The 111,819-nt window shown below is 37.4% G+C and overlaps 5 protein-coding genes across 9 annotated transcripts; 3 read left to right on the top strand and 2 right to left on the bottom strand.

Moving 5' to 3' along the window:
* The first annotated feature begins 8,595 nt into the window (after positions 1 to 8,595).
* LOC128018603 (podoplanin) lies at positions 8,596 to 16,333 on the top strand. 2 transcript variants are annotated; one of them, XM_052604214.1, is made up of 4 exons: positions 8,596 to 8,863; positions 13,813 to 14,193; positions 14,362 to 14,467; positions 15,349 to 16,333. In XM_052604214.1, the coding sequence occupies exons 1-4, from the start codon at positions 8,797 to 8,799 to the stop codon at positions 15,353 to 15,355; spliced, it is 561 nt and encodes a 186-aa protein (XP_052460174.1). In that variant the 5' UTR covers positions 8,596 to 8,796; the 3' UTR covers positions 15,356 to 16,333. The 2 variants fall into 2 exon arrangements, with proteins under 2 accessions (XP_052460174.1, XP_052460172.1); XM_052604212.1 differs by lacking the exon at positions 15,349 to 16,333 and adding an exon at positions 14,802 to 15,301 and having other exon boundaries at positions 8,611 to 8,863.
* A 5,568-nt stretch (positions 16,334 to 21,901) lies between these two features.
* LOC128018573 (PR domain zinc finger protein 2-like) lies at positions 21,902 to 29,814 on the top strand. Of its 2 annotated transcripts, none has more exons than XM_052604162.1 (3): positions 21,902 to 21,995; positions 23,408 to 23,482; positions 23,636 to 29,814. In XM_052604162.1, the coding sequence occupies exons 2-3, from the start codon at positions 23,464 to 23,466 to the stop codon at positions 28,093 to 28,095; spliced, it is 4,479 nt and encodes a 1,492-aa protein (XP_052460122.1). In that variant the 5' UTR covers positions 21,902 to 21,995; positions 23,408 to 23,463; the 3' UTR covers positions 28,096 to 29,814. The 2 variants fall into 2 exon arrangements, with proteins under 2 accessions (XP_052460122.1, XP_052460123.1); XM_052604163.1 differs by lacking the exon at positions 21,902 to 21,995 and adding an exon at positions 22,010 to 22,138.
* Positions 29,815 to 31,569: 1,755 nt separating this feature from the next.
* Positions 31,570 to 56,841, top strand: rimkla (ribosomal modification protein rimK-like family member A). Of its 3 annotated transcripts, XM_052604198.1 has the most exons (7): positions 31,570 to 32,314; positions 41,201 to 41,431; positions 43,098 to 43,184; positions 46,460 to 46,663; positions 46,865 to 47,393; positions 54,555 to 54,626; positions 56,695 to 56,841. In XM_052604198.1, the coding sequence occupies exons 1-6, from the start codon at positions 32,152 to 32,154 to the stop codon at positions 54,586 to 54,588; spliced, it is 1,248 nt and encodes a 415-aa protein (XP_052460158.1). In that variant the 5' UTR covers positions 31,570 to 32,151; the 3' UTR covers positions 54,589 to 54,626; positions 56,695 to 56,841. The 3 variants fall into 3 exon arrangements, with proteins under 3 accessions (XP_052460158.1, XP_052460156.1, XP_052460157.1); XM_052604196.1 differs by lacking the exons at positions 54,555 to 54,626; positions 56,695 to 56,841 and adding an exon at positions 49,308 to 50,145; XM_052604197.1 differs by lacking the exons at positions 54,555 to 54,626; positions 56,695 to 56,841 and adding an exon at positions 49,314 to 50,145 and having other exon boundaries at positions 31,571 to 32,314.
* zmynd12 (zinc finger, MYND-type containing 12) lies at positions 50,186 to 61,205 on the bottom strand. Its single transcript, XM_052604203.1, has 8 exons — positions 60,970 to 61,205; positions 57,350 to 57,491; positions 57,084 to 57,255; positions 55,137 to 55,306; positions 54,732 to 54,854; positions 54,569 to 54,650; positions 51,362 to 51,507; positions 50,186 to 50,772 (listed from the first exon to the last, which is right to left on the bottom strand). Exons 1-8 carry the CDS (start codon positions 61,080 to 61,082, stop codon positions 50,659 to 50,661), a joined length of 1,062 nt encoding a protein of 353 aa, XP_052460163.1. The 5' UTR covers positions 61,083 to 61,205; the 3' UTR covers positions 50,186 to 50,658.
* A 1,188-nt stretch (positions 61,206 to 62,393) lies between these two features.
* On the bottom strand, positions 62,394 to 87,990 carry LOC128018586 (monocarboxylate transporter 1). The gene is made up of 5 exons (XM_052604186.1): positions 87,707 to 87,990; positions 77,948 to 78,240; positions 68,682 to 68,825; positions 67,794 to 68,588; positions 62,394 to 65,121 (listed from the first exon to the last, which is right to left on the bottom strand). Exons 2-5 carry the CDS (start codon positions 78,162 to 78,164, stop codon positions 64,883 to 64,885), a joined length of 1,395 nt encoding a protein of 464 aa, XP_052460146.1. The 5' UTR covers positions 78,165 to 78,240; positions 87,707 to 87,990; the 3' UTR covers positions 62,394 to 64,882.
* Positions 87,991 to 111,819: the final 23,829 nt, after the last annotated feature.

The following is a 111,819-nucleotide window of genomic DNA, read 5'->3' as shown; positions in this document are numbered from 1 at the left end:
TTTGTCCCACGTTCCTGACCAATGCCTTCACTGACCACACTAGGATGCAAAATGCTGACCACCAACTATAAGTACCTGCTGATCATGGATGAGTTCATAAATCAAGCAGAAAAACACTAGCAATAAAGAAAATGACAGTAACATGCAAATGCAGGTGAGCAACATACTGTGTGAAATATAGCACATGCGTTCAGCTTGTATTTTGGAGCGGGTGACAACACCTCCCTCGGTTTATGACATCACTTCCTCCAGGCTGCTGTCAGAGCGGTGTGAGAGGGTGACATTCAGCCGTCTCCCTCAATGTGTTTATTGTCAGTCACAAACAGCACTGAAAATCCCTTGTGGAGGGACTTTTTCCAATGACCTTTCCAGTTCTTGAACAACTGCAACACAACATTCTGGCATCATTTACTCACCCTTATGTCATTCCAAACCTGCAAGAGGAACACAAAAGAAGAGATTTTGAAGAATGTTGATAACCAAAATGTTTTGATTACCATTGACATTATGGTTATTAAAAAAACAATGAGACATTTTTTAAATATATTTTGTGTTCACACATAAAGTCATATTGGTTTGGAATTATGAGGGTGAGTGACGAAATGACATTTTTGAGGAACCTATCCCTTTAAATACTTTCAAATCACAGAACCGGGCCTTTAAAATCTCTCATCCAGCAGCTACTTTACTGATATGAAGAATCCTCACTATTTAAGAAACAGAGTTTTTCCATCATGCTAATTTTAATTACTGCTTTCCAGCTTGGCTGTAATGAGATTTAAGAGGAAGACTGAGATCCCATTTTTCATATTTACACTTTTGGTCTAATCTCCACTGGTTTTCTTTGTCTTCTTCTCTCTATGCCCCTCTGAGTCTTCCTCTCCCCTTGTCCTTTGCCCTCTCTCTTTCTCTCCGTCTCTCTCTCTCCGCTCTGCTGAGCAGGAAAATGAGGAAAGGAGAGACAATTAATGTAGCTCTTGCACATCCAGACACAATAGACCACCCAAACCCTCTCTCTCTCACACACACACACACACACACACACACCTATGGGGACTCTTACTAAGGATCTAGTCTGATCTCAAACTGACTCTCAAACCTTAAACACAAACCTCACACATATGCGTGCAACCACTAAAACAATTTGTTGTAGTGTTTGAAGCACTCATCCAAGCTGGGCTCATCACCATGGTAACAGCCGACCCTCTAATGTCAATCAGGTGTTTCTTTGGTGACCGTGTGTCTTTGATTGGTGGGAGGCTTTCTGAGATATCGGAAGCAGATGGCATTATGGGATACATTAGTCATTTGTGACATGTGGCTGGGCCTTTGCAAGCTGACCAGAGTGTGTGTGTGTGTGTGTGTGTGTGTGGTGAGTTAGGCTTGATGAGGAATGGCAAATTGACCCTTGCAGACCCTCTCAGTCCCCCAGGGACTCACTGGTGAGATTAGTCTGGACCCTGCTTGGTCCGTCTATTCCTGATTCATACTGAGGGTTATTAATGTGTAGCGCAAGGTTTGAATCTGCAAGGTTTTTAATCATCAAGTTATGATAAACCTTGTAACCCTATTAAAAGCTCACTCAAAAAAATGTGTTTATGTGTAAGGGAATAGCATGAGATGTGAGCGTGTGCTTTGGGTTATTAAAAATCGCAGGAAGAAGAAAGGAACATGGCAGCAACATTATCATTTCCAGCCCCCCTAGGCCTTGAGTGGCAGGTCTGCTGATGGATCTCTGGTCTGGGGAAGAGGGGGGAGGTTTCGGCTCATCAGGGGTTGATTCGGTCCGGAGGAGCAGATGGGACAGGGAAATTGTCTGTCCAACCACACACACAACAAACACAAACACATACTCACACCTACACTGGAACACATTCACACTGACCATCACTAACATTGTTTGAGAATTTTATAGATTATAGATTATAGATTTTATAGATTATATAAGAAAACTATACTATTTTGTGTAAATTAATTAAATAACAAACACAAGTAAAATGAGCCATTTCAAATGCTACAAGTTAATATAGGCATTAATATCATAACAGTAAAAATAAAGGATATTTATTTTGAGATTTGCTAACCATTTAAGATTAAAGAATGTAATGTAATATATATATATACACAGTTATTCATATATATTGCTGGAATCACAAGCATGCTGCAGTGCTGTCTTGGCAAGGTTGAGTTGAAGGTGATGGTCCCTCAACTCAAAAAAAAAAGTCTTTCTTTCAAAAAAAATATTAAACAGTAGTGTGTATATTGAGTAGAAATGAAAAACTGTAAAGCAGAAGCAGTATATAAAGGAACATTTTTGGCTGTACCTGTGTATTGAGCTGCAGGTGTGTCATGAGTGTCATGGCTCTCTGAAGTGCTTCTTATTGATAAGCAGTTATATCTGCTCTTCATCTCCCAGATTGTGCCTCCACTCACACAATGGAACCTGACCCTCTGCAGAAGCACAAGCATATGCACGTTCAAACACAGTTAAAGGGAAGCCATAATATAATAAATGGCAGTATTAACACTGATAGTCCCTGAGTGATCACTGTTTTCCATTTTGATGGAGTCGAAGTTAATTAGGATTAAAACTCTGTTTAATTTAATGAGTTTTAAATTAAGATACAGTTAAATGAGGAGCACATCTAGGCCAGTAGCAGAATCTCCTTGTCACAAGGAGATTGTGAATTCTTAAAGGGACAGTTCATTCCAAAAATACAATTATTTCATTATTTACTGACCTCTTTATGTTCCAAATACTTGATATTTTAAGCGGAACACAAAATATGAATTTAAAAAGTTTAATTACTATAATTAAAATTGATTCTGAATGCTTTTTCATCATATTCTACATTGATTTTGGATGAAAATATAAGAATTATGTGAAATGGAATTAAACATAGTAAAACTCAAAATAATTTATATCTTATTATTGATATTATTAATTTAAATAATATTTATCTGATTAGATTTATTAAAAAATACTTAACTTTGATAACCATAAAATTGCTTCAGTCAATGTATTGCTTAAAACATATTAAGTGTTTTCCATCCACACTTTTTATTACATTTTTAATACTTAATTTTTTTTTTCATAATTTATAATGCCAGTCAATTACAGATTATTCAGCTCAGTTGGATGACAATGTTTCTGAAATACTAAAACACTGAAATGTGTGTGTGTGTGTGTGTGAAGGCATTAATAAAAAGGTCAAAATTGGACCTGCTCATATTAATACCACTGAACTCAAGACAAATACACACAATGACAGGCAGTAATATTTCTCAGCATATAAAATGAAAGACTTCAAATATAAATCTAAATTGTACAACAGTTCACAGGTCAGGATTTATCACACCCATCCTCTGAATCGTTCAGAGATCAGTTCATAAATATTCAGACAGACATTATTGCTTTTGGAGTCATCTTTCTCCCACAAGCCTTCACTGTCATCCTCCATCTGTCTTTTATATCTCAAAGTGGATCTGAACCTGAACACATACATACATATCTAATAAAAACAGCCAAATAGGGAGAAAATCTTTCTCTTTCAAGACCAATTTAAAAGATAAATTTTAAAGGAATATCTTAATTCTATTGTGTCTGTATGGTTTACAAACTACTACAGCGCTCTAGGCATTTCATTAGCTGATGACAGATGCTTAAGTGAAATTATACCACTTATCTTCTAGAGTACTTTAATAGATGCATGTTGATTAATCTAAACGGTGCTGACAGGGAGGCAGAACCTGATTTTACCAAGTGAGACATGTTCCTGGGACAACATCTTTGTTGACCCTGGAACATCATTGTGATTAACCAATCAGATTTGAAGAACCAGTTTATAGATTTTGTGAAGTTTACGCTTACAATCACTGTTAGGTGCTTGTACATCAGTGTCATTCATCTATCATTTCCTCTGATTTTGAGGATCACTCATGGTTAAGGTTAGGTTTAGGTGTGGGGATATGGTCAAGACTACATTTTTTGAGTAAAATGTTGTTCCAGGGCCATCAAAATATGTTGACCTAGGAACACATCTAACTCAGCAATGTCAGGACGTGCGACAGGGAGGAGGATGAAATGAATGTCACTGAATGCTAGTATGAGCTACATCTGTCAAAGAGACTATAAACAAGAAGAAGATTGGTTCAGAGCAAAGGCGTCTTAGTATTTCTAACATCAGATGTGTAAGTCTGCTGAAATAGACATGCTAGACAACCAAGACTGACTTTGGCTGTCAGTCCTAATCTTTGTGAACATTACTAATTTTAACTTCACCATCACTGAAAAAAAACAAAAACAGATCAAATACTGCTATTAAACAATACTGTTCATGTGTGTGATTGTAGACTTTGCAAGTATTCAGTGGTAAATACATGGTGTCTATATGGGTCTGTAAGGTTACACTGAGTATCTATGTCGCCCTCTAATGGTCATATGTCACTGAACAAGAGCAAACCAAGAGCAAAGAGCGATCATACAGGATTCTTCCATATACTACAATCAATATATTACAATTAATCATCTAGCAGTCAGACATCATAATGCAGTCAGAAAAAGTGAAATATAAGGTAGCAAAATACATAACCATACAGACAGAAAGACATACTACACAGTTTTTTCCATATTTTCACATCATGAAACCAAAATTCGATTTACTGTATAATGTTGTAAAGCTGAAAAATGGCTATGTTCTCTCACATTTAATTCCTGCAGAAACATCTTAATTGAATTCTCACGTCAAGTGTCAAGAGGGACGTTAAAACAGCAGCGAAGAGATTTATGACACATTTTGAAAAAGAGTGAGAAAGTGATAGACTTCTCACACATCACAGACTCTAAAAACTCATCTCCATCTTGTATAGCCTGGGGGTGATTAAGTATTCAGCAAAGTTTCATTTCTTTTAAGGTGGTTTAATATGTTACATATAGTCACCCGTTACAGCCAAATTGGTGTTCATCTGTTTAACTAAAAATATAAAATAGTATGTATTATTATTGCTAGACATATTTAATTATCTACATTATTTTACACCAGCGGAAATCATTTAAAGAGACAGATTAGTTAGATTAGGTGTTTTACTGCATTTGATACCATCCTTTTCTTGGTAAAATTACAACAAGTCTTTCTGTGCTCAAGTGTGTGTGTATTTGTCAGAGAGTACACATTGGTGTCTGGCAGACTAAATAAAGCTTTTGATATAATGAGAGCTGAAACCAAAGGTCAGAGAACTGAAGCATCTCTCTCCCTATCTCTCTGTTCTTTGGAGATCCACAAAAAACGTCCTGCTGTGTTGCATTTAAATGATCTGAAGTGAAGTGAGGATCCTTGCGATATGTCATGTTTAACTGCTGCCCTCTCGTCACTGCACGGCTGGGCGTTCGAGTACATCTGGATTGAAGGCCCTGTCACTGCAGCAAAAAATGTATCCAAGAGGCTTCTGCTGAAGTGTTCCTGCTGCGCTCAGGGGTAAAAGCCTGCAGGGTAAACGAGTGGAGTGCAGGCAGCCAGGCGAATGAGTGTGCTGACATCCAAAATCTACAGAGAGTACAGAAACCACAGTCTTGGAAAGACAAAGTGTGTGTGTGGAATAATCTGCTTCAACATTTGTAGTCACAAAGTCGAAGAAGACCACAGAAAAGCTGAGAAAGTCTCTCTCTCTCTCTCTCTCTCTCTCTCACACACACACACACACACACACACACACACACAAACAAACACACATAAACAAAAAGCAATCAAATAAAACAGCAAATCTCTCTGTTTTTCACCCTGTTTCTATTTCTTTCTTTTTCTCAGGCTAATTTGATTGTATCTATGAAGGCTTTAAGGGATAGTTCACCCAAATATTAAAATGATGTCATTAATGACTCACCATTCCAAACCCATGAGACCTCTGTTCATCTTCGGAACACAGTTTAAGATATTTTAGTTTTAGTCAGATAGCTTTCTGTCCCTCCATTGAGTGTGCACGGTATACTGTCCATGTCCAGAAAGGTAAGAAAAACATCATCAAAGTAGTCCATGTGACATCAGAGGGTCAGTTTACCTTTCTGGACATGGACAGTATACCATACACACATTTTCAATGGAGGGACTGAGAGCTCTCGGACTAAATCTAAAATATCTTAAACTGTGTCCGAAGATGAACAGAGGTCTCACGGGTTTGGAACGACATGAGGGTGAGTCATTAATTACATAATTTTCATTTTTGGGTGAACTAACCCTTTAAGGCCATGCTTAAAGGGATAGTTCACCCAAAAATGAACATTTCGGTCATCTTTTACTTACCCTTATGTTGTTCCAAACCTGTACAAGTTGCTTTTTTATGTTGAACATAAAATAATATATTTTGAAGATTGCTGGTAATCAAACAGCTGGTGGCTCCCATTGACTTTCATAGCAGGAAAATAAATACAATGGAAGACAATGGGAACCACAAACTGTTTGGTTACCAGCAATCTTCAAAATATTTTATGTTTAACGTAAGAAAGCAACTCATAAAGGTTTGCAATGACATGAGGGTGAGTAAATGATGAAAGAATTTAAATTTTTGGGTGAACTATCCCTTTAAATAAAATCACCATGTCCAAACAGCATCTCAAGCTGTGAACAAATCCTAATAAGCTAAAATACTAATAAGCTATTGATTATATGTTCATGCTCCCTAATTTTAAAAATAATAATACAAATAATATATATATATATTCGTACTGTATATACCAACTAACAATAAACAATCAATTACAATGCCATCAAATTAAAAATATGTGATTAAACAAACAGAATTACAGTAAACGAACAACAGAACATCACTCACTACAATTTTTGACATCACTTTTATGTAAAGGGAGAGAAGGCAATGCTCATAGCATCTAAGATCACTGCCCCTGGAAATGTGTGTGTGTAAAAAAATATATATATATTTTTTGGTAATATGTGTGAGTAAGAGTATTTCCTTTAAGTGACGCTTCTGCTTTTAATTCTTGGCTAAACTGACTTATCTTTCCTTTTACTTAGGAGCCCTCCTCCTGGGGTCTTATGTGTAATGTGTGTAGCCTATTGTCTCTTGGTCTTTTATTTTGATGAAGTGAACCCATTTGCATAAGTTGAAAGAATGTCTTTCAAATACTTCAGGGTCGTTCCTGTTATGCAGTACCTTTTGAACTTTCTAAGAGAGATTAATGTTGCATACTAAGAGTTTAGCATAAGAGATACTTATAAGAGTCAAACTATTGATATTAACTTCTGTTGTTTTATCTAAAATGATGGTATGCTTTGACGGTGACACGACAACTAATACCACAGATCATCAAAGAAAATATCAAATCCATTGCTAATGCCAGTGCAGCTGTTTCCCCACCAGGATTATGTAACTTCCTGCCACTTCATGTCATCATGGAAGAAGCTTTTGGTTTTTAAAGGGACATTACAAACAATTAGAAAATTAGGAATGTGATATTGAGGACATGGGAAAACCTATACAATTTGTTAAATCATGTTTTTGGCATATGACACATTTTCACTAGAGGAATGCATGGAGAAAAAGCATATTTAAAATTCACTCGGTTCACCTAACTGTAATACTGCAGCCTAATAAAAGTAATTTACCATCTTTAAGACTTTAAGACCATCTTTTACTTTATATACAATATTTTACATCACATATAGGCATGAAAACGTAACAAATAACAGGAATGAACCTACACAATTTTACATGTTCTGTTATTAAAATCCATATAACTACCCTCAGTCTTGTACATGTACATGTTCTGTGTGGTCTTGTTGTTGATGTGTGAGTGTGGATGTGGCTGCTGTCAGACAGAAGGAACATTGTGCTCCTGTAATTACACTAATTGGCCACTAGATGACAGCATAAAATGGCAGCATTCACGCCCAGCAAATGCCTCACAGGCCATTTCAAACTTTTTTAACGGTTTAAAATAATTCGGTGTCAAGTTTTCCCCCCTCAAATTCTTCGGAATCATAAACCGATGTGCTGCAGGATTTTGCTTAGGACTCGTGGCAGTAGACAACTCTCATTTTCAGGGATAAAATAAGCAATCTGTACAAAATTACATCCTAAATTCACAAATTCCCATAATCCAATAAACCTTTAGTCAGGATGTGCACCATATTTATATTTATATTTATTTTTAGACAATTTTTTTTACATAACATGGCTATGAAGGCCATACAATCAATCTGTACAATAGACTGTTAAGTCACATCATATTTTCAGAAAAATTTTGGAAAGGCATGTATTCAGTAGGCTACTACAGTAGGCAACAAGCCATTGCTCAATCTGTCTAGCAGTCGCAGCCCTGTTTATAATCACATAAGATTAAATATAGTATTACAAACCTATTCCATAAGATTGATTTTTTGTTTATTTATTATTATTATGTTTTTTAATTTTAAGAAAAAAAATGCAATGGTCAAAATAAAAAAAAAAATCAAGGAAAAAATGAATATAAAAAGGTGATTTTGGGGCTGTTTGGGAGAGAGATTGAGAGAGAGTTAGTTTAAGGCATAAGGGGCAGGACCACCTACTCGAACACCAATGCCCAACCCCCTCACCCTCTGAAGACACACTAATACACATTTACTCTCTCTCACTTTGGCTCTCAGTCCCTCTGTCCAGACTGCTGCTTCAGACCTCACCGCCCTTTTCCATTTAAACCAACTTTAAGCCACACTTCTGAGCGTGTGAGCCAGCATTTCATCCACAGCCTGCTGTACTTTCAGGAGTCTCTTAATTTGTTAAAGTTTTAGTTGAAGAAAATTGACCATGATGAGGATCATCCTGCTGTTACTGGTCACCCTGGCAGGGCCTTTCTCTTCCTTTACCCAAGCAAGTAAGTAAACATCCATACAGGGTGCTCTACTTTCTTTCAAACACTCTGGCCATTCTCTCCATCTGTTTCCAACCATATCTTTCATTCATTTCAGCACAGGTCCACTAAATGATGTTTGTTCTCTTTTAATGTGTGTTTTGCTTTAAATGATTTGAAATGATTTTATTGTATATATATATATATATATATATATATATATATATATATATATATATATATATATATATATATATATATATATATATATATATATATATATATATATATATATATAAAGGTGTATATATATATATATATATATATATATATATATATATATATACATAAATTTACGTATATAGTTAAATTAAATGAAAGTATGTAAATCTATGTATGATGTTTCAGTGCATTCTGTTCATGAATCAACATTAGCCAGACATCTAAGCATGTGCTGATACGGTGTTTCTCTCATGTGGACCTAGTGCTGGGAAAATTATGTAATGGTGCAATGAGTGTTATGCTGTTAATATACCTGCTTTGAGTTAGTCAGCACTGATCTATTTCTCGGTTTCTCCCTGTTTCTTTCACTCTGGGCAGGGTTACATGTGTATTAATAGAGCCAACTCTATATTTAAGGGAAGCATTTGAGCATTTAGTACACAGGCTGGTTACGTCTGAGGGCAGAGCAGGCCTGAGAGAGAGAGAGACGCCCCATAGGCGCTTATTTTGTAGGTCTTTCTTTTCCTCTCATCAACCCCCTTCACTTGTAACCATCTTTGGCGGGGTATCAAGCTTTCACCCCTCTCAGAGATGGGTTGCATGTGGGTTATTTTTAAACTGCAATGCCTCTGACTCACTGCTCAGGGTCAGTTACAGCCCTCTAAACATCACATTAAAATGCTCAGCAAGTTTCAAACTTCGGAAAACTTCTCTCCCTGCTGTCAGAGGAGAGCATCAACGCACACTCTTCCTCTCCAGACTTCCTTCTGTCTCTCGTATTCTTTTTCCTGCTGCCGTTTGTCTCCCTTTCTTCCCGTTTTCCCAGTCTGATGGTGCCACTCCCTGTTCTAAAAGTGGGGCAGACAGTTAAACGCTTCTACTCCATACTCTCTCTTTTTTTAGTATGCAGTTTCATTTATACAATTATTTTGAGGAATAGATTAATGTTTGTGTTGTTTTGTGAACTTTTTACCTTTTCAGATCTCTCAGTCAGTCTGTTATGTGTTGTGTGTGTTATGAATAGAGTAGTGGTAAACTGACACGTGAGCACATCAAGGTATTGGGTGTACTGACTGTTAATATAGCTACATGAACCCTGAAACTCTCTGAGGGTCTCTGACTACCACAGACTCAGCCCAACCTATTCACAGAGCTCAGTTAATTGGTTATGCTCAATCTTTAGCTCAGTACAACTCAAAATAAATGAAATCCAGTCCGAATCAGCTCCTGGAAGTGCTGTCTAATAGAGATTAACCTGAACTGACGTTCTTGTGCTTCATTTGAATTAATTCCATACAACACAAGGTAAATTATCTTCATAATCCAAATTCACTCTTCAATTATATTGTTGCTGATAACTTAAAATAATTATTAATAAAGGTGCATTAAGCAATTTCTGAGAAATGCTGCTGATATTTGAAATCACCAAAACAAACATGCCTCTAGCCAAAAGTATTGCACCCCTATCTTGCCTCCATCCCAAATTTTAATTTAACGAACATGCTATGAAGAACTCAGGTTCCTCCCCCATCACTACTGGACACGCCCCTTACTAGTGATTGGCTACAAGTGTGTTTTGGGGCTCAGTCTGATCCACTTTCGTTTCTCAGAAATCGCTTACTTCACCTTTACTACAAATAAAGCTGAAATAAAATAAAATATAATTATTCGATGGAAACTCTGAATTAAAAATGTTGCTTTGGGAACTAGTCTTAAATATAAATCAACTTCACAAATGTTCTTGAGTTTGGTTGTGAAGAATTTAGATTCAAGTAAATATCGATACAGTTTCGTCTCCCTCGGGTCTGGACTCTTACGTCCTGTATTTAGATAAGCATGTGCGTGTTAGTCTGAGATATCTTGTTCCCTGGAGACTGTGAGTGTGAGAGCCTAAGTATATGTGTATAGGTGTTGCTCTAGTGATAAGAGTGATTTTTCACTTGCTCTGTCCTCTACTGCCCACTCATGACATACCTTGTGATGTGTTTATATGTTTGTAGGAGTAAATTTGCCTTAATGAGATGTTCTTCACTTGTTCTTCCTGAACTAAACCATTCCAGCTTCATACTCCCACGCAGCATGCACACACACCCTACACACACACATGCTGAAGGAGTAGATCGAGATTAGTCAGAGTGATTAATTAGGGTAAAGGGAGATGTCTATCTTTCCTGTCCATAACCTGGGAAAACAGTTCTGTCTCCCTGTTTAACAGACACCCTATACTGGCCTCTTGTGCCTATTTTCCTTGTTCTCTGCTCTTTTTCTCTTTATTTGTCTCTCCTTTTCTTTGTTTTTCCCTTTTATGGCTTTGGTTTTGTCAGGAAACTGCTTCAGGCTTGGTCATAGATTTGAATTTGATCATCTGATGGTAAGGCTTTCAATGACACACACATACCTGCTCTATTTTCGTGGGTTTTGACTCATTGCAGTCAAGCAACAGCTGTTTCTCAATCAAGGCATTTGGTGGTCTGATATTCTTTATTTACCACGGCCGATCCGTGATGTACTGTTGCAAGTTTCCATTTTGTATCCATCTTATTTTTTCAATGCAGAAGAAATTTCCTGTGAATGTTCAAGACTTCCTCTTCATTGGGTAAACATCTACAGTTGGATCCACCTTATTTTTCAGTGCAAAACGTGCGAGACTTTCAGTTCATTAGACACAATAGGTCAACAAGAATAATAAAATGCAGTAAACGGTAAAACTATTTGCGCTAGAGTTTATATTAAAAAGTTTGTTCATGTTTTAAAACTGCTAAAATAACTGGAAGTGACAGACACCAGAAGTCTTGCATGCTTTAGGTAAAAATGGCTGCGCTTTTTCTTCTTACATTAAAAATAATGTGGATATTTTGTCCAGGTAACCAAACCAACACTACTGTCATGTCACTTTCACTATCATACAAATGCAACTGGCACCATCTTGGATCTCATTTGTGGAATGTAGTGAAAATGATCACTACATAATTAATAACTGTACTTTTTTTGTAGTGTTTGTCATGCCCAAGTGGACTATTTCCACTTAGAAGCTTAAGATAATATACAGGTAACATAATGTGTGGCCTTTATAAGTATCAATCTCCCAGTTTGGGTTTATTTACCAATAATGAGCGACTGACTGTACATTATTCTTCACATAACTGACTGCTACAATCACTGGCCATGCTGCTGAGTACAACTCAGAGAACGAGAGGGAGAGAACAGCCAGTTCCTTCTCCATGCTCCACTCCTCCCATCACATTGTGTGTATTTATGTGAGTGTGTGTGGTAGTGGCTGGACGGGAAGAGAGCCATATTTAGAACTAATTGTTGGGGTCTCACACATAATGAGCTGATTGTTAGCAGCAGTCGGCGAGAACATTAATATGAACACACAAACCGACACTTACACAATGTGTGACAATGTGATCTCTGACCGCACCCCACCCTTAAATATGTTTTACTGTATTGCTTGATTGTGGCACTATGAAAAGCAGCAGTGACTTTTTTCTTTTTTTTTTCCTTTTTTTACGGCCACTTATAGTTAAATTATTTTCTCCTCTCACATAAAAGTTCTTAACTTCTTTTAATGTTTTATTTTGGGAGTCCACTTAATTAAGTTATGTAAATGTGAGTTTCAAATAACAAAGTGAGGGGAAACCTCATTATTAGGGACAGTTATAATTGATATTTCATCCAAAAATGAACATGCTGTCAAGTCCTCACATACTCATTTACTCATGTTGTTCCAAACCTGTATAACTTTCTTTCTTCTGTTGATTACAAAAAGACACATTTCCATGCAGTTACAATGAGTGAAAAACAACGTTCACTCAGAAAGTCCTAGTACTATAGAAACAACAAGTATGGCTATTCGTGTGATATTGCACACACACACACACACTCAATGTACACTGTAATTTGTCATATATTTTCATTATAAAAAGAAGGCCCTTTAGAAGAAAAAAAAATCCCATTTAGGGTTCTAGAGGAGAATGACAGTCACATGGGTTTGAAACAACTCATCCTCATGACTAGGCTATAATGACAAATTTTCATTTGGGTGAAGAACTCTTTAAATTCCAAACTACTGAAGGACTAAAACATTAATTTGATATTCACCCAGAACTGATGATGCACGCTGAGTTTGAGGTGGTGTTATTGTAAAGGGAGGTTTCCCTCAGATCGCCAAGAGAAAGTCTCTCAAATGGAGTCCATCTGGCTTAGACACAGCACAGATCTGAGATGATTTTTTGCTGGGTCTTTAATGGTTGCTGAGGTAATTGTGAGTGATGCAGAAATATCTAAGATCAGCCCCTGAGGAAACATGCCATTTTTGCCAGTCTTTTTCCCAAGTGCTTTAATTCCTTCTGTGCAGTCATTGCCGGCTCCACAACGGAAGTGAGACAATTAGTCGGGCTGAAGGTGTGACGTAGAAAGGATGTGATCTTAAGTTAGGCCGAATACTCAGGACATGACTTTCCCTGTTGCGAGAGAGGCAGAATGTTTTTGTACGTAAATGTCTTGAGCGAATGTGTAATGTGTGTGTTTACTGGGCTGATGGAAAAGGCTGGAATGTTCTCGCTATTAATGGCAGGCCATGAGAAAATTCGGACTTACCCATCCAATACAACCAAAACTTGTTGCATACGGCATCAGTGTCACCGGAATTTCTAAATTTTCCTCCAACTCTCTCCTCTTATCTTGAAATATAACATATAAGGGTTTCTAGTGTAAGATTTTTACGAACATTTTTATTGTTTTACCAGGTACTCTGGTGATGTCAACAGATGTTACTTCAGCTACAGAACCAAATCTTGTCTCAGATCAGTCTGATTTCACACCCAAAACAGAGGGATCAGCTACCCAAGCTGCGGTCTCAACGCCAACGCCTGCTCCTGAGGCTACAAAAACAGCGTCATCAACAGAAGTGGTGCCAGTGGTTTCCACAACTCCACCAGTGATACAATCAGAACTCTCATCAGGAACAACAGCCCCAACAGATACAGCAAATTCAACAGAAGCTGGACCTAAAGAGACGGCCAGCCCTGAATCCTCTACTCTCATTCAAGAGTCTGGAAGAGTAACTTTGAAAGCCGCAGAAACAGAAACTCCATCAGAGTTTACAGATGTTAAGGTGGAGGATGAAGGTTAGAAATAGAGTATACTTACAGGCACACAGTGTAAATGCAGTGAGAGTAAAGGTCTGTTTAGACCAAGTTTTTTTTATTTTTTTTATCATTAGTCATCTGGATTTTTATTTTTTTTACAAGGATAGCAATGATATCATTTCTTTGTGTTGATTTTCCTTATTTCAGCTATGGGCACAGGACAGTTGGTGGGGATCGTCATTGGCGCTTTGATCGCGGTGATTGTTGTCATTGTTGTAATCATCTTGGTAGCCAAAAGAAAGGGCCAATACTCGTAAGTACTTATATTATTATGAACAGGAAATTAAATAACATTTTCAAGGTTAAAGTATTTTTCATAAATATATTAGGAGATTAGTGCAAAAAAATAAAAATGTGTCATTTTTACTCCCCTTCATGCCATTCCAAACCTATAAGATCTTCTTTCTTCATTCAGTAATTAAAAAATGTCTGTTTTTGGCCCATAGAATGAAAGTCAATGGTGGCCAACATTGTATTGATACTGATGAGTGACAGATGTTGCTGGCTGCTTTAAAAATGTGTTTTGTATATATATATGTTTGAGGTGAAATTTTGCATGCTAATAGGAACTGGTTTCTACATTGTAGGACTACAAAGAAACGAAAGCGTCAGAAACAAGAGAGCATCTTGATCTGTGTAACTGTCTTACTGTTTCATTGATAACCCAGATAAATTAGTGTAATTGCTTATAAAATGTTAAACATGTTAGAGCTTAACAAAACAATGCTGCAACTCCAAGTAATCTTCCACAAATGTCAAACCAAATGGCAAATATCATAGAAAAATCACACTGCAAATATACAATTTTTAAATGGAGATTCAGCACAGTGCTGTTCGTGCTATATTATTTATGCTATACTAACATGGCGGTGTTGCCCAAAAAACTAAATAATCTAATGATCTAAACTAGAAAACTTTACACATTTTGTGAGTGTGTCTGGCTCATTACTGAATCAGACTCATGAACAAAACTCATAAATGCAATATAAATGTTAAATAACCTATTTAATGTATATTGTAATGTACTGTAATTTTTTCTTTGTTTATCTTTGTCTGTTATATGGATAAAACAGATTTGTGTCTGATGCTGATGTATTTGTGCTAAACTGCTTTTCCTCTTTCCTGCTTTTCAAGCCCCTGAAAAGAAAGGCCTGACAGGAAGAAAAGAAGAAGTTTGGGAAGTTCTGAACTATTGTTCTGAGGTTAAAAACAATGCAAGCAGCACTCTCACCACCCATCCAGGACGTACACGGGGCGCAGGAGAGTGCCCCATCCCCTTTCCCATTGAAAAGATGCCCTCCCCTTTTTTTGTCCTCCTAAAATCCTCAATTATCTCTCACCAGTGGGAGTTACAGTATCTTTTTTTTTGAAAATGCATATTAATATAAAAGGAGATGAATTAATATGTTTGTTAAGGGCCCAATAAACAAAAACAAAGAAACAGCTGCCCAGGTAAGCAAAGGCTTGAATGTTTTTTTTATTCCACTGAGTATCACGTACAGAAAAAAAAAAAAACCTAATAGAAAAGGATTCATTTTCAATATTTATCTCACATATTTTATTACGTTTTTTTGAAGTGCATTAATACGGAGTGACTTGACTGTGTTGTTCTTAACTGTCACCCATTCCAAAAGTGACATCACTTCCTCTGGAACACATCTTTTATTGTGGGTTCCAATCAGCTTAGCTCCAGCGCACAGCTGCTATTGGCATGTATCTCTAAAATTCTGATGTTGCTCAGCCTGGACTATATCATTTTAACAGCATACAGACATTTTGCGTGGTAGTTGTTTTTGCATTTCTTTTTGTCAGTGTTAGGGTTTGTGTTTCTTACCGACGTTCTAGAGTGTTGCTATCCTGGGCTTTGCTTTAAGAGATCAGTGCAATGAATGATGAAGAAGAAGTTTAATATTTAGAAGACACTGCAACTGTTTGCAACGATATTTGTGTTTTTTTTTTCTTCTTGCCAGATTCCTCTTTATATCCCGTTACTCCGTGACTGCATTTTCCCATTTGATGTCAGAATCCAGTTAAAGCCGAGTGTTTGTCTTTGTATTTTGAGGGTGGTGTTATTTTTTTCTTATTGTTGAATCGGTTTAAATAAAAAAGTTCTAAAGTATGTTGCACTTCCATATTGTGTTGTTGTGGATCCCAGATTACATTGTCTGTTTATCGGTGTTTACTTTTTCAGCCCCTTTCAATCAGCATTCCAGCTTCTCACACAAATTTCCGCCCATGTTTGTGTCTCTTTCTCACACAAACACACACCCGCACATTCCCTCTCTCTGTCTCTCTAATCCCTTAGGTTATAAAGACTGTAAAAGACAAGGGAGAGCGAGGAAGAGCTGATGAATAAAGGTTATGTACTTAAGTGGTATCTCTGGTTAAGTGGAGTAAATAACACAAGAGTCCCAAACAGCTGCCCCCAAAACGTATTTGGACATTTAGACTTTCATTTGGAAGTGGATCATAAGAAAGTGTAGCTGTACTTTATCCGATTATTTTTCTTTTTGAAGATTATTTTACTTTTCTGTTTCAGATTCCAAATGTTTCACTTCACTAATAATGCGCACGTGTTTTTATTAAGGTCGGCATGAAATGAAAATTCAACTATTTTGTAAACATATGTTGTACCGTAGATTTTATTGATCGCGATTCTCCATGCTTAATTGTATTTTTTGACCTTGTTATGTATAATAAAAAATGGCGTATCTCAAGCTTCCTATGAAAACTTAATAGATCGTAGAAACCCTTGGCACAAATAATCTCTGTGATTTTCTGACACTTACAATGCTTTTGGAAAACACAGCCCAGCCCAAAGTCTGAGTGAGTCTCAACATAACAAATCACTTAAATCAGTGAATGTCCGACTCGAAATGAGCCAAGAAGCGAAAATCACATGATCTTTTGTACTCGAGTGTCTTCGTCCATTGATAAGAAAATAAAATATAAAATTAAGTGCAAGTCATTATAAAGAAATATAATACACACATAACTTTTGAGCAAATTTATAAATATTAAATTTAAAAAAATATATATATTTTTAAAATATATCATTTTGTACATTTTCTGCTTGCCAAATATTAGTGGAACATGTTAATATTTAATATGCATGCACTATACCTATGTTATAGTTTAATTGTGGTTTGCTTATTTTGCTCTTGAGATTAGTCCTCCAGCATTGATAATTTACAAAAATTATTTTTAAAAATATCTATAAATATCTCATTCTCTCTTTATTAATTGAAAGCCCTCTAAACACGTACATGATTAAAGCCATTTCTGCGTGTGTGTTTTTGTTAGTGAGCATGTATGAGGCTGAATGTGGTTTTAGGCAGTAGTAGTTGTTACTCTCTCTCTCTCTCTCTCTAGGTATGAACAATGGACTCTTTTAGTGTGAGTCCCACTCTGACGTCCTGCTCACAGTCTGAGCTTTATAACAGTTTGTTTGTGATACAATGATTTCTACATTTCTAGTGAGAAGGGCACTTCCTGACCAGTAAAAGCCTTTATGTACACTCCCATGAACACACAGGAGACCCAGAAGTGCCAGAACACAAGAAAAATGTCTGGATATGCACACACACTGAAAAGCAAATATACACACAGTTTAGCAAAGTGTAAAAATATAATCTCAGTGACATCACAGGTTTATAAGCAGATTAGGTAGACTGAATAAATGCCTGCAGAAAATAGGGAACACAAACCCCTATGACAATCCTATGAAGTCCTGCTAACACAAACACAGACGTATAAATGCATGCTAAACTATAAACACTACACTTAATCTTTAATCATGTATATTTTATTTTATTTTATTTTTTACATTATCTTGTCTCATTCCTCTCTGCGGCTTCTGTAAAAATCACAAATAAATGTTAATAAAATATTTATATAAAATATATATTTGTTTCATGGTTATTGTGAGGATCTCATTTCCCTATAGTAGAGAAAAATCACTGTATCAAAGTTAATTCTCCTAAACTGTAATGAGTTAAAAATAAACATCAATGGAGTTAAATGGAGCTTTTTCATTATCTGGTTCTCAGAAATTTCTCCAGAGAAAAAAAAAAAGGCTCCATCTTTACAATCTTCACTTCGTGTGTGAATGTGTAAATTGAACATGTGTGTGTGTGAACGTAATCATTCAGATGAAAGGGTACTACATACATGTGGTGGGTGGGGGTTGGTGGGGTTAAATGCCATCTAAATGTACAATACACGAGAAGCTGATGTCAGGAGCCAGGCTGACATTTGAATTTACTGGACAGCTGAGCTGGGTGTGTGTGGATGTGTATGTGTGTGTTGGGTGGGTGTCAGGATGGAGGCTGTTTAGTTCACATCTGGTGTTCAGTGATATGTAAGTCTCACTCCCTCTCTTTTGTTAAGCAGTCCTTTGTGCCATGTAGACGGGACATGTATTGTGTGACATTAATGGCAGTTTAGAAGTGCCCATTGTATAGTACGTCTGTGTGTGTGTGTGTGTGTGGCAATGGTCAGTAGATGGCACAAACATATCTACCGCAATGATATGAGTCCTGTAGATTGTTCTATGTTCATGTCTGGCTTTTCAGCGCATTATTTAAATTGTTATAAAAGAAATAATGGGAAATTACATTTTTGCTCTTGCTGAGCAAGAACTGTTTGTTTGAGACAAATCCTTTAGCAACCTACACATAAAACCCCACACCACAATGTTTATTGTGTGACAATAGCATCTAACGGAGAGCACTTCATTTATGTAAATTGTATTTATATATACTGTATAAAACACCAAATTACAAGTCATTGTAAGCCATCCTCTTGGTTTTCTGGAGATCATTTACTAAAAATCCAAGATAACTAGTTTTGTAAAAAGTTGGAAGCAGTTGTTATTTTTGCAATTCCCCTGGTGCCACCATGATCTTACAGGTCTCTGTTCTGATCTCGGATGCAGTCATTATCTTATAAATTAATCAGCGCTGTGTATTTCCGCACAGAAGATTTCTCACAGCTTCACTTCTATGTTGGAATTCAGTGGAAATGCAGATGGAATCTGGCTGAAAACTGACGTTTCACAGATTCAAGAAATATCTTGCTTTATTCCACACATTTTTGAGTCAGGCTTATCAAATAAATACATATGGTCAGTGATGACATAACCTCAAAAGTGAGTATTTATAAGAGTTGATGTAATTATGAGGTTTCATGAGAATATGTTGGGCTTATGGGTAATTGCTAGTGCTCACAGGTAATAGTGAGAAAATGGTGAACACTTAGTTCTCAGATTCTCACTGTTGTGAAATTGTTTTGAAACTGTGGAGTATTTCCCTGCTATTAATGCTGAAAGAAATGTTGCACAAATGGGTTGTATTTAAATAAGCAGTATCTATAATAGATTAATAATTTGGTTTAACTCTGTAATAACTAAAAACTAAAAAAGTTTTTTTATTTTTTATATGTTAAGAAATAAAATCTTCTTAGCAATGAAATAAAATACAAGTGATAGAGGGCAGATACTGTGATGCTTTTTTAAAAGCTCAGTACACAGTATCCATAACCATAGATGTTGAGGTCATGCATGATCTCGCTCATTAACATGAGAGAATATGCATGGCTCACTCTTACACAAATACAATTTAGTATGATGGTGAGAGTCTGAGGGTGGAAGGCAGATGATGGAATAAGAGTGGGACAACCCGCAGATGATGGACGAGTAGGTGAAGATTAATGCAAAGTAATGTGACAGTTCTGTCAAGGGTGATGGTTGAATAGAACAGAAACCTGCTGACCACAGATACCAAAAGCAGGCCTATACATTCCACAGATGGCCCATGTGCTTGTATAGGTCCTTTGATTTCACAATAAAGTCCTACTGCAGACTCATGCCTGAGTCCACATGGGGGCTGCCATGGTGGGCAAGTAATGTAATCAGTGTATAACCAAACACTGTGTAACACCAACTACTGTAGCAAGTCTAGTGCTAATGTAACGCCACTCTTGTTATACCCCCAACTACCCCACACCCCTTAAGGAATATCACTTGGCCCACCCTTCATCTCATATCTGGAGCCAGGCCTGCTGCAGACTTTTATCTCACTCCTCTTTAGACAAAAATGTGACCCAGGGTCCTACTTGTTGACAGAAACAATCACATGCATAAACATACACCAACACACACATATCAGATGTCAGTTTGAGAAGTGATCCAGCGGCTTCTCTTATGTCTCTCTAAATATCCTCTCAAACATATAGTAAGAATATCCCTAGTTATGGAGACACAATACGAGCTCTTGATTAATGCATCACTTTTCAGTAAAAATTGGGACACTGCGACCTCTAGTTGTCACTTGTAATAACTACAGGAAAGTAAGTTTTGGAACTGGACAGACTGCATCGAAACATTCCTGATATTTACCCTTAAGGCATTGTTTCTAAATATTATATATATATATATATATATATATATATATATATATATATATATATATATATATATGAGAGCAAGCACAAACCTCTTCCGTGGTTTTCCGGTAGGCCTATATTACACAAACATGAACACACATATTGGCAATAAAACACTGTGCCCCTTTGATATTCATTTGATAAACTTTATAAATATAGCTTTACATTTAAATTAGGGATCGAGGTAGTAAGTTATAGAAGTCCAAGCAGGGCACATTTTAAGAACTTTGACCAATGTCCTGACAATGTTCTTTTAAAGTTGTGAACATACGCTCAGTAACAGAATGTACGTTCAAAATTATATGGTCTATACTAAGGTTCTTAAAACAGTAGAACATGGATAATTTATATTATATTATTATTAATTACATGCATAACTATTTAGCTATTCATCGTTAATGGAATGATTTTTTAGAAACATTTTTGTGCTGGTTTCAGAGAACATACACCTATAATGTGTCCAAAATGCTAAAATTGAATGTTGCTTTAACATTCTCATAAGCAGAACAAACCCGTTTTGGAGAAATAAGTGATAATAATAAGAAGAAGAAGTAGCTAAATATAATAAATAATAAAAAGTAACTGGACGTTTAGAGCGAGAACATTAGCAAAACGTTCTTAGAACATTTTTTTAGTTGGAAGTGTGCTTTGTTTCTGCAGAAATCTATCGTCTCTCTCTACAGTGAGGCTTGTCATGTGACAGAATGGATGATGAAAACAGCAAATCGTGGGTGTTGTCTAATTTGGAATGCATTTACTGCAAATGATTTTTGATTTGCACAATTTGCATAAAATATGATTTTCACAATTCGCATAAAGGTTTTCCTATTGTGTACATTATTTATAATTTATAATAAATAAAACTATTTACATTTATATACAAATATTTTTTTGTAAACAAATAGGATATATACATTTGTGATTATATAGCCTTAGATGCTTAAAACATTAATAACGTGTATTAATGACAATCATTTAGATGCAATAACTGGATAATCTTGAGGAGTTTGTTGTTTCTTTGGGGGAATATAAACTTTTTTTAAAGTTTCGTTTTCATGCAAATTTATCAAACTTATCACTTAAGTGACCTTACCATACAGCAGTATTCCAAACAAAATATACTTCTAGACCTCTAGTCAATAAAAAATCTTCCCTGAGTCCATGCAGCTCATGAAAATCTTAAATTTGTTGTCCCTGTGCTTTACGTGTAATATGTCATTTAACTATACAGGTGCATGAGATCTCGCACATGCGCCTTGTCATCAGTGAAGTCTGCAGTAGCGAGCGTCCTGCGCGTGCCCACCAGACTCAAACAGCGAAGCGTCACAACAAAGCTGGTAAGCAATTCACAGGAATAGCCAATTTAATGCGGAGACCAAAGGTCATACCAAATCAAAACCATGTGGCATAAAATGGCTCGCTGAAGCTTTGCGATGTCAGTCGTTTATGTTGTTTGAGAGTTAGCCCTGAGACTAACCATGTATGTATTTTTATTATTTTTGCACGTAATTACGTCGTAAAATCAAAGCGATATATAGGAGCACTAACAAAATGGAGGTCGAAGCACTTTAACGAGAAACGTGTCGTGTGTCTCTGCCAGTGACCTTCTCGTCTGCGCTCAGCGACAGTGCCAAACAGGGTTTGTCTTATTTAAAGGGCTGTCAGACACCCGCAACATGTGCTCCCTGACTGTCCAGTGGATATTTTTGTGCGATTATTACCGTTTTAAACAGTTTAATCTATTAGCCTATACCATGTATTGATGTTGTGTTAGTGCGTTAATTATTTGCGCACATGTAGCCTATAAATCTAAATATGCCTGATATTATAAACAACTGCTGCATGGTAAATCGATTCTCCGCATATGTACAGCAGGTATGCGGCAGTTATGAGTGCATTACGTTATTTATTGAGCATCGCATTCAACGAGTTGTGTCTGATCCTGTTACTAAATTTGTGTTGATAAATTCTCAGATAAAACGCCCTGTTACCCTAAGACACGTCTGTAAAGTGAGATGATTTAATATTAGGCTAGGTAAGTTTATCTGACTCCACCCACACCTTTACAGTCTTACAGGTGGACTCCAAATAAACACAGGAGCTCACTTTCTTTTGTGTTTAATCATCAAATGTTTATTCCAGTGTGGGGTAGGTTGTAACACCAAATTAAAACACGTTGGATGTTTTGCCTGTCATTTTATATCCTTTAACATGATCACAAATCAAATCGTAAATCAATACTTCTATGTAACCTCATTATGGACTTTCACAATAATTTACATGGGTTAAACTGATAAATAACCATATTACAATCAGCAGTTTCCACAATAAAATGTAAATGTTTTTCTTTTTGCATTATTTATCATTATTGTTCGTTGAACGGCAGAATTCTTGGGAGAATTATTTATTATTATTTTTTACATTATAATTATGTCATGTAAATATTAATTAATAAACATTTGTTTACTAATTTTCAGACATGAAAATAAGTAATATTGCAATTATGTGTATGAGTTTGGTTAGTTTAAGATGACATTGCAGCATGCCATGAATCAGCAACTGCACTCTCTGTCACCCAATTGGTTAATTATCTTGCACACAAACAGTTCTACTAAACAAACTGTGTAATTTAAATAAATATATCCTTTATGCTTTGTTATTTTAAGTAATTATTTTCTTTGAGTGTTAAATTCTAAAATTACATCATATAAATTGTCAAGAAATATTACTGTATTTATTTTCCCCTCAGCCAACAGGGGGCCTCTTTTATACCCCAGAAGAAACATTAGAGAGGGAAGTTAAGAGATGTGGAAATCAGATGACAGTAAGTTATTATTGTTTATCTTCATTTAGTACATTTAGAAATGTATGAGACATATGATTGACAATATTGCACATAGTAGATATATTAATATAGTTATTGTTTTTTTAGCAAATTAAAATTCTTTATTGTGCCGAGCATGTTCATGTGTTTCAGTTGTGGAAGAGGAGAGGCCTAGTATGCCATCAGAGGTTTTTCTCCAGCAGCCCGAGGTTCAAGATGCCCAAGATGAAATGGCACTTCATAGCACCTCGGAGCCAGAAGGGGGAGAGGTAGAAAAAGGAATAAAAGGAGAAACAGATGTGAAGATGGACTGCAAAGACAAACAGAATGCAAGCCAGCCTGTGTCCCAAAATCTAACTAATCAAAAGCAAGCCTGTCAGACAAGTGAGACTGAGCATGTTGGAATGATAGAACAGGATTATGGGACTGAGTTACCTTTAAATGGTACTAAGGGTGACCTTGACCCGGGTAGTAAACCCCAAGGTGAATTACCCTGTCCTCACTGTGAGAGAAGGATTACGAGTTGTCAAGGCCTACAGCGTCACATACAAACACATGCTCTTTCAACCTGCCACACACAACGGTTTAAATGCAGTCACTGCAGAAGACATTTCAGTACATTGTTTAGTCGTCGGAGGCATGAGAAAAGACATGATAATAGATATAGGAAGACAGATGATCTGACAGGGGCCCCTTGCACTGCCAGTCAGAATATGCCTGACAGTGCTGAACCTCTGAGAACAACATCACAGAACCCAGAGCCAAACAAATGTACTAATGCAGCTGATGGTGAACAAAAGGATGATAAAAACAGTGATGTCAAATCCTCATATGTCTGCAAGTACTGCAAAAAAACATTTAGGTCTCATACTAGTCTAAGGAGACATCAACGCAGGGTCCATGAGCATCATCTTCTTCCTAGAGGAGTTTATAAGAAGGTCAAAATCATTGAAGAACCTGAAGGACAGCAGCTTGTTGAGAAGGCACAAGACAACCATACTGCTATCTCACAGTGTGCAGAGGACATTGATCAGGAAAGGGAGTACATGGTTGACATCTCCAGTAACATTTCAGAGAATCTCAGTTTCTACATAGATGGGAAAATTGTCTCAACAAGTGCCATAAGTAACTGCGAGGTGATTGAGATGAACTCTGGCAGTTCTGCTGTGATAGGATTAAATGCTGTTATAATAAGTCCAGCTCAAATTGCACAAGCTCTTAAATCAGAAACCAGTACTAGCAGTTTTACCTCTGACCTGTCTGGGCAGTCCTCAGCCAGACGTAGGACTTCTACCCCACCTTTACTCCCACAAATAAAAACGGAATTAGAGTCTGAATCCATCTCGAGTACCTCCTCGTCTTCCTTGTCATCCTTGACACGGTGCCCTACATCTGGAGCTCCGCTGGTCAACGCTCATTTACCTCAGTGCATTGAGACAGTTGCCTTTCACAAGGAAAAAACAATCTATCTGTCTCCTCAACTCAAGCAGATTGTTCAGAATCAGGATCGCAGTAAACCAGCATTTGCACGGATTACCGATGACCACAAACTGGGTCCTCCCATATCCCTAACTGTTTTACCTGAAACAACAACTAGATTTAAGAGAAGGACAACCTCCCCTCCCAGCTCACCACAGCAAACCCCTGATGTGAATATAAAAAAGCAAGATCAGGATTCGACAAATGCCGGGAAGTCAAAGTTGGAGAGCCATGGGTTGAGCCTCTTGGCCAATGAAGAACCTGAGCCTTTGAATTCACCCAGTAACAGCTCTGATGGAGCTCCAATCCAGGAACCAATCTTACCGTTGGACTGCTCTGTATCAAGAACTGGTGGAAACTCCTGTAATCAACAGCCACTGGACCTCTCAAATTCTGTGGTTAAGCGAGAGAGCAGCAATGCCTTAGCAGAGTCCATTCTGGACTTAAGTATTAGTGGAAAGAGTTTAGACTGTGACTTACCTGGAGTCTACCTCAGTCAGCCTGGTTTAAGGAAGAGTAAGCCTAACTCTAGTATGCTTCAGAAGGTGCTTATGAATGAGTATGGTGGGGAAGACATTCCTTCAGTTGAAGGTCCAGCTACTGCAGGTGTCCTCAGCGTCCCTGACATAACAAATCTTGTAGTCGTGGCAGTGTCTGATGCAGGTCCACCAAAACCTGAAAAGTTTTTGTTCGAGTTGGCTCTTCCTCCTGCTTCAATCAGTCCAACCCCTCCATTGCTCGCTTCTGTCAGTATCCATACAGCTACCCCAGTCCATTCACCTCAGAGTTCACCTTCACCTCCAACTTTTGTATCCTTTCTCTCGACTCCCACAGTGGAACCCACTCAGGACGTTCAGACTCTTCATTCAGCTTTCGTGGTATCTGACAATGAACCACCCACAGGGTGTGTAGAAGAGTGTGCTGATCTTTCACAGGGAGATTCAAAAGTTACAATCCCTGACTGGGGGTCCTCTGCTCCTGGAGGTCTGGAAACCCTTATACATGCTGTCCCTTCACTAAATTTACAAAGCTCTCACTGGGTTGCTGATCCTGCTGTATGTGAACTAGCTCAAAGGACATTGGTTGTCGACTCTGTGTTAGCTTCTGATGCACAGATATTTTCTCCATCTCTGCCTGTTAACCAGTCCAACGTCAAGTCTTTGGCTTTTCCTCCAAACACTGTTGTTATAGAGTATACAGTTGCAGTGCAATCTACAGAAAATATTCTTCCAGCTCTCCAGCATAATTCGGTTCAATGTCTCTCAGATCAAATTTCTGGCGATGCATTACAGCAAGACCTTGATGTCCCATCTGAGCCACAATTTCTCAGTCCTGAAACCACCCTACTACCTGAAACCTCCACACAGTTGGCATCTACAGAGCAGTCAAAAAGTTCTACAGATGGTACATTGACTCTGACTGCTTCCACCAATGTTGTTGAGGCAGAGAGCAATGAGAATGGACAAGAAAATGTCCAGTCCTCTGATTTTTCCAAGCAGGAAAACAAAGCTGAAGAAGAATCATCTCCCTTGCATCCTTTTTGCAAGAACTTCATGTGCAATGTTTGTGAACAGTCTTTCCAGTCCATGAAGATTCTTAGTCAACATGTAGGTGAGCACTCAAAGGAGTGGCCCTTTAAATGTGAATTTTGTGTGCAGTTGTTTGAGAGTGACACAGGATTGCTGGAGCACCGATCCAGTTATCATGGCATTGGTAAAATTTATGTTTGTAAAACATGTTCCAAGGAATTTGCTTTTCTCTGTAACTTGGAACAGCATCAGCGAGATCTCCATCCTGGTCAAGAGTCCTCACACACCGAAGCAGTGCATGGCAAGTTAAGACCTGAAAACCACAACAGTCCCAAAACTGACATGATTGATCCAGGCCTCCCAATCGCTGAAATTAAGCAAGAATCGGACAACACAACCTCAGAAGCAGAGAAGGATGCCTTGGACAACAGTTCTCAGGAGCTGTTCACAACAATAAAAATCATGGCATCAGGAGGAGTCAAATCAAAAGGCCAAGTTGTACGTCTAGGCATTAACCAACATTACCCAAGTTTTAAACCGCCTCCTTTTCCATACCACAATCGCACACCAACTGGGACAACAGCAGCATCGGCCACCAACTTTACCACCCACAACATCCCTCAGACCTTCAGCACAGCCATTCGTTGCACCAAGTGCGGTAAGAGCTTTGACAACATGCCTGAACTGCACAAGCACATCTTAGCTTGTGCTAATGCTAGTGACAAGAAGCGATACACTCCTAAAAAGAACCCTATACCACTTAAGCAGTTTGCAAAAGTGCAAAATGGGGTCTTATCACCTGCAAAGATTGTTAATAGTAAGCAGAATCTCTCTCAAAAGGATGGACAACCAAAAAAATTGAACTTTCACGAATCACCAATTAAGATAAAAATGCGTATCCTGAATAAGAAGAAACCTCAGCTGGTGCAAAGGGGTAGACCTGCTGGGGGAAGAAAGGCTTTTGCTCAGGATGACCTGGGCATTTTTGCATGTCCTCACTGTAGGAGAGAGTTTACTTACAATGCCAGTTTAAAGAAACACGTAGCTTTTAGCTGCCCTATGAGACCAACCAGTAGAAACTCCAAAAAAAGCACACTCAGCATTGTTTCAGCACAGGAGAACAACGGGAGCCTTCGCAGACAACTTGCAAATTTGAGCGCAAAGCCACAAGGGTCAGACCACGGGCCAAAAACAATAACAAAGAATCAGATCATTAAGCAAAATGCAGCAGTTGAGACCACACATGATTTTAGGCTTAAAAGATCTACAGTCCTATCAACATCTGTGGTTCAGTCTAGTAAAAAAAGCAAGCCTATTTCAAAGAGTGGCTTTATGCCACAGCTGGCTTCAAAACAGATAGTTCTCTCACCTGTTGCTCAGGTAAACTCTCAGGAGCCAGGTGTTCGAGTACATGTCTTAGGAAGAAAATTGGAGCAGAGAGTGGGTGATATAAAGATACAGCCCAGAAGAGATATCCGTTTGTCTCTGAGGTTGAGAGAGAGAGTAGGAGGACCCATTACTCGCAGTGTGCAGCAGTCCAGCACCACAGCAACAGACAGTGACAACATCATCATGCGCCCTGTCGTTCTTCAACTCAAGAAATGAGACTCGTGAAATAAACAAAAAATGATTATTGATGTTGACCGTCTGTTTTCTTAAAATACCTCCTCAATACAACAGTTATCGGTAAATATGATCAATCTAAATATTGGACACCGTTTAAACAAACTTAAAATGATGGCTAAAATAAGAAAGCTCTTAAATTTTTTTTTTTTTTTTATTTAAATAAAACATTAAATCTCAAGCACAGCAGGCTATAATATACATTCTAAGCATTATGAAATCCCATTACACATCAAGATATCAACTGCTGTCTGGAACAATTTTAATGTGCGAATACAAGGAGCGATATTCCTGGATATCTGTATTTAGCTCCTATTCTCTTTTATAACACACCTGCCTGGGGTTTTCAAATGACATTGAAATGCTGGTTTAGGTGCGTTACATTAAATCCTGAACTTGTGCACTTTATGCTTTAGTTTATATTTACCTGGTTTAAAAGCATTGCAATACAATGAACCCATTACAAGTAATTATTTATTAATGTAATTTTTCTGTGTTGAAAAGAAAATGTGTTCAGTGAGGATCACTGAAGGACAGGTATTATTGTAATGGTAATTTACTTCTACTTTTGTAGACTGTGTTAGTTGCGTTTTACTTGTTGTATAGATGCAGACTTGACTATTCATGCATGCCAGAGATTTCATGTTTGAGCGTGAGTGTTTATATATCAGACTCTGCACTATAACAAAAAAGCAGCAGAAGTGGAAACAGAAGGGTCATACCTGTCAACATCTACACCTCAAGGAGCAGAAGTAAAGTGTATCCTGTTCACAAGGAATATTCATGACTAATTGTCAAAAGTGTCTGTATTAATCTCATTGATGCTTTTTTGTGCAATCATCCTATGTAATATAAACATATTTGGTTAGTGGTCAAATGAGACATCATATTTATTTGGTCTCATTTTTGATGCACATGCTGGGGAAGCATTGGGGAAGATATTTATTTGCGAAATAAGAAAGCATTTGCCATCAGGTCTGATGAAATGTAGCTTAAAATTATGATTGTTCAATAGTTTGAGTTTGCACATTTGTGTCTTGCCAAGTGGCATTCTGATGGTAAACATGGTATTTAGATTAAGCAAAAGGCCTCAAAGGATCAATCATTTATAAATAATTATGAAGATGCATTGTTTAGGAAAAATATTACAGAATAATATTTACTTTTAATTAGATATCCTTTTTTTAAATTAGGTCCAATGTTTTAAAAAAAGTTAACGGGGAAAAGGCTAATACGAACAACTGAATTGTTTACACTTTGATTGAATGCTGTGACTGAAAATGTTACCAAAGCATGCCCGTTTGAGACATTTACAGTAATAATATCAGAACTTATCTTCAGGATAGAAATTTTGTCATTAACCATCACACATAGAGGTTCCACTGCAGTTTCATTACACCTTCATGATGGTGTGGCTTAATACTCGGCAGAGAGAGAGGGGAAAAAAATCTTTGAAATATTGTAGGCATACGGAAAAATAATTTTTGTAACTTTGCTAAAATGTACATATTCAATCCACTGTTCATCTCCCCACACAAAATTAAGGATTAAAGGGGATCAGAAGCTTCTTTAATGTGAAATGTGTGTGTGGTCTGGCAATTAGTAAAATAATGTTCAACATCTCCAGGGTTGAGTTGAATCTGTATAGTTTAGAAACCTTGTTCTCGAATGATTGAATAAATTGCTCTGATTTAAAGTTCATTTGATGAATCTGTTTCGTTTTCATTGCCTTATTGCATGATGTCACAAGAAAGAAATTACAGTACAAGCCAAACAATCTGAACAACAGACACTATATCATAAACATAGAAAATACATATTTTTTTATACTATAACCCCCCCCCCCCATCACAAGTGTTAAGGATCTCAGTGACATTTCAGTTGCATTTCAACAGCCCTCACAAGCCTCATAAACACACAATGAATATTAGGATAATACATGTTATATGTATTAATAAATATTTCACGTAATAATTTTGTAATGCTAATAGGCTTCAATATGGCAGTAATGTAAAGCATGTGTTGATGTTATACTAATAATAACCACTGGATGGCAGCATTGACTCGCCTTACGATCGCATCACAACGACATTAACATCTCCGTCGCTGACATCACTGGTGTCTTCTAGTTTTCATTGTTTAGAAGTAATGCAGTTTGCAAAGCTTTTGCTGGAGGAAAAGTAAAAAACAATCCATCATATTAAAGCACGTAGTCTTAGTTTTATAAACATCATTCAGGCTGCACAATGTATGTTGTCTGTTTCGACCATAGACTGTATAAAAACATGTTTATCTACAGAAAAGAAATAATTAATGAGAATCACACCATAAAGGTTCCGCCCTGAAAATGTTTCTTGAAAGCTGATTGGTTAAGGAATTTGGCACTGGGATTGATGGACGTGTTCGGTCGAGATAAGGGTGTGACTAACAGTCCTTTAGGCTGAAATTAGGATCTACTGCATCGTTATTATTTCTGTGAACTTCACTGAGCACATTTCACAACGAATTGAACACCTATTCATATGAGAGAGGGCTGTTTTGATTGAAGCTCCTTTATTTACTTGCAAGTTTGATAATATCTGTATCTATGATGCCTGTTTTCTCTTCTTCTCCTTGCCTCTCTGGGTGTAAACAAAGCCGATGTGGGTCATTTGTCATGTTATGATCTGGTAAAGGTTCTGCATCACTGACGCATCACGTACAGAGTCGATGTATTTGGTCTTAAACCCACATAAGAAATTAAACAAAGCATTGTGGTACATTGACTCATATTTCCAGACTGACGACCGACAAGCCATCTATATCCGACATCTGCCTTGACAAGAAAAGGATCTTCGGTGTTTTCTTGTTATTGTGTTTGCCACGACACTAAGCTGATCGAGCTACACAAAAGAGCAAGGATGCGCTTCGCAGACGCATGGAGGGATTCTTTTCTTCAAACGTTTTAACCGTTTCAACACGTAGCATGAGCGAGAGGCGTTGGTATCCAAACTAAACCAAACCTCCCCGCGCCCGGTCTGAACCGGTTCGGGGGCAGTGCGCGCTCCTGGAGTCTCCCTCCCCTCTCCCTTGCTGAAATTCCTGCCACGCGCTTACACACAACACAAAAAATGCTTACCAGAGAGAGCGAGCGAGCGCGCGCATCCGCGCATACGTCACCCTTCCCCTCTGCTCGAGACTTCTGCAGTGCAAAAGTGGGCGTTTATCACCTTGTGGGTGTTTCCAAACTGCTGGGCGTTTTAAATCATGCAATCTAAATGACCCCCCTTACCCAACTCCACCCCTAAACTTAACGTCACTATGACGTTAACCAATCAGGTATCATGGTTTAAAAACACCCTGATCTGGTAACTCCCATTACTTTCCTGCAGAGACCTGCCTCACTCTCCCCCAGCATCCCCATTTGCTCCTGCGGACATCTCGAGCCTCCTCTTGTTCTCGTCTCTTATTGGTTCGCGGTGAGGACTCTGTCCTGCCATTGGCCGATGCGAGTGCGAGCCCTTTTCGCTCATTGGCTGGTGGGGGCCGTGCATGAGCGCGAGGGAAAGAGTTGTAAACGCAAAGCGCGTGCTGGAAAAGCCGAGGCGTAGAGCTGAGAGCAGCGCGAGCACCGGGGACCAGCAGGGGCATCTCTCTTAACAACATCCAGCCTCCCATCCGCCTGCTCTCCATTTATTAGCGATTTTTTTCGTTTTTATCGTTGAAGCCTAAATTGTAGGAAGCGATAGGCCCGAATTCCGCAGCTAGGCTTTTGTTAGCCCGTGTTGGGGCCAGTTACTGTTGCCCCTCAGCGGGGGAGCGCGTTATCATCTTTTGGTTATTTGGGAGGCAAATCTGCAGCCTCTCACCGCGTGTTCGTTAAATATAGATTTTAGGTGTGTTGTTGCGTAATTTCGCATCTGGTAAAACCGGACTAAATTACCTGGGATTAAAAATAAATAAATAAATAAATAAAGAGTGTCGCGGCTCTTTGTGTGGCTTCTGCTTCGTGTCTCTGCTTGCAAGCTACCAGAAGTTCTGCACTTCGAGCTCTAAAACATGTGCTCCAGGGTGTGGTTTATCACAGACCGGCGGATCAGCCAGGAGTACCCGCAGGTCCAGATCCTGCGAGCTCTGAAGGAGCGCTGCGCCGAGGACGATGTTGAATTCCGCTATCTTCTCATGGATGAGATCGTCCTGACCATCACGGATGGACAGCTCGGTAAAAACCGCACACAGACATATATATTCACATACACATTTCTTCTGTACGAGCACGGGAATTGTGTTTGTTTAAACTGTTGAGTTGGCTAAATAGCTGGTCAGTGTGGATGGTTAGCGCGCTTGCTTTGAGCGGATGTACATCACCGTGTGAGCGTGTTTTGTTCAACGTTAGATGTGCGTGGGGTGACCGCCTAACCCACTTTCAGCCAGTAAGCCACCATAGCCTAGCCGATAGATGAAAGGTAGTTTAAAATCGTTGAGAAATTGTCGTTATCTTGTATTGAACATTCGATATATAATAAAAATACTGACTTGAACGTGTTTATATCGGTGTTTATTGTTGCAGCTATGTGAGCGCGGGACACAGTCACGAGCGTGCGGAGCGAGCGCGTTCATTATCAACACATAAAGCCTCAAGCGCAGATGGCGCGACGTTCACAAAGACCTGTTATATTAAGATGTTACGGGATAATTTTAGATTTTTAGCTTTTAGATTTTTGGGGTATTTATATTCAATGCGCAGGATTTTGTTCAGTAGATTGAATTGAGATGTTTGACGCATTCGCGCGAGATTCCACATACAAAGAGCTTGCGTCGAAATTATCGATTCGCCACGTGTCAACCTCGACTGAAATAGGATTTTTAAAACGTTTAATCAGTCGGACGAAGTTTGTATCGTCGTTAAGACGATTTTTAATGTAAAAGCATCACGGTTTGGTAGCCATACTAAAGATACAGATATTATCTAATGTTTCTGGGATGCTCAAAAAGATACAAACACCTTACGTTATATCGAATCCTCTTCGTCATTGATAAATGTATCTTGTTTTACCAGTTTAGTTTTTGTAGCCCCTTATTTACTTTACCACTTTAACATATGAGACAACAGTGGTTTATATACCAACGATTATTTCAGGTGACTAAGATCTAGTGTGTGAATTTGGAGTGTGTAGAACCCACTGGAATATGAAGAAAACATTTGTGGTGGTCATGCCGTTTAAATTAAATAATTTGACAGTTTAAAAAAAGAACATCTTTAATTTAATTGCCCATATGTTGTTCCAAGCTGATTTTCTTCAGTGTCCTGCAAAATGAGATGTTAAGCATAGTGTTTGAGGCTGGCTGCCTGAGTCACCATTCACTTTAATTGCATCTTTTTTTCCCCCATGCAATTCAAGTGAATGGTGACTGAGTTGGTCATTCTGCTTATCGCCTTTTTGGAAGCAAGACATATGGGTTTGGAACAACACGAGGGCGAGTAAATGATGATGTTTTCATTTTCATCTTAACTGTTCCTTTAATATTCAACTAACAGCAAGTTGCAAAATATTTCTTAAGACAATGATCGGAATCATTCACACCAGTGTTGCCATTGTGGGTGGGGCTGTTTTGCTTTGAGGTGACAGCATTTCTTTTAGGGGCGGCAGATGGGGACTGGGACATTTTGCATGGACCTGAGGTAAAGGGAGTGGCTATGCACCAATGCAGCTTTGCTTTGAATCAGCTGCTTTAAGTTTAGTAGTGTGACTTAACAACATGAAGGACAGCCAGTCTAACAGGAAGACACAAAGAGACAAGATAAGTAAAGGAGAGACAGGCCAAAACCATATTGACCTACTTTAACGCAGAGGTAGACCGCTGCCTGGAGAGCAGCACAACTGGTGCAGGTTGTTGGCATGTCATATTTGTGTGCTTGTGTTTAATCTGCTGGCCCGGATCCTGTCTTGGTCTGATTAAGAGGTGGTTGACAGTTGGTCAGCTTTGGGATTTGAACCCCCAGAGATCCTGACATTCTGCTGAGTTACATCATCAATATATTAGACACATGGAACAGTGTAGGTCAACACTTGATCATTATCTCTTGTGTCAGAAAAAACATTGCAGTTAAATACCAGCACATGCAGCCATATCAAAAGGCAAAAACCTTTATCTTGATCTTTTGACACATAAGCGGTTACTTGTACTATTAAAACATCCTGTATGTTTCAGAATGTAAAAATGTCTTGGTCTAAAATCTGCTTATATTGAAGTCTGTCAAAATGAAATGGTTGTCAAACGAGCCACTTTATGACGTAATAATGTGGCTAAACTCACCACTACAGATCAACACCTGCTTCTACATCACTGCCTGTTTAGCCCCGCCCACCAATTTGTACATGTAGTATGTAAATAACGAGAGAGACAAACACAGGTCTACTCCGAAACCAAATGATACAGATGGCTCTGAAGACAACAAAATGCTTTGCAGTGCCAAGCTGTAGAAAAGTACAATATTTGCATTGCCTTCCATCTGATCCCAACATTAGGAAAGAGTGGATGAACTTTATTGTTGTTGAAGTTCCAGACCACGTCAATAAGAACTTGGTCCTTTGGTCACTTCATTTCATTTTGGATTTGTTTACAAACAAGGCACAATTCAACACAGGATTTTCAGAAAGATTGAAAGTAAAAGATACTGTGCGGAGTCGACTATGTTGGATCCGACAGTAATTTCGCATCACACAAGTGTGAGTAACTGTTTTTTTTATTATGTGGTCACTATTGCTTTGTCTGTTATTATAGATAATTTGTACTGATATGTTCTATTATTCACTTTTAACCTAAATCATAAGAGCGTCCATCTATGAAGGATGTAGGCTGTCAACAGTTTGCCAATCATAGCAGCAGGCAATTACTTCAGAGTCTACAGACCAAATGGAGATTTCTGATTAGGGGATTCAAAACTTAATACTTCTAAATATTTTTTGATGTAAATTGTTGCAAATCCATTCGTGAACCTGTTGACAGGCACTGCAAGAGTGTGTATAGTTATCTTATCACCTGCTGTGTGTGTTGCGCCACATGCAGCAATCAAACAATCAATAGGTAATCAGGGTTCAAGACTTGTGACTTTTATTTTCACTTCATTGATGGTGTGACCTGAAGTGTGTGTTCCTTTTTGATGTCAAGTGTCCATTCCTCTAAGAGATGCAAAATCTAACACCAATTTAAAGTCTCACACATGCACAAAATGGAAGCATGCTAAAAGAAACAAGCAAACAAAATAAACTAGTTGGCGGTAAGTGAATCTTCAGATGGGAACAATTTAATCAGCCACTTCCCAAGACATTTCATTATATAAATAAAATCCTTGGGAGAAGTTTATAGATCTAGATGAGGATGGAAAGGTGTAGAGTTTAAATGGCATTGGTATCTGTTGTGCGTTAGGATTGTTGTGATTTCACTGGCTTTCAGGACTCAATGTAGGGTTTCTGTGATGTAATCATACAAGAATGATTGCCTGTTCTAACCCTTATTGCACACAGAATAGGTTGTATGTGTTAAATTGTGAGTGGTTTATTGTAGTCTAGCTTATTTATGAATGAAAGGCCAACTTGACTTTTTTTGTGTGTGTGTGTGTGTGTGATAATTGTGGTGGAAAATATGTAGTTCTGCATGTAATGGTGTTAATCTGCTCTCATTGGCAGCTGAATGACTCTGGCAGCTGAATGAAATTTATTTCAATTAAATAAAACAAATCAATGAATTTTCAATTCTCTTACTGTTCAAAAGTTTGGAATTAGTAAGATATTAGGCTAATACTTTTATTCATTGTTAACACTGATAATCAACCCTCTATGGACACCTTGGCCATTGAATCGTCATTTGGCTAGTAATTTGTTTTTTGTTTACTCGCTAGACTGAAATACAATATTATACTATATTTTACTATCTCTCTCTCTCTCTCTCTCTCTATATATATATATATAACACACACATATGTTTGTAAAATGCTACAGGCACAGCTTTTTAAATATCTAAAAGTACAGTCTTAACATCAGTCAGTAAAGGACTGTAGTATGATAATGTAGTATTATTTAATAATAGAAGTTTAGAAATTAAATTATAACTTTGTAACCAAGTATGAATACAAATCAGTCATTTTAACTTAACTTAGGGCTGTTGCTTTTTTTGGTTCTTCAGTGTTCTTGTAAAATGTATTTCTACTAATGAGAACAATATAAAACGGACCAAGGATTAAAATCTGGTGGATTCATTTCATTAATATATTAATCAGGTTGTGTGCGTTCGCTCGAACTGATTTGCTGAAATCAAAACCGGGACTATAACATGTGAGCACCAGCCAATTAGATTGTTTTTGCAAATTTGTTACACCCACTACCGGAAAACCGTCAGTTCTTAAAAGCTGAAGAATTCAAAAGGAACTCCGTTATTTTAGTTGAAAATACATCAAAGAATATAATTTATATGTGGCGCATCAGTTCTGCTTATGTAAGACTCTCTCGCTGTCACTTTGTGTGATTGAGAGAAAGCGACGGTGAGTTGTGTGCCTTCGCACTAGAGTTTACGGTACGCCAAATACACAAACACAGGTGCGCTGCGCATCCATTGAGATGAACTGAAAAATTTCACAGATCGCTTGACAGAGAGTGAAACTGTCTGAAGCGCTCAGGCAGACAGAGTGTTTGGTGAATGAAAATAAATCTGTGCTAAACTTATATTCGGACTCCAACTCGCACACTGGCTGATATTAGACATAATTAAGTCACCCAGAGTGAAGATTTAGTCGCATATGCGAGTGATTTACTCGCAATGTAGAATTTTGATGATAATGTTTCTTGAGCACCAAATCAACATTAAAATATATATTTTTAAGGATCATGTGACATTGCAGACTGGAGTAATACAATTCAGCTTAGCCATCACGGGTATAAATATAATTAAAAAAATTCAAATAGCATACAGTTCCTTGTAGCATTTCAATTTTAATTTTTTATTTAATTTATTTATTTTTTATAGCAAATAAATACAGTCTTTGTAAACCTGAAGGTGTCATTCAAAAACATTAAATTGTACCAACCCCTCATTTTTGAACAGAAATTTGAGTTTTGAATTCTTTTGTCTGTTTACCTACCTGTATCTAATACTAGCTCACCTCACCCTCAAAGTACTCCTCTAAAGTAGGTTAAACCTGCGTCTTTACTGTACTTAACATAGAAGGTTAGCCTGAGATTCTCACTTGCTCTGGATATAGTTTGAGATTCAGTTGTGTTTATTAACCCGCAGTGAGACAGCTGTCAACAGTCTGTGGATACTTTTACTGATTGAACCCTCAGGCAAAAAAAAAAAAAAACCCACAAAAACTTGATTGTCTTTTAGTAACTCATGCATGCGAGATAAAACAAACAAAGATGTGTACAGTTACAAGTGGTTGAGGGCTGATTTCTTGTTGTCACAGTGAGTGTATGACTGTCATTTCCTCCGGAAATTAGTCAGACCGGTATGAGCCTGATCTGTCAGTGTACCTTTTTGTTAGTGTACAATAAGGTGTTAGTGTACCTTTTACCCCAGGTTGTGGGGTAAAACAAAAAAAACTGAAAAGCTAATAAAATAGCATGATTACATCCAATGAAAAAAATTAATGTGCTGCCTTGTTAAATAGTGTTTAGAAATACTGAGTAAGAGAAATCTGCTGTTTCAAAATTTAGTGAGCCACTGACACCATCCAAGATGGTGGGCATGGCAAGAGTATACTGTTCAAAAGTTTGAAATAAAGATGTTACTTTAGCTCCAAATCAACATTTTAGATTCTGAAGGATCATGTGACACTGAATACTGGAGTAATGCCTGCTGAAAATTCTGCTTTACCATCACAAGAATGAATTATTTTATATATTAAGATAGATAACTTTTTTTATTTTATTTCAACTTGTAATAACATTTCACTCAATTATTGTGTAGATATTTCATTATTTCGTGGTTTGTTGTAATGAGAAATGAAATGGTGCACCCAATAATTGTGTTTTTTGTATTCTTTTTTTTTCAAGCGTTATGCTTTTAGGTTAGCAATAAGGCTAAACGCAAATTCTATTAAAATCAATCATGACACATTCCGAGTTTCCAGATGTGAGTGCTATTTGTGTAGCGTGAAGAATTATTGTCTGTGTAGAACAACTTACAAGGTTCTATGACGTCTAGGATGCTGCCTATGTAGGGAACTTCCTAATATGTAGGGAGTTTTAGAACAGAGCTATAAGTTAGGCTGTACAATTAATTGAAATTAAATCGCAAAGGCAATAAATTGCGATTAGGCAGAAGCAGCGATTGTCATGCGTATCTTTCAGTGAAGCATGGTTCTGTGATCAGCAGTAAAATTAATATCCATCCAAAGGCCAGAGGGTGCCCTTGTGCTGAAAATCCAAATATATGCCCCAAAGAAGAAATCCAGGAAATGCCTATTGCTGTAGCTGAATAAACAGAAGATTCAACTGCTTTCATTGATTCAACGTGACTAATAAACAGACAACTAAAGCAATATATGGTTATAGAGTTCTTCTTACTATAATTTCATCATAATAAAGTATATCTATAATGAAATGCTAATTGACATCCTTTTCACTGCTTAGAATACAGTAAAATAGTGTGTGCCTTAATAATTTTGTTCAATAAACCACATTATCTCACACAGGGATTTATTTTAAACACTCTACTGACGTTTTGAAGTGAGTTTGGAGTAAAAACTTATTACATGTGATATTGTCACGTGCTCTCAGATGGAGCAGCATTACTACACAGAGGCATAGTTCACTGAGAAGAAACGCAAACAGCTGTTATCCTGAACGATTTTGTGACTTCATAAATCATACAATTATATTGTCTATGCTTACGAACATGATTTTGCATAGCTGGTCAGAGAACTACGGCTCTGTGTAGTAAATGCTGTTCCACATGAAAGCTGGTGATGGAGATTTACTGCTGATCACAGAACCGGCTTTACTGACTAAATGGACATGGCAATTGCAATTAATCGTGTTTAATTAAAGATTAACTAAACCCTAAACCAACTTTTTTTTTGCTAATGATCTGTAAGAATGGGGCTTTATTAGTGCTGTTCATTGAGTAATTCTACAATATATAGTGTAAAAACGTCTGAGTGCTGCCCTCTTCAGGTTGAACGGTGGGTACTGCAATTGATTTTTCCTATTGGATGTTTGCGGTGGAACGTGACTTAAGCGGTGGCAGGTGACGTAAGCAGTTTCCAGCCCACCACGCCCCTTGGTATGAGCTACCACACCCCTGGCAGTATAAAACCATCTTGTTCCGTCAAAATCACTGTAGCGAGTCAGGAGTTGGAATTTCCAGTATTGAAAACGATCAGGATAGATTATTTTAGAATCCAATTAGCATTGCTTTTATATAGTTATTTAGATCATTTTGTGTAGCCTATGTAGTTAATTAGTGTAGTTGTTACCGTAACATTAGTATTGTTAGAAGCATAGTTAGTTAGCAGCATAGAATTGCATCAGTTAGGATAGCTTCAAGTTAGCGTAGATTTATTTACAGTGGTCAGGGTGGTACGTAGGTGTAGTGTTGCTGGTTAGAAAAGCACTGCTGGACTGCATAATTTTCCAGCAGACTTTAAACTTAGGCGCCAGTGGTTGCATGCACTTGGCCTGAAAGGCCGTGAGTTCCCGCCTAGAGCTGGAGAGTGCAAACTGCATTTTACGCGGGATTGTTTCTCCAACGCAATAGAGGTGGTAATCGGCTTCTCCACACAGCTCACGATGAAAAGCGACGCAGTGCCGATCGCGATGCGGGAGTTAAGACCGCAGTTTGAGCCTAGCCGTGTCCACAGACACCTCAATATCCTCTACTTCAAATGGATGCTCTGTTGCAAAGCTACTTGCGGTACTACAGTCACTCTCCATTTTAGCGACTCTGACAGGAGCTGTCTATTAATCCGTCACTGCGGGTCTCACGCCCCGCCCTCGGTTTGTCCCCTCTATCGCCGCTGTGCTCTGCCCACTTTTCAGCATTTTTCAAATATTACCAGTGGGTTGAGTCAGGGGTTTAGTTACCCTTTAATCGTGCTGCCCTAGCTATAAGATACCAAAAAATCAATGCAGATAACTGTCTATTCAGTCAATACAGTAAATAATGTTATATACTTGCATTTCTTTTTGAAAATCAATAATATCCATCTTGTCATGCCTGTATAGTCCTGTCCTACAGTTTTTGACTGCATCCATTTAAGTCCCACCTGCTTTGATGAGAGGAAGAGGGAGTGCTGATGTAGCAGTTGCTAGTGAAGATGCTGAGTCGTGGGTTTGTGTGTGTTGCTCCATCCTAAGATGGCAGAGAAGCTGGAGATATTAGAAATTGTGTGACGCGTTCATGTTTTGTCTTTCTCTTGTTCTTTCATGGCTACGTTTATATCCACTGTTTTACACTTCCTGTTATCTCACGAATGCTCAAACACATGCTTGCCTTTATGTAATCTCTAAAATCCTTTTGTATCATCATCTGCTGTTTAGTGTGTTCTGTTCCATCCCAACAACAAAATTACATATTTGCCATTATGTAAGTTTGATTGCTCTTCATAATACGAGTCAAAATGTGATGATGATTTGTGAAGTAAAATCCAATGAGAACTGGATTGATTTTAGTTTTTACTAAGTGAAGGCTGGTGTTAAGTGAGCATAAAACCTAACTGGCATCTTAATTAAAAGCAGAAAGCAGTGCAAACTGGGTTAGTGGGTCAGCGTGAACGTCGAAAAAGGGAGGCAAAGCGAGCGAGCGACATTCTGCAGTGTTGTGTAACTGCTCTCAGAAGAAGATCAGCTATTCAGTATTGCAGAGATGCTATCGTGTGTGTATCATTTTGGAAACTAAGCCCAGCTCATCTGTCATACTGAGTGTCTGTGTGTGTATGTGTGTTACTGAAAGTAATGGGAGACACATCCAAATTAAAGTCTGGCTCTCATTGGTTGCCCAGATACAACAATTGTAATCCCTTCACACAATACTGTCCCGGCCAAAACACAGACTGCACTGACCCTACTGCAGCATTGTGATTTATCTTCCCTTTCTTTCATTCTTTCAGGTCTGAGGGTTGGGCAGGAAATCGTTACATCATTCCCGCAAGTTGCTGTGATGCGCGTTCCGACCCCATGGGTCCAGTCGGACAGCGACATCACTGTACTGCGTCACCTGGAGAAGATGGGCTGTCGTCTGGTCAACCGGCCTCAAGCTATCCTCAACTGTGTCAACAAGTTCTGGACCTTCCAAGAGCTCGCCGGGCATGGAGTGCCTCTGCCAGACACATTCTCCTATGGTGAGAGAGCATCTTTATCTCTGAAACACACCACCACTTAATCAAAAAAAAAAAAAAAAAAAAAAAAAAATATATATATATATATATATATATATATATATATACAAACACACACACACACATCTATATATACATAATAATTAAATATCTTATGTCACAGGAAAAACATTTAAATATGGCATTATTTATGCATTTCTTTTGAACTTTCTATTCATTCAAGGGTCCTGAAAATTTTTGACTAATGGTTGCTGAAAATTCAGCTTTGCCATCTCAGGAATAAATAGCATTATTATTTTATTTAAAATGGAAAACAGTTGGTTTAAATTGTAGTAATTTTCACAATTATACAGTTTTTTTCCCCCTGTATTTTTTTATCATAATAAATGCAGCCTTTGGTACGTGAATCTTTTTATTATTATTATTATTTTTCTTTTTTAATCCACAATCTTTTGAACAGTTTATGCGCTCCTGTATTTTTCATTCATTTGTACAGACAAGGGCTGTTTATGTGGCAGTCTCCTGTTTGCAGAATGAAAGGGGAAGCCCTTGTGACTGACTAAAGAATACCAAAATGAAACCCTAGAGAGGGAAAAGGGGAGGGGGTGTATAACAGCACTTCCAGCTGCTGTAGTGATGTGGTCCTGGCAGAGCCGGTCTGAAATACCCTGCATTTTCTCTATTGCGCCCCCTCCCATTGAATGCTAGCTCATCTGCTCAGCTCAAACCAGCCAAACAGATTCTGCATCTCAAAGAATCGTCTCTTCAAAAGCATGAAGAATATTTTGAGCATGTAGATGGTACAAAAACATCCAGCAGTTATTCTTACTGTGGTTTGGGTTTGAGCTTAAATTATATTTCCACCCACTCTCTTCTCCTTATACTCTTTCCATACGCTTTCTCTGTTTGTTTCTTCTTGGACACGTTCGGTCAAAGCAAAGGATGCGTTAAATGAAAATATTTAGTCATTAACCAAACACTAATGGTTAATTTCAAATGTTGCCTTGGATTTTGAATATAAGTACAAGGCAGGAAAAAACATTGAAGCTATTTTCCCTCTTTAAACATCTGTAGCTTGTTTTGCCAAGTTCAGGTTGTTTAATTCATAAACAGACTTTAAAATTAAATGGGGTTAAAGCATGAATATCAGACCTACTGTACTCTGGTTATTGTTGTTTGTCAATTAAAATTTTTTACATTTGTTATACGGAGATATAAAATGTACACAAAACAGAACAGCATATATTTACATTATTAACGGGAAAATTTCAAATGAACTATTTATAACAATAGACAATGAGTGTTGTTTTTTTTTTTTTTTTTATAAACAAAGGGACAATTTATAGTGCTGCCTCTAGGTCAAACATGTGGCTGTCATGTTTCATCTTAAGCACACATCCTCCGAAAACATCTTTGAGCTATTAACCTTGAAAAACTGGCCACACAGTTGGACAGAATGCCGTTCAGGAAATGGGAAACATTGTGCGTGGCAAAAAAATCTGTCAGTCTTGCAGTCCTTCTCATGTGGATATTGAATGTCTCAGCGTTGCTTGTTTCATTAGAGCTGTTTGCATCTCTTTCAGGAATCTCGCACTCAAATTAAATCTAAATTTTAATTACATTCATTACATATTCACTAACCAAAATCTGTGTGTGTGTGTGTCTCCAGGAGGACATGACAACTTTCGCAAGATGATCGATGAAGCCGAGCCGCTGGGTTACCCCGTGGTGGTGAAGAATGCTCGTGGACACCGAGGTATATCACTGATTCTAATACAGCCGGTGTGCATAATGGGTCCTTTGGGGATTGAAAGAAACGGGCCACATTAGACTTCAGATCTGGGTGCTGACAAACCTTCAGGAGCTCTGAGAACACAAACGCCTCAAAGTTATAAAGCACACTGGATCTCTCCAAAAGAAGAAATCCGGAAGCTTAGAAACATCATCTCTTTTACCTTGGAAACAATGGTTGTCTGTCTTTTTCTCTCCCAGTGCACATAAGGCATCTTTGTCCCACACTGTTTTTTTTTTTTTCAAGAACATGTGAAGTGTGTGTGCTGAAAGCATAATTTTCTTTTCGACTGTTTTGTTTTAATGGTAGTTTCTGATCACCAATCTTACAGAATTACACACAACGCTCTGAATCGAGTCTCACGGTCAGACAAGAACTCTCTTTGATGACTAGCAGCCACACCTGAAGAAAATGATTAAACAATGTCATTATCTTATGATGATAAATACTGTATTAATATTTTCGGTGATGGAAAAATCGCACAGGGCGAGACTCGATGGGGAGATGCAGGGAGACACTTTGGACGTGGGAGAATAAAATGATTTGCAAGACTCCCTCAATATAGAAATATCTAAAAAACAAATATATTGTTATTCATCTATTGCACAAAAGCAACAATAACTAATACAAAATAAAAATGATTAACAGACGCAAACATAGGCAGAGTTTCTAATTATAACACGTTTGCAGCATTGAGCAATGTAGCCAATCAGACATATCTGTTGATTTCTGGGACTCCTAGACAATTAGAGGTGTTTAAGTTGGAATCCAACTTAAACATGACACAGCAACATGAGTTTTAGTAAACTGCTGAAATTTTGTTCAAATTTAATTTGAAAATTTGTGCTCACTATTCCTTTTATTGTAACTCACATAAAGCGTAGACATTATGAAAGATTCACTGTAGGGCTGAACGATTAATTGCATTTGCGTCAATATCATGATATGAAAAAAAATATTTTTTTTTTTCAACCACAGAGACTGCGACTACAGTCGGTCACGTGCTAATACATATTCTTATTTATTTATTCAAAATCTTTCTAAAGTTAACAGTGTTTAAAAATTGCAGTCCACATGTTTACATACGTTTATTACGGTGACTTTTAATTGCCTAAAATAGTGTGGTAAAGCAACAGATTTGATTTTAAATTTCATCGTAACATGTAAGCCTGGCCTACAGAAAAGAACATCTATGATTAATCTATCCAATATTGTGTTGGTCATGCTAAACAATGATGTTTAGTTTGTTGAATAATACAGAACATATAAAGCTTTAAATAAAAATTGCATTTAAAATTGCTATCGCTGTTAGATTTTCCAAAATTGTTCAGCCCTAATTCATTGTGCATGTATTGTGTTTTATAACAGAGCTTTGTGAGATCGCGATTGAACTCAGATGTCAGCATTTTAGTGAATATGAAGGAGTGCTCTTTGCTCGCATTCTGCAATTCCAAACCATGCATTTCAGTCTGTGTTTGCTTTTATGTAAAAAAAAAAAAAAAAAAAAAAACAGTGGTTTGTGAATGTTGATACTTTAATTACAAATATTTTATGGGGAGCGTTTATGCTGGGATTTTGTGGCTAGGCAAGATGGAACTTAATGTTTCATGTGAATTTTATGGATGTACTAAAAAAAAATCTATAGGCTACATTTATGCACGTGGGAGCTGGACAAAACATGAATGTTGCAGGCAAGACAACATTTCTGTGGGAGCGGGACCGAATCCTGCGGGAGCGGGTCTGTGTTGGCTCTATTCTACCGTTTGGTACGGATTGGCTTGGTTTGTGTTTACACTGCAGTGTAGTAGTTTAGCGCTTTAGAGCGGGCAGGATTATTCACATGGTGTTCTAGTTGTGCCGCCTCTACTGTTTCGACTCATTTTCGTTCCGCGTCGCACCATCAAGCTCTCGCTGTTTCTGCTCCTCTGCTATCAACGAGAGGAATGTATGTACTTCCTCAACAGATAGCGGAACGGCCATTTTTTGGTTGTAAAAGTTTTTTTTTCAACTTGTTCAAAACAGTTGCGTTTCAATCCTCCGTTGACTGTGCTGATTTATCATATCATGCCGTATCATGCCATATCATGCCGTATCATGCAGTGAAAAAGTGTCATATGATGCACTTCATGTCTACACGTTCATCGTTTTGTGAAGTCATTGTGAAATGGAGTATTGCATCATGATACAGGTTTCTTCAGAAATGTGAGAACTTGTGAACTTAAAAAAATGGAAGTTAAAAACAATTTAATTAGTATGTATTGTACTGTTAATTTGCAATAGAATATTAATTTACCATTTTATTAATTCAAATCTATTAATAGAAAATTCTAATGGCATTTATCGTTCTGTTTAACAACCGAATATTAATTCAATGTTTTGATACAAATCTATTAATAGAAAAGTAATAAAGAATAAGTTCTTCTTGTGAATTGCTTTTATTTCTTTTCTAAAAACATTGGCTAGACTCTCTCTCTCTTTTTAAAGGTGTAGAAACTCTGGTCATGTAAAGCAAGTCTTGTGCGCACACATTTCAGTCAAACCTTTGCTAAAAAGGGTATTGGGTCGATGAGCTACAGATGAAAATAAAACCTGTTGACTGGCACAATGTTGACTGTTGTCAGGCAGTGACATGTTTTAAAAGGCCCATTGGGTAATTGGGTGGAATGGTGACAGCCTGATAGTTGAACATCTGGAGAGTTCACAGCCCTGCTGTATCACCTTTGTGCCCTTGAGCGACTCGAGTCACTTAACCCCTAGTTGCTCTTGGGAGCCTCTCCCTGCAATTAGTGTCTTGCACATCTCCTTGTTGACAGTTATGCAATTCTCTTCCCTACCTTCGCTTACTACTTTTGTTACCTTAATTGAAAACAAGTAGGGCATTCTGCATGTGTACAAATACATCCTACGACCTGGCTGTGTATCAAGAGTGTAAAATGTCTCATGAAACTTCATGCATTTAACCCTGGACTGTTACAGGTTGCTCCTGTTCTGTTTGGTCATTATGCAGAGAAATCAATCATTAGTTGAGCTTTTGGCAATGACACTTAAATGTTGCATAACTTCCTGAAGTAGCAGAAGACACATTTTGCTTTAGGTAGTTCCTAAAATGAATTCTGTGAATAGTAGAGTAAGTTGGTGCACGTTTTTTTTTTTTTTTTTTTCTGGTAAAACCTTACTTTTGATAAATTTGTACTTGATCATAGTTGGGCTTTAACAGTGTGCCACATTTGGATCTACAGGTAAAGCTGTGTTCCTGGCCCGGGATAAGCCCCACCTCTCAGACCTGTGTCATCTGATTCGCCATGACGCACCGTACCTGTTTCAGGAGTATGTCAAGGAGAGCCATGGGCGGGATGTGCGAGTGGTTCTGGTCGGGGGGAGAGTGATCGGATCCATGCTGCGCTGCTCTACCGACGGACGCATGCAGAGCAACTGCTCACTGGGTATGCAATCGTACACTCACCTCATCTAAAATATATTTTAAAAAAATCTATTGCATTTTTAGTAATTAAAGTTTTTCATCAGATTTCGCATTCATTTCAGTTACCATTTTTTATTGTTTTAGTTTTAACTCACAAAAACACTGCCCATTATTTCCCATTAGCCTACCTGCTCATGATTTTGCTCTTTTTATTTTTTGATAGGTGGGGTGGGAATGATGTGCCCCCTCAGTGAGCAGGGGAAGCAGCTGGCTGTGCAGGTGTGCAATATTTTGGGGATGGACGTCTGCGGAGTCGACCTGCTGCAGCTGAACGACGGTTCCTTTGTGGTGTGCGAGGTCAACGCCAACGTGGGCTTCATCGCGTTCGACCAGGCTTGTGGGATGGACGTGGCAGGCACCGTGGCTGACTACATCCTCTCCCTTCTGCCAAGCCGCCTCAGCAGGAAGATGTCATTGCTCTCTGTGGTCTCCAGCACCAGCGAAACCAGCAGCGAGCCCGAGGTGTGTATCCCAACCGAGGTGATAATCCCCACGGAGGTGTGTATTCCCAATGAGATCTGCCCACCCGGCGCTACCTGTGCCATCACTGACGCCGTCTCCACCATGAGCACAAGCTCCACCTCTAGCGAGAGCGAGGTGGATCTAACAGAAACAGGCCCCGCTCCCGTCACTGCAGATCCTGCCTACAATATCAACTCCCTTCTCGCGAGTGAGATAAAACTGTTGACTGAGTGAGTTGGAATTACAGCCACAAACGCACACTTACATATACACACACATACACAAACATCAAAGAGCGAAAACATACTGAAGTGGACATTTTACACACAGAGATGCACACATGTAATCATACTAACCCTCCCTGTAAACCCCCGTCTGAGGCTGCTCCCCTGATGTTTCTTCTCCATTGACAGACTATAGAATTATACAAGTGTACAGTGCAGCTGGAAGTGCACTAGCTAGTGTACACTCCAGCCTGGCTGTAGTGCACCAGCTGGATATGTGTTTGTCACTGTAATTTGAGGGTGCATGCACTGTAGAGTGGTTTTACCAGGACGCGATTCCCAAATGTAACCTTTCAGCTACCAACTGGATTCTGATGTACATACTCTGGGTTAGGGTACACACATACTGACACACACTTAAGGACATATTAAAGTCTGTATTATAGAGAGAGAATGAATAAATTTTGTCTGTTACAAACCTTGTGGTAAAGCCTGGCTGAAGGTATAATGCATCGCATGCATGGGGCGAGAAAGAGGAAACTGAATGGACAGGACCAGGATACTAAGGCACATACCTCTCTGCCCTCGAAAAGCCCACACAGACACATAGAGGGAAAGCAAGAACAAAAACTGGAAAGCTGTGAAAATTCTTATCCATCCTAACTCTTTTAAAAGCATGAATGAGTATGAGTTATTTTAGTCTGTTGCAGTTGCTGCCTGTAGTAAATGAATTACTAACGATCAGACAAGCGTAAAGGTTTCACTTGCTTTGCCGGTGTCAGTAAAATTGAATGACTGATGTGGGACCCGTTTTGAATTACCTTTCTTAATGTGAAAGCGAGGATTTGGCCCATAGGAACAACTTCTTTCTCTCAGGCATCTTCTGTCTGTTAATTCTGCGATGAGGCAGCCATTTTAGAAATCCTCCATTTTGGACTGGTTAAAGCAATCTGTTTGCGGATCAATTGTATGGAAGATATTGTGAGCGGGAAAAAGATACCAACGTCTACTACTCAAATTGGCTAATGACCATACGCCAATCTGCATGTGTGCCACCCCAAAAGCAATTTCCCACATAGAGTCTGAACAGTGATTTGCAGAGAATCCGAGCGAGTAGACTTTTAACTACTAATGTTTTTACCACAAGGGCTGAACGTTTTGCCAACACTAAGCGCTGATGATGAATAAGCTATTTGTCTTCAACGACTTGTTTGTACAAAAATACTGCAACAATAAAACTGAAGTGTCAACTCAAACGGGTGCTACAACTGTTCTTAATTCAGCCCAGTGGTCTAAAAGCCAATGAGAACCTGAAGGAAAAGTGTATTGATTTGAGCTAAATTGACATGTATTTGTTGTACTCCGTTATATCTGTACACAACACATTTCTCACAAGTCTAATTCTTCTATTTAAAGTTAAGCATCTCTAATGTCTCTTTCTGGGAGTCTCTCAAAATCCAAAAATTCTTAATTTCAGCATATTGTCATCGAAGGCAAGCCACATCTAGTCTTCAGGATTCCATACAGCAAACCTAAAGTGGACCAAGCTCACAATCCAAACCAGCTCGGAATGGTTTACAGTGTTAGACGTCATAGTTTTTAGATCTATTAAATGTGAGTTCGGACTTTCAGATAAATAGTTTACATTAAGATGCAATATAGATTTGAAATTTAGTCAACTCAGGGAAGCAGCCTTGATCAAATTCCTCTCCGTGGTAACGTGACACATTCATGCTAGACAGTTCTGCCTATGTGTATCAATAAACAAAAGAACAAAGCGTTATAAAATATTAAGAAATGGATGCTGTGAGACCTGATGCTTACTACACTCTTTTCTTGTGCGTTTTATAATATTTGGTGTTCTGTTGTCTTATTGTTTTCCTAATTTATCTTTTTTTTTTTTTTTTTTTTTTTTTTGAGAAAAAGGTCAAACTGGTTTATATGCGATAATCTTGCTTGAGAAAGACTGAAGAGTGACGAAGGGTTTTAGTGCAAGTTTGACTGACCAGCTGTTGACCACCTGATACACACTCGCACACACTCTTCTCAAGCGTTGTGATTTGCCATCTTGTGTGTGTGATGTGTTCCATCATTCCATGCAACCAGAGACTTGCACCTTCCACCTCTTCCCACGCAAGAACGAGTGTCCCTGTAAACTCCTGACACTTTTCGGCGTTTTTGCGATAACACACCATATGGTTGTCGGACTTACAAGCTTTGCCTCCACTTCAAGGATACAACAGGAAGTTTCTTCTCCACTTATCGAACCTGTGTGACTTCAAAACGTAATAAAATGCTAATTCAGAATGGAGAGATCAAACCTCCATGACAGCAGTTCAAAAACACACCTCTGAACTGAGAGCTAAAATTGCATCATCAGATCGGACACCGTGGAAAACACGGTCTATATGAAGTAGTACTCGATCTGATTTGATGAGCTCTACCACTGTACCCTTCTGACTTGAGCAAGTTGGCAATTAACGTAGCATTACATAACTAAAAATGAAAAGCAACAGTTGCTGCTAATGAACAACTATCTCTCTGGTATGGAAAAGGGAAATGTTTTGAGGTTCCATGTGGTCATTTCATTGCCTTTTTTTTTTTCTTTTTTTTTCGTGGGAACCTAAATGCCAAAAACCAAGCAATGTTGTATAATTTAAAACAAGAAATTACTAGTGATAGAACGCTAACATTGATGTTATGTGTCATTACGTAATAATACCAATAAAGACATTTTAAAAATGTCCAGAACATGAAACTGTGTCGGCTTGTCTGTTTATCTCACATCACAGTTGATAGGCCTTCTCCACTGGTCTTTTATTAGATTTTTGCTGTGGTCTGCCTCATTAAAGGTGTTGTCACATATACTGTTGTTCAGCGAATTTTCATGGGCAAAATCCAGTTATTTCAGGAGGAATCGCTCAGGAATTTTACATGAGGGTAAAATAATTCCTCACACACAGATTTCACGACAGGTTGGAGTTCACAAACTGACTGTTGACCAAGAGACAGCTGCTTGGTTCAAAAGTAACTTAAATGTGAGCTGTGCTTCATACATCACTGTTGAACAAGACAATGGACCTTTTTTGCCCATGAAATTTGGCCCTGACTGCACCTTAATTATACATCAATATCTCCCAATATCCATGGTTTTAATGAATGAATATGAACACTGTACAGTGTAAATACAAAGTTTCACTGTTGTGCTGTATATTGTGGTCTTTTTGTTTTGTTTTGTGGAGGTTTGTGTTATGTAGTTTAGAGGCCAGTCTCATTCCAACTGTTTTCCAGCATATTGTAGTAGGTTATGGATCGACTCTCTCAGTCTGTTTTGCTCACTTAACCCCTGGATCAACACCTCAGCCTTCTTCCCATACTCCAATGCCTATATACACAAACACAAAAACAAAAGGAATATATACCAAAAACAAAAAAAGGAAACTTAATTTTCACATTACACATGAACAGCTGAACAATAACACCCGTTTAATATGATAGTGTGGTAAGTTTAGGGGTTTAATTCGGGGATCGTAGTGTAGTTATACACTACAAATAATGGGATGTTACCGGTTTGATCTAAAAGCTGAGGAGCTGTGAAGTGATACAGTAGAGGGTTTTGTTGTAGTTTGATATGAGAGCTGGAAGGTTGAACAAGTTTGCGATAAGAACTGCGGATTTAAACCGAAGTCGGAGGAATGCTAAAGGAGAATCCCATTACAACGAGAATAGCAGTGCAACAGTCTGTCATTTTCCATCATGGCTTTAGTCTTTAGTGTTAAGCTGCACTGAAGTCAAAAGAACTTAATGTTCATAGCAAGAATTTAATTTGACTTTTGGTTAAGGTTTAGTTACTCGCTATGATTTGATTTTGCAGATCACTGGTGAGGTGAGTGTTGAATTCAGGAGAACAATGTAAATGCATCTCATGAAGCATCTGAGTGGAATATTTTAATGAGTCAATCTTTATTGTTTACCTTGGTGTAGTTGTTGCATAGTAACCACAGCATAGCCAGAGAATGTGCCAACATGGCTGACTGCTCAGGGCGAGGCTTCACACAATGTTCCTCAAACTCTAAGATACATCCCAACATCTGATCAGCCTCCACACACTGGGCCTCATCTACACACAAAAGAGGAAGATCAATGTCAGCTATAATAGCTACTCACAGGTGAGTGCAGTAGTTTGGTTCTGAGAAACCAGATCTATCTGTGAAAGAGGCTGAATTATGAATTCTGTTGAATGATCTCTAGAAGATATTGAGAAGCATGATCTAGCATCTAGTGCTTTGAAACCTATCCCCTTGTAGGGAGTTGCTCCTATCTGACATTGTTGGCCAGACAGATAACTCAACCAATATTTGACCACTCTTTGAGATGAATCGGCTTATAAGCATGCTAGCTTGGTCCATTAGGAGAAGCATTTACACTCCCTAGTGCCAGTTCAGAATTCCACCAACAAGCTAGTCAATGAATAGTTTGTTTCCAAATCATTTTATTGCATAACATTTTATTTTATTGTATTTACACTACTGTTCAGAAGTCTGGTTAGTGAGATTTAAAAAAAAGAAATCAATATTACTTTTCAGCAAAGTCACATTTAACCGATCAAAAGTGACAAATGTATATATATATATATATATATATATATATATATATATATATATATAAAAAGTTCTATACATTTTTAAATAAAAAATTAAAATCATCAAAAATTAAAAAAAAAAAAAAAATGTATTAGGTTTTTGAACATTAATAAGTTTCTTGAGCTGCAAATCAGCATATTAGGATGATTTCTGATCATGTGACACTGAAGACCGGAGTAACAGTTGCTGAAAATTCAGCTTTGCCAGCACAGGAACAAATCATTTTTAGGATATAATAAAAAAGAAAATTAATATACTTTATAAATTTAAAAGGTAATAATATTATTAAAATACGAATATTAAAATATTAAAAGTATTAGCTCATATCATTCATTTTTGTTATTGTATGAGTTACGAAAAAACAAATGCACAATAAACAGTAGAATTTTTATCAATTAGCATTGCACTTATTAAACGTTTAATGTATTCATTTATACATTTTTTTTTTTTTTTTTTTTGCTTATACCTACTGCATTACCGACCATTCAAATTCCAACTGTATATGTCACTGAGTTGCTTGACTGAACAGTGAGCACAGTTGGATGATTGACTTCACTGATCAGTGACACGATATGACTGTCTGCTCTCCAGAGACAGAAAGAATAAAAGTCTGGCTAGTCATGTGTCCTTGATTGATATCAGGTCATGCTTGTTGTTGTATCTCTGTGCAGTCGCATCCACCGGGACATGCAGAGCAGGGCTGGCTGAGCTGTTTCCTGCTATAGCGTCATCTGCTCAGAAGTTATAATATGATGTGGCTAGCCAGAGGGCAGTACTGGCGCCAGTCTACTGACCTCGGGTCAGTCAGTATGAGGCCAGACAACAGAAAGGATCAAGCGTACTGACCACTGACCAGCCAGCCACACTGAGCAAAGCCATCCACGTCACTGGAAGACTCTGCCAAAACACAGCTGAGGTTAATTGGCTTAGAGAGAGAACTAGGACAGGAGTGCTCCATGTCCTCACGGCTGTGTCATTGTTTGATCTTAGTTATCAGTGGAATCAACTAGGTTTTGCTCTAGGACACAACCTTATGACTCTAAATATAATGCTTACTTCATACAAACTAATACATAAACATCCAATCATGTCATAACCGGAACAGGCTGATTTAAAAGCTTATGGTAAATTAAATCCATAGGAGCATAATGACCTAATAACAGTCTTATGATTATGACTACATACAGAAAGCATGACAAGCCTTCATTAGAGAAGAAGAACAGTGAAAGTGAAAGATAGAGAAACACTAAGAAGGACTGTGTTCAAACAACAGAGAACTACTTCTGCAAAGTGACAGCAAATGTCAATATTCCTTTAAGACCTTGAACCTTGTTTCCGCAAAAAAACGACCACAGACAACTTCACAAAGCCAGCATTCATGAAAAAGCTGCAATTTGTTACTCGTTACTCACAGACATCTATGTGGAAATGTATGTATATATATTATATATGTGTATATATACACACACACACACACACATACATGCTGTCTTGATCATAAAACCTGGAAGCATTTTCAACATCTGCCCTGGTCAGCTCAATCACATGACTTGAATATTATCAAAACACTTTGGACAGATTTTGTGTGAAGACTGAGAAGCTGATTCTATTTATTAAACATTAATGGGCATTAATGCAATTCAATTAAAATAATTATTTTCTATTTGAATATATTAAATTCTAAATCTAATTTATTAATGTGACATCACACCTGTTTTCCAGCATGTTGTAGCAGATTATGGATTGACTCTCAGGTTTAAACAGACAGACTATGGATGAAACCTGCTATGATTGCCCTACTTTTAGAGCATAAATAAATAATATTCTCATTTGCAGTTCATAGGGGACATATTGTATTATACAGTTACAGCATGAAATACTATTTAAACCTGTATCATTTTACATAACATTGACCCATTTTATCTCACAATTCTTTTTAAATGCAAGTTTATATCTCCTAGTTCCCACTTTTAACTCGATTTGACTCAATGGTTGCAAGTTTGTCAATTCGGAGGAAAAAAGCCAGGGATAAAACTCATGATTCTGAGCCGAGCCATATTTTCAACATAATAATAATAATAATAATAATAATAATAAATGTTTTTTGAGCAGCAAATCAGAATATTAGAATGATTTCTGAAGGACCATGTGACACTGAAGGCTGGAGTAATGCCGCTAAAAATCAGCTTTGAAATAACAGGAATAAATTACATTTGATAATATATTCAAATAATTAAATAGTAAATAATTAAATAGTAAATATATTTCACTATATTACTGCTACTGCTTGATCAAACAAATGCAGGCTTGGTGAGCCGAAGAGAATTCTAAAAAAAAAAAAAAAGAAAAGTTATTATTAATGTATTATTATTCCAAATTGGTCAATTAAATGTGTCTTTGCACATTTAAAATACTCATAAAAAAAAACTGACCTGACTTTAATAGTACACACACATTTCACTGATTGGTGATTGAATGAATAATGGATTGGATGAATAATGTTTGCGGACGTGTCTTTGTATAGGTTTACTGTCTTACCAAAACACTTCTCTGGATGAGTGCTGCTCTGACTGATACCATCCATCAGCTTACACAGGTGAGTGTGCCATGAATTTGCCACCTGTACACATGCACGCAATGTGATGAGAGATATTTTACAGAGACAGATGTCTCACTGTGTGCTGAGGGTGGGTATGCCCACCTCTGTGTACAGCGACTGGGCAATGTCAGGCTTGTTTTGCTTCAGAAACACATCAGCCATAAGGAAATATCCTCCAGATGTCACAGTACTGCCCAAACCAAACATTTCACTTGCATAGTACACCTACAAATAGGAACAAATATATATGTACAGTCAGTTTTTTAATTAATACACACATAAACAAATGATATCAATAAATGAACATACAATTTAGATTTTTAGTTAAAATTATTCATGCCAGTACGCCACAATTGACCAATCATAATTAACTGTTTCAAAGGGCCTTGCAATATTTCTACAAAATCCTAATGTTTATTACCACACAAACACGCATCAGTAATAAGTCATAGCAGAAGATTATGTTCTTGTACAATTATGTCCAAATGCACACATTTTAGTACTTACATCATTAGCAAAGTGAGTGAGAGCAGATGTGTATTTTCCCATGGCAGCATGCAGGCGGCCCAGGGTCCTGTGTAGCTGATGAAGGACAGTGTGACTGCAGCCTGGTGTTTTCATTACTGTCCACTCGGCCTTTGACAGATACTCATGTGCTTGGGAGAGAGAACCTAAACCTTAACACACACACACACACACACAAACAACAATCGCTATGTATGAACAAAGGGTCCTTGATGCTTCTTGATTTCTAGTGAGCCTGCCTATTAGAAGGTCTCTCTACTCAATACAGCCATCTTTGATGTTTCTGTTGGAAGACACATCCAATGTTTTAAAGATTCATGCCTGTTTTGTTCATCTGTCCAACAAGTTGAAAGCAGCCACAGTGAATTCTCATTCTATCCATATTGTCACGATCACCAGCTGGAGTGCTCATGAGCTCCACTAGAGGGCAAGCCATCACTTAATTTTGCCACTCTGACCCAGATTACATTTCCCAAAACCCCTGCCTTGAAACTCATTATCACACCAAACCTGTTTCCTATCAGTGACACTATATGTGTTGCACTCATCCACACTCACATTGCTGATTATTGTTTAGCTTGTTTCATTTCCGTGTCTTCATGTTTTTGTCCTTGCCTATTGTTTTTGACCTTGGACTGTTTATTTGTTTTTGATTGTTTGCTGCCTGCCCTGACTATTGCCTGTTATCTGGATTACCCTTTTGCATCTGCCTTGGATGTTACTGTTTGCTGGTATTTTGAGCCTGTCTGTTCTGACCAGTCTTTAGAATAAAGCTTGCATTTGGATCCTCATCTCTGCTGTCATACTCCCCATGTTACACATATAGACAGAAGCTTAATTATAAGAGGTGTGTCTCGATCCGCTCCCTAATTCAATAGTGCTCTTCCCAGGGAGTTGGCCATTCTAAGGGGTGTCTCATCATCAAAGTCAAAAAAATCCAGAGAGAATCAGTTGCTCACTATATTTACTTACTGAAAATGCCGTCATGTTTGCAGTCTCCCCTAGTTCTGAGAAGATGAGTGCAAGTGTATTCCTAAAATGCATGGAAAGGAACAGTCCTGCAAACTTTTAATAACTATAAATCAATTAAGGGTTTTTATATGATTAATTGAACAAAATGTTTTAATTTATTTTAATAGATCTTTTTTATTTATTTGTTAATTTATGCATGTTCTGCAATTTTGTGTGGTCTGTGGTTTTCCTGTGGTCTGTAAATTCACAGCCATTTCTCCAGTCTTCAGCATCACACGATCCTTTAGAAATCATTCTAATATTCTGATTTGATACTCAAGAAACATTTATTATTATGATTATTGTTCTGCTTAATATTTTAGTGAAAACCATGGTTTTTGGTCAGGATTCTTTGATGAAAAGAAAATTCAGAGAACAGCCTTTGTTTGAAAATGGACATCTTTATAAGGAAATGTTATAATGTCATAAATGTCTTTACTCTCATTTTTGATCAATTTAGTGCATCCTTGCTGAATAAAAGTATTCATTTTTATTTTAAAAAACTAACTTTTGGATTTTCTTGTCACAGAAATGGAGATGGAGCTCACGACGAAGAGCTTTCAATGCAAGAGTTTCTCATTGAGACAGAACACATCTGCATGACTAGTCTGCCACATGCTGAATTACATAACAATTGCCTTTCCACTCAGTTCATGTCCAAGCACCGCCCTAGAGCCTATCCATAGACCATCCCACAGGAAGTAAACCGGGCTCTGCCAGCTTCAGATTTTAGCAAAAGTTTGTTTCCATTCTCTTCTAAAGTGGAAGTTATTGCTGGTCAGCCTCTAGAGAGGTTCTAGAACTATCAGTGGCTCTCAATCTAATGGAACCTGGAACAATCTAATACCTTGGAGAGATTTGATATTATAGCACAGCACTGTGTTGATTTTTGCATCTGTGTTTCAATGCATGCCTCACCTATATTAGCCTGTGCGAGCAGTAGATAAGCTGGCACCAGTTCAACAGCAGAGGATCCGTGCACTCGCGTGGCCCAGCGCAGGAATAGGAGAGCGGCTGGTAACACATCTTGAAACCTCTTCTTGGACACCCACCTCTGCGACTCTAAATGAGCAATCTCTACTAGATGTTTCTAGTGTCAAAAACATGCAAAACACAGACTAATTACACATCTGCCCTATTGGCATAACATATGACCAAGTTTACTTGATGGAGTACATACAAACCTGTTTCTTCAGTGTTTCTTTGTGGTGATGCTCTCTGTCGGACTGCAGTGTGCCGAATGGTGCAGGTGTGTGGATAGATACCAGCAACGAACAGACTTTTCCATGAATACTGGTCCAATCAGTTTGCTGGTGGTCAGAGTTACTACACACACACACACACACACACACACACACAAACACATACATTCCAGAGATTTTTATTGTTTTTATACAGCTAGTTATAACCAAACTCAAATAGAAAACTTAAAGGGTTAGTTCGCCCAAAAATGAAAATGATGTCATTAATAACTCACCCTTATGCTGTTCCAAACATGTAAGACCTCCTTTTATCTTCGGAACACAGTTTAAGATATTTTAGATTTAGTCTGAGAGCTCTCAGTCCCTCCATTGAAGCTGTGTGTACGGTATACTGTCCATGTCCAGAAAGGTAAGAGAAACATCATCAAAGTAGTCCATGTGACATCAGAGGGTCCGTTGGAATTTTTTGAAGCATCAAAAATACATTTTGGTCCAAAAATAGCAAAAACGACGACTTTATTCAGCATTGTCTTCTCTTCCGTGTCTGTTGTGAGAGAGAGTTCAAATCAAAGCAGGATATCCGGTTCGCGAACGAATCATTCAGTTCACCAAATCGAACTGAATCGTTTTAAACGATTCGCGTCTCTAATACTTTATATTAATCCACAAATGACTTAAGCTGTTAACTTTTTTTAATGTGGCTGACACTCCCTCTGAGTTCAAACAAACCAAAATCCCGGAGTAATGCATGCACTCAAACAGTACACTGACTGAACTGCTGTGAGAGAACTGAAGATGAACACCGAGCCGAGCCAGATAGCGAACAATAGACTGACTCGTTCACGAGTGAAGAAGCGGTTGCATCGGTGTTCGGATCACCAGTAGTTCTTTCGGACAGTTCGATTCAATAAACCGGTTGAAGAAAACGGTTCACCGGATCTTTTGCGCTCGACGTAATGGCGTCATTTGCGATGATTGCCCTTGATTCAAGCCTTCGGTTTACCCGCACCCATAACACTAGCACAGAATCAGTTCAGAATCAATCACCAAAAGAATCAGTTCAGTTCAGACGCTCTGTGTGTCGGTCTGCTTCACGCTGAAGCACACATGCGCAGTATCATCAGCTCCTCGGTTCAAGAATCGGACGCGTCTGACAGAAACGGTTCTTGACTCGTGAACGAGTCAATGTTTTGTTCGTTATCTGGCTCGGCTCGGTGTTCATCTTCATTTCTTTCTTCACAGCAGTTCAGTCAATGTACCGTTTGAGTACATGAATTACTCCGAGATATTGGTTTGTTTGAACTCAGAGGGAGTGTCAGCCACATTAAAAAAGTTAACAGCTTAATTAATTTGTGGATTAATGCGCATTAGAGACGCGATCCGTTTAAAACGATTCAACTCGTTTTGGTGAACTGAATGAATCGTTCGCGAACCGGATATCCAGACTGCTTTGATTTGAACTATCTCTCACACAGACACAGAAGAGAAGACAATGCTGAATAAATTTGTCGTTTTTGCTGTTTTTGGACCAAAATGTATTTTCGATGCTTCAAAAAATTCTAACTGACCCTCTGATGTCACATGGACTACTTTGATGATGTTTTTCTTACCTTTCTGGACATGGACAGTATACCGTACACACAGCTTCAATGGAGGGACTGAGAGCTCTCAGACTAAATCTAGAATATCTTAAACTGTGTTCCGAAGATAAATGGAGGTCTTACATGTTTGGAACAGCATAAGGGTGATCGGTGAACTCTTTTGGGTGAACTAACCCTTTAATGCAATTTTACAATTAAAATAGTTTTGGTTTTTGGGAGCTCTTGTCAGATTTAGCTAATTTCTAGGTACAAATTTGTCCTTAAGATATAAATAGGTACACGTGTCCATGCAGATTTTGTTATATGTGGTTTACCGAGACTCTCCGGCATAATTGTTTTTATACTGAACAAACTGTATTTTCTGTCCCCTTACCCTAAACCCACCCCCCACACAAAACCTCCTGCATTTTTTGATTTTCAAAACAATGTTTAGTATGACATTTGGTTTAGGAGCTCACATGAATAGAGCACCAACCCTGCAAGAATTAAAAATAAATAAATAAATGTAATAACAGGAAAATAAAGAAATAAATGACATAATAAACAAATTTAGTACATCTATAATAAAATTTAATTCTAATTTTTTATTACATTTTTCCTATATGTATTTATTTCTATTTATTTTAACTTTTTTTTTACTTAAACTGAAATAAATAAATGTATTTTAAAATAAATACATACAAACATTAATAAATAAATTAAATATTGAAATAAATGAATAAGTAAATAAAATTTAAAAAATATAATACAAAGGAAAAATACATAAAGCATGTAAAAATTGTATTCCGGGAAGCTAAATAAATTCCAGGTTAAATCTGATTATAAATTAACTAAATATGTTTTCATTAAGTCATTTATTTATTTATTTATTATTTCGGCAGGTTTGGTCATTCACAGAAGAATACTTATAAAACCATATTCACACACATTTGTGTCCTCATAAAACAAACTTGATATTGGCAACAATCTACTTTTGTGAAAAAGACACCAAACAAAGCAAGCAAGCCATACAGGTTTGGAACATATTTCATATTTCATTTAACTATCGGATCAAGAGCTGCCCGTCAAAGAAAGAATTTAGATATTTGCATGTTGACACAGGACTGCTAGACATAATGGCAGCAGTTGCACCATTTTACCATTTCTAAATAAAGTGTAATGTATTATTGTAATGATCTGCCGGTGTTATCTTATAAAACATATATATATATATATAGAGAGAGAGAGAGAGAGAGAGGGTCAAACGTGCTTCATTCAAGCCCTTCACGTGACACGTGTGCGTTGCTTCTCTTCTATAGTCACTAAAAGCATTAATCACTGCGGAAGACGCGGTTATTTAAAAAAACAGAAGCAGAAACACTAGCAAAATAGATCGATACTTTTGATAAAACATTACCCGTAACAACTTTTTCTGCAAATTGCCACCTGTCTTACATATGTATAAAACAGATAAAGCATCTGATCTTATAATATTTATATCTAATTGGGATTAACTGAGGAATTAAAACATTCATTTCTTTTAAATAGAAAACTCTCAGAAGCCTTTGACTCTGAGGACCCAATGTCTTCATCTTTGATTACTATTTTTCTCCCTTTACGAAGGAAAAACAGAGACCGGACTTCTTGGAACTGAATAAACCTGCTGTAGATCGTTGTGAGGATTGTGGCTTCTTTAAAAACAGCAAGTGAAAACTCCAAGCATGCACAAAAAACACACATTTTCCCAGTCATATTTCTTTCCCTTTTTCCTGGTTGGTTTTAAGCACGCGTGGCTGGCTATTCTCTTCTCCCTGCATATAATTTTTCCTCCAGCTGTTTGAACTCGTTCAACCTTTCCATCTCTGCAGTAACACGGCCAAGAATGTGAGCGTGACGTGTGTGTGTTTGGCGCCACCTGCTGTCTGTCCGCGCAGTTACACAGTTAGCACTGCGGTCGGTTGGTTAATATTGTAAGACAAAAACACATAAATTAACTGAATAACTCGATGGCTTCAGACTCACCAGTAAAAGGTGACCAGGCATCTTGTGCACTGCAGTTTCGCAGGTTTCTGGCAAAGTTCGCACAGCTTCTTTACTCCTTTAGGATTTGCTAGCGGGGTAATATTTGCCGACATCCCATATAAATTTACTCGCAGCTGTTTCAGCCTTTAAAATGTGCTGATATTAATACTTTTATTAAGAACTTCAGTTTTTCTTTCAGACAAGATGTTTCAACAGTTTTCTCATTACAAGTCGGCTCACGCAGTAACTCTTCCTTTGTGTTTGAGTTTGTGTTTTTCATTTTAGTTCCCATGGAGACGACCTCGGGGCAGCTGACGAGGATTTGTCTGCACCTGCGATTTTTATGTTTTATATTTGTTTCGTTTTTTTATATACACGATGTGTAGTTTTGTATTTAACAATAGCATTATTATTGGATTTATATATATAACTGTATAACTGCATTGTACATAGGCTATTGTCTGGAAACTTCACTGAAAAGTTTTCCCCTCTTGACCACTACATTTGAAAGACCGGGGTTAGTTGTTACAAGGGTTATTTGTCAGGTAGGTACTTTGAAGTTTTCAGTCAAACGATCAATTAAAATGTAAAGCAGTGACTTTGTTTTTCAAATCTTACAATATACATTTACATAAATGCTGTCCTCCATCTGTACAATAAAGGTTTTCAGGCATGCCAATATTGCTTGTCGAATATTATGAATACTCTAAGTTTACATGCAGTTCATAAGAAGCTTTTATGAAAGCGACTTGCAAATGACAATACAAGTGGAAACAGTTAAAGTAAGACTATACAAATAGTGGTACCATAAAAAATGAATTCCACAGATAACAGAAACATTCTACAGCAGATGGGTAAGTGCATTGTTTTTTTTTTAAATAAATAAAAAATATATACATACACTGCTGTTCAAAAGTTTGGCATCAATCAGATTTTAATGTTTTTTTTTTTTTGTTTTTTTTTTAAAGAAGTTTCTTCTGTTCATCATGGCCACATTTATTTGATCAGAAAAACAGAATAAAAAACAATTCTGTTTTTCTATTTTAATAAAATTATATTATATTGAAATTTATTTCTGCATTTTTCATCTTCATTATGCCAGTCTTCAGTGTCACACGACTAAGTACTAGCTGTACTTAAAACTGAGCTGTAATGCATGGGTTTATTGGCACATTCTGTTGTGAACCCATATAGTGACCACATGCTTCATTACCATTATACATATATCCACACCCTGGGAAATAATAGTGGAAATGTTCGATAACTTTCTTTAAGACTTAAGAGGTACATGTCTACATAGAAACTGACTTTAGTTATTATATTTTTTTTAAAGTAATATAGTCACTCAGCTTCTTCGTGACCTATAAGCTGCACCAAGGAATTATTTTTTTCTGAATTTCTAGACTTCTCACAGTAATAACACATTTACATTTTTCAAAAGTTTATTGACTTGCTCATCCACACACATACACACAAATTCAAAACATACAAATTTTCACACGTGATATGGTTAAAAAAAAAGAAACCTAAAAGATAAATTTATTTTTCCTCTGCCCTGAATGCCTTGTAAGGGCCAGATTCTACACGCTCTCCTAAATTAATCATGAAATTGTGAGTTTGCATGGAAATCTCTGTGCACAAACACACACAAGTACATACCCCTGTGTCTCTTCACCTCAATCTTTCTGACAGGAGACATTTTAAAAGCATGCTGGTTAGTGTCACTTCTGGCAATACACTGATGGAAAAATGAGAAGAGTTTAAATGCATTGAAAGGCTTAACCCCTTTTTCTCAGGGTGGTCCATTTTCTCTATACAGCAGTATTTTCATTCACACAATTACCAACACTAATAAGAAATCTACCTGCACACCTAGTAGAGTTCAGACAGCTCTGATCCTGTAAGAGAAGTGTAGTCAAAGCAGTGATACTGATCTACTCTGAGATACTGAAAACGAGTCGTTAACACTGCTCGGATTCTCTTTCTGCTGTTTTGTCTAACAGCTGCTGTTATTCGGCAGAGCTCTGAGATCACATCACCAGAGAACTGTATACAAGCATTTATCCCTCAGGACCATACAGATACATTTCTACTCAGGAAAAAGGTCAAGTAAATAGCCCTACACTGTGAATGCTGCGTGTGCAAAACTCAAGAGTGTGAATTTGACCTTAAAATGTACAGAATTAAAGTGCACATTAAAAAACTGCCATCTTAGGTGACTAAACAACAACACTAGAACAGATCTACTCCTTTGCAGAAACTGCTGTGAACCAGCATCTTTGATTCACTTATTTGACCTTATCATCACAATGAATGACAGCTGGCAGAAGGTAGTGGTGCTTCCTCCCTTTTGTTTCAATGTTTTCGAGTTAAATTGGCTCGCTGTAGAAAGTCATGTTGTTTTGTTCTCAGAATCTACAAAGAATAAGATGGCTTGAGAAAAAGCTGAAAAATATTCCTTCACCTATTTGAGTTTGTAAAACGAATAAGAACCTTAGTTTTTCAAATAAACGCGTTTGCAGATAACACTAGCAGAACTTTATATTCATATTCTTTATCTCTAGCAAACACAGATTCAGTACCGTTTTTGTTGCTGGCTCAGTTTTAAAATGAAGCACTACTCTCCTCTTGGTATGAAAGAAAAAAAGCTAATTAATCGCAGACACTACACATCCTCCTGAAAAAAGGTCAGGGGTTGTATTGTTACATGTATAGCTGTTAAATATTAATACTTGCATGTAGATAGAAAGGCACTTAAGTAAGGCACAGGATCTGTAGGCAATGGCAACCATATTAAAACCGTTTCTAGACATTTAAAAACAATGTGGTCAAAAAGACAAGTGAACACAATTTTAAAAGGATCCCGTTGGAATGTAGTGTAACCTAGTGAAATCATCATCATCTTCACTAAATGCCACATGAAACGGAGAAGCTGAAGCACATCACTGGCAGACTTTTCATGCGAAGTGTCTCGAATGAAAACAAGACATTTGCAATAATGTGTCTGTAAAAATTGTAACCACAGAAATCTTCATGTTACAGTACAGAGAGTCTGATAACCAAAGTGAAATCATGATATCACCAGAGCAGGAAGCAGCCTGTCAAAAGAGAAATTAAACATTTGAATTAAACCATAAATTCTACTGCCATGCAAAGGCAAAAAACAGTAATTACGCATTTACCCTATTTCATACCCTATTTTCACAAGTTTTTGACATGTCCAGTAACAGACTAGATTTCCAAAACTATGTTCAGAGCACAAAAGTTGATAATTTCTGTGTTTTGCCTTTAAATGGCAGTCTAGCAAAGCCTGGGAGTATTTCCATTCAGAACAGGAAAGACTACATAGACATCCTAAAGCAAAACAACTTCACACACAACTAAAAAAAAAGAAAAGAAAAAAAAGAAACGTGTATCCTACATATAATAATGACCTTTAGTCCAAAAACACTATATTTCTAAGATGGAAGACAGACAGAAGAGTCAAAGATCTCTCTTACTTCTATGTCTTCAACTAACAAATTCTGTGTGCATGTTTCATTAATACTCTAAAAGTTCTGAAATGTGCGTTTTGTGGCTTCTTTTAACAGTGCATAACCTCTGTTATTCTGGAGTCAAAAACTAGGAGCGCTCTTATAATGGTTAAAATATATACCACAAAAAGGTGACTTGTGACATTAGGCACAGAGACACTCTCATATGAATCTCGGGAGGGTGACAGTAATGCCTGAGGTGTGTGTGGGATTGCATAAAGCGAATTTCTTGGCATCATAGTCCTTTGTGCTGTTTTAAACACTGGTTGAATCGTTGAGTAATGCATTTAGAGGGGGAATGGATGGCCAAAACCCAAAGACATGGATTGTTGGTGTTTGTCCACATAATATTGTGTGCTTCTCAATTTGGCAACGTCAGATCAAGCATCCAGTGCGCCTCCATTCACCTCCCTTGCCTTCTCGTTCAGGACATTGTCTATGTTGGTTTCTTCATCCTTCTCTTCCTGTCTAGTTCTTCTCTCCTCCTCCCTCTTCTCTTTGTCCAGTAGCCGGTAGTTGATTCCCATTCCCACGAACAAGAATACGCTGGCAATCACCAGGATGGCTCCACAAGCCTGATATGTGTATTTATAATCACCATAATCATCATTGAGTTTTCCTGCAGAAATGGAAGAAAAGGACAAACAGGTTTGTCAGGCTCTTTTACACACGAACTGGAACAGGATATATTATGAAATTCAGTGATTAATTCAACTGAAACAGAAAAAAAGTCAATTTTAGTTTGAATGTAATTTTTAATTAGGTTGTAACAGTAATAATAACATTAATTAATATTAAAATTACTTTAAATATTTTTTATATTTATTATACAACTTTATAAAATCGTATATGTTTATATTTTTGATAAAAAGGTATTTTTTACATTTAGTCAATATTTTGTCATATTTGTAGTTTTGGTATTCTAGCATTTTACAGCAAACATTTAACCATTTTACATATGTAATTTGAGTAATAATAACTTTCAAATATTTATTATTTTTCACTTTAACATGAATTTGTATATATTAATATGTTTGTTATAAATATTCTTTCTAGTCAATGTCATGTCAAATTCATTCATTCGTTTTTATATTAACATTATTAATATTAATATTGAGGTATCTAATGTTATATATCAATATGTTTGACAAAAATCTCCTTTAAATTCAGACAAAATTAAACCAAATAGTCAAACATTTTACACATTATATAAAATAATTAAAATTGCTTATAAATGATAAAATTATTATTATTTGATTTTAATATTTCATTTTATATATTAATATATAAGAAAATATAAAATGTATCCTTAAAAATGTTTATGTTCAACTAAAATGACACTCCTAATACATTTATTAATCATAATTCAATTAAACTGAATATTCAAGCACTTTATATATTAAAGAGCCACACAGATGGGAAATCAAAAATTACCTGTATTACAGTGTATTATGTAGCTGTCCATCAGTGTAAACAATGTGCAAAGTAAAGTACACGATTTATAAAGTTAGTGGCTTCTAAAGTAAGGAGTCGACTCTGAATCGCTGAAACGAGTCGTTATAGATTTCAAATCTTTTGCCCATCTCTATGTACGTCACTAGGAACACTTGAAAGTGAAAGTGAAGTGACATTCAGCCAAGTATGGTGACCCATATTCAGAATTTGTGCTCTGCATTTAACCCATCCGAAATGCACACACACAGAGCAGTGAACACACACACACACACACACTGTGAGCACACACCCGGAGCAGTGGGCAGCCATTTATGCTGCGGCGCCCGGGGAGCAGTTGGGGGTTCGATGCCTTGCTCAAGGGCACCTAAGTCGTGGTATTGAAGGTGGAGAGAGAGCTGTTCGTGCACTATCCCCACCCACAATTCCGTCCGGCCCGAGACTAGAACTCACAACCCTTCGATTGGGAGTCCAACCCTCTAACCATTAGGCCACGACTTCCCTTGCATAAACTTTGCATAATAATCTTTGCATAATAATCTCCGCCTACCGTCTTGGGAGAAACGGAACTCTGACCTGCCCCACCCCCCACACAGACGCTCTGGTTGGTGTGATAGCATAATAATGTCAAGGAGACAGTGTGTTTTTAATTGTAAAGGCAAGTTTGTTTTATTTTCACTGCCAAAAGATGAAGATCAGAAGAACCAATGGCTAAAATTCATTTTTACCACAATACCAGAGCAGTACAACAAATCCCTTTTGTTGAGTTCATAACATTTCACTGATGACTGCTTTTCTAATCTCGGTGAGTACAGCTGGATTTTCAAAGTGTTTGGCCATAAAAGAGGGTTCATTACCAACTTTATTTAGACCAACGAGCATCTCCGAATCACAACGCGAAGTATGATTATGAAGTTATGTGTTTGTTTTCTCCCGAGCGTCTTATCAGTATGTGTGCTGTCTGCAGCCTGTCTGCGCTGATCTTCATGTACAAATGTATTAAATGTATTAAAATGAAGTGTAACTCCGTGAATACTCAATGAAGGGACATGAGAGATATCTATAGAAAGCTTGACATGTCTACTTTAAAACTAAACAAGTGCTGCCGAAAACAGATATTCTGTGATAAAGTAATCCATATGAAAACAACGCGATGTCTGTTTTTCATGTCTCCCTTTGTTATATCTAATGTGACCACGCCCCCGCGCTGAACGCGCTATTCAGATTCAAACTGAAGCACGCGGCTTGAATACACCCACACAGTAGAAAAAGCAGCGAGACTGTTCAAGTTTTTTACATTACTGTTTGCTTCGCGGTGAGATGAATAAGACATAATTCACCCCAAACAGATGCTAACGCATTGTTTACACTGAAGTTGTGTGCAGAACAACCAATCAAAACTATGTCAGTTGACCAATCAGAACAGTATGCTACCGAAAGGTGGGGTTTAAGGAAACTGAATCTTTTGAACAGCTTCGCGCGAACCGTTTGGGGATCTCTGAGAATTGAGGTAATTTTAAAATTATATTTTGACAAAATGACAATGTTTTTTAACCTAACAATGGATTTAAACCTAATGTACAGGACTTATAAACAGTGATAGGAAGCTTAGAATTTTCATCTTACTGGCTCTTTAAATGTAAACGTGCATCAATGAATAATACATTTTAAAGGGAAAATTGTATCATCATGACTTTTCTGTGGAACATAAAATGGTCAATGGTAACCATAATGTTTTTTTTTTGTGGAAGTCATACTGGTTCGGAACGACATGAGGGTAATGCCAACTGCAAACTTTGTGTGGACCATGAAGTGAAACGGATTTACACTCAGTCTTACCCAGTAACGGAGGACTCAGCAGCACAGGCACACACTCCACAATGGTGACCAACCCGACAGCACTGGAGAACTTCTGAGTGCCCACCAGGTCCATGAGAGTCTCAAACAGCACGGAACTCAGCCAGCCATATGCTAGGCCGAAAAACACTGCATAAATAGCAAAGCCCACAAAATCGGTGGAGATTGGTGCCAACAAGTGGCAGACGCCATTATACAGCACAGATGCGGCGAAGAAGTACTGGACACGTGGACGGACCCAGCGAGTGTTGGCCACCAGGCCCATGGACGGCCGAGCGATCATGTCAGCGAAGGCCATGATGGACAACAAGAACGCAGCCTTATCCTTGGAAATCTCTTTACTCTTTGCATAGTTACTCAGGAACACCAGGGGTGTAAAGAGGCCGAAGAACATGATGACATTTCCGAACAGGTACAGCAAGAAGCCTCTGTGAGTGAACAGGGTCAGATCCAGGAAGCTGTTGATGGTCTGAATGCATGTTTTTTTCTCTTGGGGTTTGAGCTCTCCATTCTCTTTTGGACTGGCAGGTTGTGGTTTTGGTCCAATGGGTCGCATTAGTGACCCCGCAACACAGCAGTTCAGCAAAGCTCCGCCCAGAATGAGGAAACTGCCCCTCCACCCAAACTGATCATACAGCCAGCTGTTCAGCGGGGCGAGGGTGGACAAGAACACTGGGCTGCCCGCCATCGCGATGCCATTAGCTATTGGCCGGCGCTTGTAGAAGTATTTGCCAATCATGGTCAATGCTGGATTCAGATTAAATGACAAACCCAGTCCTAGAAACGGGAGAAAACCGATTCAGAAAAACGATTCAGACACTTTCACTATTTAATTGTACCCACATGATGCATGTCATTCAGTGTACTTACCACCTATAATTCCCACACAGAAGTAAAGACCCTCCACTGTGTTACAGAAGGATGCGGCGATTAATCCTGTCCCAGACAGACAGCCCCCAACAATCATGATTGGCCGACTACCAAACTTATTCACCAGAATACTACTGATCGGTCCTGTTGAGAGAATACAGGTTTGTTAAAAAAGAAAATAATAATAATGATGATGAAAATATATATATATATATATATATATATATATATATATATATATATATATATATATATATATATATATATATATATATATATATATATATATATATATATATATATATATATACATATACACACACACACACACACATACATACACACACACAAACTTTAAAAGAAATAATCTTATTTATAGCTAAAAATAAAAATAAACAATTCTAAAATAATAAACATAAAACACACCAGAATGGTAATAATTTAATAATTCTTATTTTATATTCTATTCTTTTGTTGAAAGCTTGAAAACCTAAGAGAAAACAGGTGATTTATTAAATAAATCACCAGTATGAGTAACAATTTTGTAATTCTTTTATATTCTATCCATTTGATATGACGTTTTACAAAAATGGTCAACTTGAAAAAACAAGGTGGAATAAATGAAAAAAGTAAAACAAAAAGGCCTCACAGGGTTGCACAATTTGTAAACCTCTGATCAAATAAATAGAATACAAAACAGCTCACATAATATTTACTTTGTCCTCCTGAGGCTGACAACCAACATTTTACCAATGATTTGTTGCAAAAGAAAAATCTCTTCGTTTCAGGCCGCATTTAATATCCTTTTAATGCTGCACTCACATAGTTCCACCACATGATGGCATCACAACAGAAGTCACTCGCACCAGCAGGACTGCAGGAGGACACAGCAGACTATTTAGAGGAAGGAAACTGTGAAACTTCAGTAAATGACATGATCAACTGAGCTGGTGTGAATCAGAAAAACATAAGCAGCAGAATGAGACCAGCCTCCAGCAACCAGAACAGGAACTTGCTATTTCTGTGCGTCTTTGTGTGTGGCAATTCATTTCAGTTAACTTGCCTCCAACATTATGTAAACCAAACACAACCAGCAGCCTTATATAACCTTCCTTTTTGCAACACAATTACTGGAAGTTCCCTCACTAATACAATTGCAAGCTATACTAATATACTTATATATATATATAACGCTTTTCTAGGTACTCAAAGCGCTTTACATATAGGGGTATCTCCTCATCCACCACCAGTGTTCGGCATCCACCTGGACGATGCGACGGCAGCCATAGTGTGCCAGAAAGAAAATCCTGGGATTTTTAAATGACCACAGAGAGTCAGGACCTCGGTTTAACGTCTCATCCGAGGGACGGTGCTTGTTGACAGTATAGTGTCCCCTTCACTACACTGGGGCATTTGGACCCACACAGACCACACTGCTGGCCTCACTAACACCTCTTCCAGCAGCAACCTAGTTTTCCCAGGAGGTCTCCCATCCAGGACCTGACCAGGCCCAGCCCTGCTTAGCTTCAGTGGGAAAACGGTCTTGAGCTCCAGGGTGATATGGCTGCCGCCTATAATAGTATTATTATTTTTTTTTTTTAATAAACTGTTTGGTAGTCAGTGCTTTGCTTTTCTTGTGAAAGGCTCCATTTAGACCAATGAGAGTTGAATAACTTCATTACCATGTTGACAAAACAAGCTTTTGGTTTTCAGTAAGTTAAGACTTTCAAATGAGAAACACAGAAGAGACACAGTGATGTTTGGCATGGTTCCACTAATAACCAAACCTATATTAGACAAATCCATCACAGTGTTATCGAGAAAGTCTGAAACCCCATAAAAATGTAATAGCAAATAATACCGTGTACATACAGCCCTAGCGAATGCTAACATGTCAAATAGCTTTAAAAAAGGCTACATAAATAGTTTATTTTAGCGTACAGAAATGTATAGACAATTAACAACTAAAATTGTTGTAAAGTTTGCAGATATTTCATTTCAAGCAAGAATTTATATGTGCCAGTTCACCATAAAAGCTAATCTTTCATCAGGATGAGAAACTTTCCTTTTGGTTTCAAGCAGCCAATGAGAGTTCAAAGCAATTTGTCTGTCCCCCAATCACATTCCTCAAATTAATTTATTCTGACAGGCTTTGTGTAGCACCAAACGGGCCATCACTTCCAGTCCCAAAAGAGACAAAGGCAGCAGTGGTCCCAAAGAATACACACATAAACGATTATATAAACTGGTTCAGAGAGACGGGAGAGTCAGCAGAGGATACGGTTCAGACATTTAGTCAGAGAGCTACTTGTTTTTACGGCGAGGATTTCAGCTGTACAACTTACAGGAGCAGCACTGTGACTCCTACTAAAAATCAAACGCTTTACAAGGCTGAAAACAGCCAGTGATGTGCCAACAAAGAGATATTACATGGCATAACATCAAATCAGTGCTCACATGAGCCAAGGGAAACAGGTCAGAACACACACACACACACACGATTTCTCTCATAATTATTCTGGATCTTGAAAAAAAGTACAGGACTAAAGGGCCTCAACACTAGATTTTGTGTTCAAATCACTTTTCATTCATTCCTTCATTCCTTCATTCATTCCCAAATTGGAGTCTATGAGGGAAGGGCAGAGAGTTTGTGAGTTTACAAATTATTAAATCGTTAAAGTGTATAATTTAATTAAATAAATGCTTTATTAAAAATAACAAAACATGCTAGTCATGTATGGTTACATTTTTGAAATATGAACTTAAAAGGGGTACTGAAGTAAATGTTTCAGATCAACAGTGTTCAGCAGACAACAAAGTTTGGGAAACCCTGGTGTTGATTCTCATTTTGTGGCTTACTAAAGTTCAAGTTTGGACAACTCTCATCTGCAAAATACAGCAACAAGGTGTTTGACCAATAGAGGCTCTAAAAGTCACAGATTGACCTCTTGGTCAAATGAAAGATGTAATAAACTCTCATTGTCAGTTTCATAATACTACAAGAGAAGTGAAATGTGCAAATGGTAATATTGTGAAATATATTATTATGATGAAAAAATATATATTCTCTGTTAATATATTTAAAATTTTAATTTATTCCTGTGCTGGCAAAGCTGAATTTTCAGCAGCCATGACTCCAGTATCACATGATCCTTCAGAAATCATTCTGATATGCTGATTTGCTGCATTCGATATTTTCAAAGTTTAAAAAGAACAAATTAAAATATAGATCTTTAAAAGAATGTCTTTTATGCCACCTTTGATCAATTTAATGCATCTTTGCTGAATAAAAACAAAACTTAAACTTTTGAGAAGTTGTGTATTAACTGATACTCGTATTTGTTAGCAGAGTTTGAAATAATTTTGCATTCTTGATTTAGTGCCTTATGACAGAAAAGAAGACAAAAAGAGAAAAAGATTATTTCAGCAGGTTACAGCACACGCTCATTTGCCGAACATTTACATTTATTAACCTTTCACTTTTCCTTTCAAAAGACAAGCACACTTAAACTAACTGGTTCAAGAAAGAAAAAAAGAGCATCTCTCTCTCTCTCTCTCTCAGGTTAAATGTGACTGGAAGAGCCTCTTTGTTGAGTTCAGGCTACGTGCAAAGCCACATGTACATAATGAAGTCTGCGTTTGGAAACCACTGACACATTCCACTTCAGGAAGTGGCATCATCAGTCTACACTGTCCTCAGTCAAATTCTCTATTACGTGGCTGACTGAAAATATTAGTCATACTGGAAGTTCATGTTCGGATCCTTCCAAGTATGGTGTGAAGTGACTCAGCAACACTTCAAACCCTTAACAAAAAAATCTTTGCCCTTACTCTCAAACCTGGCTAGGCATCTCATCAATTGCCTTTGCAGTTAAAAAATTAACACATGAATTACACAGAAGTAGTGAAGTGTAGTTTAACAGTCTGATCAGGAAAGCATTCTGGGTGACTGCCTGCAAGGACATCAGGTTAGAAAACCAGTTTAAACCTGCCTCTACACAACCAGCTTAATTAAAGGAAAAGTTATAAAAATTCAAGCAAACAAACAGATGTGCAGCCCTGCAATGCACATCAGTAGCAAAAAGCATGTCAGGGTTTAAACACACAGCTGTGTTTCAGTTCTGAACTTATTTTACTCTACCAGAACACAACCCCAACAGAAATTAAACCTCTGCAGAGAGAGCGGTACTCAAAATACAGAATTCACAGTTTTCAGTCATGTGACTGGCACAGAGACACAGAGGGCAAAACATCCATTGAAAGTGCAGCGCAGACCTGACAATTTTCCATCCCTTTCAAACCATGAATATTTAGATCACCTCTCAAAAGAAGTATGCATGAACAAACTGTCAGTTCTGGACAAGTTAACATGAAACGTGTTTAAAGTGGCATAATGTACTAAAACAGTGGCATTAAAAGACCACACTCTGCATACACTTTACTGATAATGCATACTCTATACAGAACAGGCGAGCAGATGACCTCAGAATATGAATGTGATGCTCTAAATTGCTAGCTAAAACTTTACTATGGTTTTCGAACTGGAAAATGCTTAAAAGGTCCCATGACATGGATCATTTCCTTATCTTTAAATGCTTTTTAATGTTCTCTTAGGTGTACTTATATTGTTAGTATGTTTTTTACATTTAAAATTTAGAAATAAAAATCATTTTTAGATCCTGATATTAGCCCTCTGGCTTGAATGCTCTGTTTGAAGGGGCGTGTCTGCTGTGAGACTCCGAGTAAACCACAACTGTTGTGATTGGCTGATATCACAACAGTAGATATATATAATTTTATTTTATTTTTTTTACTATTACAGGCTGTCGAGATTAACGAATCGTGGAAGTGTTGATTATATAATAATTTTTTCGATCTTTTCCCCATCACATGAAAGGCTGCAGATGACACATGAATACAGTAAGAGCTCCGTTGTGCAGCCTAAGCGTCATTCGTTGTAACGGCAGTTTGGGCAAGTGTGCAGATATACTCGCGATGTGTAACAGCTCAGGAAAAAAGCGAGCGTTCTTTGATTGCTCTCTGTATTTAATTCACAATTTAAATATCAGATTTGTTTCATGCTACTAAGAGAAACAACGTGAAGTTGATCGTTTAGTCACTGGCTTGATTCACTGATGCATAAACAGTATTAAACGATTTAGAAAGAAAGTCTGTGTGAACTTGAATGATTAGCTACACATCAGAAATCACTGATCACAGATCAGGCATTAATGAACACTGTTACTCACTGTTTGTGCCGGTGCTGTCGAATCCATATCATAAAAGTCTGATTGTAAAGCCTGTGCTGAATTATATGTAAATATTTGGGCGGGCAAAGCAGAGAAAGGGAAGGTGACAATTCTCGTTGCAACGTCACAACGATGAGATTCAAGATCAGTCTGTTCGAGCTTCCATTTTCTCAAAGGCAGAGAAAGATAGAAAAATCTCAATTTACACCGATTCAAATTTCTAGAAACTTGGGGACCATATACAGGCTAGGGGATCTCATATTAATCTTAAAAAACCTCAGAAAGTGAAATTTTCATGTCATAGGACCTTTAACATCAAATGTTAAGCACTGCATTCATATTTTGATTTTTTCTGCATGCCTGTATATAGTATGTTTTTTTTTTTATATAAGGTATGTATTTGGTTTTAGCAACTTGAATCAGCCACATTGAAAGGATGCTATTCAATTATGACAGAAAGAGAAATTGACTAAAAAACAAACAAACAAACAAAAGGGAATTTCAGGTGATGTCAAATCACAAGTTTTTAAGTTAAAAATACACTATTAATATGCAATATTAAATCGACATTATTAAAGAGACTTATAAGCTCATAATAATCTTACCAACCCCAAACTTTTAAAAATTTTTCCTCTTTCTTTCTCCAAACATTTATTATCAAATGCAGGGCCTGAATTTCGTTTTTTAAACTGGGGGGGAATTCCCCCCTTACATGGGTCACATGGGGGGGATCTAAAGATTATGGGGGGGCACCTGCCCCTTTGCCCTTTGGTGCCCAAAGTGCCCTTTTGTCAAAGCAAAATTTCCTCTAATTTTTTTTTTTTGTCATAACGTTTCCTTTTGTGAATGCCTGCTCATGCCCAATCTAAATATTAGTAAAATTTTGAATAATAATTTAGCCGTCAATAAGATGACCAACATGACTTTTGACCTGACGACGACGACCTCCTCATCCGACCGGGACGATTTGTCACGCTGCACGCGCATTTTTTAATTGTCAGAGGATATTATTTTCAACACCGCGGAAGCTGGTAAGTGGTGTTTCATTCTCAGCGAAGTGATTATGATATTTATTTACTTATTATTATTTTACAAGAATGACGTGATGTGAGAACATGCAGATGTGTTGTTTATATTGCGGTGTGTAGCCTGTAGTGTAGAGTAACGTTAGCGTGCTGTTTGAGGGAGAAACGTTTCACAGGCATCTAGGGCAGAGGCGTCATGCCCATTCAAAGATTTCTGAGCCAAGTTGATTTTAAATGCAGCTTCCAAACGACCCAAAAAAAAAAAAAACAGCAGAATAATATTTTTTATATATTTGATATAATCACACTGTTGTGATTAGATCGTTCAGCATCAGCTGCTAAATTCAAATCTGTGTTCGCTGGCTGGCGCTGAGCCAGAGACGTTCGCACAACGCTTCATGATAACCAATCAACGGTTCTGTTGCGTGAATGCAATGGCCAATCGGAGACGTGCAGAAGAGTCATCATGAAACGCGGTGTTTTTGTTCACTTGCTCGCTGACTGAATTATTTAACGAATTCTTTCTTCAGAGAGAGAGAGAGAGAGAGAGAGAAAACAAACGAAAAAAAACCTGATGTGCATAATGTAATGTAAAGTGATTCAGTGATTGTAATGGTAGTTTTTGAGAGTGCCTGAACTCTGGCTAAACTGAATGAAAATGTTATTTGATAATGTAAATGTTCTTTACTCTCTGAAAAATGAAAGTGTTAAAATAAGTAACTTACAATATTGTTATTAAAATTTACATTAAATGCAAATTCAGTCGTATTAAAAATATTTTATGGCATGATATGGCACTTATGTAAAACGTCGGGGTTTTAAGTGTAGTTAATAGATTACACTACCTTTCCATTTATTGATCAAATAACAATCTATAAAGGTGCAAAACGCGTTTACTTATACGTTTGAGAATTGAGGTATTTCCTGATAAATTAAGCATGTTTGGAATTTTGAATAAAAGGGAAAAATAAATAAAACATAAGCCTATATAAGTTATACAGTGCTTTCATAGCATGACTCAGTTGTTTATTGTTTTGTATCAATATTTAAGGTGGACTTATTGATTAGGTACAAGAATAGTAGTGATGGTTAAAATAATAGATTGATAATGAAATAGTAGATTGTGCCTTGTTCTTAGATGGACAGAGACTGGAAAGTAATAGATCAGATGAGGAGATGGAGATAGAGGAAGAAAAAGAGGCAAATGTAGACGCACAAGTGACAGAAAGAGCAGGTAAGCAAGCCAGGAGACAGAGGCTGGTGAGAAAGAGGAAAATATAGAGTTGTTTTCTGTAGTTTTTACTATAACAGCTGTTCTTAATTATTTTGTAGAACAGAGAAGAAAAAGCCTTCAAGTTGGGACAATTTAAGACATTTCAGTTTCTAATCCCAGAGCTATTATTAGGTGGAAATAATTTTTATTTTTTTACTTTTAAACTTAAAATTGTCTCTTCTTGTCTTTTTCTTTTTAAAAACTGCATCACAGCATTTGCTGCCATATCAATACATAATCATCCATATCGATACGCAAATCGGCAAGGAATGCTTCACAATATATTGCTGTATTGCTATTTTGAACCGCGCTATTTAAAGCCTTGTTCCATGTGCCCCTTTTATACATTGAGCACCTGCCCCTCCAAAGGTCTCTGCACGGCCCTGCATCTTACAAACTGAGCAGCTCATAATCCCATCGTTAATTTCTAGCCAAGGGTAAATTTTTAGCCAGTTCGTTTGAAATTTATCCTTTGACTGCTTCACCTCTGTAAGATTTCTTTGTGGATCTTCGGTTTGGCTGCTTGTCGGCCTTTCGTTGTCGGACACTTTTTTTTCTTTGGATCGTGATCTGCATCATCCGAACTTGTCTTTCGCTTCAGCCAACGGTCCATATTTAAACTACTACGCTAACCAAACAATTCATTGTCTGTGGCCGTGTTTGTGCGCGCGGGAAATATGCTGCACATAATGAATAGAAAACTAGGGGAAACGCGCAGTCACATGCTCAAACAAGTGGAAAGCTCGGGCGCGCGCGCGCCGCAGTCTCATTTCCACAAGCGCTTGCACTCTCGTGGCGTCGTCGTTGCCATGCAACCAACTGCGCTCTCCATGATGACAAGAAGGATCAGCAAAATATTAATTGATTTCTAGCCCTTGCGTTAACTTTATTACTAGATATATTTATAGATATATTTATGGAGATGAAAAATAATAAAGGCGCCCTGTACAGCTATGATCAGCTGTTCGGCCGAGCATTCAATGTTGTGACGCTGTAAGCTGATCAGTTTGTTCGTTGCTGCCGCACTCTATCACTCGCACACCATAAAGAGCAAAATGTTTTTTAATGTTTCAGTTTCGTTATTACAACGAAAATTTGGAAGCGGATAATTTCTTCACAAACAGCTCATTTTGACTCAAAATGTTAGAATGCTGCACCTACACTTGATAGTGTGAATAAGATCAGCGCAACGCAGACCGCTGCATTGACAGCGTGAAACATGATCTGTGTACAGCAGCCAGGGCTCCGCCGTTTACTGTCTATGAGCTCAGCGCCGAGACAGAAAATGCCGGTCCAGCGCTGATTGAGGAATTACATTCGAAAATAAAAGACAATTTGACATATTTTTTCTCGCATCTGTGAATTTATTTTTTAATCATTTGCTCTGAGATGAAGCAAATATATTTGTGCGGGAATTTCTCGCACTATAAATGCTAACCTTGCGGGAATGGTTTAAATTATGCGCAATCCCCGCATTCCCGCACCGAAATTCAAGCCCTGAAATGTAATAAAATATTCCATATGGGTGAATGATAACATGTTTAGGGTAATTTGGAGATATATATATATATATATATATATATATATATATATATATATATATATATATATATATATATATATATATATATATATATTTTAATTCAATTCTCACAGAGAGATAAAGTAGTAGACTAAGTAACAGGATGGACAGAAGTGACAGCAGTAAATGGAACTGACCTCCTCCATACATGACAGCCAGCATGATTGATGAGATCCATGACACTTGGCTGCTGGTGGCATTGAAGACCACCTCGATGTCTTTGAAGAACACTGTGATGGACTTGGGGAAGGCATAGGAGAAGCCAATGCTGATAAAGGCCCCTACCACCACTGCCCAGCCCCAGCCTCCCTCAGGAGGAGTGTAGCCCACCGGCCCTCCTATCGCTGGCGCCATCTTTACACACACACGCTGACGACGAAGACGACGAAGAAGAGACGGATCAGCTGAGCTTCAAGCGCACTGGATCAGTCTGTGAGGAGAAAAGGAGAAGGATTTACAGCAGAGCGCACACAAGCACAGACTGAAAGAGAGAAGATTCACACAGTAGTTCTCAACCCATGTGAACTGTGTCAGATACTAGTCCACACTGGCTGAGATTGAGCTCAGGGAAAGTTATCCACGCGGACAGAGCAGGAGCACAGCATGTGAATGAACCAAGCATGAACACAAACACTGTGTAAAACAGCTTTTAGTTTGAGCAGAACTGCTTTAGAAAGTTACTTTTAAACTGAGCTGATGTCAAAATACACAAACATACAAGACCTGAACACATCAATTGTCCTTTCCCCCACAAGTAACACAGAGAATAGGCTTAGATGCCTTCACACACAGAACAGAGTCCCTCAGGCTTCAGTGCACAGAAAACATTCATTTGAGCACGAAAGTCATGTTCTCAGCCTGTTATGTGTGCTCAGGGAGAAAGGCTAAATCACTCCAATTGCCCCAGAGAGGAGGAAGGGCAATATATCAGAGAGGATAAAACATGGGTGTAACGGCTTTTAATTAAGTCCTCTCAATGTTGCACTGTTTCAGGCAGATTCTATTTGTGCACTCGGAAAGCTGCTATGATGCAACTACTGTCAAGTATAGTATGGAGCATTGTGTATTTTCAGGGTCTGCTTGGAAATATTTGGATTTTGAAATTGTAACTTAAAAATATTATGGGTGAGAACTGATTAAAATAATTGGTTTTGAAACATATTCTTCCATACATCAAAAATTTTCTGCAGAGTGAATCACTATAATAATGGGCATTTTAAACAAATAAATGATATCCAGTGATGTCTGGTTTGGTTTTTAGCTCTAGGTTAGCTATAGGGTAAATGGAGAATAATATACTTTATGTCTGAGCAAGGATTACAATGTTGTTTCGTTCTGTGTTAAAAGGTTATATGGTTTTTGCAGAATCATGGTACTTTGTCAAGGCCTGCTGATGCTTGTCTGAAAAAGCGAAAAGCATGAGAGTGTACAGTTACACTCCCGCCATTCAAAGGATGAAGGAGAGATTTAACAGTTTTGGGTAATTTTTTGTGAAGTCTAACACAGTGAGCAGTGTTTAGTTGCCAAAAGTAGTGGCTCAGTGGTCAGCACAGCACAGCTTTTGTAATGCCACCAGACCAGACACAGCTGGGAGCTCTAGTTGAACATAGCAAACAGAGTTTGCTACACTACCTTATATCTTTACCAAGAGCTGCACGATTGACTGACATCAAAAGTGACCAACCACTTGCTTTTACATTAAAGGCATCTCTCTTCTGCCATTAGGCCACATGATGTTCTTAAGAGAGCACAATTAAAAAGCACAATTAAAACAACACAATGTTGACCAATGTACTGTACAATCTCACATTAAAAAAATTTGATGTTATATACAGCCAAAATATTACAGAGTTGCCCAGTTAACAATGATTTGTGAAATATGTGATATATCTAAGTAGTAAGGATGCCATAATTCTCAATTTAGCCTTTTATTGAACCATTCAGTACAACATTCACGGTTCAATATGTGCCAGTCGCATGTTTGCCTCTAAGTTCACATGCATTTGAAAAAGCAACAAATGCCAAACTTCTTCCCTCGCCATTTCTAAACCTGTTGATCAACAAAAATATTCTAACATGTTTTTACTCCACAAAATACGTCAAATGTTTTGAAATATCTGCCTTTTGTAATCTGATGTGGCTTCATATTCCAGAATGAAGCAGATAATATATTCTATGTTGATTAGTAATGGATTATATACTTTATTGTGAAATTACCCGAGATGGCTTGAAGAACACAAACTATATATTGTCGACAACTGATAATCCATGTTTTTCTCTAGTTTAAAGAGGTGTATTTATTGTTGTTGTTACCGTAATTGGTTTTAAAAATCTCATTTTAAAATAACACACAAAAAACCCTCTGATGTGCCAAGCATCAGAATCACACCGAACTGAAAAACATAAAAAAAAAAAAAACTAGGTATGTACTGAACTGTGGGCTAACTGTGTTGTTGCATCCCTCCTCTTCAAGCATTAAGACACATTTTACATCACTGCCAGTGCCAACACTGAAATCCTGAACACTCATGTTCTGAGAAAGGAACTCCTTCTGACGTCAACAGTTTCAAAAAACAGCTTCCTCTGGTGCCCAGGATAACCTCCTTACTGGCTCTCACAGATATTTACACAACTATACTATCTTCTGCCTTGCCAAATCTTAAATCATAGTCCAAAAAAGTACAAGGAAAAAATAAATAGATCTTAAACTCAGTGTGAATTGCTTCTGCAAACCTCTTATTTCAGGGTGAAATGAAAAAGACGGGACTTGACCATCTATTTCTATAATATTTTTAATGTTTTTCAAAGTTTCACAAACTGACCAAAAAGCTGCATTAAGAAAAAGAAACTTGATTTTATGTCAACCTGCATGTGACGTTTCTATCCAGTATGTGATATTAATCCTCTTGAATTAATGCGGTCTTCTGCACAAACGTCAGTCGAGCTCATATACACGCTAGCTAGACTGTTCTGGGAACAAACCGAGAGCTCTCCAACTTCCCTGTGATGTTTTATTGGTGACTACTGCACAAGCTTTGGTTGGCCGGTGAAGTGATGCATTGACTCATCCTCTTAATCCTAACTGGTCTGCAAATCTACCAAACAATTTCACCAGCTGCTGATTTGAGATTTCTTGGGATGAGTATGAGTATACGCTCCTACACAAACTGAACTAATAAAACCTCTGCTCTGAGATTCGAAGCATCCGCAGACTTGAGGACTTTAAAGTGCTGATCTGTTTCCTAACACACTTCAACGAGGCCTGTGAGGGAACAGAACGCCAGCAGAGTACCAGATCAGCTGGAGGCAGATCCTGCAGAAACGTATGCATGTAATCTTGCTGAAACAGGAAACACTAAGGTGTGTGTGTTGGGACCTAAAAATAAGCGTTTTTGTTTTCTGCTGACTTTGCATATGCCCTCATAAGAGCAGTGTAGTTTAACTGGTGTACAGTTATTTAGAAATCATTAATAAAGTGTATGACTCCATGCTAATATTAAATAGTCTGTAAATCTCCCAGCATGCTTCAGTATGGCCCAATTAAGCCATGAACAAGCTCTTTCCTCCAGAGACTGCAGTATTGGACAGGCAACTGGTTCAGTGGTCTCCTGAGAGTCTTGAGAGGTCCTGAACTGCTCTCCATTGTGGATCTCTCTCTGTGTGGGTTTGTGTGTATCAGCCAGGCTCTTTATATCCCCAAGACCTTTAAGTTAGCATCCATCTACCCAGGATTCATCGATTTGTATTATGTATATAATGTTAAATCAGACTGAAAGTAATTACATTTCAAACACGGTGTTCATTAACCTCCATCTGTTACGCAGGTGACATTTAGTCTACCTTCCAACCTCTTAATGGTTGACATAAGTTTGTAGAAGTGGATTTTCCAGTCCTCTCTGACACAGACCATAACAGATCACAGAGAATAAACCTATCATCAAAATATGCAGCACACGAGTAGTACACATTTCTGAGATGCTTGAAAGAATAACAAAACCCCAAGAATTTTTAAGAAATTGCTGTAGTGTATATAAATAAACCTTCAATTCATCCACCATCAAATCATCTGTAAACACTAAATGCATCTTTCTAGAATGTTTAAACGACAGCGCAGAAAGGCCAGTGACAGTATACAATTTGAAATGGCTGGAAAGATTAAATAAGAGAAATAATGGATGACACAGTCACTCACTTAGAGACTATAAGGGTTTAATATGGCCAATAACAACTGTCTAGAGCTCTGAATGTTATACAGATCTGTTAACTGTTCAACAAGTTCATCAAGTCATAAAAATGAGGGGCCTCGACTATGTTCAGACTACAACACTACTCTAACTATTGCTTAATTCCATAGGAAGTATACATATTGTACTTACTATGCTAATTTCTTTATCAACAGAATACCAAGATAACTATTTGAACTATTTTACATTTTATAGCCACTGTGATGGAGCCATGTCTTTGACTCATTATATGACTCATGACTGGACTGCCCAAAGTTACGACATAATGTGAAATAATCATTCTAATTTTCCAGATGTTAACTGGACACCACTTGCTAAATTATACATGCAATTTTTAAAAACAAAATACACTATGCAGAGAGTCAGAAGCTCCTCTAGCTCCCCCTTTCTCTTTCCTTCTCAGGAAATATTTTACATACATATTGGGTACAATTAACTATGTGTTTTTACCATCCTTCATCTATTTTGTACCCAATTCAAGTGTAACCGTAACAAAATATTGTTATTAAACCATTTCAATTCATAATTATGTGCTAACTAGTCTTGATTCAGTTTTAACTTTGAAGTGCTACCTATTGCAATACAATATAGTCACTTAATAGCAATGCTCTCCTAAATATTTAGCTATTGTAACCACACTTATTTCCGTCGTTGGTATAAGTGGCAGTGGGTGGTAATAGACTAGAAATTTACAGTTTTATAACATTGTGCTGATAATGTTTCTTTAGTCTTTCGGCAATCCTACAGCCTGAACCTCTGTAGGCAAACCACCCTTACACTCCTATAGCCCATTTCAATTCATACTTGGTGTAAACCCTGAGTTTATTGATCTTATCTAACCAATTGACAACAGATGCATGACAGCTGGATGCATCTCAAAAGAAGGAAGTGACTGTTGTCAAAATTAACAAGTTCGTTTTTTCTTGGAATTTACAAGTTAAATGTTAAACAAGTTAATATTTAGTCATTTAATGGTTAAAAGGTCAGTGGAAAGTGTGATAAAATTCAGGTTAAAGACACTATGCCAATATTTCTAGTAGAGAAGGTCAACTTTTCAGTTGTATTGAACATTTATGTCCATTTATTACCTCATGTCATTCTATACCTTTAAAACTGACTTGCAAAAAAGAAAAACCCTCTTGAAAAAAAACAACAACATTAAAGTGTCACACCAAGACTTCTGAACCCATTACAATTTCACGTTGAACAAACTGAAATTTATGTCCTTTTTTTTTTACTGAAAATACATATTCTCTTTTAAGTGGGTTAATGAGAGAAGTGATTCATGAACAAATCATTTATTGTATGGCTTCAGAAGACTTATAAAGAATGGCTTATAATTATATAGAAAAGAACGGCTAGTTCATTATTTAAATTTCTCCTTTGGTGCTCCACAGTAAAAAGGGAAGCATAAAGAATAATACACAATGATGACATTAGTAAAAATTACTTTTTTTCCCCCATTTGATTTCTGGGATATTTTTGCAACGCCCCTGAAGAAATCTTCACATAATTTCCTCTTCTTAAGAAATCTGACACAGAACACTCAACATCTGTGTTACAAAACAAGTGAATCACACATGTAATCAATTCACTGCTGCATAACGTGTGGCCTTTAATCAGAAACCGGACTTTTTTGCTGACATTCATGTTAGAAAAGTGTGAACTACAGGTAATAGTTAATTGAAGCCAAAGGCCTTGTAAAGTCTATCAGACAGATGGCATTTTTCACAGTCACTCTTCTCTCACTCTCAGCAAAAGCAGCAAGAATGTTACTGAATGACATACTGTATTCAAGAGCTATATTGTCATATGTGCTACTAGTACACTAATATTATTACTTTGTTTACTTTATTCATTCATTCATGGAACCAAGTACACTTATTCAAACCAGGTTATTTGCTTCTAAAAACAGTTGACTGCTCTGTATTACACCTGATGGAAATCTAAAAGTGGGCCCACAATCACTCAATCCACAGAGAACCATTTTTGTGACCCAGATCAATTATTTACAGTGAAATAAGTAGCACACACACACAGTAACAAATAAGGAATAACCACCAAAAACAGTTTAACAGGCACATACACATACAAAGACATGAACATCACTTGCCCTGTCAAAGTCTTGAGGCGTGAGAGGTGAGTTTAAACATTCCTCCATCATTCAATAGTTTCTGACTACAATAAATCTCTCTCTTCAGGGCTCTGACAAGGAAACAGTTGCCTAACGCACAATATACACTTACATATGAGGAGCGGTTGCAAGTTAAAGCAATAATTCAACTCAAATATGAAAATTACTTTGACAAAGACAATGAAAAAAAGTTTTGAAACTCTGTGGGAATTTATATAAAACATGCATTTTACTAGATATGAATATTTTGTCATGTAGAAATTGTATAAAAAAAAACTTATCTAGTAAATATTTTCTATCCTATTCTTGGAAAACAACAACAATAATAAAATAAAAAATAAAAACTAGCTACGGCCATAGTCAAACTATGTTAAGTGTACCAAACCTGTGGTTAATTTGTGGTCACCATGGTTTAAATATAGAAACCTTGTTTTTTCCTTAAGTGTTATTTGTAAAACAATGGTTAAGGGTTTTCATAAGGGCACTCTCCAAATTGACTTCTAACCCTCAAACTAATGAGTGAAGTCATATCTTTAAGCTCATCCCTTGAGTATTTTACCTTTAATCAAACCACTATCTTTAAATCTACCCAATTCATTTACAAGACTGACTGTCACAAAAACTTATTTTTTTATTTATTTGTTTGTTTGTATATTTATTTTTGTAAAATTATCTTTTGTGCCATCATCATGCAAAGTTGGTTGATGACATAGTGGCCCAATAACCTAACAATTACTAGTTTACATAGGATAATGTAACCTATTTTATATTATTTAGGCATTCACTGGCTATAGTTTGACAACGTTCTAATTCAACATGCCATGTGAAGACAATCTAACTTAACATTTTCTTATATTGATGTTGTTCATTTCGTACTCCTTAAGAGTTCATCAGGCTCTTAATGATTTAACCTATGCAATATCTGAAGGCCAGTTTTTTTCCATCACTCATCACAGAATCTTTTTACACACGGCTTTTGATTCGGACTTGTAGCTACATGCCATCTTCTGAAAATGTACCATAGTTCTTAACAGCATTTGTTATAATAAGGCTAGCTTATTATTCATTACCCGGCCAATAACGATTTTTTTTTTTAAATTATTAATCTATATAGCATTTTCTTATGAAAAACCACAGCCTACAATAGCTACAACATGCCACAGTAGTGATATAAATCTGTAGGGAAAAATCAATTCCTTTAACAGATTATCGATTTATAAATTCTACATCAAGTTCAACAAAATAAGTCTACAATAAAATGCGATAAATTCTTCTGGTAAAGGTGGTCATGAGTATTTTAAAAAGAGTTTCATATATGTGCCTTTTTTAGATCGTGTTCGACTTTATCCATAGCATTTTAAAGTGCCAATTTCTCAAAAGAATGAATAAATAAATAAATGTTGCACATTTTACCAGCAACTTCGCGATAGCAATTGCTCATGCAAATCTGATCTCACTTTAAGCATGCCACTCGTGCACAATTAAAAGAACTGTGCTGCAGCAATATTGTGCTGATAACTGCTCCATTCGGTTTGTATTTGAAGTTACTGATTATAAAAGCACTGAAGCCTGATTCTAGGATTTCCATTTACCATGGTATAAATATTTAGGGGTTGGAGGGGGATTTGTACTTGCAATTTTGCAATTAGTTCCCCCAACCCCCATCCTCCTTCCCCCCCAGGCAACCCCCAATCACTGCCTGTGAGACTATACACATAGATCTGCCAAACGAACACAGAATGGCACTATAATTAGTGTGTAGTTGTCAAAGCAACAAACATCACTTAAAGAACAATACCTGTAAAGAAATATAATAGCCATAACTGTGTGCTATGGAGACTATTTGGCACCCTGCATAAATCAATTCAACTCAGTACTCTTTATCAGTCTTGTGACACCTCTGAATTGTTGAACAATTGCAGCTCTACCTTCCACAACCTCAATTTCGTCCTTGTGTGAGTTTGATCAAAAACAAATTACATGTGACCGCTGAACTTGACATTAAATCACGGTGTAGGTTACGTCAATCTGCTGGATATCAAAAAACAATAACACCCCAAACAAATGGACTTTTAAGCAAACATTACAGCAAAACATTACAGACCCAGTTTGATTGATGGGACATTGCCACACTCTCAATAGAGGCAAAAGTTGAATGTGATGTTGCATCACAAAGCTAATACTGATAAGATACAGAAGCTGCTTTTTTTGTAAAATGATGTTTTTAGATATATTTTGGGTAACTGGGATGCATCTCATGCTCGAGTTCACTTTCCATAGGCTCAAATTCATATTATAGTTAATTCATAATATACACAGAGACTTGAGTGACACCTATATTGTGCTCCTATTGCTCTCTGCAATCTTTCTACCAACCATCATTCTTCTCCATGCTACTCCTAAACTGAGTAGGGATCTATTTGATTCAATCTGAGATTACCTACATTGAACCTTATTAAATTTGCTTGATGATACCAATAAGCTAATGATGCAACATCATAGATGTTGAAACTTTCAACTGCAATAAAAATTTTAAACTACATCAGTTTATCTTTAATAAGAATCCTTTGTACATATAAAAATGACTTTATGCAGTTAGTTAGCATTTTAGTTTTGGCATTTCAGACAAATATACTAGTGGAGTTTGCTTAGAACTTTTTGTTTATTCAAAGTTTTGGTTTCCAGTGGAAGTGAAAGCTGTGCTATAATTTAGCTAAACACAAGTGGAGGGTTTCAGAAGTCAGAGTCAATCTGTGTTTTTCCCTCACTCACTTTACATCTACGAGCTGCTTAGTGACATTGTTTGAGAAGATAGAGGTTTTATAGATTTTAGACTACAAGCCACTCAGTGTTTCGAAAACCAATGAGATGCATTCCAAGATGGAATTTTTGGCCATCATATACCCTAAAACACTGCACATGGATGGATACACGCTGAAATCCTTTCTAGGTAGGAATCTCATTAGCTTTTGATGCAGACATAAATTCCTCATAATTAAAAATAATAATAATAATAATAATAATAATCTTCAAATAAATTATTGAAAAAAATTGTTCAAAGTGATAAAACAAGGTATGTGATCAGATGCTGTTTTAAATAACTATTATCATTTTATTTAGTTTAACATTTTTTCTCTCATATCATCACACATTGCGGACGCTTAGCGTCAAAAGGTGAGAAAAGGAAGCAACGTGACAATGGAGATCCGCTTGTTCTTAAGAGAAGGGTTTTCTCCGATTATGGTGGGTCACAAAACCCCTTTTCACCCACCAGTCTATCTCTAATCGGCACAATGTCTCGATCTCCCAGTCTGCGTACTACAAAATCGGGAATGAGGTAACTAACCCAAAACACTGTACTGAGAGGTGATCACAAAGAGAGCTGCTCACTACCTCCAGAGTTCAGGTAAACTCATTATGTTCTTCTAAAGCTCAAGAAGCGCAGTTAATGGACCCCCACTCTCTCCGGTAGCTATTGGACCAAGTTGTCCTTGTAAAAGCGCCCATGAAACACATACCTGCGCTTTTCATTCACCAAGACTGGTTGAAAGTTCACGCTATCCGTCTCCGATGTGCGGCTCCGAGTCACTGAGAAGCATGGAGAGCTCCGAAAGTCTCCGTGGATTCGTGGATGTAGTGTTTGAGTTTCCCATCCGCTCCACTCTTCATAGTAGCCTAACCCTGCTGCACATGCGCACACTTGCTGCTCGGCCCCACGAGCGCATGTTGTGCAATAGTCTCCAGTTAGGCGCGTTCGACTTGAAGCAGCGCTACAATAAATGATGACTGTAGACATCAAAGTACCGTAAGAGCGATAAGAGAGCACACGCATGCATTCGAATCGCTCTCGCGGTACTTTTATGCCAATGCCATACAATGATCATTCTGTGCGAAGTCGAACGCGCCAAATGACACGGGGTTATGACGTTAAAACCTCACCGGGACCTTTTGAAGTTGAAGTTATATAGCCGATCATTTGTAGTTGTACTGTAAATTAAGTAATAAAAAAAAAAAAAAAATCAAGACAGTAAGTACAAGTTTAATTTTAAAGTTGTGTTCAATACTGAAACGTGATCAAAACTTATTATATATATATATGTATATATACAATATATTAAACTGAGAAGGAAAAAATAAGATATTGAGAAGGTAAACATAATATATTTAAGTTACTAAGTGAATATTTCAGTTGAATGTGGATACTTTTGACAAAATAATTGTGTAAGCATGTGTGTATGGGGAAAGTACTTAGGCTATTATTTCTGATTAACATTTTGACCTGTATACTTTAACCCTAGTACAGTTTCTTAGTACTTATTACACCCTAACACATTTTAATTGTTTAAAGTTTGCTGCTTAAGTAAACTGAAAAGATATTTAGATGTATTTAATATTTTAGAGAATGTGTGCTTCCTTGTATTCCCCAATATTCTGCTGTCTTCCTTTCTTTCATTTCCAGATGACAGCATTATCAATCAAAAGTTAAATCTGCAGAGACTCAATATCACCACAGAAACAGAATTGTAAACTGTGCTTTTTTAAATAACTGAAACTTTTGAATGAACATTTGGCAGAATGGTAGGATATATGCATTCCAACCAGGACTCATTTTAATTACAACAATAACAAACCGTGGTTCACTGCAAAACTCAGACAGATCCGTCAGGCCAAAGAAGATGCTTACATGAAGGGGGACAATGTAGGCTATTTTATAAACTGGCTAAATGCACACTGGAAAAGGAGATCAAAGTGGCAAAGAGGAATTATTCTGGAAAAACAAGGACTCAGTTTACTTCGAATGACTCCGCATCAGTGTGGAAAAGTCTAAAGAAGATCACCAATTACAAGACACCACCCCCAGCACTGTGGAGAATCAACGACTGGCAGACGATCTGAACAAGTTTTACTGCAGATTTGAAAGAACACCCATCTCCTGCCCTGAACGCCTCCTCACGCAACCATTCACACCATTCACAACTCCTGCAACCCATCCTGTACACCTCTCCAAACAACCGTTCACACCATTAACAACTCCTGCAACCCGCCCTACACATCTCCAATCAAGCACTCTCACCATTCTCACCTCCTGCATCCCCCCTCTCCCCCACACCTGCAATTCAGATCAGAGGATGCAGTGTGCCAGGTCTTCCAGAGGCAGAATAGGAAAAAAGCACCAGGCCCAGATCGTGTTACACCAGCCTGTCTGAAATCCTGTGCTGACCAGCTGGCCCCCATCTTCACACAGGTCTTCAACAGATCGCTGGAGCTGAAGTCCCTCCATGCTTCAAACGCTCCACCATCATCCCCATCCCAAGGGGATCCAAAGAAATCCAAAGTTACAGGACTAAATGACTAAAGGCCTGTGGCTCTAACGTCTATGGTCATGAAGTGATCTGAAAAACTGGTGCTGGCCCACCTGAAAGACATCACTGTACACTTGCTGGATCCTCTTCAGTTTGCCTACAGAGCAAACAGGTCTGTGGACGATGCAGTAAACATTGGACTGCATTATGTTCTGCAACACCTAGACCGGGGACTTATGTGAGGATCCTGTTTGTGGACTTCAGCTCGGCCTTTAACAAGATCATCCCAAACCTCCTCCTGCCCATTAACTCAGCTCTCCGTGCCCACCTCCGTCTGTCAGTGGATCAACAGCTTCCTGACAGACAGGCAGCAGCTAGTGAGGCTGGGAAAATACACATCCAGCACCCATACAATCAGCACCGGAGCTCCCCAGGGCTGTGTTCTCTCCCCACTGCTCTTCTCCCTGTACATCAACGATTGCACATCTAAGGGCACCTCTGTCAAGCTCATGAAGTTTGCAGACGACACCACACTCATCTGCCTCATTCAGGACAGTGACGAGTCTGCTTACAGACAGGAGGTTAAAGAGCTGGCTGTCTGGTGCACTCTCAACAACCTGGAGCTTAACACACTCAAAACAGTGGAGATGATCGTGGACTTCAGGAGAAACCCCCCTGCAGTCCCCCCACTCACCATCATGAACAGCACTGTGACTGCAGTGGAGTCAATCAGGTTCCTGCACCACTATCTCTCAGGACCTGAAGTGGGACATTCACATTGACTCCATTGTGAAAAAGCCATTGCAGAGGTTGTACTTCCTTCGCCAGCTGAGGAAGTTTAACCTGCCAGTTACAGACAGTTACAACCAGTTTTACTCCACAATCATTGTTTTTTGTTCTGTCACTGTCATTAGGTTGCACTGCTGAGCTTCTGTCACGAAAACAAATTCCTTGTATGCGTGAACATACCTGGCAATAAAGCTCATTCTGTTTCTGATTTTGATTCTGATTCAGACCTACAGTTCACAAAGGTTCACTTTTAGTTTCACCAGTTTTTAGTTCTATATATGCAAGGATTGGGATTTGTTACAGGATCTGATATTTCCATAGAAGTCCATAGAAATCACACCCTGAGATCAGTTTTGATTAAACATTCTTAAAGTGAGCATTTGACTTTCCAAACATTTGTGATGGTTTGTTTATATTCCATATTTTTTTTTATTCAATATTGAGAGTCCAAAGGAGTGATGTAAAAAGCTGAAATCCCTGGAAACTCCCTGCTGAAGCATTCCAACTTTAAACAGGAGTGGAAATCAATACGAGTGGAATCTCTCAGATCTCTCAGTCATGCACTGCAGATATGTATGAAGACATTAGTGATAACATGATCCATTTGCAAAATCAATTCAATTCAAAGGTGAAATTATAATCTTTTTAATACTCTTATGGCAAGTTTGAAAGTTTAGTAGCTGCTGTTTAGCATAGCTTGAAATGAGCACCTCCATTATTCATTCAGTGCATATTAAATAATTCATATGCTAACCTCTTTCTAAGTGGAAACTGGCATACCTTATATCCTGCTTTCATCATCTTTCAGGGTTCAAAGTTCATGTACCAGCTTTATCAGAAGCAGACACACCTATCAGTGCCATCAAAAGTTCAGACATCACAGGGAAATTATTTCTTGACAAACAAATAATTTATTTGTTGGTATCAAGTCTCGAAGAAAAGAAATGCCAGAAAAACAATTTGCCAAAGTCTTTGGTTAGCTCTACATAGTAGGCTTAAGGTGCGGTCAAATCTACTGTTATTTGGCAAACGTTTATGGACATAGTCCAGTCATTTCATTAGAAAACCATGCAATTGGGAATTTCGAGTGAAAGACAAAAGATTTCCGCACATAGATTTAGTAATTGGCCCAGTTTTGTCATGTTAATTTGCAACACTGTCCAACAGAAAGCTGCTTCTGTGTGAGCTGTGCTTTTCACAATACAAAATGGCTCCACGAAATTTCACTGTAAATAAATTTGCGAATGTGACTGCACCTTTAATAATAGCTTGGAGCCATTTCCATAGACAAATTTTTATTTTAATTTAATTTTCACCCTTATGTCGTTCCAAACCAGACTTTTGTGGAACACAAAAGAAAGATAATTATTTTTTTGTCCATGCAGTAGGGTCTAAAGTTGTTCTGGACCCCATTGACATTCATTATGTGGACAAAACAGTCATTTCAAATATCAAACTATCCTATTTTTTGTTCTAGTGAGTCTATGTTTTCCTTACATCACAGAACCAGTATGTTCCAGCACAAATCCTCTACCACCATTTTTTTTCTCTACTGCAGATGTAGAACGACCCATCTCCGTTTGAACTGATCAGAGGTGGGACCTTTAACCCACAACCCCACAACACAAGCAAACTAGCCCACAGGCCTGTTTGTCCATGCTGAACTTCTTCTCTATACAAGTCCCTCTCAAAGCATCCCGCGGCAGTTCACAGGGAAACCGCCTGAATCTCGTCCTGTTTATGTGGTATTTATGATCTACAGAAGCCTATTCTTTTGTGGCCAAACCAAATATTAACAAAAGCAGCAGAAATAGAGCAGCAGTATTTTAACCGAATAACGTGATTAATACTGAACTGTGGTCATGGCCATCAGTGGAGTGGACGGCTTGCTCTGATTTTATTTGGCTTGGCTAAACTTGTATTAGCATATTCTAATATCCCTTCTGCTTATCTAAAAGTCATTTCCCGAATGTTATAGCTGACGAAAAGCAAAATTCAAAAGCCTTTTTATCTCTGGTTATATTAGAAATACATTTTCATGTAAAATGCTTTTGTTGGCTTCTGATCAGGGCCGGATCTATGCATTTCATGGACAAATGCACACACATAGGCCTACAGGAACACACAGCACAGAAACTTGTCAGCACTGAAGTTTCCATATCTGAGGTCAATATTTGATGAGAGGTCAGTGGTGAAAATGGATGTTTTTCTGTTCAGTTCAAACTACCACTGAATACAGATTAAGGGCCCTGAAATGTCAATTGAATCTGTAGAGCGAACTGGTGTTCAAGTTTGTTTGGGGAATTCAAAACAGCTTGCCAAAGCAAACTTGCCAGAAAGATTGCTCCGGCATGGAAATCTTGTCTAGTTTAATTTCTTCTGAGGTCAGACGCAAGTAAGAACATGAACACATTGGAGATCTATTTTATAACAGAAACTGAAGCTTTTATTTTAACTGAAAGTGACACTGACAATGTTTTTCATGTGTAATATCATAAAGCTGGTTGCTTTAAAGCAATCTATTGTATTAAAGTACTATACTAAATAAATAAATATGATGTGACCAGAGTGCCGAATCGCAGGGCATATCCGTTTTGCTGTGATTTTTGTTGTGTTTTATTTTGTTATTGAGAGGAAAGTGTGCACCACATATTTATATATTCATCTTAATGCTGCTCCACAGTGTAGGCAGCTTTAAAGTGTTTTTTAATGGTACACTGCTGCAAAAGTTATTCAGAAGTTTTGTGAAAAACCAAAATAAACAAAAAAACAACAACTTTTCTTTGAGTATGTCAGGGCCTTAAATCAGCAACCCTGTATCACAAGACTCTCAGTAAAACAGAAATATCAAGTGCAGTACAGTTTGAGAGACCATCAGGGCCACAATATCACCATGACACTGACCAGAGACATACAAAGAAGTTGTGCTCTTTTTTTCTGTTACTAAGGGGTGACATGTGGAGTGAGAAGCATGTGACATGCTCTAGATCAGGGGTTCCACATTCTTGGAGCCTCCTCAGCACTGCGTGTTTTCCACCAAATGAAAGAATGTGTTGGCTCCTGATGATTCTATGCACTATGAGATGGAAGGATATTCTCAGCACTTATACACTGATCAAGGACAACAATGATCAATAAATATACCTCAAAATGTAATACTGATCACAGTTAGTGCTGATTGAATGCCTAAAAGTGTAACATGTGATATGAGATTAGTTTATCAGCCAGACCATCTCATCCTCTGCTTTATATGCAAAAATAAAAATGATGTGAAGCAGTGGTTCTAGTGGTCCTCTATAAGAGGGCCTCAAGATGACTTCAAATTATTTAACAAGACGAAACAAGCTAAGCCAACAACAACAAAAAGCTATTTCTTGTTTTAATTCACATACTGAATAAAATTATTTATATATTTTTTTGAAGAATTATAATTCTTGTGGTCTTGCAATCTTGAATAAACGAGGTAACCTCATTTGAACTTGTGATTTCTAGACCTGGAAAAGTTTTTCTGGTTATTCCACACTCATTTAATCAGGTATAAATTGTGAGTAAAAAAAAAAATGATTCTTTAAATCCAGCAAATCTATCCACTGATAAATTCATTATTTTAAAAAGGAGGATTTGGAACAACATTCAGCTCTAAAAAAAAAAAAAAAAAAAAAAAAAAAATTATTGGATTGTAATTTTTATGTTAGGTTAATTTTGTGACTTTTTTTTCTAATAACTGCAATTATTTCAATCTCACAATTTTTATTTTTAAGGATTGCAACACAATTTCCTGCAACTGCATTTTATTATGTCACAGAAGCGCAATAAAATATAACTTAATTTTTGTATGTGACTTTATATCTTGCATTAAACTCACAACGACCGGTTTTTTTTTTTATCTGACACAGAAATAGCCTAGAAACCTTGACTACTTGATGAGACAAACAGCACTATATTCCTAGATGACTAAATGCCTTAAAGCTGCAGTGCATAATTTCTACACCACTACTGGCAGCAAATTAAACAACAAAACTTAGGATTGCTTTCAGACAGGTTTTTCAAGCACTCCTTTTGCCTGTCAGGCTGCTTAAATGCTCATTTGCGATGTTTTAATACCACTACACATCCACAGTATTTACATTTTTTGGAAAGCTGACCAACGAATGGCTTACTTATAGTGGTCTCTGAATAATAAACTACACTAAATTACACACTTCATCTTTTATATGTCTATACAGTTTGTTGTTTACCTTACATGGTGTATTATACTGTATGCCAACCACATTCCAAGGCACATTTTCGGAGTTACTGTTCAATACGTAAGAGCAGCAGTCTCCACCCACAGCGCTGATCCCTGTCATGTGTGTATAGGTGTGCATGTTATGACTGTCATGCATGTCATATTTACAGCACAGAGGAGCTGTTTCATCTCCACGTTCACTCTTTTACCCTTCAGCCTTTTCCGTACATTGGGAGGTGGAGCCTCCTCTTGCCTCTGCTGTGATTGGTGGACAGGAGATGGATGGGTGTGTGGCCATCTGTGTCTGATTTAAAGGGATACTCCACCCAAAAATGAAAATTTTGTAATCACGTACCCCCATGTCGTTCCAAACCTGTGAAAGCTTTGTTCATCTACGGAATGCAATTTAAGATATTTTGGATGAAAACCGGGAGTTTTGTGACTGTCCCATAGACTGCCAAGTAAGTTGCACTGTCAATGTCCGGCTGACACAGAAGAGCAAAAGCAGTTTGAGCAGGGCCGCGGGAAGTAATTTTGAACAGGGGGTGCTGTGAATACAATCGATTTGGGCAGCTGGCTTGAGTCACTGCACGTTTATGTCACACGCAACTCTATTAACTCCAAAATCTTTTTACGCACACCACAAGGAAATAATCTCTGACTATTTAAGCAATTTGTTTATTGAACAGTTCTCCACATCCATTACGCAAAGAACACACACACAGTATAAAGCTTTCTGTCTCCATCTCCAACCTTTTTACACAAACCACAAGGAATCTCCGACTATTTAATAGGGCTGGGTAAAAAATAGATTTTTCGATTAATCGTTTTTAAAATGTGGTCGATTCAAAATCGATTCTCAAAGGCCATGAATCGATTTTTTTCCGTATTTATTTCCGCATACATTGAACGTAATATTAGCGTTAATCTAATTACAAATCTTCTCCACTAGATGTCACCCTCTTATGTGCCTTGTGCGATGTTACCAACGAACCTATCATTCATTCATTCAGTTTAAAGCAGTGGTTCCATTTTCTGCAATGTGCGTCAGGTCATGCTCCCGTTCGCGTCTTACAGACTGCATCTTAAAGCCTCTTATACTTTCTGCGTCCTCGAGTCCGCTATGGACCGCTATGCAGGCTTGATGTAAAATCGCCATCGGAGAGTGTGTACCGAGGCTCTGAGCAGACAAACGCGCGGACAGGTGCGCGTGGTCAGTTGTCTTCAAAAGCACAATTGCACATGTTCAGGCAGTGTGAAGAAGCCCATTGCCAATCGAACCAATCGGGCCGGGCTCGGGCTTGTGCGGTAAATGAGCGGTCATGTAATGTTTCGATTAGCGCGAGAAATATGCGAAAATGTATGCTGAGTAGTTGAAACGGAGGCTTGCTTCTGACGATTACGTTTTGGTAGCACCAGCAACTAAAGCAAAGTCTGAGGTTTGGAAAAGTTTTGACCTTGTTTATAATGAGAATAATGAGTGAATAATGACGCACCATCAATGAGCGCAGGAACGCGCTGAAGACATCTACAGTGGATTCAATCATTTTCCTCCACATAAACACTTAGGCCTTACCTAATCTTGGTGAGTAAATGTTTTTCAAATAATAACTAAATATTACTTGAGTCTTAAATGCATAATGTAGACAGAGTAGGCTATATAAGCTAATGTTGGCATTATTATTTTATTATGTCAGCTGCTATGGCGAAGCAAATCCGGCAGAGGACTTATTTTATTTCTTTGTTCAAACTTCCAAGTGGCCTATTACGTTAGTCATGTATAAATTATGTTAAACTATGTATAAATGACTCATTCCTGACAAAAGGCAAAAGAGCTGTGTGCTGCGTACATTTGAATAATGTCGGGTTGTAAATGGGTTCGGGCTTTTAAAAAGCTGTCAATCAAAATGTACGTGTCGGCTCGGGACATGTCGGGCTTAACTTTTAAGGCCCGATTACAGCTCTAATAGAAAATCGAATCGAAAATCGAAATCGAATCGAGAATCGAAATATAATCGATTTGAGAGCTTGTGAATCGAAATCGAATCGATCTGGAACATCTGAATCGATACCCAGCCCTACTATTTAAACATTATTTAACAGTTCTCCACAACCATTACACAAAGAACACACGAACGAAATAATAATCTCCATCTCCATCCCCACCACCTTAAAAAAATACTATAGTGTACTACTTACAATTGCTTGGCTAGTCAAAGCTGATCCCACACTTGTTGCCAAAAAAAAAAGTTACAAGCGCGTTACAAATATTTTAATAGGCCTAAATTTTTTTTAATCTCCCTCTCGTCACTAGGGGGTGCTGCAGCACCCCCAGCACCCCCACTTCCCGCGGCCATGAGTTTGAGTGACACATAGGAGACGGTTGACCAAGGAACTGTTGAATAAAGTCGTTATTTTTGTTTTATTTATGTACAAAAAGTATTCTCGTCGCTTTATAACGTTAGGTTGAATCACTGATGGCAGATAAACATTCTGATGAAGTCTTTTATACTTTTCTGGACCTTGAAAGATGAATTTGCATGTTTATTTGTGAGTGTTTATGCTTGACATGTTACTTCTGAATTGGAAAGTTACAACCAGAACAAGCAGGCTGGAGTTTCACTGTGTGTGTGTGTGTGTGTGTGTGTGTGAGAGAGAGAGAGGGGTGTTGTGTCTGTACTCCTGGTGGATATTTTCCAATGCGTCGACAAGCACAATCAGCTTGAGAACATGAGAGTCGTTTTGTCGTTCAGTAATTATCTGTTCTTTTCAATGTAACTACACTAAACTAACTTGTATGGAATTAATGAAAGCTGCATTTAATGAAGTTCTTAGTGACCTCATTTGTCAAGGACAAATACACCATTAGAGTATCTCATAAGACTTGAAATAGAGTGCATATGAAAGCTTAAGCTTCCCTCGATAATCTTTCCATATCTTTATTCTGAACCCTCTAAAGCCTTCTGTATCATATTTGATCTTTTTTAAGGCATCACAATTATAATCAAGATCAAGATTTTACTAAAAAACCTGTTGTGCACAATCTGTTGTGTGATATGTCTGATTTGTTACTCTACTTTTCCTATTATCCTAGATCTCAATGTTGTCCTACATTTTGGCCATATAATATTAGCAACTGCACCAAATGGCATATTTTTGCTCAGATTGGGCCTCTGAATAAAACAGATATTTTTTTTCCTTCAAGTATAAAGTACTTGTTCAGGTTTATTAGGGTCGGAGCGAAACTCTGCAGGACAGTGGCCCTCCAGGACCAACACTATCTCACGACCAATTCAGACGTATTCCTCTAGATTTGTCTAGACCGACGAACAGGTTTAGGGGAGGGGGTCGGTGTAGGTCATTAGTACAAATTCATACGAATTGTGCAACTTGTAAAATACGTACGATTTAGCACAAATCATATGAATTTGTATGAATGAGGTCGTACAAATTCATACGAATTAGCCACCTCATAAAATATGTACGAATTGCCGTGAGATCAGGCTGCCAGGACCGAAGTTGTCCTGCTTCAGTTAATGTGAAGAGCTAATGTCAGGGTTATCAGTCCTGCTCCTGGAGGGCCAATATCCTGCAAAGTTCAGCTGCCCTAATTAAACACACCTCAACCAGCTATAAGCAAGGTCTTCAGGATCACTAGAAATGTCCAGGCAAGTGTGTTGGAACTGGTTGGAGCTGAACTCTGTGGAACATGATGTGTTAAATCTATAAATGGATTTGCACAGTTGGATGTTGCATGCAGATGTTTAGTCTGTAAGTACAATGGAAATTGTAATCAAAAAAAAAAAAAAAAAAAAAAAAGTTCTACTCATGTAGAGTTCAGCTCCAACCAAACTTGCCTGGACATTTCTAGTGATCCTGAAGACCTTGCTACTAGCTGGTTCAGGTGTGTTTAATGAGGCTATATGAACTCTGCACAAATCAGTGTGAATCAACAATATCTTAAAATTAGGTAGCATACTCAAACCACTAAAAAAACTTCATGGTCAATTATTATAAACCATTTTGGCTTTATTTCTTTCATATGGCCTGTTTAAAGACAGCATTATGCTGAGTTAGGCACTTGGCCCTTGACTTTGCTTTAATTATTTCTATTTCAGCAATTATTGAAAGTGCATGCTATCATTTCATGCTTCTGACTGCAATGACATACCTTTTGAACACTTTTTGGAATCAGTGTCTGATAGCTGGATTTTGACATGAGTTCTCAAACAGGTATTTTCAATTCTGAATTATATTACAAAGTTGTATTATTACAATGTGACATTAAAATGAATCATGTTTTAATATTGTAGGGTTTCAGCATCATTAATCTGTTAAAAATAGAAATATAGAGTATAAACAATCCTTGTCCCCAAACACTGCTTTCATACACACAACTATTTTTGCACTTATAACTGCAAAACCATGCTGGTTAACCAGCTCCATTACGCTTGTTCACCAGCTAGACCAGCTGTAAACCTTCACTAACCAGCATGAACGAGTCTGAACCAGCATGGAACTCATGCTTGTTTATTCTACATTTTTCAGCAGGGTAGAAAATTTGTGAACAAATTTTGAGATAGGCTTGCTTGAGAAAGCCTGAAATGTAGAGTTAAGTACTGTAGTTCTACAGACACTAGCATGCATCAACACTTAAATATAAGCCGCATTTAAATCTACTTAAAATTATTCTGAATGAATAATGAGTTAATGTGAATTTACTGAATTAAAGTTAATGTGCTCTAATGGAGTCAGAGGTGACAAAGTATTGGAAGAGATGTATGCTAAAGAGAAGTGTGATCCACAGCTGTTGTTTGATGACATCTAGTGGAGAAATTTGTTGTTAATTTTTTATTTAATTGCTTTTATATTAACTTCAAATGGGTTTGACTGACAAGAGGTTTAGGGATCGCTGCACAACGTGTACATTAATAAACATGAAAACAGCAATGACCTGGTCAAAGTCTTTCAATTACTCACTTTTCAAATACAAAAATTTAATAATCTTTGCGACTATTTTTTGTCGCAGTTTTTCTGTCAGCTCTGGATATTGCTCGACCTGTCTGTTAGCTGCTGGGTTTCTTCCTGTCTGACCTGCAGCTTCAGGCTCATTACTCAGCATCAGATGTTCACACCACCTACAACTCAGGGAAAAGATGATTCATTTTTTAACTAAACAACACAGACTCTCTCTCTCATTTCGTATAAAAAAATTAGAAGGTTTTAATTTCACATTTTGAAATTCTTTGTTAAAGATTTAATGGGTAGGCCTACATCTCCAGGCAAAATTTGTCACAGTCTTTTATAAGTTTTATATATCTTTTTATCTATTAGATATATTTTCAAGATTTTAACTCAACTACAAGTGTATGTGCAATACAATTGAGCACACTTGTTTTTTCAGTATAAAATAATTTAAAACAATTGTCTATCCACATGATTTCTGAGTATGATTTCATACTGACATGATCCAAACTTTAACAGATGAATGTATCTTGTTAGCAACTTGCCCCCTCTAGTGGACAAAGAAAGATAAATAGTCCGGACTTGAGGAAATATAGCAAAGGGCAGTCATTTTGGGCCTAGGGCATGTGAGAATATCATAGAATCAAATTTCACCTAATGACAAAATAATGATTCATTAACTTTGCATAGAGCAAACAATTTATAATTCTAATGAACTATGAACACATATAGATGTCCCAAAACACATCTGAACATGTTTAGACACTTATCATTACATTTGATACATTATATTATAGTTCATCATATTAACTATGAACATGTTCCACAAACAAAAAAGACAAACCATTATATTACGTATTCATTTTTGAACAGTATTGTTGTTTTAATTGAAATTGTATTTATTTAATTATTCAGTGTACATTTTTTTAAAGTATTTTCGGTTTGATATTTTTTTCTAATTCTAATGTAATTCATAGATTTTTATGTTTGTAAGTGTCCAAAATCCTTGTGGGGTTGCCTTATGAAATAGAATCTTAAATGTACAAATAACTAATATCATAATCTTAAATATAACTAACTCTGTTTCTATACAAGTTTTAGTGCAACTGAGTCATATGGACATATCCAACATTCAGAGCTGATTTTTCACACTAAAACATTAGTTTTCCATCCCCAAACGTGCTTTTAAGACAAAAAAAAAATTTATCTACAGTCTCCCACAAAAGTAATTGTTTTACCAATCTGCCTAAAAAACACCTTGCAGATATAAAATCCCTTTGAGTGCTGATTTTAGCTTTCCCATAATACAACAACTAAATGACATAAACAACCAGTTCCAGTGAAAGCTGCTAAAGGTCAGATGAGGCCAGTGTTTTGACTGCAGACCTGCAGCATTAGATTAGAATAGATTAGATTAGATTAGATTAGATTAGATGAGATTAAAGGGATTAGAGCAGAAAAGTCTTGCCAGATGGATGTCGAGTCCCGGAAAGCCAAAGAACAATAAGTCATTAACATATTCTGCCATATTATAAGATCTTGGATTCAGGATTATATCTCTGATGGCGGTTTTTGCATGCAAGCACGGCTTAACATTTGAATGATTTCATTAATAGAGTTTCAAATAGAGTCTTAAAGCTGTCAGAGCCAGTAAAAGTTATTTTAAAGGCAGACAGAGAAAGAAAGAGTGAGAGAGAATGGTCTTCTCTTCAACAATGGTCCTGACAGACTCTGAGTCCATCCTGATGAGGAGATTAAAGGTCCCAAATTCAATAAATGCAGCACACAATTGCACCTGAATGCACACGCACACACAAGCACACACACACACACACAGACATATACAGATAAACTCACAAACACACTTCTCACTGTCACACAGATATGCTCACTGACACATAATTAAGATAAGTGGACCGGGGCATTATTGCAGCCCCACAGATACAGACAGGTGAGAGCAGGAAATTAACCCCTGTGTGAGAGACAGAAAGGGAGAGGGAGATCACTGGGCTAAAAGAGACAGCTAAATTGACCTTTGAAAGAGAGGGAGAGCATGTGTAATTGAATAAAAAATAAAAGAAAAAGAAAATAAGTAAAAGCATGCAAGAGGGTTTCTGTCTGACATTGATAAAATGGCTTCTCATGACTCAAAAACATATTTCAATGATAATGAATTCTAATGTGTGACACTGTATTGAAGGGAAATTCCTTGCATGTGGTGTTCTGCTCAATTTTTTTATTTTATTTTATTTTATTTTATACACACACACACACACACACACGGAGAGAGAGAGAGAGCTCAGAACCTCAGAGGGGACGACTTCATTAAATTATTAAATAAGTTATGATATAATTACATAACCATGATAAAATGTAAATAAAAATAATGATAAAATAAAGTAAACTAATCAAAAAAATAAATAAAATACAATTCTTTATTTATCAATTCAGTCTGTACTGTATATGCTGGTTAATTCACTATGGTATGTGACAGATTAAAATTTCTGTATTACATGGAATAAGATAGCTCTGGGGACATCCTTAATCCATTAAAAAGACTTTTAATAATAAAATAAAAAGAATAAAGTAAAAATATATATGTCATCACCTTTTTATAATAATTTTATAATATAAATTTATTATATATATATATATATATATATATTTAAAAAAAAAATTCTTTAATCCATGTTAAGTTTCCCTTTAAACAAATGGTTAGGGATAGACAAAAAATACAAAGTAAGAAAAATATATAACACTTTTTTTTATAATTAGTTTTAAATTAAAAGCAATACATGTCATAAGGTATATGTCCTGATTTGGATTATTAAACGCTTGTGTGTGTGTTAAAGACTCCTCTGTGACTGACTGAGCTAACGTCTGCTTCTGAACTGTTCTGCATCTGTTCCTGCTTAAGTGAGTTAGCATGACAGCAGGACAACCCCATCACTGACGCTAAAGAGCAGCAGAGAAGGATTTCAAAGCTGTGAAACACAGAGAAGGGATGTGAGTAGATTACTGGGGGATTCCAAACAGAGATATTTTAAAGCTACAATCTCGGGAAGAACAAAAGAGGGCGAGATGTCAGCTAAACTGAGAGTCCCTTTGTAAACACCAGCAGCTTTGGTCACCAGGGCCCAAGTATTGCTCCATTTATTTCAGACTGTTGTTTTAAAACTGAAAGCTAATAGAAATAGGGGACATGGTCAGCTGTAACTGAAAACAGTGGACAATTTTCTCAGACTGTTGGATAGCCGCAAGCGAGAGCTAGTTAGCTAGCGGAGGTTAGCGCAGCCTCATTAGCTTGTGCAGGATAGTGATGGCTACTTAGCTCAAGCTATGTGTGTGTGTGTGTGTGGGGGGGGGGTCTCAAGTCTGTTGGCTAATTACTCCCCATTCATCTCTCCTTAACAGTCAATTAAATAATTAATGTTTGATAAAGGTGTGATGTCAGGCTGATCTCGCCTGTGAAATATTAATTAGATTAGGAAAGTAATTTATGAGAGTAGATTAGCAGAGTGATTTTCCTCACCCATGAGAGAAAAAGCCGAATTCTACAAATAGAGACAGACAGAGAGAAAAAGGGAATGAAAGAATAGAATATTTGTCCTGAATTCGTCTATGTGAATGAATTCATACTGACCACCACTACAGGTCTATCTGTAACCGGTTATATTTGATGCTTTATTTTGGGTAGATTTAAAGTTAAATGTGCTATTGACCAATTATTTTGTTTTAAACATGTATTTATAAGTTTTTTCTTTCTTATTGTTTCCTACTAACATCAGTCTGGGAGCACTAGTCTAGAGAAAGACACTACTGAAGAGTCAAGGACATTTTCTTTTCTCCCAAATAAAGTCAAATGTATTTATTTTACAGTAGTATATTTCTGTAGATTTTAATGCATAATTCTCTGGCTGATTTTACCACTTCAAAGCTTTCTAGTGAGCCTCGACCAAATCTTAAAATAGCAAGGACGCGTTGTACCCTTTTATTATTATTTTAATTTTTCTTTTTCTTTTTTAATACGTTAAGAAAATACTCCAAATATGAGTATGAGATGAGTTTTCATAACCGATTCTGCTGTTTAGAAGCCAAAGAAATCATAAATAAATAGTCGAAATCAAAACATGATAAATGTATATTAGTTTTCCCATTCACAATCCGTCATTTTTGATTACTCCATCCCCATCAGACTATTGATGCCTAAACACACTGAAAAATATTTTTACCGCAAGAAACACATTGAATCAAACGTGAAATTTTCAAGTAGAAAGACTGAAATACTACTTTATTGTCAGTGTACACTAATAATCTTTTTTTTTTTTTTTACAACTTTTCAAAATATTCTTTACAATGCATGAAAAATAACACTAAACTCAAATTAAAAGAGGAAATGACAAAAGCAGATCTACTCCTATTTAACATATGTAATTATTATTTTTTTTTCATGCTTGATATGACCTTTATTCCCTTATTACAAGTGCAATATATATTTAAAATGTGATACAACACAATGTAGCAGAAATGAGTCAAATCAGACAAATCAAAGAGTCTATCAGAGCTGTGTGCATTGAAACATGAGCTGAATTCCTCAAGGAAGTCATAAATCAGTTCTAGTGCCACAGGAACCAAGCAAGATAACCAACCAACCAACTTGTTCACACAACAGCTTTCAACATTAACACCAATAGAACAATTATTAACAATTTTAATTCGAAGAAGAGATTGTCAAATTTATTGTTCGTGATTGGAATGCAACGCTGGACATCACATGTAAACCCAGGAGATCAAGTTAAATACTTGCATTGACTTCCCCCCCCAGCCAGTGAAACCAGACTGAAATTCCTAAGGGGGAAGGGCTTTAAACCTTTGTCTACACAGAAAAGTCCCTTTGCCAGAGAATGGCAAAGAAACTGCTTTTTATACATTATATATGGACCAGAATGAACTCAAAAAAGACTTATGAATGAATCATTCCATTGCTTAACTCCATATTCATTTACGTGTAACCCACACATTTGACTATCATGTATAATCACTTATTGTGTATGTCTTTTGATAACTATAGGATACCTAGTCATGTCTAGTATTCAAATAATCGCATTTTCTTGCTTGATATTGTCCTGACAATCATTTATTTGTAAAATATATCATAATCATGTTATAGGAATCATGTCCAAAATTAGACCCTGTGAGGCAAGAACCACATGCTTGGTAAGATAAACAAATGATTTATGATACCCACCCCAAGAACATATCTGATTGGTCAAGGCAACATTTGAGGGGTGGCCAACAAGGAAGTTTTAAATACTTTGGACCCCATGAAATTTTGCTTTTAGTCATGCCTTGCTTTTAGTCTGCTTTTAGTTCTAGTCTGCCTGCTGCTATTAGCCATGTCGGCTTTTAGTCTGCTTTTAGTTCCAGCCTTCCTCGTGCTATCAGTCATGCCTGCTTTTAGCTTGTAGCTTTGCTACCTAGCTTTAGCTTGTAGCATCTAGCCATGTGGTTAGTCATCATGGTTCTTTGAGCGCGGTTCCAGCGTGCCTGCCTGCTGCTACTTATGCCACAATGAGAAGGAACACAACCTAGTCTCGTCAAACTTTATTTCTTTTCTTTTCCGTTTGAGAGTTTCGTGTTCTGAGTTAAGTTTTGTAACGTCGACCTCGTCTGCGCGTTTGAACTCCGACCAGCCACACAAACTCCAGCTTCAGCCAACGCCCAAGCACGGGCTCCCCAAGACGTCACTTCAGCCAACTGAACTTCCAGCCAATCAGCGACACCGGGATACCCCTTTCAACGGGAGTCCCTTTCACAGGAAACTAAGGCAACGTATCCCCAGATATTTGTTGTGCTGGTGTATCTAATATAATTTTAGTCACATTGAGGAACTCAATGCAAGGGCTAATTACGTGATTGATGGTTGTTCATGTCTATGCAATTTAACGTATTGCTGTAAACTTGGGATTCCATATTTATATTCTCTTAAACTCATCTTTCCCTAACTTTCGACCTTCCTGCAACTTGTGTGAATGTGTGTGTGCGTGCGTTTATGTGTTAGATTAGTTTATATGTCTTAGATTTATCTAATAAAGCCTTATTCATATTGAAAAGAGAAGTATCTTGTGTTTTGTGCTTACAAGTTAATGTCTTAAACTGCCGATCTTGTTACTGTGCTAATTGATAGTGTTTTCACTATAGTTTGGATATTAGTATCCAGCGCAGATTTTATGTTAAACGGCTCGTTCACTGAACCGCAGGCGCGTCTCCGTGAACAGCCGTGAAACAGTGATTCTGTTCAAATTCCCTCTAAAATCTTAAATGATTCCCTTTGAGCTAAATTGACCTGTTTCCCTTACAACAATGACAGAACATTTGAACTCTTTCAGGAATGGACCTTGAAAAACCTTTCTAAAAATTGAAATGCTCCGGTTTGATAGAGTAATGGGATGCTGATTGTATAAACTGTAGAGCAGCATGTGAGGACAGGCAAAGTGTCATCACATCCCACAACATCAAACACACACAGTCACTTACACACAAACAATTGTTCTCTGATTCTGGGAAAGGATAATATCAGCAGGAAGTGGTGGCAAGGGCCTTGGATCAATGTTCTCCTAATAACAGCACAGATCAGGACGAGGCTCTTCCTCCGAGCGGCGTTAACTCACATACACAGCACTGCTGGGGGCACATGAGAGAGAGAGAGACCGGGGGAGCTTATACATTGTGTGATGATGCACAGTCAGTTTAGGCCCAAAACTTGCTCCAGGCTGTGAATTGAGAATAATACCAAGGCAACAAACAACAGTGTACATGAATGGCTTTCTATTGCTATGGAAACACATCTCTGTCCCCATCTCCATGGGCAACAGGCACCCCAAGAGCATTGTTGGATTAGCATAAAAGCTTCTTTCGAAATAAAAAGCACTTTTATTGCTCTGATCATTTTATTTTCCAATGAAGTTACGGCCAGTGGGAAATCTCTGACCCGACCCTGCATGGCCTGCTCATCTTAGTCTTCACTTAGAGACCCCGTTAAGTAAAGTTTTCTGTTTTTATTTGAAAACAATGTCTTGTAAATGCCCCCAAATTTACATTTATCAGGAAATTCAAAGAGTTTCTCACTGATGTCTTGTGAAAGATCACAAGGGATCTCAGCTCAAACTACAGCACAAAATGAGTGTGAACACGATTAATCCTTACTAGTTACAACATATAGCAAACATGAATTAACTTCACAATTTGTTGATGAAACTATTGTTTAATAAAAAGGAAAATAAAAAGCATTTTTTTGTTAAGTTATTTCCTCCCTACTTGACCAAAAATACAAAACTGTGACTTAAAGGGATACTCCACCCCAAAATGAAAATTTTGTCATTAATCACTTACCCCCATGTTGTTCCAAACCCATAAAAGCTTTGTTCATCTTGGGAACACAATTTAAGATATTGTGGATGAAAACCCTGTGTCGCGGCTGACACAGAAGAGCATACACAGCAAACGGTGATACAGAGAGTCACAGAGGAGACTGTTGACAAAGAAATTGTTGAATAAAGTCGTTATTTTAGTTTTCTTCTTTTACAAAATGTATTCTTGTTGCTTCTCGTTATGGTTGAAACACTGCAGAACACGGCAGATGGACTATTATGACGATGTTTTTCATACTTTTCTGGAACTTGACAGTGTAACTTACTTGGGAGTCTATGGGACAGTCATAGGCCTCCCTGTTTTCATTCTAAATATCTTAAATTATGTTCCGAAAATGAACAAAGCTTTTACGGGTTTGGAACGACATAGGGGTAAGTGATTAATGACAAAATTTTCATTTTGGGGCGGTGTATCCCTTTTAACCATCATTGTACTCCCCTGATAGATAAACAGAATGATCAATAGATGGATGGATGGGTGGATAGATAAATAGATACATAAGGTTACAGTGGGTTCAACACTATGAACTGAGTGATGTACTGTAATATAGGAGTCTCTCTCTCTCTTTCTCGCACACAGCGTTTGGACCACACTCAGTTTACTGAATCTCTATCAGGCTGCTCTGAGATACTGAGAGCCATTCTGTTGTGTCTGAGCTCTGGGGTTCAAATCAGATTTTCTTCTAGCTATGCTAAACGCTAAAGATTACTTTTGGGTAACATTTTGTTTCATCGATTCTTTGATGAGTTAGTACTATTATGTGTTTGTGAGGTCAGAAGTTCCTGTTAGCTCAGCCTGGTCTGTGATGGTAATTGAAATCCTGTGGCCTGAATCTCCTGTGCAGCAGTGTGGATCACATGCACCCTGCTGATGTTCCAAGCACAAAGTCTGTCAAGTCTGGAAATCATCTATAGAAGACACCTGTGGGGTGTGCTGTTTTTTGGATATTTTTTTCCCAGCAGATTCGGTTTTCTTCAATTTGAGTTCACATTGTTCTGGTACGGTTTCAAGTCAGATCTTGTCAGGTCCTTATCCCATTTTCCCTATTTTGCCCAACATTTCTTGTCATTCTCTGTAATATCTAGACAAAAAAAAAAAAAAAAAAAAAAATTTTAATAGACTAATTTTTTTTGTCATAATCCAACTTTCATAGACATAAATTAAATTAAATTAAATTAAATTATAGTTTAAAAATAATTACAAATATAACAACGTAATTTTAAATAGCCAAAATTCAAGTCATATCTGAATGATTGTATTAATAAGTTTAGCATGTATGAACACCTTCTACTCATGATTACTTTCTTTTCCTTTTTAAGAGTTCCTGAATTGGAATTAAAGAATTATGGCAGAAGCAAATTGTTATTGATCAAATGAGGTTCTACATGAGTTCAAGCTTTGCTGAAGGTCCTGCTTTTGGCTTGACTTGGTGACCACTCAAATTCCATCTCTCTCGTTCTTTCTCTGTTTTTGCAAAACAATAAAATGGCAAAAAGGATCAGCTAGGATCAGTGGAGACAGCTGTAAGGCTGACAAAAGCTTTTCTGGCTAAAAGACAAGTTTTGCTCTATACCCTGGGCTAGCATTACACAACAGAGATCTCTAATCAAAGAAATGATAGAATATTATGATCTTTATAAAGCATCTCTCTTCTCCCCAGACAATAACTTCAACCTGTCAGAGAAATATCAGGAAACAATGAGCACTAACAGCATTGATCTACAGTATATGTGCTGTCAGCACTGATCACTCAGAATTATTCAAAACATTCTCTGTTCTCTGGTTTATTTATGGCAGAATGAATTAAAATAAAATCAAAAGACAAGGTTGTTTTTTTTTTTTTGGCATAGGTTACAGTCTGAGTAACACATTTGCAAATGATGCCCCACTGAGCATTTTCTGCTGTGGGACTTATCAAAGACTCCCATTGTGTTTGTCTCACATGTTTCAGATAGGCAAAAGGGAGTGTGTATCTGTGTAGAGTATGTGTGTGTGTCAGAGAGAGAGAGAGAGAGAGAGAGAGATAGATGTAACAGTGTATTTGCTGTTTGCTGTCACACGATAATGTTACAAGCCGGATCAATATCCAATCAGACCTGCATTTCTCACCTACCCAGAGTTCTCTCTTGCTGTCGGTGAGCAGCATCCTAGAGATATAGAGAAACAGACTAGATGAGAACAACTGTGTGTATATGAACAAAATATAAGACAGCTACAAGGATATGCTGCCAGGCCGATCTCACTTTATTAAAGAAAATTTTTTCTAGGTTTACCATGCTGAAATCTATTCTCTAAGACTACATGAGTGTTTCCATTACCCAAGACCCAGAGTTGGGAAGTAACTAATTGAAAGTACCAACCGCTACTTTAGTTTAAAGTCTGTTTGTTATTAGTGAATCAATTTGTCCTATAAGGTCTCATATACTTTGAATAATTTCATCTGGATGTTTTTTAAGTTATAATATTTATTAGTGTAAAACTGTATATTTATGTATCTTTAATATACTTAACTAAATTTGGTAAGTACTGTAGCTTGCATTGCAGCTAACTAGCTTTTTCCAAAGAGGCTGGATATCTGATACTCAAGATGGATGAATAGACAGACAGACAGATACAGACAGACAGTGACAGATACAGATACAGAGAGAGACAGAGACAGACAGGCCGACAGACAGACAGTGACAGAGACAGAGACAGAGACAGAGACAGAGACAGAGATAGAGACAGACAGACAGACAGACAGACAGACAGACAGACAGACAGTGACAGTGACAGAGACAGAGACAGAGACAGAGACAGAGACAGACAGACAGACAGACAGACAGACAGACAGTGACAGTGACAGTGACAGAGACAGAGACAGAGACAGAGACAGACAGACAGATAGATATATAGACAGAGACAGAACACAATGAACAATTCATCCAAGAACACAAGATTTTAAACAATTGTCAAATTGGATTTATGTCAAAACAGAGACCTCCAAATCAAATTGACACACTCCACACACACACTCATACAAAAATATGTTCATCAAACAAAACTAGGAAAGAAAATTTGGCAGCTGCATTGATTTAAAAAAAAGGCTCAAAGGACTTTTTCTAAAACTAATTCAAAGCAGAATAGGAGGAAAGAACATATGACATCATAAAGGACATATACAATGTGAACAAATGCTGTGTCTAGATCAATGAAAGATGGACTAATTATTTCAGTCAGACCAAAGGAGTTCGTCAAGGCTGCAGCCTCACCCCGACTCTTTTATATATCTATATTAACAAACTGGCATCAGCACTCGATAAGTCCTCTTGTCCTGGTCTGTCCCTCAAGGGCAGAGAAATCAAATGCCTCCTGTATGCTGATGATTTTCTTTTCTTGTCACCTCATGAAGAAGGGCTACGCCAAAGGCTCTCAATTATAGAAAATAACAGTAGAGACCGGGCCTTAATAATAAACATGGAGAAATCCAAAATCAGATAAAGCCTAGCCTTACTGACAAAAAAAATATGGTTTTACAATTGGAGGAACATTTCTTAATCATGTTATAGGCACATGTTATAATTATTTGGGTCTCACTATCTCAGCTTGTGGTCAGTTTGATCTGGCAATAAAACATCTGACTGATAAGGCAGCGCTTATTACACTATAAAAAAAAATCTTTGTTCAAATTCAACCCACCTATTAAAGGTCCCGTTTTTCGTGCTTTTTTGAAGCTTTGATTGTGTTTACAGTGTGCAATATAACGTGTTCATGTTTTGCAAGTAAAAAAACACAGTATTTTTCACACAATTCACCTATCTGTATACTGCTGTTTTCACTGTCATAAAAACGGGCGGATGACTTCCTTGTTCTATGAAGTCCCTCCTTCAGAAGTACGTATCGAGTTCTGATTGTGCCAGCAGTTCCTGTGTTGTTATTTGACAGCAGCTGAGCGCACGCAGCCCTCCTGGAAATGCGATTGGACTAGTTTTCAGAAGCAAGTGGGCAGGATTTGTTTTGAAAACTGCTGGAGATGTACTTATAATCACTGACGCATCATGCGCATGAAAATCGCATTTGATTTTTTTGCACAGCCCTAACATCTAGTTAACACAGCTAAACAGTGTTGCCCTTTGTGTAATAAGTTACAGAAACTGTAAAACGCACTAACTTTAATAATAAAATACACTGTGATCCATGAACAACGCCTTCTCCAGACAAAAAGGGAACTGCTCCATCTTTCAAGAATAATCTTTGTGCGAATCGAATCATTGAGATTGAGGAAGATCGCTGTCCTCAGCAAAATGTGCTGCACATAGTTTTACATGTTTTATTATAATTTTCGGGAACCGAGTTAAACATAGGGATGGGTATCATTAAGGTTTTAACGGTATTACTACTCTTACTGATACTGCTTAATGGTCCGGTACTTTAACGGTATTCTTATCGGTACTTTGAGTTTGGTGTGTGTGTGTGTTTTTTTTAAGAACAAGTTGAGAACAGAATTAACATTTCTTTATTTGTTTTATGTAAAATTAATAATGGGCTTGTCTTGGACGAGAGGTGTTAGGAGGAGTTGGTTGGTTCATAGTAGCTGCAGCTTAAAAAAAAAAAAAATAATAAAAATAAATATATATATATATATATATATATATATACACACACATATATATATATATATATATATATATATATATATATATATATATATATATATATATATATATATATATATATATATATATATATATATAATAAAAAGGTTGCAAAATGTGGCAATTGGCTATTTTGTAAACTAACTTGAGGTGCTGTGCATTTAAGTTAGCCAAATAAATGTTTACATATACATACCGATGTTCCCTATTTGGAATTTTAAAAACAAGTAGAAAATATGTTGATTTCATTCTCATTTTTTCCAAAAGAAATCAAAAGAATT

Source organism: Carassius gibelio, chromosome A8 (assembly GCF_023724105.1).
Source record: "Carassius gibelio isolate Cgi1373 ecotype wild population from Czech Republic chromosome A8, carGib1.2-hapl.c, whole genome shotgun sequence".
Lineage (NCBI taxonomy): Eukaryota > Metazoa > Chordata > Actinopteri > Cypriniformes > Cyprinidae > Carassius > Carassius gibelio.
The sequence above is the reverse complement of the archived record's forward strand: the minus strand, read 5'-3'. Positions and strand labels throughout refer to the sequence as shown.

Excerpts from the sequence above, each read along its gene's own strand:
- LOC128018603 (XM_052604212.1), top strand. The coding sequence starts at position 8,797 with ATGATGAGGATCATCCTGCTGTTACTGGTCACCCTGGCAGGGCCTTTC. Across the intron at positions 8,864-13,812 it reads CTCTTCCTTTACCCAAGCAA|GTACTCTGGTGATGTCAACA; the intron begins GTAAGTAAACAT and ends TTGTTTTACCAG. Across the intron at positions 14,468-14,801 it reads AAAAGAAAGGGCCAATACTC|GACTACAAAGAAACGAAAGC; the intron begins GTAAGTACTTAT and ends TCTACATTGTAG.
- rimkla (XM_052604196.1), top strand. The coding sequence starts at position 32,152 with ATGTGCTCCAGGGTGTGGTTTATCACAGACCGGCGGATCAGCCAGGAG. Across the intron at positions 41,432-43,097 it reads GCCAGACACATTCTCCTATG|GAGGACATGACAACTTTCGC; the intron begins GTGAGAGAGCAT and ends GTGTGTCTCCAG. Across the intron at positions 46,664-46,864 it reads GCAGAGCAACTGCTCACTGG|GTGGGGTGGGAATGATGTGC; the intron begins GTATGCAATCGT and ends ATTTTTTGATAG.
- zmynd12 (XM_052604203.1), bottom strand. The coding sequence starts at position 61,082 with ATGTCGGCAAATATTACCCCGCTAGCAAATCCTAAAGGAGTAAAGAAG. Across the intron at positions 57,492-60,969 it reads TGCCTGGTCACCTTTTACTG|TAACTCTGACCACCAGCAAA; the intron begins GTGAGTCTGAAG and ends GTGTGTGTGTAG. Across the intron at positions 50,773-51,361 it reads TATGCAACAACTACACCAAG|GCATTGGAGTATGGGAAGAA; the intron begins GTAAACAATAAA and ends TTGTGTATATAG.
- LOC128018586 (XM_052604186.1), bottom strand. The coding sequence starts at position 78,164 with ATGGCGCCAGCGATAGGAGGGCCGGTGGGCTACACTCCTCCTGAGGGA. Across the intron at positions 68,826-77,947 it reads GGCTGTCATGTATGGAGGAG|GACCGATCAGTAGTATTCTG; the intron begins GTCAGTTCCATT and ends TTCTCTCAACAG. Across the intron at positions 65,122-67,793 it reads GCTGAGTCCTCCGTTACTGG|GAAAACTCAATGATGATTAT; the intron begins GTAAGACTGAGT and ends CCATTTCTGCAG.